The following is a 144,179-nucleotide window of genomic DNA, read 5'->3' as shown; positions in this document are numbered from 1 at the left end:
GGGAAGAGCAATAAAATGACCCATCTTACTGAATCTATCCACCACCACCCAAATTACTGTTTTCCCCTGGGACACAGGCAACTCCACAATAAAATCCATAGAAAGATGGGTCCATGGTCTTTCAGGAATAGGGAGGGGAATCAGTAACCCTTGGGACAAATTTCTAGAAGACTTGGAGCGTTGGCAGACAGGACAAGAATCCACAAAAGATTTAACATCTTGTTTACAGGTCGGCCACCAAGCACTTCGAGTAAGTAATGAAATAGTTTTACTTACACCAGGATGTCCTGCCATCTTGGAATCATGAACCTCTCTTAGAACCTGTTCTCTAAGATCTTCAGGAACAAAAAATCTCCCAACAGGAGTGTTAGAGGGAGCGTCTGTCTGAACAGGGGATAACAAAGAAGAGAGGTCAGATTCCAAAGTAGCCACAATGACTTCACCCGGAATAATTGTACTACAGTCATCAGTTTCAGAATATATTGAGTCAAAGCTTCTGGAAAGAGCATCTGCCTTGACGTTCTTTGTACCAGGCCTAAACGTCAAGGTAAAGTTAAACCTAGAAAAGAACAAAGCCCACCTTGCCTGTCTGGGATTTAGACGCTTTGCTGACTCAATATACAACAGATTTTTATGGTCAGTGTAGACCGTAACCTGGTGTTTAGCCCCTTCTAATAGATGCCGCCATTCTTCAAAGGCCCACTTGACAGCTAATAGTTCTCTATTCCCTATGTCATAATTTGCCTCTGCAGGAAGAAATTTTCTAGAGAAAAATGCACAGGGATGTAACCTATTAGTAGTCGGGTGCCTTTGAGAGAGAATTGCCCCTGCTCCCACCTCAGAAGCATCTACCTCAACTATAAAAGGTAGTGTTGTATCGGGATGGCGGAGGATTGGGGCAGAACTAAACTCCCTTTTGAGGAACTCGAAAGCTTGGATAGCTTCCGGAGGCCACATACTGGGGTCAGCACCTTTTTTAGTAAGATTTGTGATAGGAGCCACAATAAGAGAAAAATTTTTAATGAATTGCCTATAATAGTTGGCAAAACCTAGGAACCTTTGGGTTGCACGTAAAGAATATGGTTGGGTCCACTCCAGGACAGCTCTTACTTTGTCTGGATCCATTTCGAGACCCTTGGAAGAAATATTAAATCCCAAGAACTGTACGGAAGCAACCTCAAAAATACATTTTTCCAATTTTGCATACAGGTTATTAGCTCTAAGCCTACGCAATACCTCACAAACATGAAGACGATGATCAGACAGATTGGCAGAGAAGATGAGGATGTCATCTAGGTAGACCACTACGTATATCCCCAGCAGGTCCCGAAAGATGTCATTGACAAACTCCTGAAACACTGCTGGGGCGTTACATAGACCAAACGGCATAACAAGGTACTCGTAGTGGCCATCCCTAGTATTAAAAGCCGTTTTCCACTCATCCCCCTCCCTGATCCGAATGAGGTTATAGGCACCCCTCAAGTCAAGCTTGGAGAAGATCTTAGCATCCTTGACCTGGTCAAATAGTTCGGAGATTAATGGTAAGGGGTAGCGATTTTTTACAGTGATTTTGTTAAGCCCCCTGTAATCAATACAGGGGCGTAAACCACCGTCTTTCTTACCCACAAAAAAGAACCCTGCCCCCGCAGGGGAACAGGAGGGCCTAATGAAGCCCCTGTCAAGATTTTCTTGTATATACTCTTTCATTGCCTGGGCTTCGGGCAATGAAAGAGGGTAGGTTCTACCACGTGGAGGAATTGACCCAGGAACTAAATCAATAGGACAGTCATACTGCCGATGCGGAGGTAAGGTCTCAGCTGCTTTTTTGGAGAAAACATCAGAAAAAACAGAATATGCTGTGGGTAACCCCTCAAAAGAAGTAGTGGCTACTACAGAGGGAAAACAAACCCCACTACATCCTGTACCCCATTGAGTCACCCCCTTAGAAACCCAGTCTATCAGAGGGTTATGCCTCTGAAGCCATGGTAAACCAAGAATAAGAGGAGAGGAAGCTCCCTCAATGAGGTATAGAGCTATCTCCTCACAGTGTAGATCATTTGCACACATGGAAAGATTTGTGGTCTTTTGGGAAACCACCCCTGATCCCAAGGGTCTTTTATCGACAGCCAGAATTCTCAAAGGAGGATTGAGGGCAACCAAAGGAATTTTATTTTTAGCAGCGAATGCTGCGTCCAAGAAATTACCCTCCGCCCCAGAATCAATGAAGGCTGACAATTTAACAGTGCCCGTAGGCCAGGTTAATTTAACAGATAATAGGACCTTGGAGGCAGATTGGGGAGAGGAAACGCCTGCACCCAAATGGAGCTCCCCTTCTCCATTTAGGCTAGAGCGTTTCCCGGCCTCTTGGAACATTGATTGAGGAAGTGACCCTTCTCCCCACAATACAAACACAACCCAAGAGACCGCCTCCGTGCCTTTTCCTCAGGAGAGAGGTGAAAGATGCCCAGCTGCATAGGCTCCTCCTGAGGTTGAGACACAGAGGGGTTTGACAACTTAGCACTAAAATTATGCTTATACAAAGAAGAAGTACCCTGTTCCTCCCGATTTTCCCTCTGTCTCCTATCTACCTGGATAACCAGAGACATAAGGTCATCCAGACTGGTAGATAGGGGGTAATTGACCAGGCTGTCTTTGACAGATTTGGCTAGACCGATGCGAAACTGGCTCCTTAGAGCTGCATCGTTCCAGCCAGTCTCCACCGCCCACCTACGAAACTCTGTGCAGTAAATTTCCACCTCCCGTTTACCCTGGCGTAGTTTGCGAATAGCGGAATCGGCCGAAGAGGCGCGATCCGGGTCATCGTAAAGAATGGCCATAGAGCGGAAGAAAATATCTAAAGAGAAACGGGCAGGGTCGGTGGCTGGCAATCTAAGTGCCCAGACTTGGGGGTCACCCACTAATAGGGTCATTACGAACCTGACCTTTTCCTCGTCAGAGGGAAATGAGTGGGGGAAAAAGCTGAGGTACAGCTTACAGGCTTCTTGAAAAACAAAAAACTGGGTTCTGTCCCCACCAAACTTGGCCGGAAATGCAATCTTGGGTTCCTGAGGTCTGAATACAGCACCCCTATCAGGCAGGGAACCCACTGAAGGAGTAGGAACAGAACTGGCTGGCTGCTGCGAGGGTTCCAGCTGGCGTGTTAGGTTATGAAACCCCTGGAGTAGATAGTTCTGCTTTTGCTCCTGCTCCTCCATGCGTTCCAGCAGCGTAGTTAGCAACAGCTCGGAAGAAGATGGAAGTGGAGCAGCGGCAGCAGCTTCGGTGTGATCGTCGTCCTCCATGGCCCGTGATAATGTCACGGCCGGCACCCAACACCAGAACAAGTGCTCGAATCCTGGTTCTGAGCTAAGCTTCACCAGTGGTGTGACCACCTTTGAGCTTCGGGAGGAGCCCTCAGCCTAATCGGGTGCCACCTGGTCTTACGAGAGGTTCAAGCAAGTGTTCTGGCAGGCAATGGGGCACGGCTGGTAGCTAGAGTCTTTGGGACCGAGGATCACGGTAACAGACAAGGATAAGGCAGAAGGATCGTCAGACAGGCTGGGTCGTGGCAGGCAGAAAGCAAGGGTCGTCAGGCAGGCAAGGGTCAAAACCGGGTATCAAGCAGGAAGGGTACAAGCAGAAGAGTAGTCGGATATCAGGCACTGGTCAGGATACAGAATTCAGGATGGTCAAGGTACAGGCTGGGTCAAACACGGATAATCAGATTCAAACAGGCAAAATAGCACAAGGCTTCAGAACAGAGCACCAGAAACAAGTTCTATCACGGGCAGTTTGCTGGGAGTGGAAGTGGCCTATTTATACCCTGTTTGGACGCCAAGGTTTTCGCGCCAAAATCGACGCACACGCGTCAGGATCGACGCGCGCGCGTCCGCGTCAAAATAAAGGAAACGAGACGCGGGCGCGCGCGTCCTAAGGAGGCAAGATGGTGGAACCACGAGGCGGGCGTCCCCGCGGCCGGCGTGGCGGGCGTCCCCGCGGCCGACTTACAGCACCCCCAATCCCAGGTAAAACAGATTTCCTTACAATATATATATATATATATATATATATATATATATATATATATATATATATATATATATATATATATATATATATATATATATATATATATATATATATATATATATAATTTTGGTTCTGTACATTACCACGATGAATTTTAAATTAAACAATTCAGGCTTTCAGCTTTAATTCAGTGCGTTGAACAAAAAGATAAAAAAAGGATATTTTAACACATTCACTTCATTTCAGGACCTAAAAAGTAATTAGACAAATTAAAAAACTGAAAATCAAATGTTCATTTCTAATACTTGGTTGAAAACCCTTTGCTGGCAATGACAGCCTGAAGTCTTGAACTCATGGTCATCAACAGATTCTGGGTTTCCTGCTTTTAAACTGTCAGCCATGCAAGCCCAAGCCATCACACTGCCTCCGCCATGTTTTATAGATGATGTGGTATGCTTTGGATCATGAGCTGTTCCACGCCTCCTCCATACTTTTTTCTTGCCATCATTTTGGTAGAGGTTGATCTTGGTTTCATCTAACTAAAGAATGTTTTTTCCAGAACTGTGCTAACTTTTTTAGATGTTTTTTAGCAAAGTCCAATCTAGCCTTTATATTCTTGATGCTTATGAGTGGCTTGCACCTTGCAGGGCACCCTTTGTATTTACTTTCATGCAGTCTTCTGCTGGAGAGTGTTGTTCACTTGTTTGGCTGTTGTAAAGGGGTTTTTCTTCGGCATGGAAATGATTCTGTGATCATCCACCACTGTTGTCTTCTGTGGGCGTCCAGGTCTTTTTGCATTGCTGAGTTCACCAGTGCTTTCTTTCTTTCTCAGGATATACCAAACTGTAGATTTTGCCACTCATAATATTGTAGCAATTTCTCGGATGGGTTTATTCTGTTTTTGCAGCTTAAGGATGGCTTGTTTCACCTGCATGGAGAGCTCCTTTGACCAAATGTTTTCTGTTCACAGCAAAATCATCCACATACAAGCACCCCCCCTCAAATCAACTCCAGGGCTTTTATCTACTTCATTGATAATGAAATATGAAGGAATTGCCCACACCTGCCCATGAAATAGCCTTTGAGTCAATGGTCCAATTACTTTTGAGCCCCTGAAATGAAGTGATTGTGTTGAAAAAAGGCTTTAGTTCCTCACATTTTTATGCAATCTTTTTGCTGATCCCACAGAATTAAAGCTGAAAGACTGCAGTTCAATTGCATCTAAGTTGTTTCATTTAAAATAAATTGTGGTAATGTACAGAACCAAAATAAGAAGAAAGTTGTCTCTGTCCAAAGATTTATGGGCCTATACAATTGTATATATTTACTTGGCCAAGCACCCGGGAAGTGGAAGTCAGGTACCTTATATATAATTATATATATTATATATTGTAACAAAGCAGCTGGGTTTCTTATAGATGGGCAATATATTTCTCCCAGGGTGCTGTATAATATAACACCCTGGAACATGGAATAATTAATACAGACCAAAGCTGCAAGGTAATTGCTGCAGCTAAAGTACCTGATTGACCTTGGGAGGAGGAGCGGTCCCACTTCAGAGAGAGTGAGAGAGAGCAGGAGCTCCACAGGAAAGGTACTGGTTACCAGTGATTCTTGTGATATATATTTTGGAAATTTTGCTGTTAAGTTGGTGTTGGGAAAGCCACTCAACTGTAGTTAGGCTGCCAACTCTGTTTAGCCAGCACTCTGGTGCAAGGGTTTATTTTTCCTTGATTTTAATTTCTTTGTGTGCTTGTTACCAAAGACTGTGTAACAGCCCCAAGACGCTGTTCCAGGTAACCCTAGCCGCCTCAGGTGGCAAAATGGGTTGGGTACCATAAAGCTGGCCATAAACAGATATATCAACTTGTTTGGGGAGGTGGCTAAATAAGTGGATCTTTGCTGAATTAGGCCATCCATCCCTTGGATTATAAGTGTTCTATGGTGATCCATTGGAACAGGACCAAATCAATTCTCAGATTTTCAGGCTGGATTTTCAGACCTGTCTGAATGATTACAGGCAGTCCATACATCACACACAGGCCAATATGCTGCTAACTCGGCCTGGAGAAGAATAAGCATGCAGAGGGAGAAATGTTGACATAGGCATCCACAGGGGCAACTTCCCCCCCCCCTTGTAGATTTCCCCTCAAACTGGGCAAGAAAAAATGCCCCAGGTCCTCATAATGGTGTTTAAAATCTCAGTAGCTGCTGATTCTGTGCTTCACCAAGCATTCTTAAATCCAAAGTTTGGATTTTTACTCTACTGCACATGCTGACTGTACAGAACAGTGAAGAGAATTGGAGGCAAAAAACGATATTTCCTACAAAACCGACATTACCCTGGCACCTGTATACAGGCTTAGTCCAGAAAAACAGGTTCATGACTTTTTTGCCCCCCCCCCCCCAGAAAATTATCTATAGAAGCACATGCTGTTGCTGCATTAAGGGAATCCACGTGCACAAACTATTCTACTACCACATTTACCACATATAAAGCCAATATTAAAATATAGAGTAATTTTTTTCAAACAAAAACTCATCAGATGAAACCAGTTTAGGATTTCTAATCCATGCAAAGTCGTTGCATCCTGTGACTATAAACAGCCTAGTCTTAGCTTTCAAGCAACTTCACATACATTTTATTAACTGTTGTGCTGACAAATTGCAGGCTTATAAAAATGCAGGAAAGTCAGGGTCCCCTTCAACTGTCACTAGGATCCTTGGAGTTCAACAATATCTGGGGGCTGCAGGCTGCACAGCCCTGTATGACTAATGTAATGTGTAGTGTAAAAGATGCAACATTTTACCTGGTCTAGTAATCTATAGTAATCAGTGACATGATTGTGACCAGTAAATGCTACCTACTGATAGTGTTGCAACTTAGCCATAGTTGTAGCCCAAAATATTATACTATTTTAATATTTTTCTCTCTATGGGAACACTGTAATCTTGGGCAAAGGCCTTCACTTCCTCCCCAGAAGTTAATGAGGCCACGGTTGCCCCCCATGCAAATGCTCAAGCTGGAGAAAAAAAACAGCAATAGTAAGGACTGTAACCCATTCCACATAATTATTCCACATATTTCACTGTATTACTTCAAACTAACTGCAGTGTCAGACTGGGATACATGAGGCACACTATAGAACCTAACTTCAAGGGCCCACAATCCTGGCCTGCTTTTCTTGTCCTGTTTTTTCTTAAATTTTATATATCTTTGATTCTTCTCAAATATTTATCTCATGAACTTCCTATTTCTCTCTCTCTGCTTTAAAGGAGAACCCTAAAAATGCAATATTTTATATAATGACCTCATGGCATCAGCCTAAAGTTTCAGCTTCTCATAGCAGCAATGATCCATGATTTCAAACCTGTCATAGGGGGGTCGCCATTTTGGAAAGTGTCTGCAACACTCACATGCTTAGTGGGCTCTGAGCAGCTGTTGAGAAGCTAAGCTTAGGGGTCATTGCAAATTATCAAGCAGAAAATGAGGTTCGCCTGTAAATTCTGATACTAGTTGCACTGGTTTCTGTGCTGCCATGTACAGTAGTAATTATCTGTACAAATTACAATTAATAATCAGCCTTATTTTATGACATTTGTATTCTGTGTACTATATATTTTGAGTCAGTCCCCTAAGCTCAGTAAGTGATAGCAGCACAGAGCATGTGCAGTGAAGCTACTGGGGCATCTGTGGAGGCATATATCTTTACTGCTAAAGGACAGGTTGGTACAGAAGCCAAAAACACAATGTACAACATTTCTAGCCTACTTCTTTAGTTAAGCTTTAGTTCTCCTTTAAACTTCCCTCTTCTACGCTACTTCCCCCCCCCCTTTTTTTTCAATCTGCCCATTTCTTCTCTTTATGTATTTCCCCCAGGCATGTGCCATTCCATACCTTTCCTTACCTTGAATGTGCTATTTCCATTATGCTACTGTATGTTCCTTTGAGCCGTCCTCTTTCCCCGGCGATTGTTTAAGAACACCATCAGTGCTCCAGTAGGCACCTATAGGAGTTTGAGAATACTTCTAAATAAAAAAAAAGCTTCCTGCCTCTATCACAACACCCCTGCTGCAAAGCTGCTGTTTAAAAAAATGCATAACCCCTGTAGTGCTGTATTTTCCTCCCAGTACTGCTAAAAAATATCAAACCAAAATAAATCAAACTGAACCAGTTGTTTTATTGTGATACACTTTATTGAATAGAATTAGCAATATCTTGACTCTGAGCATTTACTTTTCTTCCTTTCAATGTTTAAGTCTTTCAGATATAATGACCTAGATATTCAGGAACATATGGTATGATCCTAGCATATTTTCAACCACTGTGATGCATAATCCTACTGAGAAGAAACCAAAGTTGTAAGAAATATATCTAAACTGATGGATAGAAAAAGTTATATGAGAAATATTAAATGGAAGTATTACAGTTTTATGCCATTATAATAATCACGCATACAACCCCTGTTATACAATATATGATTTCCCGCTACATATTTCCATTCTCTTGGTCTCTTACAGGTGGCTCCCAGTTGCTGCTGAAAGTGGTTGTAGAGTAACCCACACTGAGTATTTACCATATATTAATAGGATTTACACTTTTTGCCATATCATACTATTACTGGCCTTTGGGTGGGATGCAGATGGTGAAGCCATTTGGGGGTGGAGTGGTGACATCACTGGGGCAGGATGTCATGGGACAGAAAGTAGGTGGGTGGAAAGGTAAAATGGGTATTGGGGTGAGAAAAGAGAATAGCAAAGGTGGGTTCTCTGCTGTTAAATTGTTGGTAGATTTGTTACACTGACCCTGGCTCTAGCTGGTGATTTACCAGCTAAGCTAGTCAAATACTGACAAGGTGGCAATCTTAATAGAACATATTTGGTCAATACACAGGGTTGTCCCACACTATGGACCTCACACTCATGACCCTTCCCCACCTTACCCAATGCAACAGAGATTTGTGTAAATATTGATATTGAGGGATGAGGCATGTGCAGGAGTGGGGAAAGCAGGATGGTTTGGGACACAGCAGGTCCTTACAAAGCCCACTCTTTTTGTGCTCACCCCTCTAGGGTCTGCTTCCTCCTAGTTACACTGCTGTCAGTGCAGTAACTTTTAGTAACCAATGAGAGATCTCATAAATTCCTATGTCAGAGGAGTAAAGCAGTAGCACTGAAGGGGGTTAACCCAGGCCCAGATTTATGGGAAGGCCACAAAGTCCCAGGCCTAGGGCTGCACTATTTTAGGATGTTCAAAACTCAAAACAGACACTTAGGGGCAAATTCACTAAGATGCGAAGTTGCGCCAGGCGCAACTTCGCCGCACTTCGCCGCACTTCGCCAGGCGTAGTTTCACCAGGGCTCCGCAAATTCACTAAAATCCGAAGTTGCGCACAGGGGTAGCGTAAGGTTGCGAAGTTGCGCTAGCGTTGTTTCGCTATATAAAGCGAAGTTACGCTAGCAAAGGCTAATTTGCATACGGCGTGAAATTCAAATTTCAATGGAGGAACACGTATCTGCACTACAAATGCCTAGAAAACCTTCAAATCAGCAAATAAAAATTTAATTTTGCCCTACACATGTGCCCACTGTCTAGGTAAGTTGCCATGAGTCAGGAAATGTAGGGGGGAGGAAGGGGAGCCCCAAAATTTTTTCGATCTTTTTCAGCCTATCAGCCATCATGTAGAAAACACGCCAGCGTTTTTTTGGGATTTAGAAAAAAAATTGACTTTTTTTTAAACAATCCCTATCTACTCTATTGCGCTTCGCCAGGTCTGAGGTGGCGAAGGAAGTCTAGCGTAAAAGGTAGCATTCAGTACACTGCGCAAGTTAGTGAATTTGCGTAGTTTCGTTGCTAGCGAAAATTCGCCTGGCGTAAGGTTGCGAAGTAACACTAGCGAAACTACACCAGCGTTCGTTAGTGAATTTGCGCAGTAGCGAAAATGACAAACGCTAGCGAATTAACGCTAGCGAATTAACGATAGCGTTCGGCGCTTCGCATCTTAGTGAATTTGCCCCTTACTATCCACCAGTCACCTCTCTTGAATGAATTTGATCAAATTGTGAAATACAACAAATTTATTAGGTGTACCAATATATTAGGCACTCCCTCCCGCTGTGCATATTTTCTGCACCCTCATCTTGACTGATTTTTCCATGAAAAACCCTTGTGCTGAAGAACCTCTGTGCCATACATGCACACTACAGGATGTCCACATTTCTCCATTACACTGGGTTTGTTCCAGTTCAAGGCCATTATTGCAAACTTGCACTTTTTACTTCACTATACAGGTACAGTATGTGGCCTGTTATCCAGAATGCCTGTGAACTGGGGGATCTTTCTGTAATTTGGATCTCTATATCTTAAGTCTACTAAAATGTAATTTTGACAGAAAACTCAACAGAATTCTTTTGCCTCCAGTAAGGACTAACGATATATCTTAGTTGGGATCAAGTAAAAGGTACTGTTTTTCTATTACAGAGGAAATCATCTTTTCATCATCAATCATCATTATTATTTCCCAAATGATTATTATGAATTATGAGTTAATGAATGAGGGTTCCTTCTTTCACAAGTGAACAAATTAAAGATGACAGAAAATGTTGCTGTATTCATCATTCTTTCAAAGATTTTCCTGGATTTGAAGATATGAAAAGAATGTGTAGGACTTCCCTGTAGAAGTGCAGTATAATACGTGTTTTGATAAATGAACCATAACTTTAAACTGTTTTTCATTCTTGACAAAGGTGGTGAAAAGCTTCAGAATGTCAGGGAAGCTTTTGTGAATGTTAAAAAAAAAACACACACCTTTTGATTAATCTGCCTTTATCCACCTATCATTTTCTGTTTTACAAATGATATTGACCTCTTCAGATGAATGGAATTATTACATTCCAGACAGAAAAATGACCAATTTTATCCACATACTTTAAAGGACAACTAAAACCTAACTAAAGAAGTAGGCTAGACATGTTGTACATTATGCTTTTGGCTTCTGTTCCAGCCCAAGACAACCAAAGTCCATCAGCAGGGAAGATCTGTGCCTCCAAAGATGTCCCTGTAGCTCCCCATCATCTTTTCTGCTGATCCACTGCACATGCTCTGTGCTGCTGTCAGTTACGGAGCTTAGGGACCGAAGCACAATATACAGTAAACCTAGAATATAAAGGCCACAAAATAAGGCTGATTAGTAATTAGTACATATAATTACTACATGGCAGCACATAAACCTGTGCAATTAGCATCAGATTTTAATAATCAGCCCTGTAGCATCAGCTTTTATTACAGGCCAGCCTCTTTTTCTGCTTGATAATTTGCAATGACCCCTAGGCTTAGCTTCTCAACAGTTGCTCAGTTCCCACTGAGCATGTGAGTGCCAAGATGGCCACCCCATTTGACAAGTTTGAATACCTGGATCATTGCTACTATTTAGAAGCTGAAACTTTAGGCTGGTGCAATAAGTTCAGTATATAAAATATGGCATGTTTAACCATATTACTTTTTAGGGTTTAGTTCTCCTTTAAAGGAGAAGGAAAGTTACCGAAGTAGTTTATTGTTAATAGTTTAGCCACAATAGTGCAAGCTATTACTAAACTAATACTAGTTATTCTGTGGAATGCTTTACCATACCTGAGTAAGCGGCTCTAGACACTCTCTCTGTTTGTTTAGGATAGCAGCTGCCATATTCACTTGGTGTGACATCACATACTGCCTGACTTTCCCTGCTCAGTCATAGCTCTGGGCTCAGAGAGAGGGGAGCAGGGAGAGGGAGAGGAGCAAACTGAGCATGCTCACGCCCTGCCCTGGAGGTTTATGCTGGAAACAGGAAGTCCACATACTACTTTGCTGTACTAAGCATTAGATTAACATTCTAATTTATTTAATAGGGATCAGTTGTCTGTTTAAGGCCTACCACTACTCAGGTGGTATTTTGCCCTGCTATAATACATTATAGTCACTATAGTTCAGCCAGTTGACACTTCATTGTGTTGTCAGCTGTATATATTTTCTGTAATGCTCTGTCGAACAAATAGGAAATCTAGCCATGCAGTAAATGTTCTTCTTTTCTGTATAATACAAAATGGATGCTGAACTCTCTTCATTTTATTTTCCATTTTAGAGCTGAATGTATAATTATTTCCTCCCTTTTGATTCTTTGCTTTGCTTTTATTTTAAGTGCAACTGGCTCCAAAGCTGGAATTCTGGGACCAGCAATAAAAATGCCAACCTTCTTATTTCTTGCTTCCTTAAATACTCCATGCAAAACAATAGCTTAAATATTATCAAAGGGATTTTTTCAGTTTTCCTCTATATTTTACAATAATTTTTTTCCCTCCTTCTTTTGTTCTTGTATTTTTGGCATGCTTTCAATAGTGTAGAAATAATTAAAAATGCATTTCTGTTGTATGTGTGTGATCCAAAACAGTTGGAGGCCTATTTATTAAAGGTTGAATTTTAGTAGTTTTGAAACCACGACTAAACTCATTTTCTCTAAAACCACGAATGTCATGACATTTATTAAAATTATTATTATTCCAAATAAGAAAAAGTATGAAAGGAAAATAACGCCGAACAATCTGAAAAAAATACAAGTTTTCGGACAATTCCTAGTGAAAAAGAATCCAAAATCCAATTGGATCAGTGCAGTTCCCATTGACTTCTATTGGACAACGTTTACCTGGCAAAGTTTTTTATTAGAGGTTTTCATGGTTTTTGCACTTAATTAATCTAAAATTTTTAGAGCTTTTTAAAAGAAAAATAGGAAAACCGTACATTTTTGGAGATGATTTGGAAAAAAATCTAAATTCAATTGTTAGTAAATCAGTACCTTGAAATTTTGCTTCTTTCCCAACAGCTAATGCGTTTCATGCCTGTCCCAGTGTAACATCATGTGCAGCTTCCTTAGCAATATATTTTATTTGTAGGGGAAGAAATGTTGACTCTTTTACTAACACCGAGTTAGTACTCCATGGCAACTACTCAGTGATTATCTATGTTCAGCTAGCTGCAGAAAGAATAATGAAAGCAAAAATGTAATTGGTTGCCATGGGTCTCTATACTAATGCCCATTTTTAATGGTTGGCTTTATAATATGGCTAAATGATTCTGTGATAAAGTCTGTCACCTGAGAACAAAAAAACCTTCAGCTTCAATTTGTCAAGTGATTACTTATGAAGACAGCATCTCTCAGACAAGGATGTATCATATTATTCAGTAAGAAAAGTTGTATAATGTTCTATTTTTTACATAATTCATAACTGCATTATTAGTACTCTTTACTTATACAGTCATATGAAAAAGTTTAGGAACTCCTCTCAGCCTGCATAATAATTACTCAACTTTCAACAAAAAAGATAACAGTGGTATGCCTTTCATTTCCCAGGAACATCTGAGTACTGGGGTATTTGCTGAAGAAAGATTTTTAGTGAAGCAGCATTCAATTGTAATTTTGCTAATTTGATTGCATGTAACTGCTCAATACCGATAACTGGCAACATCAAATTGGTTGGAATAGCTCGTTAAGCCTTGAACTTCATAGGCAGGTGTGTCCAATCATGAGAAAATGTATTTAAGGTGGCCAATTACAAGTTCTGCTTCTGTTTGACTCTCCTCTGGAGAATGACAGTATGGGATCCTCAAAGCAACTCTCAAAAGATCTAAAAACAAAGATTGTTCAGTATCATGGTTTAGAGGAAGGCAACAAAAAGATATCTCAGAGGTTTAAACTGTCAGTTTCAACTGTAAGGAATGGAATCAGGAAATGGAAGGACACAGGCACAGTTGCTGTAAAACCCAGGTCTGGCAGGCCAGGAAAAATACAGGAGCGGCATATGCGGAGGATTGTGAGAATGGTTACAGACAAACCAAAGATCAGCTCCAAAGACCTGCAAGAACATCTTGCTGCAGATGGTGTATCTGTACATCGTTCTACAATTCAGCACATTTTGCACATCTGCAATAACATCTGTATGGAATTGTAATGAGAAAGAAGCTGCACTTACACCACAAACAGAGTCACTTTTTGTATGCAAAACCTCATTTAGACAAGCCACAGTCTCTTTGGAACAAAGTGCTTTGGGCTGATGAGACAAAAAAATTTAGTTATTTGGTCATAACAAAAGGCGCTTTGCATGGCGGAAGAAGTACCAGGTGAAGAAAAACACCTGGTACCTACTGTCAACTTTGGTGGAGGTTCCATCATGCTGTGGGGCTGTGTGATTAGTTCAGGGACTGGGGCCCTTGTTAAACTCGAGGGTCAGATGAATTCAACCCAATATCAACAAATTCTTCATGACAATGTTCAAGCATCAGTAACAGAGTTGAAGTTACGCAGGGGTTGGATATTCCAACAAGACAATGACCCTAAACACACTGCAAAATCTACAAAGGGAGAAGTACAATATTCACAGTCCCCTGACTTGAATATCATCAAAAAAGTATGGGATGATTTGGAGCAGGCTGACTCGGCAGCCATCAAATGTAACTGAAAGGTGGTTGTAGCTCCCACCCTTCTCAGCTATAGGGGCAAATTTACTAAAGGGTGAAGTGATTAACGCTGGCGAAAGTTCGCCAGCGTGATGTCATTTCGTAACTTCGCTCCCAAACGCCAGGCGAATTTACACTCTGGTGAATGGACGCTAATTCACTAATATGCAGATTTTACTGAACTTTACCTCTTGTGCCAGACTTGCCTTCACCCCTCAGACCAGGCGAAGTGCAATAGAGTAGATAGGAGTTGCTAAAAAAATAGTTGAAAAATTTCCAAAAAACATCCCCCTAGCATCTTTTCCTTTTTTCAGGGTGATAGGCTGCAAAAGAGCGTAAATTTTTTGGGGGTAACCGGCTTCCCCCCTAAATTTCCTAACATATGGCACATAAACTATACACTGGGCTCATGTGTAGGGAAATATAACCACTCTATTTTCTTTTATTAAGGTTTCCCAGGCTTGTGTAATGTAATGTATTTGCTGCAATATATACGTCCATTGAACTTTAACTTCCCTCCGTATGCAAATTGGCAACACTAGCGCAACTTTGCTTAACTTGGAGCAGTAACGCTAGCGCCACTTCGCCAGCATTCGGCACCCTGGACGCAAATTTGGATTTTAGTGAATTAGGTTAGTGAATTTGCTCCAATGTCCGGTGATCACAGTGGTGGCCAATAAAAGGGCAACCATGTTCAGAAGTAAGTTGCGGGTAAAGATTAGTCCCTAAGTAAAATGTATAATGAAGCAATAGAATTCTTAATGAATCAGATGAAAATTTAGAGTAGGACTGACCAGATATGGGACTTTGACGTAGTTGGCCAGCTTTAAATTTTTAAATATATTGCAATATATGGACAACCAATCCATGTGTTGTATAAAGGGTAAGACATTTTTAGTAGCCATATGCACAAAATGTCTCAATGTCTTAAATATATTGATAATGGGTTGAGTGCAGAGGAACCCTTGCACATATATATATATATATATATATATATATATATATATATAAATGCAGCCCTCTGCACGTCTTGGAACGGACTGTTTATCAGCCATACAGTGTGAATATTTTTGTCTTTGCTTAACCAAATCAAATAAAAATGCACCTTGTAAAATTATACAACATTGAACATTGCTCTTGTTGCACTATTGTGTTTTTCCTAGTTGGAAGCATTATCTGTACAATTAACAATCCTACATCTTTTAGCCTCATTTGTATTAGTATTAGTATTAGCAGCTAGTGCTTGCATCTTTTGTTCCCTTTTTGTTCCCTTAATGACAATACTGCACCAATCCATCTGGTGCAAGGTGGAGTGCCCTTGGGCATAAATTAACACCTGTCTCAAGCAAGCATTAAGTACCAGGAACCCACTGTACCCATAGACACGTCTTCGAAACACTTGCTTTGTGTTGTACCTGCAGCACTACAGACGTTCAAGTCCAAGGGAATAACAGTAGAGATATCCAGTAGCTGCTGAGGATCCCAAAAATATATGTCCACCGGTGGTTTTGTTGTGTTTAGTGTGTGTGCCTGTTATGTGTTTTCTGCAGTCCGTCTTAGCATTGAGACTTTACCCAAAACATTATTTACTTATTATATTTGCTAAATGTTTAAAACAGATTATTGCAAGTAGTGGTCTACGTGTAAACTTTTAATCAAAAGCATTTTTGGGCCATTATGTTATGTTTATTGTTTCAGTAGTCACCTGCTGTATGTGTTCTAAGTCAGTTACATGAAAGCCTTAGTTGAAAGAGGAAATGTTGTTTTCCACCTAGCAGCAGTCGTGTTTCGCTTGCAAACCTGGCTAAAAGCAATGTTTTGAAAATAAAATGAACCTCAGGAGATATATTTTCAAGAAAGCAGAGAGAGACCATTAAGAATGTTTGAAGACATAGATATATGAAACCACTCTTCTCTTTCATTGTTATGTCTGAGTAATACAAGTACACTCTGGTCGCTTAACAATAACCTTGCTGGGATTTACATAGATTCAGTAAAAGCTAATGTCCTGAGATTACAATGTAACCACAGCAATGAGTAGTTTTTTTAATCAGTCACACTTCATAGAATCTATGCAGAATTTTAAGACTCTATGAAGACTAATTGGACATTATGTAATTTGTGTGTTTGTTATGAACCAATAAAACATAAATTTCCACCTAGAATATAATTGGTATACATTTTCCCTACATGCATAACTGAGCATTTTGTGATGCAAAACCTAACCTGACCCTAATTATAAGCACCTCTGTCTTCTAAATTCTGCTTGCTGCCCAACAGCAAGTATTGTAGTTGGCCATTGACTGTCAATGCTTTTAAGGGCAATTGGGGGTGTCTTATTTACTAACGTTCGTATCTTTTTGTTTTCCTGAATTAGCGTATTTTCTGTAGCGTGGCCTGGAAGTGGCCACTTATTCAAAATGTCCAAGGAAGCATAATAAAGACACTAGAGATGCTTTATTGTCCTAGGCCCACACTTAAACAAATGTTGCATGAGCTTCAAATGGTTAAAAAGTGTAAATACCCTGTTTTTATTTTATTTAACATTCAACACAACACAACATTTCACTTGTATGGCAATACAGTTATGTTTAAATAACATGTTTAACAGTTACAACTTGTAAACATAATCCCAATATAAATGTGAAAAAACGCCAGCGTTTTTTTGTGACGTTTTTGGAATACAGGATATGATGTCACTGACAAAATAATGTTGAGGATGTAGTTTCATCTTATTAATTTGCCAGGCAGAACCTGCCAAAATAGACTTTGGTGAAAAGGCTAACAAATAGAAACTTTGATAAATTTGCAGATTGGCGATCGTTTGCCTGAGCAAAAATTCACCTGGTGAAACAACACAAAACTTCTATAATGTTAAGGTTTTTTTTGCTAGCGAAGTGTGTTACTCACTTTTAGTAAATTGCCAATGTCCCTATGAATTGTCATTTTGGTGAATTTTCACCAAAAAAACATGCTTTGCTCTTTAGTAATTTTGCCCATCAGAGAGCTAGGGGAATGGGAGCCCTTATTAGAAATTCCATGTTCTTAAATATAGTAAAAATGTATTCATATATAATATACATCTAGTATAGTATACATAGGATATAGTATACATATCGCAAGATGTTTACTTGTGCCGATTTATGCTTTTTTTCATAATTCAAACTTTTTATCTCTAAAACTTTTACCTGTGAAGAAAAGTTTTAAAACACAAAAAATCTAGTATTTTATTAAGCGTAAAAATCACTAAAAGCTCTTATGTAGAGCTACGCAATGTAAAAGCTTGAGTTGAAGTCATGTAGCAGTCAATGGGAGCTCTCCTTAGCTTTCCTTAGCAAACTGTAAAATATTTAAATCTAATATACAAATCTAATATACAAAAAAATTGGAGTGAACAAGGATTTTGAGGTTTTTGTATTCTTATTTGGATCTGTGGTCCCTGTTTTTACTCGTTCATGATTATTTGGCTCTTTAAATAAGCAGACATTTGTACTTTTTTAAAATGTGAGTTTAGTCATGGCTGAAATAACCTTTACAACTACAAACCTCTAACAAAAATTAAAATTTTGATAAATAGGCCTCCCAGAAGTGTCCACATGCTAATTTAAATATTTAATATACAGGTATGGGACCTGTTATACAGAATGCTTGGGACCTAGGGTTTTCCAGATAACGGATCTTTCCTTAATTTGGGTCTTCATGCCTTAAGTCTACTAGAAATAACATTAAATAAACCCAAAAGGCTTATTTTGCTTCCAATAAGGATTAATTATATCTTAGTTGGGATCAAGTACAAGCTACTGTCTTATTACAGAGAAAAAGGAAATCATTTTTAAAAATTTGGATTATTTGGATAAAATGGAGTCTATGGGAGACTGCCATTCCGTAATTCGGAGCTTTCTGGATATCGGGTTTCCGGATAAGGGATCCTTTACCTGTACTTAAGAAAGATTATTTTGTTAATTATCTACTAATTGGTTGCAATAATTTAGCACTCATCTAGGGGCAGATTTATCAAAAAAACTTCGAAATTCGACCATCGAATTGAAATACTTTTTCATCGAATTTGGGTATCCTGTGGTCGAAGTAAAATCGATTCGAAGAATTTCAGCGAACGATCGAACGATTTTACTTCGACTTCCAAAAACGTAGAAAAATGCTCTAGAAGATCCCCATAGGCTAACATGGTACTTCGGCAGGTTTAATTTGGCGAATTATTGAATTCGAAGTTTAAAGAGACAGTACTTTGATTATCGAATGGTCGAATATTCTAACTATTTTACTTTAAATCGAATTCGAAGTCGTAGTATCCTATTCGATGGTCGAAGTATCCAAAAAATTACTTTAAATTTCGAATTTTTTTACTTCGAAAATTCCCTCTTATTCACTTCGACCCTTGATAAATCTGCCCCCTAATATACTTAGTAACGTCCCATATGTTATTGTATGATACTATCAAATATATTACATTCACTAAAACAGCCAGGTGTACTCTCCTTTTCATAGAAGCTTATAAGAAATTTTTATCTACCTGTGTAACCCAGGTCTGGCAGACATTTATAACACAGCGATATACAATGTATTCCAGAATGCTGGGCTACATGCCATGCACTGAAAAAAGCTTTTGTTTAAACTTCTTTTTCCTCATGAAAAGTAATTTTTTTGTCATGAAAGTGCATCTGACTCATTATCTCCTAATATCCATACTAAATGGCTTCTTAAAGTAAATATAAAGCTTAATTGTCTATATTTAAATGACTGAATATGTGATCGCTTTTGGAATAGATTACCCCATCTGAAATCATAATTTATTTATATATCATCAGAAAGTTAAACACTGCAATTTATCTGCTCAGTTTTGATATCAGATCTGTTTCACTTTACTCTAAAGTATTATGTTTTACTTTCACAGCCACATTTGCATATGTAACACTGGTGTAACCTACCACATTTTTCAGGGTAGGTTACATAAAATGACACTAAACTGCTGGCATGGGACAAACCTGATATACTTTACTAAGTTGTAGGAGATTCTAGCGACCTGATACGCTTAGCTGCCTCCACCGAAGGGATTTGGGAAAATATCAGTGTTTGTAATAGGAATTATAGTAAGCATTGCATTGTTTAACACAATAAAACTATTAAAAACAACTAATAAAGGCAACTTTTATCAAATGCATATGGTGTAGCCACTATAGATGGTTAATATTTATTTCAGCAACAAAGTACACTGCCATGAACTTCAAAGGGTCAAAACAACGTAGTAGTTCATACTTCAGTAAATGTATGTGTTGTGCTTATTTTATGGTTGGACCTTTGTACATTTCTATGCAGGAAAGCATAAAATACCCTTTTCCTATGGGAACCCACAACAATTATCTTGGGGTTCTGATCAGAAGCAGATATTGGATGGTCTTTTCTCTGGTACTCCATTGCCTCTGGTGCTCCTGCATCAAGGGTCTTCCCCACTTGCTCTTGCTGTGTTTACACATGGTCACCATATGGAGTCTAGACTTCAGAGACTTATAAACCCTGTCCATTCCAAACAGCCTTTGGTTTTACCTGTAAAATGCGGCTATAACTCACAATTAAGAGGAACTATATATACAAAGGAACTTGTTGGCCAGTATTTCCTGCACAATGTCAGTGTGCCAAGCTTCTTTATTACATTTGCATACATCCCTTGCCAAATGGAATGCAGTCTGGAATGTAGTCTGGCCATTTTGTATCATTTGGCACTTTTTAAACTGGATTACCATTGTAAGCAGATGTAGTAAAACCAATCAGGGTTAAAAACTATGAGTGAGCGCTGAACAGGTTCTGTATTACAAGAAAAGTAAAATGTCAGTGGGGTCCACTATATCTTATACTTCTCTGGCATTCTTTGTTATAATCATTGAAAGATGCTGTTTTTCTATCTGTCTTCTACACCTTAAATTAGTTTTTTTCTACCAGAGTTTCTGTATGTATAAAGAAGCAGAGGCATGGCATTTAAAGGGCACCCCATTTACCGTTTGTAAAGTAAATGCAAGTGCAAAGCAAAAGGGTGCATACTTCTATGCTATTAAAGAAGACCTATTGCCATAAGAAATAATTCAAAATCCTTTCTATTGTGTTAGTTGTACATATTCAACTTTACTTACGCTATATTAATTATTTTCTTTTTATTGAAATTACAGGTGCAGACAGGTGCCATTATGTGCAAAAGAACCCTGGATTTAACACCTGCCTTAACATATAACTACCCATACCTGTTCTATAACAGGTATGGGACCTGTTATCCAAAATGCTCAGGACCTGGGGGTTTCCAGATAATGGATCTTTCCATAATTTGGCTCTTCATACATTGTCTACAAGAAAATCATGTAAACATTAAGGGGCATATTTATCAAGGGTCGAATTTTGAATTGAAAAAACTTCGAGATTCGAATTCAAAAAGACCAACCGAAATGAAGTTGAAGGTTTTTTTTGTTTGAATAGGTCCTGAATTTGAATTGTACGAATCAAAGGAATAGCGCATTCGATCAAATTCGATTCTATGGGGCAAATTTAAGTTCGAGTGAATAATTCGATTGAAAAAATATTCGAAGTAATTTTTTGGGTACTTCGACCATCGAATTGGTCAAATTCGATCGAATCGGATGATTCGAACGATTCAAGGTAAAATCGTTCGACTATTCGACCATTTGATAATCGGAGTACTGTCTCTTTAAAAAAAAAATTGACTTCATACTTTGCCACTTTAAACCTACCGAAGTCCAATGTTAGCCTATGGCGACCTTCCCCAGCACTTTTCTAAGCTTTTTTGGTTGAATAAAAATCCTTCGATGGATTGCTTAAAATCGTTCGATCGAACGATTTTTATTCGCCCCTAGAGAAATCTGCCCCTACGTTTTTCCCAAAAAAAACTTTGATATTTCAAAGTCCACCAATTGACTCCAAATAGGTTCTAGGAGGTCCCCCATAGGCTAAAACAGCAATTCAGCAGGTTTTAGATGGTGAATGGTCGAAGTCAAATTTTTAAAGAGAGTGCATGATAAATTTCGATATTCGAATTTTCGCATTTGAAGTACACAAACAATAGCTCGAAATTCGAATTTCTTTCATTCAAAAATTCACCTCGACCTTTGATAAATCTGCCCCTAAATACACCCAATAGGCTGGCTTTGCATTCAATAAGGCTTTATTATATCTTAGTTTGGATCAAGTACAAGCTACTGTTTTATTATCACAGAGAAAAAGAAAATTTAAAAAAAATTGGATTATTTGCATAAAAAGTAGTCTATGGGAGACGGCCATTCCATAATTCATAGCTTTCTGGTTAGCAGGATTCAAATACAAATTATAATTTCAAAAAACATATACAATGAAGAAGGTTGCTAAGAATCTGTAACAAAATATAAAGGTTACCTTGCTCTTTGATATTGAGCTGTTGGGGAGGATTTGTTTTCAGTCTGTACATAAGGTTTGGTTTATGAGAACATCCAGTCCCAAAGATTACAGCTCCAGGGTCAGGGTACATATTGGGCACAGATTTTTTTTTTTCACAGCAATTTTTGTGTAATGTGTGTAACGTTTCATTTGGGTTCATTTGTTATGGCCTTATCACAATGACAGAGATATTTTTATTTATCTTGTAATGCAAATACATAATTAGGTTTTTAATAAAGGAATGCAATCTTTCAAAGCATGGTTCTCTTATTTCTCTCATATACTTCCACTACCTTCATACATCAAACATACAAATAAACAGAAGCTGCCATAAGGAGAATATGTTACTAAGGAGGAGAAAATACTCAAATTTAAAGGCTGAAGCACATGTGGTATGATTTTTACATAATAATGCATGACTAGAAGAAACAGAGAGATCTCAAGGACTGAGCACAAACTAGGAAATGACATGGCAGCATAATTACTGTAACCAGGATTTTCTGGGGCAGCAGAAATAGACATATCATTTACATATATTCCTCTACCAATGATCTGTACAATGTAAATATTGGTAAGATCTATTTATGTGTACATAGATTTACTGTATTTATACAGCACAACAGGAAGCTTTAAAGAAACATGAACCAAAAATGCAAAATGGCATGATGTTATCTGCTATTTGCTTGCTTCAAGGAGAAGCGAAGTTTAAGAAAACTAGGCTAGAACTTTTATACTTTATGCTTTGGGCTTCAGTACCGGCCCAAGGCGACCCCAGCCCTTTAGCAGTGAAGATCTGTGTCTCCAAAGATGCCCCTGTAGCTCCCAATCTTCTTTTCTGCTTTTTCACTGCACATGGTCTGTGCTGCTGTCTCTTAACTGAGGGTAGGGACAGACTCACAATTTACAGTACACATAGAATATAAATGTCACAATATGCTCACATTTCAATTCTAACTAACTCCCTGTAATGGAGTCCGAAATCGGTTTTCAAAATGGTGGCCAAGATGGCGTCCAAGATGGCGGCTTCCTGGTTCCTCACGGACGCAGCCGGATGATGACGACCTCTTCCCACACTCTGATTGGTCGCCGGCGACAGAATGGACGTCGGCGTCAATAATTGGTGCCGGCGTCAGTCGCACACGTCAGCGCGTCGGTCGCTGACGCCAGCGCGTCCGCGCACACGTTATGACGCCGATGCGTCCAAATTGGCGCCAAACCTGGGACTATATTAAGGAGCTCTGGGAATTCACCTGTGCCCAATTATAGGTTTTAGCTTGCTACTCCTGGGTGTGATCTTGTGAAATCCTTGTTATCCGTGTACCGACCTTTGCCTGAATTCCTCGACCTTGAACCTCTTCTGCCTGGACTGATCTTGTTGCCTGTTTGACCATTCTTTCGTCTCATCCTTATCTGTACCGCGAACTTGGACATTTGTTATCTCCTCCCTTGGTCCTCACTACCTCTGAGGCCTTTGGGCCTTACACTCCCTCCTCACCCCCTGTTATTCCCCAAACAGGTACTTACCGTGACTTGCAAGCTCTAGACGCGTCGCATATCTCTTCTCTCTAATATTTCGGCCATCTCTTGTCCTAATGTGGCTACCTCTGTTTACTAGAGCATGCTCAACACTTGCCTTAATGAGCTTGTTCCTGCAAAAACTAAATGTGCCAAACCACTTCAATACTGCTCATACAAAAGCACTCCAAAGACACTCACGTGCACTTGAGCATTGCTGGTGCAAATCCCACTTAGAATCAGACTTTTGGAGCTACAAAACTGCCCTACACTCCTATAACACCAGCCTTTCCCAAGCCAAACAAACATACTTTACCTCACTCATTAACTCCCTTCCGGCACAACTTTCCCCCACCTTTAACAATCTTCTTTCCCCTTCTCCACCCCCTCCATGCCCATCTGTCTCTGCTCAAGTTATTGCCAAGCACTTCAAAAACAAAATTGAAACTATCAGAAGTGACATTACACTACTAAACCCCCCTAGACTTCCATCACCCTCCCTCCACACTCCCCAGTCTCTTCCTGTTCTCCTTCACCCCTGTCACTGATGAGGAAGTCTCAAAACTGTTGGCCTCCTCTCATCGTATCACCTGCCCGCTTGATCCTATTCCTTCAAAACTGCGCATCTGTTTAACTCTCGCTCTCAAAGGAAATCTTTCCTTCTCAACAAAAACATGCTCTTGTCACCCCCATTCTGAAAAAACCCTCTCTTGATCCCTCCAATCTTGATAACCGCCGGCCTATCTCTCTGCTACCTTTCATCTCTAAACTACTTGAGCACCTAGTCTACAACAGACTAACCTCCTTCCTCTCTGACAATAACCTGCTGGACCCCCTACAATCTGGTTTTAAGCAACAATACTCCACTGAAACTGCCCTAACCCGACTAACGAACTTTTAACAGCTAAAGCCAACATTCACTTCTCACTACTAATACTACTTGATCCCTCTGCTGCATTTGACACCGTAGACCATCATCTTCTTCTCCAGTCACTCCATTCACTTGGCCTTTGTGGCATGGCCCTGTCCTGGTTCTCTTCTTACCTCACTAATCTTTCCTTCAGTGTCTCCTACAATGGAGTAGCATCTTCTCCCCTTCCTCTTTCTGTTGGGGTTCCTCAAGGCTCTGTCCTGGGCCCTTATTATTCTCCCTCTATACTTCTTCCCTCGGCAATCTAATCAACTCGTATGGTTTCCACTACCACCTCTATGCTGATGACACTCAGATCTATCTCTGCTCTCTTAATCTCAACCCAGAACTCCTAACTTAGGTCTCCTCCTGCCTGTCCGCTATCTCTACTTGGATGTCGCAGCGTTACCTTGAATTAAACCTCTCTAAAATGGAAATGGTTCTCTTCCCTCCAACAAACACCAGTAACATCCCAGAAGTATCCATCATAGCTAACAATTCCACTATCACCACATCTCCTCAGGCCCGGTGCCTTGGGGTTATCCTAGATTCTGCCCTGTCCTTCACTCCTCATATCCAGTCACTTATTAAATCATGTCACTTCCACCTAAGGAACATATCCAAAATACGATCATTTATCACCAAAGATGCTGCCAAAATTCTTATTCACACTCTCATCATATCACGTCTAGACTACTGTAATTCTCTTTTAATTGGCCTTCCCCTCCAGTCCATAATGAACACTGCTGCGATGCTCAGAAACCTTAGCAACCGCTCCTCCTCTGCCATGCCACTCTGCCAATCCCAACACTGGCTTCCGCTACCTTTCAGAATAAAATTCAAATTAGTGACCCTGACATTCAAAGCACTTCATAACTCTGCTCCACTCTACATCTCTGATCTCATCTCTGTACTCACGGTCTCTCCCACGGTCTGTCTTTCTCCTAACCTTTCTGCTTTCAACAGATCTCTTAAAATGCACTTCTTTATAGAAGCCTACCCTCACTACCAAATGCAATACCACATACAGTACCACATCTCTCATCCACTCAATTCTGATCTTGCCCACACCTTGTGTATTATTCCCTTCCCTTTATATTGTAAGCTCCTTTGCACAGGGCCTTCCTCACCTTTTGTACCGAAATTGGTTGTGATGTAGGTAACTCCATATGTTCTATGTATGTAATTAATGTGATTTAGTTGTATAAACACATTTATTTACAGCACTGCAAAATATGCTGGCGCTATATAAACAAATGTTAATAATAATAATATCAGGCTGATTAATAATTAATACAGATAATTACTACATGGCAGCACATAAACCAGTGCATCTAGCATGATAATTTAATAATCAGCCCTGTAGCATCAGCTTATATTACAGGCCAACTGCATTTTCTGATTGATAATTTGCAATGACCTCTAAGCTTAGCTTCTCAACAGCTGTTCAGAGCCCATTGAGCATATGAGTGTCCCAGACACTTTTTAAGTTTTCCCTCATTTACACCCTTTTTTTGTGGTCCCACCAATATATATAATACATAATCATTCCTGGATTTTACACAATTTTTTTTCTTGTCCGCTGAAAAACATAAAATGGGTGTTCTTCTGTATGTGACTTTTTATGTATGGCATAAATGTCAACAGTGATAAAGCACAGATATTTAAGATATTCATTTTTATTATTTGTTAGACACAGGGCTGGGTTCAATTCCGGTGCAGGACTACTGACTGAGCTATTCTGGGGTACACACATTTATATTATGAAAGTCATGCAATGAAACCTAAGTATATTCATTTTGAGAGAATATGCTTTTGATCTAGTTATAGAACCCCTTTAATAGATTTTTGAAGAAGCATATTTATAAATATAAACAAGTTGGAAGTAGGTCTTATACAAGTACTGAGATATATGAGGAAAAATGTTGAATCCTGTTATGAGACTTGTCAAAGAGTGAATCCAATCTGGATTGTAGTGCAGTATACAATGTGTGTGTGTATATATATATATATATATATATATATATATATATATATATATATATATATATATATATATATATATATATATATATATATTCTACTCCTAATTACCAAAGATCAAAGCTTTTCTGAACTAAGTGGTTTTTATAAAAATGTATGAAAATGTGTAAAAATCACCTCAAAACTTACACTTTGCAAGTTCGTATCTCCCTCATGGCATTAGGTACCAGGAAAAAACCTATATATGAATGTCAGGACTGCACTGATCAGTTTGATGCCCATTGTACATAGGATTACTAAAGTATATGTTGTTTAAAGTCCCCAAAATAAAGTTTTGTCAGATTTGATGATATACCTAAAAACTGCCTCAAAGCTTCCAAGCATTTTATTTACCACATAGCATTAGATACCAAGAGAAAACATCCTAAATATGAATGCCAGAGGTCTTCTAAACAGTGTGATGCCCAATATGCAAAGATTTACAAAATTATGTGGCATACAGAGACTCCCAATAGCGTATTTACATTTTCACGATTGACACTGCTGAAATATAAGCACCCAGTGTGTGTATTATGTGCCATAAGAACAACAGCTGAATCTAAATTGGGTAAGCACATCTTTCTACTGTAAACTACGAAGCTACAAAGCTATGCTTTACTAGGGATGTCGCGGACTGTTCGCCGGCGAACTTGTTCGCGCGAACATCGGCTGTTCGCGTCCGCCACAAGTTCGCGAACGTCGCGCGACGTTCGCCATTTTGGGTTCGCCTTACCTGGCGCTTTTTTTTGACCTCTCACCCCAGACCAGCAGATACATGGCAGCCAATCAGGAAGCTCTCCCTCCTGGACCACCCCCACACCCCCTGGACCACTCCCCTTCCATATATAAACTGAAGCCCTGCAGCGTTTTTTCATTCTGCCTGTGTGTGCTTGGAAGAGCTAGTGTAGGGAGAGAGCTGTTAGTGATTTGAGGGACAGTTGATAGTAAGTTTGCTGGCTAGTAATCTACTTGATACTGCTCTGTATTGGAGGGACAGAAGTCTGCAGGGATTTGAGGGACATTTTAGGGTAGCTTTGCTGGCTAGTAATCTACCTTCTACTGCAGTGCTCTGTATGTAGCTGCCTGCTGTGGGCACTGATCTCTTCTGATCTCATCTGCTGACTGCTGTAATAACCCAATAGTCCTTGTAAGGACTGCTTTTATTTTCTTTTTTGTTGTTTTACTTTGCTACTTTAACAGCCAAGTGCTATTAGTCTAGCAGTGTTGGGGAGTGGGACTGGTGTGCTACTGTGCTGCTCCTAGTAGTTCAGCAGCACCAACCCGAGAATATTTTTTTTTTTAATATACATATAATTTTTTTTTTATTTTACTTATCTTACTGTTCTTTAAGGTGTCCAGTGCTGTTTGCTGTTCTTCATAGTAGTGCACCAATAGTAGTGCACTTGCAGGCATTATTTGCCCAGTGGCCATCTAGCTGTGTGAGCTTGTTCACATTCTGTCTAAATATCAATAATAATACCGTCTCCAGAAACACCACCTGAGTGACGTTTTTCAAGCAGCAATAATATATTCCGTATCCACCACTGCTGTAGTGTATACGTTGACCTTGTAGGCATTATTTGCCCAGTGTGTTCTTCATTTTCAAACCACTGCCATCTAGCTGTGTGAGCTTGTTCACATTCTGTCTAAATATCAATAATAATACCGTCTCCAGAAACACCACCTGAGTGACGTTTTTCAAGCAGCAATAATATATTCCGTATCCACCACTGCTGTAGTGTATACGTTGACCTTGTAGGCATTATTTGCCCAGTGTGTTCTTCATTTTCAAACCACTGCCACTTAGCTGTGTGAGCTTGTTCACATTCTGTCTAAATATCAATAATAATACCGTCTCCAGAAACACCACCTGAGTGACGTTTTTCAAGCAGCAATAATATATTCCGTATCCACCACTGCTGTAGTGTATACGTTGACCTTGTAGGCATTATTTGCCCAGTGTGTTCTTCATTTTCAAACCACTGCCACTTAGCTGTGTGAGCTTGTTCACATTCTGTCTAAATATCAATAATAATACCGTCTCCAGAAACACCACCTGAGTGACGTTTTTCAAGCAGCAATAATATATTCCGTATCCACCACTGCTGTAGTGTATACGTTGACCTTGTAGGCATTATTTGCCCAGTGTGTTCTTCATTTTCAAACCACTGCCAATTAGCTGTGTGAGCTTGTTCACATTCTGTCTAAATATCAATAATAATACCGTCTCCAGAAACACCACCTGAGTGACGTTTTTCAAGCAGCAATAATATATTCCGTATCCACCACTGCTGTAGTGTATACGTTGACCTTGTAGGCATTATTTGCCCAGTGTGTTCTTCATTTTCAAACCACTGCCATCTAGCTCTGTGAGCTTGTTCACATTCTGTCTAAATATCAATAATAATACCGTCTCCAGAAACACCACCTGAGTGACGTTTTTCAAGCAGCAATAATATATTCCGTATCCACCACTGCTGTAGTGTATACGTTGACCTTGTAGGCATTATTTGCCCAGTGTGTTCTTCATTTTCAAACCACTGCCATCTAGCTCTGTGAGCTTGTTCACATTCTGTCTAAATATCAATAATAATACCGTCTCCAGAAACACCACCCGAGTGACGCTTTTCAGGCAGCAATAATATATTCCGTATCCACTGCTGTAGTAGTGTATACGTTGACCTTGTAGGCCTTGTTTGCCCAGTGTGTTCTTCATCTTCTTCATTTTCAAACAACTCCCATCTAGCTGTGTGAGCTTGTTCACATTTTGTCTAAATATCAATAATAATACCGTCTCTAGAAACACCACCCGAGTGACGTTTTTCAAGCAGCAATAATATATTCCGTATCCACCACTGCTGTAGTGTATACGTTGACCTTGTAGGCATTATTTGCCCAGTGTGTTCTTCATTTTCAAACCACTCCCATGTAGCTCTGTGAGCTTGTTCACATTCTGTCTAAATATCAATAATAATACCGTCTCCAGAAACACCACCTGAGTTGTTGTTGTTTTTGTTTTAAAAATAATGCCAGGCAAAGGCAGGCCGCCACGCAGAGGCACTAGGGGCCGTGCTGCTATGCTATCCTGTGGCCCTAGGAAATTGCCCAGTTTTAAAAAGGCAATGACCCTGAACTCCCAAAATGCTGAAGAGGTAGTTGACTGGCTTACACAGCACACCCCATCCTCTACCGTTTCTAACTTTACCACAACATCCTCATCCTCCACTGCTATGGGCACCCCACGTAACACTTCCTCCACCACCGGCGCCCCTTCTTCACTGGAGTCAGAGGAGTTATTTTCACATGAGTTTCTTGAACTGAGTGATGCGCAACCATTATTGGCAGAAGAAGATGAAGGAGATGAGGACGTTACACCAGATTTAATTCTGGCAGAGAACACAACAGAGATGGACATAATGAGTGATGACGAGGAGGTCCCCGCTGCTGCTTCCTTCTGTGAGCTGTTAGAAGAAATTGATGCATCTGAGGAGAATGATGATGAGGAGATTGATGTTTTGTGGGTGCCCAGTAGAAGAGAGCAAGAGGAGGATAGTTCAGATGGAGAGACGGAGAGTCAGAGAGGCAGGAGGAGAATAAGACTTAGAAGAAGCAGGTAAGACAGCTCGCAGGGAACAGTAGGGCAACAACATGTATCGGCACCTGTGGTCAGCCGGCCAACGCACCCGCCATTGCCGCCAACGCCGCCGACTTCTACTTTTACCCCCAGATTGCCAGCCTCAAAAAGGTCAGCAGTGTGGGATTTTTTTAATGTGTGTGCCTCTGACAAAAGCGTTGTAATTTGCAATGAGTGCAGTCAGAAACTGAGTCTTGGGAAGCCCAACAGCCACATAGGTACAACTTCTATGCGAAGGCACATGAACGGCAAGCACAAAGCACTTTGGGAGCAACACCTCAAAGGCAACAGGCAAACTAAAAGCCACCCTCCTTCTGGTCCAGCATCTTACTGCTCTACCTCTGCTGTCCTTGACCCGTCTGAACCACCCTCCACTCCGCCTTCCACCTTGACCACCAGTTCCCATTCCCAGTCATCTGCCCCCAGCCAAGTTTCTGTGAGGGCCATGTTTGAGCGTAAGAAGCCAATGTCTGCGAGTCACCCCCTTGCCCGGCGTCTGACAGCTGGCTTGTCTGCACTCTTAGCCCGCCAGCTTTTACCATACCAGCTGGTGGACTCTGAGGCCTTCCGCAAATTTGTAGCAATTGGGACACCGCAGTGGAAGGTACCCCAGCCGCAATTTTTTTTCAAAAAAGGGAATACCACACCTGTACCACCATGTGCAGAGCCAAGTCACCGCATCTCTGTCACTTAGTGTTGGGCCAAAGGTCCATATGACTACTGACGCATGGTCCTCCAAGCATGGTCAGGGCAGGTATGTCACCTACACTGCCCACTGGGTGAACTTGGTCATGGCTGGGAAGCAGGAAATGTGTGGCTCAACAACGACAGTGGAGTTGGTGTCACCGCCACGGATTGCACGCGGTTCTGCCACCACCTCTACTCCTCCTTCGCTCTCTACCTCGTCTTCTTCCTCTTCTTTGTTCTCTGCTGCTGGGTCCTCCTCCTCCTCCACACCTGTGCACCCCCAGCTCCCCCTAGGCTATTCGACGTGCCAGGTACGCCGTTGTCATGCTGTCTTGGGGATGACGTGCCTGGAAAACAAAAACCATACCGGATCTGTACTCCTGTCATCTCTGCAGTCACAGGCCGATCGGTGGCTGACCCCACACCAACTGAAGATCGGAAAAGTGGTGTGTGACAATGGAAGCAATCTGTTGGCAGCACTGAGACTGGGCAATTTAACACATGTGCCCTGCATGGCACATGTTCTGAATTTAATAGTACAACGTTTTGTCTCAAAGTACCCAGGATTCCAGGACGTTCTCAGGCAGTCCAGGAAGGTGTCGGCCCATTTCAGACGTTCCTATACAGCCATGGCACGCCTTGCTGACATTCAGCAGCGGTACAACATGCCAGTCAGGCGTTTGATTTGCGACAGCCAGACTCGCTGGAATTCAACGCTCCTCATGTTGGAACGTCTGCTGCAACAACAAAGAGCCGTCAACGAATACCTGTTTGAACTGGGTGGTAGGACTGGATCTGCAGAGCTGGGGATTTTTTTCCCCCGTTACTGGGTGCTTATGCGCGATGCCTGCAGGCTCATGCGCCCTTTTGAAGAGGTTACAAATATGGTCAGTCGCACCGAAGGCACCATCAGCGACCTAATACCCTTTGCTTTCTTCCTGGAGCGTGCCGTGCGACGAGTGACAGATGAGGCTGTAGACCAGCGTGACGAGGAGCAGGAAGCGCACGATTTCTGGTCGGAATCACCAGAACGAACCCAGGCACCTGCTGCAACGCAGGGAGAGGTGTCAGAAGTGGAGTCAGAGGAGGAAGGTGGCTTTGTGGAGGAGGAGGACCAACAGGAGCAGGCTTCCCAGGGGGCTGGTGGTGACCTTTTGGGGACCCCTGGTCTTGTACGTGGCTGGGGGGAGGAGACCGTGGATGATGCAGTCCTTGATAACGAGGAAGCGGAGATGGATACCTCTGCATCCAACCTTGTGAGAATGGGGTCTTTCATGCTGTCATGCCTGTTGAAGGACCCCCGTATCAAGAGGCTTAAGGAGAAGGACCTGTACTGGGTCGCGACTCTACTAGACCCTCGGTACAAGCATAAAGTGGCAGAAATGTTACCAACATACCACAAGTCTGAAAGGATGCTGCATTTACAAACCATCTTGTATTACCGCACACTTCCTTCCACTATTCTGCGTGGTGGTGCTGGTTCTCCGTTGACCAAGCCCGGTCTCCTTACTGCTGTGCAATTTCAAAAAACGGTCCGCACACACCAATGTTGCAGTCGGGGATTGTGCCCCTTTTATTAATGCCACCAACAATCAACGTTTCGGGGGGAACACAGCCTCCCTTCTTCAGGATAAATCCTGAATAAATAAATTATCCTGAAGAAGGGAGGCTGTGTTCCCCCCGAAACGTTGATTGTTGGTGGCATTAATAAAAGGGGCACAATCCCCGACTGCAACATTGGTGTGTGCGGACCGTTTTTTGAAATTGCACAGCATTTACAAACCAGCCTGCAAAACATGTTGTACAATGCTTTTAAGGGTGATGTCACTTCAGGAACTCATCAACATTCCAGGGGCAGAGGTGCCAGTAATCCTGCCACGAGCGCACCTGCAAGGACAAAGCACTTTGGCCACTCTGTAACGTCAGACATGCAAATGTTTTTCAGCCCAAGGCAGCGGCAGAACCCTTCGGGATCCACCCTCAAAGAACGCCTCGACCGGCAGGTAGCGGACTACCTGGCATTAACTGCAGATATCGACACTCTGAGGAGCGATGAACCCCTGGACTACTGGGTGCGCAGGCTTGATCTGTGGCCAGAGCTGTCACAATTTGCCATGAACCTCTTGTCTTGCCCCGCCTCAAGTGTCCTCTCAGAAAGGACCTTCAGTGCAGCAGGAGGGATTGTAACTGAGAAGAGAACTCGCCTAGGTCACAAAAGTGTGGATTACCTGACCTTTATTAAAATGAATGAGGGGTGGATCTCGGAGGGTTACTGCACGCCGGAAGACTTGTTCTGAGTTTCTGATTCTGACTCCCCATGCAGCTGTCCTTCTCTGCACGCCTCATGACTCCACATACAGCTGTCCTTTAGCGTCCTCCTCCCTCCACCACCGTTACAAACTAGGGTGCAAACCCTACTGGTTTAATTTGAATCCAGGTAAATCCTGAGTTTTTCTGGCCTCTGTGCTTCAGTGGCTGCGACCAAAAAAACCAGAATATTTTCAGCATTTATATGGCATATTTTTTCTGGCCTCTGTGCTTCAGTGGCTGCGACCAAAAAAATTATATTGTTAGCATTTATATGGCATATTTTTCCTGGCCTCTGTGCTGCAGTGGCTGCGACAAAAAAAAAAAAAATTAATATTTTCAGCATTTATATGGCATATTGTTTCTGGACTTCTGGTTCAGTGGCTGCGACAAAAAAAACATAATTTTTCAGGAAAGTACACATGCCTAATTTTTCAGGGTTCTGCAACAGTGGCAAAATCGCATCTTTTATGGTCACCGCAGGTGATCAATAAAGTAGACCAAAACTGGGCCCACACTGCAGAATCAGTGTTTTTTGGTTCGCTTCACTGTACATTGAATTACCTCTGCCTGACCGTGCACGTGCGCACAAGCACGGTGACTGCTAAACACACCACTACAGAAATATTGCCACCAACAGGACGAACATCCTGGAGGTGACAAGCAACTAGTAATTAAAAACTATTATTTGCTCACTTGACGGTATCATTCATTAAAGCTCTTTGCGTCTTTTTGCGTTGCAGTAAGCACCGCGTTTCGTCTTTGCGTGTGAACAGGCTGTAACTTTTACACGACTTGATTGGCATGTAGACGCCGGACGTTTTAAAGCATTTTATTACACAGGTTTAGAAATGTAGTGTGATTTCTGCCCTTTACAGCACAAAACGCAGCGCTGTGTCAACAATGGATTTTTTAGAAACATTTTTGCCCTTGATCCCCCTCTGGCATGGCACTGTCCAGGTCGTTGCACCCTTTAAACAACTTTAAAATCATTTTTCTGGCCAGAAATGTCTTTTCTAGCTTTTAAAATTCGCCTTCCCATTGAAGTCTATGGGGTTCGCGACGTTCGCGAACCGTTCGCATTTTTGACGCAAGTTCGCGAATATGTTCGCGAACTTTTTTTCCGACGTTCGCTACATCCCTATGCTTTACGTAGCATTTTTAATGACATTTCTGAAAATTGCCACAAAGCTTGCATTTTACCCCATTATATGCTCCACATTTCGTAATGTATTAGCATAAAACATCCTAATTATGAACGCCAGGTGTCTATTGAACACTGTGATTCCTAATATACATAGATTTACCAAATTACGGCTGACACTCTGGCTGCTACAATACAAGCACCTGGAATGTGTATTATGTGCCATAAGACCCCCCTAACAGTATAGAGACCCTAGAAAAACAGATTTGAAAAGTACACATTCTGACAAATTCAGAATTCTTCTGCAAATTATCAAACTGCAATAAAATCACTAAAATCCAATAAAACCACAGAAAACAATGCTTTGGTTTTTGTCTAGTGTAATCAGCAGTCAGAAGCTTAGTTTGAATATTTTAGCTTGGCCAAATAGGTTTTACAGACAGAAACAAGCGAACAACACCTACTCAGAGCTGAAAATGCAATAAAATGGCTAAAAATGCAATAAAATGGTTAAACATGCACTCAAATCACCAAAATTGCAATATAATCACCGCAACAACATACAAAAGGTATTGCACAGTGCAGTTAGCAAACAGGCTATTTGCACTGGCAATAAAACACTTTTTTCATCCAAAAAACAGATGATGCAATAAAAAGGCACAAAATGGTGTACCTGTGCGTGTATCTACACTTTCCAAATTGTGTATAATGTGCATGTGTGTTCGTGTGCAAGTGTGTGTAAATGTTGTGAATGTGTGTGACCCCCCTGATCCCCCAAAAATGTATGTATGTGGGTGTGTACGTGTGAATGTAAGCGTGTATTAATGTAATACACTAACCTGGGGCAGAGGATGCAGATCCGTCTGGAAAGGTTGGTAGGGTCCCACGAAGACCAGGCATCATCTTTTTGCTTGATCATGCCCCAGGGGCCACTTGTTCCCCCACTCTGTTCATTGCCTAAGGGTAAGGAAACAAGCTGGGATGGCGAGAGCAGCTTTACAAGCGGCTCCTCCGCTCTCCAACCCGGCAAGTGCTGCAGATCTACGATCTGTGGCACTTGAGTTCTTTTATCCACAGATTGTAGATTCTATGATTTGTGGCACTTACTGTGCTGTGCAAACTTTGGCACAAATATATGGAGTATTTTATTATGTTCTGATTACTACTGTGAATTAATAACTAACAAATTAACTTAGATGATTACAAATTGCTTAAATTGTAAACTCCAAAAATGGTCAGAATGCAGGAACTGCGAGTATTAGATATTAACAGTGTTACTTTCTGTTTAGAAGCAGGCATGGTCTGTCGTACGTGAATTTGCAGACTGTACATTTCCTGTATAACAGTTTGCTATTTACAGTCCGCCCTCTTACTGGCATTCTTGTAACTGAGGAAATTCCTGAAAGAATGACTGTTGATTCTGATTGCCCTTTCTGCCATTTACCTCCAAGGACAATCAGGGCTTGAACTTGCTACAGAGTTCTTAATTGCTTCAGTGCTCCGCAAGTTATTTTCTTACCATTTACAATACAGCAGTGTGGATATTCCTGTACATTGTTATCGATTATTATAACTGCCAAAAATGTCATGTAATCACTTATGTATGTTTCCGGGTATTACTCAAAGGTGTACAGGAGATCATACATGAGTAAAGGACTCCCCATTTGCAAAAGAGAGAGTAATTTTGACTGGTGACATCCATTAGTCATCTAGTCTCGATGTTGTCAAATACATGCAATTTTTTATGCCTCTAACAACATACTATATAGCTAAAGGGTTCTCTTAGCCAAGAGTTTTACTGATCAATGGGCTTCACCAGTAATCCACACATTGTATAAACAAAGGCAAAACAATCTTGTTTTGGCTGCAAACACAGGTTTATTCTTTTTTTGTTATATATCTCTGCAAGTTTTTGGTTGCTAGGTTTGTGATTGCAAAAAACGGCATAAACCTGTTTTTAATATTTAGGGGGTTATTTATCAAAGGTTGATTTTGAGAGGTTTTTTTTATACCTCGAATAAACTCACAACTCAAATGTTTTCTGATTTATGAAAACACTTGAATGTGAAAAACTCGCATCAGTGTGATCGGGCTGAAAAACCAGAATACTCTAATTTATCTAGTTTTCAGCAAAAAAAAAAAAAAAAAAACTGGAATCACTCAAATTAATTGCATTTTTGAGCACAAACCACAAAAAAAAACTTATACATGACCGTGACAGGTTTTAGCTGAAGTGTTTTCAGATTCAAGCTATTTCCAGCTTTGAGATATAATAAATCTTGAAAAATGGTAGTTTTTTTTGTTTTGTTTTTTAAAAAACCTGAACATTTTTAGCTGTTTTTAACAAGAAAATTCTAGTTTTTACTGAAAACTACCCTCAAAAAGCAGAATATCGGACAAAGAAAAGTCTTAATAAGGAATGTACACAGAAGGAAGTGTTTTGGTACGTCTGTTCTACTGTAACAGGAGACAACATGTTGAAGACTTATATCAGCCCAAAGCTATAGCTTGGCTAAAGGGGGCTATAGCTTGGCTGGAGGAGGATTTGGGAATCCCCAATGTTTTGTTGGCTGCTTACAGCAAAAAATGTTTTTCGAGCAGGTTTTAAAACTGAAGCGTCATCTAATTGCCTCTTTGGGAGATCTGCTTGTTGTGCATAAAGAATTTGGTAATATTCTGTGAATTCCTGGACTATTCAGGTCGGATTTACTGTTAGTGGGCCCTTTGTAGTGCTTACAGTATTTGCATAAAAAGGGATTGCAAGTATTTATTATTTAAACGCCTTGCTGACTGCATCAGTCTTATTAGCTGATTAGCTTATTTCTGTTTGATCCATTGTAAGTTATGGATTTGGTTAGTAATAAGTTTGTCTCTCATTTTCTATACCTGTCGTCTAAGGGAGTTATTAGATGGGGCTGATTTATATTGGGTTCTAAGTTGTTGTAACAAGTACATGTGCTTTTTTATTTTCACTTCCCTTTTTTTTTTTTTTTTTTTATTCGAGTAGTATAAGGGTCCGTTATGAGTTCTCCATAGGGTAGAGTTACTAATTTCTGGAGAGCTATTAGCAGGGCTGGAATTACCCAGAGGGCACCCCTAGGCCCCCTGTCGTTTGTAGCTCCCGTCCCCTCTGTTTTATTCACTTAAATTTTTATCATTTTAAAATATTAAATCATTTTGGATTCTTTTTACTGCTTGCTGCAATATCCTTTTCCATAACAATTTTAGCTTGCCCGATAGCTTTTTTGCATGATTTATTGGCCTCCTTGTACCTTATAAATGATTCGGCTGTCCCAGGTAACTGGAAAGCCTTAAAAGCACGTCTTTTCTTACCCACCTAATTATTAAGCAGCATTTTAAAGAATTCCCATTTTTGTTTTGTGTTTAACCCTGTGAAAAGCATTTCCCACTTAATATGTTGCAGAGGTGCCCTTATACTGTCAAAGTTTGAACATCTGAAATTTTGTGTTTTAGTTACTCCCTTATTGAATTGCTTCTGCAACAGAATCTCAAAGGAGACCATGGTATGATCACTATTCCCTAAATGCTCACCCACACAAATGTTAGAGATGAGTTCAGTATTATTAGTTATTACAAGGTCCAAAAGTGAGTTATTCCTAGTAGGTTTTAGCTACTAGCTTTTTGTGTCTTGGCAACCGCATTACCCCAGTCAATGTCTGGATATAAATGTCACAATATAAGGCTGATTAGTAATTAATACAGATAATTACTACATGGCAGCTCATAAACCAGAGCAACTAGCATCCCAATATGATAATCATCCCTGTAGCATCAGCTTATATTACAGGCCAACCTAATTTTCTGCTTTATAATTTGCAACGGCCCCTAAACTTAGCTTCTCAACAGATGCGCAGACCAAGATGGTGACCCCCTGTGACAAGTTTGAAGTCTTGGATCATTGCTGCTATTGAGAAGCTGAAACTTTAGTCTAGTGCAATCAGTTTAGTATATAAAATATGGCATTTTAAACCATATACATATTTATGTTTTTTTAAATTCGTTGGGGCAATAAACTACTGCTAGAGTGATCAGGTCATACCACCTAGAAATTGACAAAAAGAAGTATCAACTGAGGTCACCAATGGGGGGTGGGGAATCTCCCAGAAGGACCCAAATAGTAGCAAGAGTGCAAAATAAATTGAGCTGAGGGAGGCCCCAACATTGTAGTTACCAGTAAAAGCATTTAAGTCTCATCAAGTGTTGTTCCTAGGGCTCTTATGCCATATTGGAGATAGCAGTCTTTCTGTGGGACTTTTGCAGGAAGCTGGTGAACTTGGAGTTGCTATAGCTAAATTTGCCAGTTTGAGTCGTGATAGCAACTTTAAGCGAACTTGTGGTGATGAAACATAATATTGCTTATTTTGGTAGGAGAATTTCAGCTTTAAGGAGTCCCCATCTGTATTTGATACTGTGTAAAATCAAGGCAGCAGTTACAGGTTTCTTCTGCTTGTGGTGTTGAATAGTAATGGAAGCCAGGTCTGCATAAAGGGCATATTTGTGGCCCTTGTATTCCAAGTTAGGGGCTACCCGGAGGCAGTCATGATTGCCTCTTTAGCTTTAAAGTAATGGACTCTAGCGATTATGTCCTTTACAGGCCCCCCTGTTGTTTAGGGCCAAGTGCCCTGTGTACTCTTTCCAGTAACAACTGACCTGAGGGGAGATTGGGTACCAACTCGGATAACAGTGTAGGGATCTCTATTTGCAGAACTTGTATGGATTTGATTTAGGCCTTGGGTCCTCATGTTGCGTTTCAACCTGTTTTCGCTGTCCTCCGCCCTAACCTGCAGGTCCTGTAGCTGTAATTATGTCTTGAGATCAAAGTCTCCTTTTGGTTGGCTTTAGTGACCAGTTCGTACACTTTGTCTTCCACCGCAAGTGTCCTGTTGTCGAGTTCTTCAAGCTCCTTCATCATGTGGTAGATATTTTTTTCTGAGCTCAGATTGTAAAAGCTGTTTGATGCAGCTGATTAGGACCGAATACTGTGTTGAAGTTCCTCATTCCGAGTCTGTGTGGTTGGATTTCAAGTCCGACTGAGGAATAGGGTTGCCACCTTTTGTGAAAAAAAAATTCTGGCCTTCCTATATATTTTTCTTTTGTCCCTATTAATAACATTGGGATCAACTATTATTTTTACTGGCCAGGCTGGTAAAATACCAGCCAGGTGGCAACCCTACTGGGGGAAATGTGAGGTAAGCATTCTGAAGCGTCAGCCATGTTGGGAGAGCATGGCATCTGCGGAGTTGGAGAAGTAGGTGGTGAGACTTTCCTCTGGGCCGTTGATTTCTGGGATTTTGCACCTTTTGTCATGATGTGGCAGTGAGTTTAACGGTCCCTGATTAAAGAATGTGGGTGCTGTAAATATCACTAATGGGGTTCTCTGGGATTAGCAGATAAAACCAGCATCTGTTCAGGTCTGCACCATAACTACGCCTCTTGCACCTATGTTTCTAATGAAATAACTGATTGCTATGCACTGGATATTGGTTCCTTCACTGTTAAACCACATTTTTGATTTGTCCAAAGCTCTTACTGCTCTGCTATTCCAGAGGACCCCCCTTGCTGCAAAATTAAGTATTTATAGTTATGTTTGCTTTATGTGTGTGCCTAAAATGTAGGAAATTGTATCAGTATCCTGAAGTTAACTTCTGAGAGTAAACAAGAAATCTAGAAGTTGGAACACATCTTCTGTAAGATAGAACACTATGTGGATTACTGAACAAGAACATCCTCTCTATAGCTGGCCATACATATACCAATAAAATTTATAATTTTCTGTACGCTGTATGGATGATCCCAGCCAATATCTATGTACTATGGGTATTGATCAAGGCATCAATAATGCAGGTATAATATAAGATAGTAATGCTCAGTACACACAATAATCCATACCAGGTAAACTTGACTGTATATTTAAGGAAAACTGAATATTACATTGTTTTTAATAAAGTTTATACATAATAATGACCAAATATGTTGCAATACACCCCATAAAAAGCCTAATTACAAATGTGATGCATGACAAAAGTTATTTATTTCCGAACATAAATTGACACTTTTTACCCACAACACAGTAGGGCTCATTTATCAACACTGGGCAAATTTGCCCATGGGCAGATACCTATAGCAACCAATCAGTGATTAGCTTTTGAAAGCCTGCTCTAAGTAAAACAATGAAGGCAGCAATCTGCCCAAAATTTGCACAGTGTTGATAAAGGACCCCAGTGTTTTTTTCGTATAATGCTAATTCGTATCCAAAAGCAGCATCTGTTTTGCAAAAATTTGCAATGAAGCCATTTCCCCTGTAATTGCTTTACTTTCAGCACACAGCATCAATAATACCATTAGTGTCTAATTCAAGACGGTAATGCTCATTGGTGCAACTCACTAGTGAAACCCTGGAACTACACTACACCCAAGCTGGCTGTAATTACTTGTCCCCTAAAGTCAGTGAGGATCATTTATTAACACTGGGCAAATTTGCCCGGGGCAGTAACCCATGGCAACCAATCAAATTGCTGCATTCATTGTTCTGTTTACAGTTGGCTTTAAAAAGCTAATCACTGATTGGTTGCTATAGGTAACTGCCCATGGGCAAATTTGCCCAGTGTTGATATATGAGCCCCATTAATGTGTGCACTTGCAAGCTATTCATCAAACAGGCTCAGTAGATGATTAAAGTACTCACAAGTGGTAGAAGATTGTATGGGCACGTTTGCTTTTATGAATAGTGTCAATGCACACTCCATTTTATACACATTTTAGCTTTTTGTACTTGTATGTTGATTGTAAATGCAGTTTTAGATATCATATTAAAAAAATCATTCAGAATTTATAATTTATATTCATGACTTTAAACCCTTTTAAGGTTTAAACATTCAGTTCTTCAGTTTTTAATTCCCATCTGTGTACTCCTTGCTTATCAAGCATGTGGGTGGTGACTTTCTGAAAGCTTCCACATTAAGAATTCCCCTAATTTTACCATGTAACCCAGAATTTGTTTTCAGTTTTAATCTCACTGTTATGCACATTGAACCTTATTAAAGCAGACAAGCCTAACATTCCTGTTTTTGCATTTTAAATTTATCCTGAGCACAAGAGCAAATACTGGAAATGATGTCTGTAATGCTTCTATGAATGTAAATTACAGTTTACTTATGGGAAAACCCTTAACGGTGTGGGAATTTTTAGTGTTCTCTGGCATGGGTGTTGCTTTCTAATCCTGCACATAAATTGTAACCTCACCTTCCACTAGGGAATTCCTTCACATCTAAATCTGGCATATAATACCACATCACAAAAAAATAATAGGTCAGTAGGTTCTGCTAGAAATAAAAGCCTATTATTAGCCTATTATTACCTGTATATACCTTTTTTTTAAAAAATCATACTGATTTAAACAGTTAAACAATTTCATTTCATTTATGCTTGCTGATTGGCTTTCATATGGTATATTTTTCAAATCATGTGATAACTAAATTGGTTAGAGGGACGGAAGACTTAAATTATGAGGGTAGACTGTCAAGGTTGGGGTTGTTTTCTCTGGAAAAAAGGCGCTTGCGAGGGGACATGATTACACTTTACAAGTACATTAGAGGACATTATAGACAAATAGCAGGGGACCTTTTTACCCATAAAGTGGATCACCGTACCAGAGGCCACCCCTTTAGACTAGAAGAAAAGAACTTTCATTTGAAGCAACGTAGAGGGTTCTTCACAGTCAGGACAGTGAGGTTGTGGAATGCACTGCCGGGTGATGTTGTGATGGCTGATTCAGTTAATGCCTTTAAGAATGGCTTGGATGATTTTTTGGACAGACATAATATTAAAGGCTATTGTGATACTAAACTCTATAGTTAATATAGGTATGGGTATATAGAATTTTAATTAAAAGTAGGGAGGGGTGTGTGTATGGATGCTGGGTTTTCATTTGGAGGGGTTGAACTTGATGGACTTTGTCTTTTTTCAACCCAATTTAACTATGTAACTATGTAACTTTATAATTTCCTTTGAAATTACTATCCACACATTTTACAGACTACCAGCCCTTTGTGCACTTCAGTCTTGATGTTTCCTGTTTGTTTCTAATGAAGATATCATCACTAGAAGGATCTATTCCTTGGGAATTACTTCTGACAACTGGGAAGAGTGCTGCAGGCTTCCACACCTGTTCATACAGCAGTAAATTATTACTTCTGCTTTACAAATAGAAGGTGGAAAACAAACATATGTTGTAGCTAATGGGGGGGGGAGTTACTATAGGCATATATATATATATATATATATATATATATATATATATATATATATATATATATATATATATATATATATATATATATATATATATATATATATATATATATGGCATATTTTCCAGAAAATTATTCAAAAGCCCTTACAAGTAAATTGGGTGTGAGATTTAGTTACTTCCAGTTAGTGTTAGGCAGGAAAAACTGAAATTCCAGACTAAAATACTCAAAGAAAGAAGTCACTTTGGTGATCACTGACCATACTGCAGACTGATAATTTTTCTGGAATAAAGTCACTTTATTTCAGAACAAACATATTTCTTGAGTATGACAAGAGTCTACCCTCAACTGTGTAGCAAACATATAGAGCAAACAACAAACTATACCTTAATGGTTTGCAGTGTCAATAACAACATTGGCATGGTATTCACAAGTCTGTTGCATTAGTACAACTGTCTCAAGTAAGCTGTTAATGCCAAAGTCCCCTTGTATTTGTGCGCCCTGCAGTATAAATGTGCACACATGTAAAGAGGTAAAATAAAGAATTTATTTTATATACAGGGCTGGAACTAGAGGTAGGCAGAAGGGTCATCTTCCAAGGGTGCTACAATGTAGAGGCACTGGGCAGGTATCTGTTCAAAGGTCTTCTGCCTATTTCTAGAGCAGGTTCGCTCCCCTGTTGCTCTCGCCACCCTCCTTTATCCTTCCCTCCCCTCTATCACTCTCCCCTCCCTACCTCCATCACTCCCCCTACCTCAGTCACTCCCCTGCCCTTCCCCTCCCTTCTATTAAGGTGCATGTGCACTCGCAAATGCATGCGTGCGCACACACACTAGGGGAGCAGGGCTACCCTACCAGGTTGCCTAGGGTGCACTGTCAGCTCGGCCAGGCCCTGTTTATATATGCAAATAACTGGCAATGTGGTAGTCCAGCCAGCAGGTGGCTACACCCCTAAGGTTGGCCTGTGAGGGAAAATCCCCTGCAGGAACCTAAATAAGGCAGTGCCTTGTTGAGGTACTTATTCTTTTGGCCTAAGAACATCTAGAGGCAGTATCCAGACTGAAATAACCAAAAAAGGAGGTTAGTACCATCAGGGCTAGCTAGAGAATAGTAGTAAAAGTTAGAGAGGTGCTGAAAAGCACAGATAGCCTATTGTCCCAAAGAAGAGGGACTCGGTGGGGGATAGAGACCCAGAGGCGATTGTGCAGGTTCAGTTAGGTTGGACCTACAGTGGATGTTTGGGCACTGTATGTGAGGGAACATCAGAGAAGGGGGGAAAGAGGAGCTCCCTGGAACAGCTAATGGCACTCAGTGTGTGTATTACAGCAGGACAGGGGTCCTGAAGGCTTTGGTGAAATACTCTCCAGTTGTGTATGACGTGAGAGAAGAATCGATAGAAAGAAGGAGAAAATTAAGTATTGTACAAGTATCATCCTTTGGCGGCAACAAGAGCCTACATGTTCATTCTGCCTCTGTGTTTGAGTGCATCACATTTGTTTAAAGATGCTTACTTCTATGAGCAAAGGCCCTGTATGTAGGTTTTACAGTAATGGGTGCCCACCAGCCACAGTTGACCCCTTTATACACAAATGTCCTTATTTCATCAGAGCAGGATATTTGGTGCTATGTGCAAATTGTTAGGAGTGTGTATTGGAGCAACCTATATTTACAGCATAAGGCCACAATTTCATAGCACATTCCACTTGCAAGTGTGGTACATAAGGGGTCAATTATGATTGGCAAGACAGGGTGCAACGTGTAGAAAACAGGCAAAGCAGGCAAAATGAATGACATACCTTCCAGGCAGCAACAATTACATACAGTTATTAGCTCAGTGATCTCTTTTCCATAGGCATAGTGGATTTTAAATTAGCATGAAACTAATTTGACAAGTGCACAGAAGAAAAAGACCCAATTATCACATAACAGAATATGCACATTCAATCCATATTAGATAAGTAGTGTTAACAAAGGACAGTGAACATTAGCTTGATCAAAATTGTATTCCCCAATGAAACTTATAAAACATATATTTTTTTCACTGGAGAATATAGTATTGAAGAAAAATAATAGCAGGGGTTCTTAGTTACCAGGAGTGGCATTTTTGATGCCACTGGCAACCAGGGGGGCACTGCCGTCTGAGTTGAGTAGCTCAAGTCGCCTCATTGGTTGAGTGCACCTGTTTGCTCCCTTTCGCAAGGTGCATTTTCACTCAGGCGAATGATCGTTACTCCGCAAATTCACTAAAGTGTGAGTTTTACATAACATTACCTCTTTCGCCAGAGTTTCCTTTGCCACCTTAGACCTGGCAAACTGAAAAGATGACGTTGCATCCTCCTCAATCTTATGTCAGTGACACCATATCCTGTATGCAGAAAAGTCATAAAAATTATGGTTTGGGATTCAGCCTTTTTCAGCAGGATTCAGATTCGGTGCGAGTCCTTCTGCCCGGCCTAACAGAATCCGAATTTGCGTATGCAAATTAGGGGCAGGGAGGGAAATCGTGTGACTTTTTGTCACAAAACAAGGAAGTAAAAAATGTTTTCTCCTTCCCATCCCTAATTTGCATTTGCAAATTAGGATTTGGTTTGGTATTCGGCCAAATCTTTCGCAAAGGATTCGGGGGTTCGGCTGAATCCAAAATAGCGGATTCGGTGCATCCCTAATTTAAATTGACCTAAGCGTAAGAGTACTAACAAAGTTTCACTAGGCAGAAACTAACGTTAGTGAAAGTTTGATATGAAATGATCGCTCTGACGTATTAACTCTAGCGAAACTTCGCCAGTGTTCGACTGCAGAGACGCAACTGCGCATTTTAATAGATTAGTGGAATAGTGGAATCAAATTTGCACCTGGTGAAGTGACGCAAAGTGTGGCGAAGCCTTCGCAGTCCTACCATGATGCTGTAGCTACTGTCATACACCCCTTACATCAGCATGCCCCCGCTACCACTTTATAATAAAACTTGTTTAGGTATCCATTCAAGTTGAAATTACAAAATTGAATAGTAAGACATCATCAGCTGTAGAAAAAGCCTTTACTGGAAAATTAAACTCTTTATTCATAAAATAGCCCAGCCCCAAAAAAATAGGATCTTAGGTGCTTGCACACTAACTTCCTCCAAGCTGTGATGCACACTAAGCATATGCCATTCCCTGGGCTTAGAGAGGAAGGAAGGCCATCAGAGGAACTCAAATGTAAATATGAATTGAATTATAGTCTTAGCAGGACACAAGTTTGTTGACTGTAGAAGGATACCAAAAAAGCCCATCTTTACATAGGACCTGCTAATGTAGAAAAATGCATTTAACAATAGTCAGATGCCCTATGATTGTATTCATAGCAGCTAGAGGCAAGCCCACCAATGGCCTCTGTAAGAAAATCTGGTAAAGAGTGTAAATATACTTTTTAACCTAGAGACTGATTTTTTTAAAGGGGAACTCCAAACCGAAATTTGATAAAGTGGCAAACATAACACAGAAACCCCTATTATACCTATCACAGTTACATGTTTCTTTAAAAAGTATGAATAAATGCCATTTTCTATGCTGAAATCCAGCTGATTAACGATTCTTTCATTTTAAATCCTGGCAGGGAAGGAGAGACTAAACACTGATGTTACAAATTGTAACAACTTCTTCATAGTAGTGATGTGCGGGTCGGGTTTTTCCTGACACACACCTGTCCAATATCCGATCTCCCACCACGCACACCCGCCCAATCTCGAATTCTGGGTTCCTTTTATAGAACCATGTCGAACTGCCCGACCAATGACGTCACAAAAGGGACGGGGAGAGCAGGCGCACTGCTATAAAACCAGAACCTGGAAGTTGGAAGCCAGCAGTGTAAGGACCCGCTAGCCACCCGTAAATGGGGATGCAAGGTCGGCCCGAACCTGAACGACCCACGGGTCCCACGGGTATCGGGCCACTACTCCAAAGCTTACAAACAGCATGCAGGAACTACAAAACCCACAATGCATTGCACTGTGATGTTCCTTCCTTATTGAAATCACCTGTGCAGGGAATTGTGGGGTTTGGAAGATGCAGTCTAAGGACAGCTGGCTGTTGATACAAAGTAACAGTAGTCAGCCAGCTCAGCAAAGTAGTCAGACAGATCAGCAAGGGAGCAGAGGGCTAGGCTTAGGGAACTGTACCAAACCATTACAAATCTTGTTTTTTAATTGATGTATATTGCAAAGTTGCTTGAAATTATGTTTAGTCTTCAAAACTTTGTTATGTTTATGTGGAGTTCCCCTTTAACTACTACATTGCAATTACACATAGCAACCAATCATCTCAATTCAGCAGTAGCCTGATATAATTGCTGATTGTTGCTATTTTTAACTAATAATCCCTTCACAGAATTTCGATTTATTTGCTTCTTGATATATGTTTCAGCGGAATACAAAAGGATATTTAAAAATTGTATATTTGTCCTTTAATTATAGTTCTTAATAAATACTGTTTGTGGCTCTGTCAAACATTTTCTCTCTGAACTGCATGCAAAGACCATTGTCAGGAATCAGCCAGTTTGCTTTTGTGGCCTTTATATGAATCATATGAATAATTATACTGTTTGTCAGTTTTAGTATGATTTCTAAGTAAAGATAAATGCAATAGAAAAATATTACCTATTTTTGAGAAAGGGGGAAAATGTAACAAGGTAGACCATTCTCTTATTTTGAATAATTTATCTGGGTTAATTATTTCTTCATTGTCAAACATCCTCTAGGGGAATTTGTACTCTAGACCTTTTTATAGGTGTGTAATTTGCTATTTTCTAAGGTATCAAACTGAAACTATTATATTATTCTTAAAAACACCTAGGCAAATTATATATATCAAATATAATTATGTGGTGCAGTGTGAAACAAATGGAAGGTATGACAGCCAGGGCTTGTGCAATTCAGATTTTAGTTGAATGCTCTGAGGGAGATTAAAGCTCTACACCAGGGAAATCAAATAAAAGAAAATATACCACTCCAAAGTTATATAAAAATTGTGATGGGAACTGATTTACTGCAACATGGCTTCTCAAAAACAAACCATGCCCTCAGAAATATGGTGGTAGTACAAGCTGTAAGTATAAATATGGTGGGTGTAGAAGCTGTAAGTATAAATATGGTGGTTGTGGAAGCTGTAAGTATAAATATGGTGGGTGTACTAGCTGTAAGTATAAGACACTGCATATACAAACAGTTTAAAGTATCCCCAACTGAGATATATTTATGTACTAAAGGAGTGGTATGCCTCAACTAACATAAATTATCACCAACCCTTGTGAAAAAAGATTAAAGCATTACAATTATTAACTGCTGCCTGTATGACATTTCTTACACATGAACATATGTGATATGAAGCCAGAGGTCTCCTGCTTCTGGATCCCCCCTTTTGGATTTTAGGACATCCTGCATAAACCCCTTAGTCCCACACACATCCTATTATCAGACTAGAATTTCATTCTATAGATATGAGTCCATATAGCCCCCTGCTCTATAACATCTTAGCTGGAATAGAGTTTGAAGTCAAGATTAGGGGCCACTATTGTGAAAGTTGCTTAAAGGAGACATATATTAGCTACTTATACAGAATTCGGATTTGTGTCATTTTAGAGTTTTTTTTCAACATGAATGAATAAAAACAAAAAAGAATACAAATAAGAATACAAAAACCTTGAAACCCTTGTTTACTTGTTTTTTCAAGTTTGAGCTTGAGTAAAAAAACTCTAAAAACCTCAAAGTAAATAAATATTGAAATAAATATTTTCCCTCATATATACTTTGGCCACTGAGCAATTAGTAGCCAAAATACATCTAGACAAACAAATAGAGGGCCTTGGGCTAGCAAACTGTCTTAATAAAGTGGACCTATATGGAGATGACATGGTCCTATTTCTAAAGGATACTTCTCAATCTCTGGTCTAAGCCCTCATAGTCATCAGTGAGATGGGCCAGTACTGATGGGATCTGCATAAATTGGACTAAGGCCAGCATTTTTCATATCAAAGAGCACTGATAGCTAATAGGGGTGGTTGAACACTAAACACCATTGTGTACTGTGTACAACTGAATTTTGTACAATGCAGGACACTTTGGTCTCAAAGGAGAAAAGTATCTGGTGCCTAGACCAAGTACTAATGCTTGTACTAATCAAATCATTGGAGCAACTAAAACTGGAAAATAACCTCGTCCAAAAAATAAATTGTTAACATAAATACTGATAAAGAGTCACTAAGTAGAGAGATGGTCCAGGTGCTCCAGCCCCAGACTCTCAGCTCAAGGGAGCAGATATAGAACCTATAGCGACAAAAAAATAAATGGTGCAGGGCACACTAGAAACCCCACCAGTTCAGACGAAAAGTTAAAAAAAACGAAAATACTTTATTGAACAATCATCTCAAGCCTTATGTGTTTCATGTCCAACTGACACTTAATCATAGGCTCTGTGGATTCCAGTGTGCCCTATACCCTTTACTTTTGTTGCTATATGGAATATAAGCTCCCCAATCACTACCTGTTTCTTTGCTTGCAACTCCATGCTTTGGCAACACAGTACCCTAATAGTTATCCTACCCTTGAGACCAGCACCCAAGCTCAATACACTAAAGACCTGATATCCAGACTCTATAGTGTCCTATGTAACCCATTGCCTGGCCCTTATTAACTACTAAAAACAGGTGATTCAATTAATATAGGATGTGATGGGCTCGCCAGTACCACTGGACCTCAAAGTGTGCCTACTGGCTATAGTAGAAGACCTACTCTATTGGGCTAGAAAGCACATAATAGGCAAATGGCTCTCTATTCAGACCCCAGCCCTAAAAGGCTGGATATTAAATCAGGCACTCTCATATAGAGATATCACCTATGGGTATAGAGACTGCCTGGATGAATATAACAAAGTATTGAATCCTTAGCTTGAAAGCCCTCACACTTCATTACATGGATAACTGTATATCTCTCAAGCCTTACATGAGATGAGCTTGGTCCCTCTGAATGACCATGGTGTATTGCATTACCAATCTAGAATAAACTATGTTACTTGTACTATCATATTTCCTTTGCTTGTATATGGACAGGACAGTTTGTCCAGCCAAAACTTGGATTTTTCTTCGGCACTGTACCTTTTTATATTTATATATAATATACTGATTTTATAATTGTGTCAATAACTCAGCTGGCATTTTTTGCAGACTGAATTATATATTGGATAAAAAAAACTATTGTAAATGTTTTATTAATTTATATTGGAAAGTGTCTTAAAATGTCACTTTCTTTCATTAGGCAAAAAAAAAATTGGGGTAGATATTTCCTTTAAGATTTATGAAACATAGCCAAGAAGGTTACACAAATGCCAGGTAGGACCATGTCATGGGAGAAAATTGAGCTTTTTGAGCTGGATTACTTTTCTGAGCTGGATTACTGTTGGGCTCCATCCAGTTTCATAAAACTCAGATAGGAGGCTTTCATTAGGCAATCCCAGGACTCCCAGAAATTAAGGTCCCTGTCTACCTGCAAAAGTTGCACAAGTAGAATGTCAGCTTAATGGATTGTGCTAGGAAGTTCAGATATAAGTAGTGATTGTCATGCTATAAAATCAGTTTTGAAGTGTACAGAGAGCCATGAAAGTGCAAGTAAGGTTGATATGTAGATAAACAGAAAGTGAAAGCCAGATAAGCAAAATTACATTTCAAAGGCAAATACTGGAGAACATCACCAAGTCTTGTAAAGTATAGCTCCAACTTATGCCCATAAAATTAGCTGCCATCCTGAACGTGGAAACATTTTTGACAGATACGGAACCGTTGCCAAATTCTAATACTCAAACTGTAGTATGTAAAACTCCTTCCCATTTATGTGCTGTGTATATTAGCAGAATCAAATAGATTAATGATTGATAGCTTAGCAACATAAAAAAAACAACAAAATGCAGTGATTGTTGTAGAACATTAGCTCAACTGCAGTTTGTTTGTTCTCTTTTTCCTTTTTAAATTGTTTCCTATACATGCTGGGTGTAGTGTTTGATACGAAATTTCCAAACACACGTAAAAGTACAATAAGCAAAGACACATATGAGGTTTGCATGTTCAAATTTTCCTAGAAAAGATCAGTAAAATACTGTATAGGTTATTTTAGGGGGGATTTTTTAAAGGTAGCATTTATGCTGTCCTATTTGAAAAAAAAGTAGTTTCTGATGTGGTGTGAGAGGTACTTTTATTTTAATTAGAAGGAAAGCCAAAGAAAACACCATATATTTCCTGATGCTCTAACTGGCCCTAATCATATAATAATGGTTGAGCCCCAATGAACCAATGCATAGATTACTGTTATTATACTTTATTTAATGGCCCTTAACAAATGTAGAAGTGTACAGAGAATATTTAATCATTTACGTCTGTTCTTGCCCCAGTAGTGTTTACAGTCACTTCCTTAACACAAACACACATTTTTTGTTTCTAAAATGCTCAGATTTGGGCAAATAATAATCTCAAGTGGTGACAATCAGTTTGTATTTGTATAGATGACGTAACGTGGCATTCAGTTGTTTCTCCTCGCAGAGATATGCTATGTGCTATTTTACTTAAAATTCCATCCGAAATTGCATATAAACTTTATATATAGGGCATTTAGCTACATGTTTCAATTCTGTTTTTGCATGCAAGGGTGGTTTGTGTCACAGATACAGCATTTGGAATGCAAAATAATCTCTCAATAGCTTCAGTACAAACCTTAAGATGGATGTTAATGAGCTGGAAAGAGTGCAGGCGTTCATTTAAACTGACTGAAACAATTAAACTTGCGGAAAGACTATCTAAGTAGGCATTACTTTCTCTGGGGAAAAAAGGTGTTTGTGTGGGGACATGATTACTCTGTATAAGAACATTATAGATATGGTACATAGGTGATCTTTTTTCAGCAAGAAAGGAACAAGAGGCCACCCTATGGAATACCCTGCCGGGTGATTACTTTAAGAATGGCTTGAATGATTTCATAATATCCAAGACTATTGTGATGTTAGGGCACCTGTTGGGGAACATTCTTTCTCAGGCACTCTGGTTGGGGGAAACATACTATCCCTCCACTTTGCCTGCACTTTGCTGCCCATAGCAATGCATTTTACTACATATGGGGGTTATTGTCCCAAACTGCTAATTATGCACATATGTGTGATATCATGTGCATGGGCATATTGAGCACATGCATGTGATGAAACATGACGGTCTACTTCAAGAGCTTCCATCCAGTGTGAGCAGGATTTTTTCTGATAAATAGTATTCTTTCCCCCAACTACATTGCTGGCTTTAGTATCCTACACCTTTGTTGGGGGGGGAATGTTTTTTGGTGATAAGTACCTTTTAAGATCTAAGTATATTTATGTATATATGTGTGTACTGATATATTTACTATATGCATACATACAGAGAAGGGAAATACCTGTGTTCAGTTGAAAAAAGGACACATTTGGTAATTTTTTTTTTTCAACTGAAAACAGGTATTTACTTATAGGGTTGGTAATTCCTTTCCTTTTTTTACAATGAGTGTGTACCAATTTATACTAATAGAGTGCTAACTCTATATAATTCAGTCATGCATTGTGCAACCAAAATGGTGTTTTAAATCAGAAAATTACAAGATTCAGTTTGAATTAATGTGGGCCTGTCCTTTCTTCCTTTAGATTTGACATTCCACTAGTTCTAAGGATGGAATATTCACATTGAGGGGTGGCACCCCAACAAACTGACTATTAGGATTTGGATTACAATCTCACAAAACTGTTTATGCAAATTTTATGCAACCCATTTTAAGGGTAAAGTGGGTTAAGATTACTCATGCTATAGATTAGATTAGTGTGAAGTTTACTATTAGCAAGTGTATGCATTATCAGAACCAGAGGAAATGTATATTAAGGCTGTGCTGCAAGTACAGCAGAAATTGTGTTTGAAAATACAGTTCATCTATCCGTCTGCATAAATTTTGTTTTTGTATCCCAGAAGCCTCATTAACAAGATTACACAACTTTTTTTAGCAGCAGCAGATTCCCTTTGTTTCAGTGATACAAGTCAAAGGCCACAATCAGGCTGATAGACCATTACATCATCAATGTACCTAGGTATGGTCCCCATTCATTAACTCATTCATTAAGAGCATATTTAGTTTGTATGTGAAGTGCTCCACAGCCAAAACCAATAGTAAGAGTATTTTTTAGTAGCTGTATGCACAAAATGTCTCAATGTTTTAAATATATTGATAATGGGTTGGGTGCAGAGGACCTCTTGTATTTGTCTATAAGTAAGAGTAAATTAGTCACAAAGTAGTATATATACCAATTCAGGCTGTTGGAGTGCCTTACACAGACCTATATATCCTGTGACAAATCTAACAACATGCATTACTTGCAACCCTTACTGATCTTTGTTCTTGCTTAGTTCCTAAAATCTGTACATTAGTAAATGGACGCCAAATGCAAATTAATTTTTTCATAACCTTCCTTGCTAATGGGGAGGCTGTAGGCACAGGGATTTTCCCAATGAAAAATATGTTAGTAGCCTTAACAGTTTAAGTTACTGTGTGTTGTGGGTGTTAAAATAATTCTTGTTTCGTGTCTACAGCAGAAAGTGACCATCACTCAAGAATTATAAAAGTTTTAAATGAATTGTGTTGCTGTCTCCCCTAGTCTTCTGATTCTTGCAACACCTAAACAATGTGTCTCAATTTGCTTTTCTTCTTAGATTTCCCTGATAAAAATAAGCTGTACTATCTTAGGGGTAGCTAAGGTCATGGTTAGTGGGAAGGAGGAATTGCTTAATGAAAATGTTGAGGGTATTGGCCTAAATTTTCTTTAGGCTGGTACATGATATTTTTGTAATTAGGGTCCAGTTCAAAAAACATAGCAATTTACACAGCATTGACTTGTGTGATGCTGACTGGCATTAGTAAGTGCAAGGCAGATCAACCATGCCATGGAGTACTTCATAAATGACATTTTTTAGCGGTCTTATAAGGGTGTGGTTTAAAATGCGCTCTCTCTCTTCCCATAATTATATTGTAACCCTGAACAATAAGGAATGAATGAATGCACAAGCTTGGTAAAAAATAGTAAACTTCATTCATGATAAAAAGTTTTAAAAAAATGGCATTTCTATAATGAGTATCAGTATTGTGTGTGCGAGAGCATGATGCTATGTAATTGTGTTTATATGTTGGTTTGCAGTGAGACTTTTTGTGTGATATTTTACTAGTTTTGCATAAAGTAAAGGTTTATGGAATAATGGTTTGTCATATGCATGCATTTATTTCCAATACACTGAGAGTATCAATAAGCTTAGGCTTTGTTTGTTTCAGTGATTGTAGCTGTTTAACTCTGTTGCTACAGCAGGTGTATCAGTATGACAACACAGCTTCTACCTGAAGCTGCTGATTTCAACAATTGTTTGAAAACAGGTCTACTGCAACTTCACGTTCTTGTAATAATGCTCACAAAAAGCTATATGATTATGTTTTGGGAATCAGCACAAATTTCACAAAACTTGAACAATCTTAAAAACTCGCACGTTGAACATGTTTTGTGAACCCATAATGGTTTATCTGCAAATGGTAAAAAAAAATTTAAATTTGTACTTTATGCCAGCGTGCAGTGAATTTAAAAAAGTAGTTAGGTTTGGTCCAAAATATACTCACCTGGAGCATTTTTTTAGGACATGTACTATGGACTTTTACAATTTGCAAAGAAATACAGTGTCTAATAACCAGTGTTATATAGCAAAATGCAATTTTTCATTTACAATTATTTGGCTTTTTATCTTATTATTACATTATTTTCTCATATTTAGAAAAAATTCTGAAACATCCTTTTTACAGAAAACAGAAATGTATAGTGCACTACATTATTATGTACTACATGTGATAGCACAAAATATAACACATGACTCCCAGGCGATTTCACCCTTCCTACCCCTGGCTGATCTGTCTATCAGCCCCCTATCGTACCAGTGTTTTAATATTGCTATCTAGACATACCTTTTATTGCTCAATTAAAAGTTAAGTTTTAGGATTCACTTCACTCGAGTGTTTACAACACATGGATGGGAAGGTGCAATGAGATGGGTCATTTCTTTTTCTCCTCTTATTATTTCACCAAACATCTGTGAATGTATTTTAACTTTGCCTAAGCAGTCATTATTTCACTAGGTGGCCTAAGTTTCTTATCACTTCCCACAGGTCTCAAAGTTTGTTAAAATCCACAATACAAGAGAATTAAAGATTGCATGGCCTAGCAGTCAATGTAAATTTTAATGTTGTCATTGGGACATGGCATGGCATGCCTAGGTCACAACATATGCTAACTTCCTGGAAGTACTTTCAAGGAGGTTTTTGGCCATTCCCCTGGAATCCGCTGACCACCATTATGTCCCAATCATGCCGAGTTATGAGCTGATCATGCCCCTGACTCATGCACAAACCAGATTATAACTCCCTGATAATTTAGATGTGTGGACTGGTCTGTGTATTCCCTTGTACTAAACACAACACTGCTGGGAAATATGAGAGTAAGGAGTGAAAATCATTCTATGTAATTTAGATTTATACATTTTTATTTCCACATAATAAACGGTGCATAATATTAGGCAATATTACACTGGGAATTGGTTTATAGATGAATAGATAACTGTCATGAGTTAGAGAAAAAAGAGTTATTGTCAATTAATGATTACCCAACTGGGTCAAAGTTTTATCTTGGAAACCAAAGGACTTAGTTGCAGGTCCTTCTCATTCACGGTTTTTATACTGGGAATATAGACAACATAGCGAGGTGTTCATATACACATACATGCATGCATACACATATAAAACTGTTTAATCAGGCATTGACATTTTTACAATATAAAGAAAATGGGTAATACAAAAGATTGGGCAAAGAAATGCCAAATGACTTTCAGTGTGAGAAAATAAAAGGGTTGTCTAGGCCACCATAATAGGGGTTAGGAGATACTAAGATCCTTAGCTTTGTTATAAGCTGCTCAGCTTCTTTGCTGCCTTTTGCCATTTCAGTGTGTGTTTAGCATTAGCTATACCTGTTCTGAACCCCAGCAATACAGTTTTAGGTTTGCCTGCACCAAAACAACTGGAGTAGGGGAGCCAATACAAAATCCTCCTCAGGATAGAAGTTTTATAGATTGACTGGGCTTTGCCACATTTTATGTATTTAATATGTTAAATAAACATTGATATTCCTATGGAGCAGATATTACAGTGGTTTATAAAGAACTCTGGGATTTGTCAGAAGTAATCATACAAGAGAAGGGAACATAATTGATCTGAATTAAGATGGGACTTTCCCATTTGCCTCATATATAAATAGGGCCCTTTTTGAAAAAAAATTTACACTTGAGGAACAAGAAGAAATCATGGGAAGAAAGTTTTGAGGTAAGCTTCTGAGCCTGAGTAAGTGTCTCAATAGGCACGAAACGTATTAGGCCCCATTCCTTTTGTACTAATGAATTATTTTGTAATTTTACTACTTTTTGTTTTTTTTTTGGAAATCTCACACCACATTTTTAATTTTCAGTTGATAGCTGAATGGGGTGAACCATGGCATCTTCCCTAATCTCTACTTTTTTGGCTGAATTTATGAATATATTTGGTGTGGTGCCCTCCTTTTCACTTATTCAGGCACTTTGCACCACTCTTTTCCTTTTATTTTTGCAAACATGATCAATATGTACAGGACAAGGAATATTAGAAGGAGGACAAAAGAATGGGGATTTTAAAGTAAAAGGTTAATGATGTGATTTTTTTAAACATATATTTATTTATTATACATGTAGATTATACATGAATATCACTCCTTTCAAAATTTTTAGTGCAAAATCATCACAGCAAATGACATCAAAATCCTCCCTCTGCTGCATACCTCATGTCAGCCATTCCCTCCTAACATGTTTCATGCCATTGGACCCTTCATCAGAGGAGGTGAAGAGTCCAATGAGGATGCTCTAATTAAGTGCCCAATGATGTGAAACGCATCAGAAGGGAGTGACTGACATGAGATATGTAGACAGAGGGAGGATACTGCCTTGTGGTATATTACAATAAACAAGGGAAAAATTGTGCTTAAAACTAATTTTTAAAACCATTAGGGGGTGGTGCAATGAGGCTGTGACCACAAAATACATATAGACAAATACAAGAGGTCCTCTGCTCTCAACCCATTATCAATATATTACGACGTTAAGACATTGTGTGCATACAGCTACTAAAAAATGTATTGCCCTTTAAACAAAACAGGGATTGTTTGTCCATATATTGCAATATATTTAAGCTGCAACTTACTTGCTGCTTACAAAGTAAAACTCCCAAACTTGGTTGTCCTTTTAACTCTACCCAGATATAGTCAGGTGATCCCACCGGTGTCTAATAAAAGGGCAACCAAGTTTGGGAGTTTTACATTGAAAGCAGCAAGTATGTTGCAGTAGGTACTTAGTCCCTTTGTAAAATGTATAGTGAAGCAATAAAATTCTTAATGATTTAGATGCATTTTGAGTGTAGGACTGGCCAGATATGGGATGACTTCAACGAAGTTGGCCAGCTTAAATATATTGCAATATATGGACAAACAATTGCTGTTTTGTTTAAAGGATAAGGCGTTTTTAGTAGCTGTATGCACAAAATGTCTCAGTGTCTTAAATATATTGATAATGGGTTGAGTGCAGAAGATTCTTGTATTTGTCTTGTGGTATGTTATGATGCAATGACTTTATATTGGGATTCACATATTTTGACATTATTTGCTGTGGTGAATTTGCACTAAAATGTTTGAAATTAGTTACTTTGCATGCTTCATATTTATTATGTGCTGTATGCTATTGGACCCTTTGCACAGTACTCACTTGTAGATGGCATAGATCCTAAATTAAAGGTTTTAATTGGATCTTGCAGACAAGGATTGTATTACCTGCAATTAAGAGCATTTCCGTTATATTAATTTATCCACATATTTTATTTTAAATATTATCTGCAGTATGTCAACCCCAAAGATTGCTTTAAACCAGTGATCCCCAACCAGTAGCTCATGAGCAACATGTTGCTTTCCAACCCCTTGGATGTTGCTCTCAGTGTCCTCAAAGCCAGTGCTTATTTTTGAATTCCAGGCTTGGAAGCAAGTTTTAATCGCATAAAAACTAAGTATAATGCCTCTTGCAGGCCCCCAGTCTGCATAGGGGCTACCATATAGCCAGTCCCTTATTTGGCACCCCAAGGGACGTTTTCATGCTTGTTTTCAGTGTTTGACTGGCCCTACAGGGATACCAGGAAAACTCCCAGTGGGCCCAGGTGTCAGTTGGCCTTTTGCTTCTAACCATTTGGCCTATTTCATGGTCATTCCTTATTTCTTTATGGGAACAAAGAGGCTTGATAATGGAAGCATAGAGTATATTATGTAGAGAAAATAGACTAGGAGAATAAAGGTACTTAAGGTCCCCAAAGACGCAAAGATTTCTCTTGCCAAACGACCGACTTTAGCGAAGTATGACCAATCCTTCGAAATTATCGTGCGGTTAGTGGGATTCGAACGATCGAACATCTTGCGATTTTTTGGCCGACATCTATCAGGAAATTGATCAACCAGGTTAAAAAATCTTTATCGGTCCCAGTGCAATCTATCTGTGTTTGCAGGGCCAAGCAGGCAGCTCTCCATTGTTTTCCTGGCAAATTGGTCTTTTTAGTTGATGGACAATTCGTACGATTGTTCCGAGATAAACGTGGTCTCACGACGACGATCGCATCTTTTAAAAATCTTTACATCCATGGCCAGCTTTGTACACTTGTGTTTTGGGGCATATCAATAGACACATGTAACTCAGATATGTATTAAACTAAGCAGTAAAGGAAGAATGGAAGATGATATGGTAATTAAGAAGACAGGTGTATATTTCGATACATAGAGTTTTGGAGGGGTGCTCCATAGTGGCAGTCCGTGTATTACAATAATCCAGGCGAAGACATTTACTTGGAACCTGATTGGGATCAGAGCCAGGTGTTTGTGACCCGCAAACAGTTTATACAACAATTGGTAGATTCCATCATTTCCATGCCTCTCTACTCATACCCCGTGGCACACAAGTCGGCATGCTGTCAGCCCTGACTCATTTGGTTACTATTTGATCTGCATTAGTGCGCTGCGGTTCTGAGTGTTACCTCAGCGTCCCTCCCCCCTTGTCATGCGATGGTTCCGCCCACGTTAGCCCCGGCAGACAGCGCGCCCTCTGGTGGCTTTACCGTAACAGTGAGTAGGGCAAGAGCTGGGACTCCCCGTGACTGCTCCGCTCCACTCTGCTGAGCTCCAGAGCTGGTTCTCCCAGCCGCCGGTGTGTGTGTGATTCTGCGCACACTGACACCCGGAGCCCTGTCATTCTGCACAGTGAGCAGTCGGGAGAGAGTCCGGCGGAGAGCAGAGCCCGACTCCGGCATGGCTTCAGGAGACCTATACGAGGTACAGTGGCTGCTGTCCTGTGCTTATATCTAGAGGGCAGGCTTTGGGGGTCGCAAAAAGCCTTGGGGGCTACAGGAGGGGTCAGCCGAAGAGCCTGCATCAAGCAGATTGGGGAGGGCGGGAGGAGGGAGCTGTGTGTACTTTCCATGTGCAGCAGGCCTTGGGAGGGACGCTACTTATTGCCCCGATGGGGGGGAGCGAAGGTAAGTGGGGTAGAAAAGTAAGGACGGGCGGCTCGGAGCTGTTACGGGCGGAGGAATGGGAAGCGGAATGTTGGGGTGTGGGAGATAAGGTTCAACTCGTGCGGGGGTGGGCTCGCTTCTTCCCAGGTCACACGCTTCTTCCCTGTGCCAGCCGCTTATAGGGGCTACAGGTGGGGTGAGAGGTCAGTCCCACTAACTCAGCTTGCTCACAACTTAAATAGAGCCACCCAGGTGCTTCAGGATATGTTACAAAGTACACCTGTCAGTCATGTGCCTGGGATGTGCAGGGACTAGGTAGAACCCTTGTTGGCAAGGAAGTGCTGCAGCAGCTGGACCCAGTGGCACAAGGTGTGTGTTTAATGGGAATAGAGTAAGTGATGGAGCAGAATTAGGGGGGGGACAGCTGTGCCCCACACGTGCCTTTCCTCTTCTGCTGCACCATCACCATTCGTACGCATGGCAGCTTTCATATTGCCATGTCCAGAAAAAACATTCTTGGGACTCTTGCCCTTTGTGAGATTTGTTAAATGTAAGTCTTTTTCGGTATGTTTGGATTGACCTGCCCATGAGTTTAAGGTCATGTTAAGGAAAGACACGCCAGGGTGAAAGAGAAGGGCACTACCAGGGAGCACAAGTGCACCTTCCACACTAATCACAATAGAGCATTCAACCCTAGCAGGGGTGTGCTTTATATGGAAATAATATCAATTATTGACCCCAATAATGTAGTTAAAAAACTAGAAGTTGTGATATCTGTTGAATGTGTTGGAATCTCAGTCATCCCCAACCATTAGCTCGCGAGCAACATGTTGCTCTCCAACCCCTTGGATGTTGCTCCCAGTGGCCTCCAAACAGGTGCTTATTTTTGAATTCCAGGCTTGGAGGCAAGTTTTGGTTGTATAAAAACCAGGTGCACTGCCAAACAGAGCCTCATTGTAGGTTGACAATCCACATAAGGGTTACAAAATGGCCAATCACAGCACTTATTTGGCACCTCAAGAACATTTTTCATGCTAGCATTGCTCCCCAACTCTTTTTACTTCTGATTCTTGCTCACAGCTTTAAAAGGTTGGGGATCCCTATGTTAGATCATTCCCTAAGGATATAATGTAAGAGAGGTGCAGTGCTTTTCTTTTGACCAAGGGCACTGTGTATGTGGTTTGTATATTCTCATTGTGTTTGGCTGGGTTCCCTTCAGCAGTCCAAAGACTTACTGGCAGGTTAATTGGCTACTGATGAGATTTACCCTAGTGTATGTGTGTAAGGTGCACCATCACACCTTTCTTTTCTATGAACCATTGGCCATCATTTATATTGCACTATCCTCCTCTGTCCTTCCTCCATCAGTGAAAGGGTTGGGCAAAGAACTGATGCAGGAGAACTAAAGGCGGATAGAGGAGGGCTGAGGGCAGATGAAGGCTAGATATAGACTGCCGATGGAAGAATTTAATTAGAATTTATAGCAATAGGTGAAGTGGTGTATTTATGACATTTTAAGGAGGTAGTAGTGACTTATAACAGGTATTGGGGCATATGACTAATGTTTGCTGTGTGTGAGGATCAACGGCTGTGTATGAGCATATATCATAAATATTATATATATATATATATATATATATATATATATATATCATAAATATTAAAGGAAAACTATACCCTGAACAATGTAGGTATCTATAAAAAGATATTGAAAAATCCTGCTTCATGTAAATAAACCATTTTCATTATAATATACTTTTTTAATAGTATGTGCCATTGGTTAATCATAAATAGAAAGTTGCCATTTTAAAAAATAAGGGCCGCCCCCTGGGATCGTAGGATTCACGGTGCACACAAAAAACCAAACATGTTGGGTCATAGGAGCCAATTAACAGACAGAGTTGTGTTTTTCTGAGGCAACACACAGACCATCACAAAATGGTGGTTCAAGGCAAGAGATGTAAAAAAGCAATATTTACTTAAATATATATTCCAATTTGGTAAGATTTTTTAATATGCTACTTAATTTGATTTAAACTATCTGTTGTGTAAATATTTATTTTGGGGCTATATTTTTCCTTTAAGTGGGAGTATGTTGTAATATGGTCTACAACAGTAGCATTCAATCTTATAGAAAATGTAGAGTAATACACAATATTTCAGCCTTATATATTGTATGATTATACAAAATGCAACTAATAAGATTCTTGCTTTCGGTATCCCTAGTGTGCTAGCCCAATAAAACCCTACTGTTGGTTGCTATAGATTATAGGCATATGTAGTTTGCACCCCTAATTCTTTACCCCAAGCTGCAAGCAAACAATATGCACATCTTACTTCATCTTTTTCAAATCAATATCCAATAAGAAGATTTGCGCATCAAGTTAATGTCTCATGATATGCTATAAACTTTAATTGGGCAACATAAGATTGATTTATCCAAAAATAAATCTATTTATTACTATATTTGTCATACAAATGGATTCCATTTCCAGCTGGTTAACCTCCTGATCTTTTCTGTTGTAAAACCTTACTAAGTAATGTCACCATCTGACTATATTGATGTTGTGGTTATGGAGAAATATCAATTCTCTCATAAAATGTGCTGTGTATTATTTAATTTCAGATGATGGGAAATAAGCATGAATGCATATATAATGTATCATATTATTCATCTGAATGGTGATTTCATGCAAGCAGTCATTTGCCATGTTCACTATGAATTGAATTGGTAATGCCTGCACAGACGTAAAGTATCTTACGAGAGTGAAGCTCAACATCCATCTGAAGGATGTTTCTCATCTTGGTAGATTATTGCATCCAGTTCCTGTAGTTTTAAGTTTTTATTCTTATTGTTATTATGCTTATATGATAAGGGAAACCAAAACCTAAAACATTCCAGTTAGTTGTCATAGTTAAATAAATTACCAGGGACGCTTAGCTTCTGGGCAGTTGAACCTTGGAGTGTCCCCGATGTTCTGCACCTAACATACACAACATATGTAATTGTAATACAGCTATGGAATCCCTTATCTGGAAACTAATTATCCATAAAGTTCAGAATTACAGGAAGGCCATCTTCTATAGAGTCAAGTTAATCAATTAATTTAAGATATTGAATAATTTCCTTATGTTCCATAATAATAAAACAGTAACTTGTACTTGATCCCAACTAAGCTTTATAAATCCATATTGGTGGCAAAAAAATCCTATTGGGTTTATGTAATGTTTGTGATGTTTAGTAGACTTAATTTATGGTGATCCAAATTACAGAAAATAATATACCTGTACATATAAAGTAGCAGCTATGGTTTCAACACAAATGTAGGTTGTAGAGTGAGAGCAAAGCAGGTCCTTAGATCTGATTTCTGGCAATAGAATAATTGAAATGCATCACTGCAGTTGGTCAGTTTTAAAAAGTATGGGCATTTTGAGTCAAAGATTTCAAGTGACTAGTGTCACAAAATATTAGGGATGCACCAAATCCACTATTTTGGATTCGGCCAAACCCCCGAATCCTTTCTGAAAGATTCGGCCGAATACAGAATCTGACCCCTAATTTGCATATGCAAATTAGGGTTGGGAAGGGGAAAAATAATTTACTTCCTTGTTTTGTGACGAAAAGTCACGCGATTTCCCTCCCCACCCCTGAATTTGCATATGTAAATTAGGAATCAGATTCAGTTCGGCTGGGCAGAAGGATTCGGCCAAATCCGAATCCTGGTGAAAAAGGCCGAATCCTGAACTGAATCTTGGATTCAGTGCATCCCTACTAAACATACAACGCCACAAAAATTCTACCCTAACCACATTATTCCCGTAGACTTCATTAGGTTTCTCCAGGTCTAGAGTTCAGCAAAATACTGGGGTAGTTTTAGTCACTAGTCTGGTTTAAAAATAATACACAGCTGTATAAGTATTCCATTAAGCCCTTTGTAATGAATTATTTCCATGATCATAATGTATGGTATTCATTTACACGTGAGGACAACTATGGAATGTATTACTTTGCATTAGTTTACGCCAACCTTTACATCCTTTATTTATGTAACATGCTTTAAACACCTTTTTGAATCTCTTTCTGTTGTTCAAAGTGTTTCAATCTTTGACGTCAAACGTAAACAAGACCCCAGGTCTGACTGGATAGAATATAACTTTCCAGCAGGGCAAATGTTGCAATATCTAAATGTGGATGTCATGGTTTATAATGTGAAGGTATGACTGATGCTTCTGCTGTTTTGATCTGTGTAATGTTTCAAGAAAATGTTGATCAGAGCACTCGTGATACTAGCTAACATTTGTAGCAAAGGGTCTAGGCAGGAAATAGGCAGCCGCTGAGCCAATGATCCACTGTAAAAGATTCATATACAGAGCAAGGGAAACTGTTGGAAGGAATACCTATCTTCCGTGTCACTTACAGAGTTACATCAAAGGATTTTAAGGCATAATTGGGCTCATTCATCAAGACTGGGCAAATTTGCCCATGGGCAGTTACTCATAGCTACCAATCAGTGAATAGCTGTAAGGGATACTTACCTCTGCCGCCGCTCCGGCGCTGCTACTGCAGATGGCGGCGCCCAGGGAGTCCACTCGGCTTGATCGGACGCCAGCATCAGAATGGACGCAGCATTGTGATGCCAGCGCCATGACGTCATCATGCTCAATTGGCACCAAATGAGGCCTATTTAAGGTGCCAGAACACTACAGTCATTGCCCTAAGATAGGTTCTACCTTGTGTGTTCCTGGGTGTGCTTTACTGATTATTACTACTGTTCCTGACAGCCTGTTTAATCGTCTTTGAACCTTCTCTGCCTGCATTGGCCCATCTGCCTGGACTTGACTATTCTTCTGCCTCATCCTTGCCGGTTACCTTGAACTGTGTTGGACTGGTGTTTCCTCCTTCGTCCGATGTTCCTGGCTGAGCCTTTGGGCCCCTTACAATAGCTTTTTAAAGCCAATTGCAAGTAGAACAATGAATGCAGCAATTTGATTGGTTGCCATGGGTTACTGCCCATGGGCACATTTGCCTAGTCTTGATAAATGACCGACCCCCAATATGACTTTTGATTCAACCTTAGATGGTGACATATGAGTTAGACATCATTGGCCTTTATTTGCTAACAGATTTCTTTTAAATGAGAAACTCCATTAAATAGCTCAACTCAACTTAAATAAGTATAGTATCATGGAAATTACTCTTGTAATGCGACATTTCTTCTGATAAAATTACACAAACTTGTAGTAGTTCTATTTCTGTTTTTAAAAAAAAATCTAAAATGGAATGTTTGTTAAAAGATTACTCTGGCTGTGTAAAACAACTGTAACCCATTGAACAGAAACAAGAAGTTAAATTAATCTAAATCCTTTGCTTGGTGAATATCTACTGCTATTGACACAACACACTAGTGGAAATCAATACTCCTGTCCAATCTGGTGGTAATTTCATGTTCCACCACATCCATGCATACACTTGCTACGTGTAGTTCATTAGAGCAGTCTGGACAGGCACATTGGTGCTTGCTGCAAGTTGGTAGGAGCATGTATGGGCAAAAGTACCTTTGTATGGGTGAGGTCACATGGGGCGTTTTTATGTTACTTTTTTAAAACCGTGTTTTCGAGAGTAAATATGCACAAAATGAAGCCCTACTGAAAATAATGGAATACACACAATAGGCGTCCCATGAGGCAGTTGCGAGCCAACATCTGCGACGCAATGTCAGTATTTGTATTTTTCAGCAGAAACGCCAATACGACAGGGAAACACCATATTATTGAACTCTATGGGATCTGCAGGTTTGTAAATACACTACAGCCTGAAAAACACATATTACCATGTGCATGTGCTTTCATTACACTCGACCATACTTATCTACAAACATGGAGTTGTAGGCCGATTGCTCTTCATTCATTTTTAAAAGGAGAAAAAGAAACAAGATGTTATTCATAGACACAGATAAAGGAAGATTTTTTTCTGGTGTAAGGAATGTTGCTTTGAGTAAATTCCTTCGAGAGCCCAATAAAGAAAAGTGACATTGGAGAATTGTTTAAGTGATTAGTTGTCTCATATAAAAGCATTTTTGGATTGAGATTGATAAACTGCATATAGACTTTCAAAAACCTAAAAAATGAATTGGAATTTGCTAACAGAGAGGCATTCCTGAGGTTAACACTGGAATAAAAATATATTGAAAGAACTGTTCAGTTCTGTTTAACAACAGGTGGGAGGTTACCCTTTTGATATTACCACCTGCCCGCTTGATCCAATTCCCTCAAAACTTCTCCGAAATACCAATCCTTGTCTAATCAAAGCCTTAACTCACCTATTTAATCTTTCGCTCTCAACTGGACTGATTCCTTCTCAACTAAAACAAGCTCTTGTCACCTCCATTCTGAAAAAAACCCTCTCTTGATCCCTCCAATCTTGACAACCTCCGACCTATCTCTCTGCTACCTTTCATCTCTAAACTACTTGAGCGCCTAGTCTACAACCGACTAACCTCATTCCTCTCTGACAATAACCTGCTGGACCCCCTACAATCTGGTTTTAAGCCACAACACTCCACGGAAACTGCCCTGACTCGACTAAATAATGACCTTTTAACCGCTAAAGCCAACAATCATTTCTCACTACTAATACTGCTTGATCTCTCAGCTGCATTTGACACTGTAGATCACCCTCTCCTCCTCCAGTCCCTCCATTCGCTTGGCCTTCGTGACACAGCCCTGTCCTGGTTCTCTTCTTACATCACCAATCGTTCCTTCAGTGTCTCCTACAATGGAGTAACATCTTCTCCCCTACCTCTTTCTGTTGGATTTCCTCAAGGCTCTGTCCTGGGACCATTACTATTCTCCCTCTATACTTCCTCCCTCTGCAAATTAATTAACTCGTATGGTTTCCACTACCACCTCTATGCTGAGGATACTCAGATCTATCTCTCATCTCAACCCAGAACTCCTAACTCGCATCTCCTCCTGCCTGTCCGCTATCTCTACCTGGATGTCGCAACGCTACCTTAAATTAAACCTCTCTAAAACTGAAATGGTTCTCTTTCCTCCAACTAACACCAGTAACATCCCGGAAGTATCCATCATCAATTCCACTATCACCCCCTCTCCCCAGGCCCGGTGCCTTGGGGTTATCCTAGATTCTGCCTTGTCATTCACTCCTCATATCCAGTCACTTATTAAATCATGTCACTTCCACCTAAGGAACATATCCAAAATACGATCATTTATCACCCAAGATGCTGCCAAAATTCTTATTCACTCTCTCATCATATCACGTCTAGACTACTGTAACTCTCTTTTAATTGGCCTTCCCCTCCAGAGACTGTCACCTCTCCAGTCCATAATGAACACTGCTGCGAGGCTCATACACCTCAGCAACCGCTCCTCCTCTGCCTCGCCATTCTGTCAATCCCTGCACTGGCTTCCGTTACCTTTTCAGAATCAAATTCAAACTAATAACACTGACTTTCAAAGCACTTCATAACTCTGCCCCACCCTACATAACTCTGCCCCACCCTACATCTCTGAACTCATCTCTATATACTCACTTGCATGGATGTTTGACATTTTTGGTGGGCAGCACAGCAGGTTAAAAGTAAGTCGAAAGGTGGTACAAAACAGGAAATTGCAGTGTGGCCCATGGAAGGAAGTAGGAGGACTTGCTAGAAGTGGCAAGCCCTTAAAATTGAGCTGCATTCAAAAACTTTTTTTTTTTATAATGAAAGTAGTATAATTAGAATCATTTTCCAATGTACATCTCTCTCCCTCTCTTAACAACTTTATAATGTTGATTAATTACTAATTTGCAAGAGTTAATAGTGCTGAGAAATCCATTTCTCAAAAGAGCATTTTTGTAAATTAAATTTTGACATGGGGCTAGACATATTGTCAGTTTCCCAGCTGCCCCCAGTCATGTGACTTGTGCTCTGATAAACTTCAGTCACTCTTTACTGCTGTACTGCAAGTTGGAGTGAGATCACCCCTTCCCTCCCCACCCACAGCAGCCTAACAACAGAACAATGGGGAAGGTGACCAGCTCTCAACACAAGTTAACAGCTCACAGGTAGAAATAAGAACAACACACAGTAGTAAAATCCAGGTCCCATTGAGTTATATTGGGTAGGACAGCCTGCTAAAAAGCAGTTCCATCCTAAAGTGCTGGCTCATTCTGAAAGCAGATGACAAGGCAAAATGACCTGAGATGGCTGCCTACACACCAATATTACAACTAAAAAAAAATACACTTGCTGGTTCAGGAATTACATTTTATATTGTAGAGTGAATTATTTGCAGTGTAAACATTGTAATTTAGAAATAAAAACAACATAATAAAAATTATGACAGAATCCCTTTAAAGTGGACATGTCACCCAGACACAAAAATCTGTATAATAAAAGTCCTTTTCAAACTAAACATGAAATCCAATTTCTATTTTTTATTAAAGCATTCATAGCTGTTGTAAACTCATTTAAAAATCTCAGCTGTCAATCAAATAATGTCTGCCACTCGGGACGCGGGGCAGACAATTACTTTCACTTTCCATTCAGCACTTCCTAGATGTCACTGCTCTCCCCACATTCCCCCATTCTCTTTACCATTTAATTGTGTAACCAGGGCATGGGGATGGACATTGGGTCCCCTATTCTGGTGCACAAACAAGATTCTGAAATGATACAAGGCTTGTCTTAATAACAGTGTTCACAAGATGGCTGCTGCCTGCTTGCTATAATTTTGAAATCCCAGACTGAAGGAAGCAAGATTCAAATAATTTACATAGTGTAATTAAAGTTCATTTTGCTTGACTAATGTGATAAAATAGCATTTTGAATAATTTTTTTGGGTGACGGGTCCCCTTTAATGAAACTGCATTGTTTAGTGAGTGACTTGCAAGGGACAATGAACTTTATTTTTTCAGAGTCTCTCTGTTTTAAAAAACTCTCTGTTAGTAATTGGAATTTGTAAGTAATATTTCAGGGCCTTCACACAATACTTTCTATTTTCTCACTATAATCTCAATCAATAAATCAGATACATCCGGAATTATAAAAAAAAAAATGTGGTAAAACAAGTTGTTAAATAGTTGGCATTTTCTATCAGCATTATATGATTCAGGAAGTATATAGAGAGTACATTCATCATGAAGAAAAGAGTGGTTCTAATCAATTTTAGTATCAAATATTGACCACAATAGTTAATTACATCAGAGCACAAAGCACTTTAAAATCTAGTAGATAATCGTGTCAATTTGTTACCTTTAAATTAATTAAATATATTCTATCAATCTATCATCTATCTAGTTTATTAATGCATTAATAATTTAGTTCTCACATATGTATTATTTAATCATTACAGCAAATATGTATAGTCATTTGTTGGTCTGAATGCAAAACTACCGATAGTAAAAAATTAGCAAACTAAAAGCAATTGTGATAGAAGGAATGGTTGTTTTGTCTCTCTTTCAGACAATATTTTTATCTCTTTCTGTTATGTTCAGAACCAGAATTACAGATAATGTGAAAAGCCAGACTGATGCTGTTTTAAAAATGAAATGTACAAATACTATGAAGGGTTGTTTTTATTTTATTGTGCAAAAAAAAGAATTTGGAGTGGAAATGCCCTGCACAAATAGACAACCACAACATGAATTACAATTGTGTTTTCCATACTTCTGTAGGCTAGCTTGTTTAAAGCAGTGAGACGTTTTATAGAACATTCTTCTCCCCAAAATCTCAGGCACAACTCCCTCTTCTGCTGATAGAAACAATAGCTGAAAGTGAAAGCGTTTTGTGGGCAGCTGAGTTGAGATTGTTCTCCAGAAATAAAGATATTTTTCAATTACTTTCCTTTTTTTTTTTTTTTTTTACAGTTTTTCCAAAATTTAAAACTTAAAAGTGTTGAAAGGTGAACAACCCCTTTAAAAAAAGACCAAGTACAACCCCTTTAAATTATCCCCAGTGCACATCTATGCATATACTTATACTGACATATCTATACACTCACACATATAAAATATATATACCAATAGCTATACTAACTATCTTAACTGTCTTAAGATCACTGTCTTAGATATTGCTTTTTAATATAATTAAATATATTACATTAAAGGGGACCCGTCACATGTCTTGTTTGGGGACCTGATGTCCATCCCCATGCTCTGGCTACACAAATGGTTAAGAGAATGGGGGGAATGTGGGAAGAGCAGGGACATCTAGGAAGTGCTGAATGGAAAGTGAAGTAACTGCCTGCCCTGCCTCTATGCCTAAGGCATAGAGGAGGGGCAGACAATATTTGATTGACAGTTGGGATTTTTAAATGTGTTTACAACAGCTATAAATGCTTTAATAAAAAATTTAATTTGGATTTCATGTTTAGGACTTTTATTATACAGTTTTATGTCTTGGTGACAGGTCCACTTTAAATTATTATTATTATAATTATTTTATTTGTAATTGTATTTGCTAGCAGATTCTGTCTGACTTTTACTATGTTGTACTTTGCTTTCCCTGTCTACTCATACCATTGAAACCTTGTACTGTCATCACTCCTCCAGCCAAGACTCCAGTTCCCAGTGTCTTGCATGTTCTATTGTTAAGAAACTTGAGGAGAAGTGTAATAACCAAAGCATGCAATGGAGTCTCTAATAAGAGATGTGATTTGATACAATATTTCTGTAGTAATGCAAAATGAGAAGAGAATTGTAAAGGACAGATTGAAGCTTCTTTCAGTTTAAGTAAATTGCTTATCATTATTGTCCTTTTATTGTGCAAAAAAATTCTACCTAGTTCCAAAAATAGTTTAAACCTGTATTGTTCTTAATGCAGGATGTGTTCATAATCCTCTTTAACATAACACATGCATATGTTTTTTTATTAAAAGTATATAAAAGGCAATGGCTTGATGTTAACCTGGTAGAGATCCCCAAATCCTAATAATAATACCTGCTGGCTAGATTGATATTGTATTTAGCTAGGATAATATGTTTGCTAACGACCACATGCAAGTCGGTGTGTAAAATTGTTCTTCTATTTATTTCTCTGGCGACTAACTGTCATATGTTCATAGTTGTTTACCGCTTGTGAACCACATTTTGTTGTACACTCCTCCCTCTTTTCCTTCCCTTGAAAATAAAAATTAAGATTTTACAAAAAAGTATATAAAAGGATAGTTAGAGATAAAGAAATAACTAGTGTAATCTAACTGAAGCACTTTTATTCAAAGCCATTGCTTACAAATACTGTGATTTTCTGATACATTGCTAAACCTATTCCATGTAAAGGTAAATGTGTGCCAAACTACTTATTAATTCATATTTCACAATTGAAGAGCTGGATTCTGTAAAAGCTCATTTTAATACCACAATATTGGTGTTTTATTTAATTGAAACATGTTTAACTAAATTTTATTTCCTTAAAAATTCAGAAAAACATTAAATTGAAAATGTCATTGTACCGTTCAAAAACAATTCAGATATAAATAGCCGTAAATGAAAGGTGGAAAGTAGTGATGTGCGGGCCGACCCGATACCCGCGGGTTCGGGTCGACCTTGCAGTGCTCCTCGTGGCTAGCGCTGCACATCACTTGTGGAAAGCTCCTTAGATTTATAATTGCAGTTGTTTAACTTAATATTGAGCTGGTTTTATTATCTAGATGCAGATGGGCACTAGTTCTAACCAAGTTGTTATACATAATTTATGCCACTTCAACCCATTGTAAAATCTGAAAAAGTTTTTCTGGGACAACATTCTTTTCCAGTAATGCTGCCTCTGTCAGAGCATCCTTTTAAAAATAATGCATTTTAAAGCAGCAAGTGTATTAAAAAAGTCAGAGAGATGAGAAACACTAGGAAGTAAACTATTTACAAGTTTTGTTTGAGTGGCTAAGCAGTTTTGCTCCCTGATATATGTCAAGCTTTTCTTTTCAGAGTCCAGTTTAATTTTCCAGAATAATTGATGAATCTCTATGCAGCTTCAAAAACAAACTTCTAGTTAGGTCTTTTCTAGTCAACTGAGAAAAGCAGAATGGACTTTGCATAATTTGTATAAATAAATAACGAACAGCTGGTTTAGAAAAAGCTAATTTGTTTGCCATCCAGTACAATGTTTAGAGGTACAGCTGCTAATTGATAGATGTACCTATTAATAATAACCTATTCTTTTTATTCATCCTCCTTAAAAGTTACTTATAAAATACCTTATGAACTACATAATTTATGAAGATCAAAAGCTGGAAAATGCCTAATAATATATAACTTTTATGCATAGCTGTGGCTCCCAAGCAATTGATAAATCCAATACTGAAACAAAGACTGCACCTAATTCAGTACTAAATCATAAAAGATCTAGTTTGGTTAGAGGATAGTGGGAATGCATTGCCATAGGTTGTTCCACATTATCTCATATGGGGGTTTATGAAAGGTCACGTTAGAGTTTTTTTTATACCTCGAACGACTCGCAACTCAGATGGTATCTTATTTAAGAAAAATCTTAAATGGAAATAACACGATTTTGCAGGTTCAAGTTCCAAAACCCTCCGATAAAAACTCGAACATCCTGCAGGCTGTTAACAATTTCAAATAGTTCAAGGGACCTCTGCCATTGATTCCTATATGCCTGTGACAGGTTTCAGATTTTCAGTATTTTTGGATTCAAGATATTTCCAGGGTAAAAAAAATATATTTATAAATAAATCTAAAAAAAAAATTCAAAAAATCATCGGCTTGAAAACTCAAATTTTTGTAGAAAACACAATTTGAACCTTAATAAATAGCCCCTTAGTAATAATTTTGCATATCCAGACCAGTGGTGTGTTCCAGATTTGAAAAAGAGCGTGCAATAGCAGAATAACAAGAAAGGATCATACAATTTTGCAAAGCTACAATTGTGAGGCATAATATAGAGACTTTCCTAGCCAAAATGGTAATCCAGTCAAGTTCTTTGACTGTGTTCATGGGCAGAAAACAGTGCTTGAAAAGGTGCCTTAAGCTGGCCATAGACGCAAAGATCCGATCGTACGAATCGTGGATTCGTACGATTTTCGGACCATGTGTGGAGAGTCCCGACATTTTTCGTCCGTCGGAGATTGGTCGTTTGGTCGATCGGACAGGTTAGAAAATTTCTGTCGCCTGCCGATAATATCTCTGCGTGTATTGCCGATCGTACGATTTTCAGAGGGAGACTGTCACTAGTGTTGTCAGACATAAGTATCGTACGATTGCTGTCAGGGGCAGAACATTGGGTGATCTGTTCTTATTTGATCGGAATGGTAAAGACTTTGATCTGAATGGTTAGTGGAGGGTCGGGAGATGGGAAAGTCCGATCGTACGTTGATTCACTGAACACTGCTGGAAAATGAAACCTGTAATGGCAAGCTTGCTTGACATGTTTAGTTTTTGTTTTAATGTGCAAGTTATTGTCTTTATCTCTTTGTGTTTTAAAGAAAGATCAGCACAACAATTAAAGGGATTAAGTACAAGGAGAATTATTTTACTCCAAGAAATAATGTACATGTAAGAGGGGGGTTTTATCTACTAAAGTGTGCAAACAATAAAAAAAACTAAACTGATTGTGGTAATTACAATGTAACAAAAGGTATTTGCACTTTAATGTATTTAATGTAAGACTGAATTGTCTATTGAATATTCAAGGAAAGTTCATGGCAAAAAGACCAGTAATACAGTCTTCAACCTTAATATGTGTTTCAGTTCTAAATTATATTCAATAATCATATTATTATCACTGGGATAGTAAATTTAGTACAGGGAGTCCTTGAGTTACAAACACCCAATTTACATACAACTCATACTCTAAGGGACACATTTACTATTGGTCGAATATCGAGGGTTAATTAACCCTCGATATTCGACCGTTGAAGTAAAATCCTTCGACTTCGAATATCGAAGTCGAAGGATTTACCACAATTCGTTCGTTCTGAAGGATCGTAGGAAAAATCATTCGATCGACATAGGCTAACATTGTACCTCGGTAGGTTTTAGGTTGCAAAGTAGGTGGTCGAAGTTTTTTTAAAGAGACAGTACTTTGACTATCGAATAGTCAAAAGATTTTTAGTTCAAGTCATAGTCGAAGGTCGATGTAGCCAATTCGATGGTCGAAGTAGCCAAAAAAATACTTCGAAATTCATAGTATTTTTTATTCTATTCCTTCACTCGAACTAAGTAAATGTGCCCCTATACATACATATTAAAGTACTGTGGTTTGCTTGGCATTTATTAGCATTTAGCTTTAATAAACCACCTGCCCCAATCCCCTCTGGCATGTGTTGTCTACTGCAGAGCACAGAAAGGTAAAAATACATATGCACAGAAAGGTAAAAATAAATACTATATTAAGACAAACATCTGTTGCATTTAATAAGTAAATGTATAAGTTTCAATTTACATGCAAATTCAATTTAAAAACAAACATGCAGACCCCATCTCGTATGTAACCCGGGGACTGCCTGTAATAGTAAAAATTAAGAAAAATAGAAGGAAAACATTAACATTACAATTTGTTTTCTCATATCTCTGAATTTATATCTCTGGTTGGAGCGTTGGGTTAAGGCTGCAGCATGTGTAGTGCTTTGAGAAAGGTTTCACCTGAATATGCAACAGACAATTTGTTCACTGACACAAAATTAAAATTAGGGCAAACATCCAAGTGCTTGCAAGGCATAAGTCAGTACATTAAAGTACTGTGAAATTCTGAGGGGTGAATAATAATTTAATCTGTATTTAATCTCCATCTCACCTCCAATGACCCTGCATTCGTATCATAATCCTTTCAATACAGTGTGTGTTGGCATGGTTTAAAAAAAAAAATGGAAATATACCAACAAAATGCATCTAGGACATAACCATAATTTCCCCCCTTGTAGTAAGTATAATTCTGCAGGAAACAAAGTTTGTCTGGCATTCTGGTTTCCCTTCTTGAGTGGGACTGCTGGAAGTGACTTTGTCAAATACCAAAATGAACAATAAAATATCATATGGAGCTTGTCAGCAGCTTACATCTCTGCCAGAAATTAATGGGGGGAATTTACTCAACTGGTGAAAGTGGTAGCACTAGAGCATGTTTTGCCGTGTGGCCTCTACTGCTCCCTAATTTGTTTGTCTGAATAACGTGCAAGTAATGGGGGGGTAGAGGGGACACTTATATGTGTGTGTGTGTGTGTGTGTGTGTGTGTGTGTGTGTATATATATATATATATATATATATATATATATATATATATATATATATATATATATATATATATATATATATGCCTCATGAGGAAACTTCCGGCGACTTCGGAAATCGAAGTGCCGCAAGTGCAATTAGCGTAGGCGATTCTTCATTCAAGCAGGCGAAAGGCAGACGGAAGGCAGTTCGGGGATATTGTTGCCAATATTGTCCCCGAATCTGCTCGTCTGCCCCAACCCTTAAGGCCAACTAGTAAATAGAGTTTGATGGATTATTTATTTAAAGTAATTTTGGGGATATTTGTGGCACTTAATTTAGCAATCTGTAAATCACATGACATGCACATAATTGGTTTTTCTAATTTGTCTTAAGTATTTTCATCACTTGCTGGCAAACTTTTAAAGAATTATTAACTTAGAAAAGTTTGCATAAAATGTCTGGAAAAGTATGTTCCATCTTGTGTTGCTCTTTTCAAATTTGTTTTAGAATTTGTATAGGATAGCTGTTTGCTTGAAAACTGTAAACTTTAATAAACACCTTACAACACAGACTACTGTCAAAATATACCGAAAAAATATATATCGAGCTGCATCTACATTTTTATGCAAAAGCCATCTAATTAACAGGCATATGAAGGAGTATGCAAGGATATTTGATAATGAAATCTTGACTGGAGGGTAGTTGACTGCATTGGTTCAAAGGTCAGAACTAGATGTGCAAAAAGGACAGGGAGCATGCAAATAACTATAAAGCCAGTGAGAATCTTTAATATATAGTTTTGAAAAAAGTTGCTTAGGCGTACATTTTTTTTGATGAGGCAAAAGTTAATTTTGGGTTTACATACCCTTAAACAGTATTTTTATTATTGGCATAAAAAATGCTTTAAAAAGTATTTTGTTTTTGCTTGCCACTAATTTTATTTTACTAAACCGCTAACAATATATGAGAATTTACATTTTGTAAATGTGTGGGTTGATCTTCACTGGAATTAGAAGTGTACCCAGTTAGGACTCCTTTTGTTACCTTCTGCAAATGTTAAACATATTAGATTGTGTCTTACATAAAGAAATTGTAAGAAATCTAGCTTTGGTTTTATGTGTTATTGTTCTGCTGAAGATAATAGTTTATCATTCTTATACAATACCCGATTATACAAGATATAATCGGGTAATGTAATTAAAGACACATGGCCTTCAGCATAAAAAAACATTGCAGAATATCCCCAGGAAAGAGCTAGCATTTTCTCCCAGAATGGCGATGACCATGCCAATGTCCCATTAGCCAAAAAAGAAATTATGTAGCTCACTTTAGCACATTTAAGAGTCTAAACTAAATGAGGAGTTGATTGATGAAACCCCTGCAAGCTGGAGGGTCATCACTGTCAAGTCATAGTCGAGATCTCATGGAATTTGGGCTCTAAATCTAGAGGATGCTGACTGCTGCTGTGATGCTACTGGATCGTTTTGACAGTGCCTTACACTTCTTTGCCAGCAATGTAAATCCTATCTCATTGTTAGAGAAACGTTTAATGTCATACTCAATACTATTTTGTCAACAAATTAAGTTTTCAGTAAAGAGAGATCTTCTGTGATCCAATGGGATCACTAGAAGGTATGTTAAATTGACCCCTAATCTGGCATACATGTTCAGATGGTTGGGCACTGCAGGCAGTATTTTATAAGCTGATGACTGCACTGCCCAAATAAAGGTGGAAAGTTTAAGATTTACTTTATTGCTAACCTGTGTAAAAAAATATAAGAGGGCATATATGAGGCAAAATAAATAAATGCGTTGAATTTATAAACAGTATGCATATATTAAATCTGAACCACTGTTTTTCCAGTAGAAAAGTAAAATAATTTTCAACATTTTTAAAAGGAGAAGGAAAGGCTTGGTGCACTTGGGGGTGCCAAATGTTAGGCACCCCCATGTGATTGTATTGACTTACCCGAAACCCCAGGCTGGTGCTTCTATCGGCAGAAAACTGCACCTGCCTGGGGTTATACCAGTGAGCACCACTAAGTGATCCACTTCCATCTTCTTCTCTCTTCAAATTTCCCGGGGCAAACGCATGCGCAGTTTGTTAGTTAAAGTTCGGCTTTTCGATCTACTGCACATGCGCAGCCACACAAAGACATAGGAAGACGGAAGAAGATTGCTCCGTGGTGCTCACTGGTATAACCCCGGGCCAGTGCTCCTATCAGCAGAAAACTGCACTGGCCCGGGGTTATACCAGTGAGCACCACGGAGCAATCTTCTTCAGTCTTGCTGTGTCTTTGCCTGGCTGCGCATGCGCAGTAGATCGAAAAGCCGAACTTTAACTAACAAACTGCGCATGCGTTTGCCCTGGAAAATTTGAAGAAAGAAGAAGATGGAAGTGGTCACTCAGTGGTGCTCACTGGTATAACCCCAGGCAAGTGCAGTTTTCTGCTGATTGGAGCACTGGCCCGGGGTTTTCGGGTAAGTCAATACAATCACTTGGGGGTGTCTAACATTTGGCACCCCCAAGTGCACCAAGCCTTTCCTTCTCCTTCAAAGTTTTTATACCTAATTCTTCTGTTTCCGGGAATCGGTATGCCCTATGGAGCTTAACATTTTTCTGTTCTACATCCTTTTATAATTTTATAATAATGGTATAGCTAATGAGATTCTTATTGGGTGAGCCTTGCAAAGAATGTCAGGCGTGATCTCCCTTCATCTAGAGGTTTAACTCCGTATATTGTGGATGACTATTTAAGGAACTTTTATTTTAAGGAAGATCAAAGAAAATGCAAACAGTATTTTGGTTGAGTATCCGTATTTTTTTTTCCTTGTACTGTATCATTTTCTTGTAATAAAGACAAAGTCTCAAGTCCTTTATGAATGTAGAAATAATAGTGTGATGGTTGTGTGATGGTTGCATTCAGACCACCAACAGAATGTGATAAATGCCATATGGAAAACCTTTGGCTGCATATTGCTGCAGCAGTCTTGTAATCTTATGAATTTATTAAAAGTAATGTCCTGGGTGTTAGGGTTTGACTAATAACAGAACTGGCTTTTTAGGTAGAGGGTGCTTTATTTGAATAAGCCCAAAGTAGAGTTGAGGAAGTGCTGGTTAGAATGGGGGTTAGCAGCAGACTATCCATATAATTTGGTGTTGTACTGAATGACAGTGAACTATATGAAATTAATGTATTTATTTAATACCTTGTTCAGGATTATGCACAGCTCTGTTTGTTCTGTCGGAAGATCACATCAATTATCCAGCACACTTGACACATTGAAGGATTTTTCCTTCATAGGGTGCCCGCAATGGAATGTGTTCATCTCCACATACCTTCAACTGCAGATATACAAAGATTGCAGCACTCCAAATGAATAATAAAACCGCCTTTATTCCAAGTACAGCATAGCGACGTTTCGGACACACAAGGTCCTTTTTCAAGCTAACAAAGCATCATTAGCACTTCCCTTTTTTGATTTGGATATAAAAAGGGAAGTGCTAATGATGCTTTGTTAGCTTGAAAAAGGACCTTGTGTGTCTAAAACGTCGATATGCTGTACTTGGAATAAAGGCGGTTTTATTATTCATTTGGAGTGCTGCAATCTTTGTATATCTGTTCTGTCGGAAGGACAGTAGCATAATATGAAATACTGCTATTCTGCCCCATAATAAAATACTGTATACAGTATGTTCTACCCCTTAAAGTTTTCCATTTATTCCTTAAAAGAGAGTAGAATAATATGATGTTATTATAGCACTTAGGTTTTCATCAACTTTGATTTCCAAAATTTTGCCTTCAGTTCAAAGTTAACTTTCTAAAACAAAGGGACAACATTAAATAAATTAGGAAATCTTGTCAGGGGTTTTGTGATTTAAAGACAAAGGCCATCTGAATAAAAGCTGGTCAGATCTCTTTTGGTTTAATGACTAGTGAAATACTGTCCCCCTGCAATTCCTTCTGAAGATAAGTGAGTGTGATAAAATTATATACTTTATTAATATGTAATGGGAGATAATGAGAAAAATGTTTACATTTTTGTTTGTCAACCCTTTCTCTAACAATGACATATATTTGGCATGATCTCTTGCCAAATATCCCAAATTCCCCCTCATCCCCACAACAGTGGTGTCCCTCAAGCTTGCAGGGGTTTTTGTCAAACAATGCTTCATCTAATTTAGACTCCAGTTAAAGTTTAGACTGTAGAATGTGCCAAGGTGAGCTAAATAATTTCCTTGTTGTCTGACCGAGCAGTGGTATGAGCATCGCCACTCTGGGGAAAAATATTCACGGTTTTAAATAATTCTAAAATAACGCTCAAAGTGTGTGTGTGGTTGTAACACTTACTAATGAATTGGTCCATAGTAAATTTGTATGTATATTTTGATTTATATAGCGTAGCACTATAAAGCATTGTATTTATATGTATGCAGCACTGTACAGCAGAACAATACATTATTAGAACAAATAAGAAACTAGAATAGGAGAGGGCCTGAATAGAAAAAAGTCTACTAGAAAATAATTTAAACCTAATAGGATTGTTTTGCTCCAATAAGGATTAATTGTATCTTACTTGGGAATAAGTACAATGAACTGTTTTATTATTACAGAGAAAAAAGAAATCATTTTTAATCATTTGAATTACCGTATATACTTGAGTATAAGCCGAGTTTTTCAGCATGCAAAATGTGCTGAAAAAGTCTACCTCGGCTTATACTCGAGTCAGTCAGGTCAGAATCACCCAAACCGCATCATGAATTATCCAGCAAATCGGTTGGTTTTAGCGGCCCGGTACAGGGCCTGCCTATCTGAAGGGGCCTGGGCGGCCAGGCCATCATCGAGGAAAGGATCACCTGACCCCCCGCTGGCCTGGCGTCAAAATGATCAGCAGCCTCCCGCATCTTCCGGGCCCCTGCCGTGACGTCCAGCTGCCGACGCACTTCTGAGGTTTTTTGCACAGTAGTTTCGGCAGTTAATATACTGTGCCAATACTACGGGACTCAAGTGCAGGAGGGGTGTCTCTCTCTCTAGCGCTCGCTCTCTCTATAGCGCTCTCTCTATAGCGCTCTCTCTATAGCGCTCTCTCTCTAGCTCTCTCTAGAGCGCTTTCTCTATAGCGCTCTCTCTATAGTGGTCTCTCTATAGCGCTCTCTCTTATTTGAAATACTGGATGTGTTGTCAGGATGCAGTTTTTTTACCATGAGGTGGAGAAATTGAAACGTACAGCCTAATTTCTGAGAGACAGAAGGTGTCTCTAAAACATTGTCTGCAGTAGAGCTTGGCAGAAGAGCTGAACTTGGCAGAACTGACTTGCCTACTAGACCGCACTAGTAGAGAGAGCACAGAGAACTGCCTTACCTTGAGTAAATTTAAGAGCTCCGTATTCACTGATAACAGAACCCCAGAGAGTGGGCATCCAGCCCTGCTGCATCATGAATTATCCAGCAAATCGGTTGGTTTTAGCGGCCCGGTACAGGGCCTGCCTATCTGAAGGGGCCTGGGCGGCCAGGCCATCATCGAGGAAAGGATCACCTGACCCCCCGCTGGCCTGGCGTCAAAATGATCAGCAGCCTCCCGCATCTTCCGGGCCCCTGCCGTGACGTCCAGCTGCCGACGCACTTCTGAGGTTTTTTGCACAGTAGTTTCGGCAGTTAATATACTGTGCCAATACTACGGGACTCAAGTGCAGGAGGGGTGTCTCTCTCTCTAGCGCTCGCTCTCTCTATAGCGCTCTCTCTATAGCGCTCTCTCTCTAGCTCTCTCTAGAGCGCTTTCTCTATAGCGCTCTCTCTATAGTGCTCTCTCTATAGCGCTCTCTCTTATTTGAAATACTGGATGTGTTGTCAGGATGCAGTTTTTTTACCATGAGGTGGAGAAATTGAAACGTACAGCCTAATTTCTGAGAGACAGAAGGTGTCTCTAAAACATTGTCTGCAGTAGAGCTTGGCAGAAGAGCTGAACTTGGCAGAACTGACTTGCCTACTAGACCGCACTAGTAGAGAGAGCACAGAGAACTGCCTTACCTTGAGTAAATTTAAGAGCTCCGTATTCACTGATAACAGAACCCCAGAGAGTGGGCATCCAGCCCTGCTGCATCCATGGTTAATAACACACATACCAAAAAGTTAACTTTTTGAGACTTCACTCCACGCAGATATACTTGATAATACACATTCTTGTCCCACACCAAGAGACTTAAAACATATTAATTACCCTCATGAAATCCCATACCGAAGTTGCTCCCTATACATACCCAGATGTTTATAGCGCTCTCTCTCTCTCTATAGCTCTCTCTCTCGCTGTAGCTTTGTCTCTCTCTCTCTCTCTCTATAGCTCTGTTTCTCTCTCTCTCTCTCGCTCTCTCTCTCTCTCTCTCTCTCTCTCTCTCGCTCTCTCTCTCTCTCCTTTTATTATATGCAAGCCATTTCAGCTACTGTTTATAGCTTTAATTGGTACAGTAAGCATGTCACTTGTCTACTACTACTGTTTCAGAGAATGGGCATTAACACTCGGTGGTTGATACTTATTATTATGGAAAAATTTGCTGAGCTGTAACGATTTTACTGAGCTCTCTCTCCTTTAATGCTGTAAAGTATAAATACAATATGTCCTTCCTGAATGTTTACCATGTAGTGGTGTACACACTCAAAATATATGATAATCATATTAGCTTTGCTGCTTATTTAGATTTTTTTGGTGGCCAAATTTAGGAAAACTTACCAGCACCCTAGGCTTATACTCCAGTCAATAAGGTTTCCCAGTTTTTGTAGGTAAAATTAGTTACCTCGGCTTATACTCAGGTCGGCTTATACTCCATTATTAAAATGGAGTCTATGGGAGATACCTTTCCTGTAATTTGGAACATTTTGGATAATGGGTTTCTGGATAACTGGTCCCAAAAGCATTATTCTGTGTTGAGATGAATATGCTGATTTGAGTCTTGGGTTTGGCAAGATCTTTGTCATATTATCTTCTCATTACTGGATTTATTTGTTTGTTAGAATTGTAGTTTCTGTTAGTAATTAAAGCCATATAAAACTGAAAATAATAAAGACGGAATGGTAGCTCTTAGTTTAAGGGGTCTATTAATTATAATACATTTTGAACTGTATAAGAGGAAAGGTTAAATCACTGGGGGCTACCAAATGTCAGGTAATCCCAGTGATTATTACCTGATGCCCCTGGCCAGTGGTCCTATTAGCACAAAACTGCACCAGTCCAGGGAACTACTGAGTGAGCACCACAAAGTGATCTTCTTTCTGCATCTTCTTAGCGCTGAGTGTACATATAGTATGCTGCAGTGTGAAATGCTGAGCTTTAAAAAAACAGTTCAGTGAAAAAATAAAAAATCTTTCTAATACAGTTAGTTAGCCAAAAGTCTATTGTTTAAAGGCTGGAGTGACTGGAAGTCATAAGAGAACACTACTTCCTGCTTTTGAGCTCTCTAACTCTGAGTTAGTCAGCGACTATAAGGGGGGCCCCCCTCAAGTCACTAATTGGTAACCAATCAGTGGAAACCAAGAGAGCTGCAAAGCAAGAAGTAGTGTTCTGGCAATTATATTAGACATCCAGTGACTCCAGCATTTATACATTACATTTTTGGCTAACTATTATTACTATAATAATTTATTATAATTACTATAATAATAATTACTATTATTTACCAAGTTTTAATTTTTACACTGAACTGTTCCTTTAAAGCTCAGCATTTCACATATCAGAATTTTTTTTTTTGCACATCTATTTACCTAGTTTTTATACTGATCAATTCCTTTAAGCAAAAAGCCGGCTTTTTTTTTTTTTTTTTAACTCAACTGCGAATGCTTCAGCCCTGGGGTCATTGCAGCACAAAGAAGCAGGAAGAGGAACACTCCGTTGTGCTTTCTCATAAGTGCTCTTCCAGGGGTAGCAACTAAGTAACCCTAATCACTGGGGGTGCTAAACTTTTGGCACCTTCCAGTGATTTAACCATTTCCTCTCCTGATAAAGCCCACAATTTATACAGTATTTGATTGGGTTTCATGTTTTACAGACTTTTGTGTTTTTTTTCAAACAGTTCATCACACAAACCATGTCTAAAAATTGTGCTTTTTGTGTAATACGTTTGCATCGGTGGATGTTTCCCTGAAGAACTGTTTTTATACAGTTTAATTGTCCAAATCTACCCAAAACCTGCAAAGTTTACATTTTATAGCTTAAATATTCCCAAGGTTCAGCATAACAATTTGCAGTAAACCATTTTGCTATCTTTTTCATTTCACTGTATTGCCAAGTTACAAACCATTTGGGCAGATGCTGACTTTTAATGCTGAGATACATATTCTACATACTATTTCCAGTGTGATAAGCGCATTGACGACATTGTTCTGGCCCTGACAAGCACAGTTACCACAGAACAGGAAATATGACTCTTAATGCTGCTCATGGTTTTGGTAAAGTCTTTCTCCTGTTCAGTGGAATAGATATACTGTTTGTTAAATGACTTAAAGACTGAAAGAATAGACAGAGCAAACAGAAATGGAAATAATTCAGAAAGCTTAATACAGGTATTGGATCTGTTGTCCAGAAACCTGTTATCCAGAGAGCCCTTAATTACAGACTTAATTTTAACCAAATAATTAAAATTTGGAAAAATTATTTCCTTTTTCAGTATTATAATAAAACAGTACTTGTACTTGATCCTAACTAAGATATAATATATCCGTATTAAGGTAAAACAATCCTATTGGGTTTATTTAATGTTTAAATGGCTTTCTAGTAGACTTAATGTATGGAGATCCAAATTACGGAAAGACCCCCTTATCCGGAAAACCCCAGGTCCTGAGCATTTTGGATAACAGGTCCCACATCTGTATTCGTTATTTTTTTATTAATTTTCTGTTAGTTATATGGCACCAAAACATGTATGCAGTGTTTTACAGATATTGAAATAAAGAAGGAAATGGTCAGCACTCTGTCACTCTGTCTAACCCACACTGACCAGCTGCTAGAAGAGCCCATATTCCAGCGCTGGTCTGTTTATAGCAAAATACATGAGTATGGCATTCTTTTGCCATACTCTCTTCCATATACAGTATAAATCTTATAGTAAAGAACGAGAGCAAATACCCCATAATTTTAAACATAAGCATACTTTTCCAAAGCATGTCATTGTGCTCAAATTGTGACATTAAACTTGGGATGCATTGAATTCATTCTTCACTTTGGAAATTGTCAGAATCCAATAATTATGTATTCGGTGCATCCCATGACAGGACCCTTAAAAATGCAATTTGTTTTTAAGTAAAAGTTGTGCTTTGCTGGACTATAGTCTGGTATAACTGTTGCATGGCATCTGTTCATACTGCAGACTACTGATGTCTGAAATGGAATAACATTTGCTCATTACTGAAAAAGTCTGGACACTTGACAGAAAAATGGCAGATGAGTTTGAATGTGGTTAAGTGTAAAATGAGTTTTAGCAACCTAAACTAAGCATATGTGCAGTGAGAGGAAATCCATGGTAAGACACTGAAATATGTACAGTGATCTTAGGACAATAACTGTACTCTTAGTAAGCTATCAAGGCAGACTGGATAGTCATGAATATGTTGCACTATGACTGATAAAACAGTGGTTATGAATATATGTGGCCTTATTATACTTTAAAGGACCAGAAACATAAAAAAGAATTAAAAATGTGTTAGTATACACTGAATAAATAACACCAACACAAATTAAACTTTAAAATAGCAAAGCCTTTATTAAGAAATATCTTACCGAAACTCCGCTTCTGCTCCTCTTCAGAAAAGGCGACAGGGCGATGATCCATCGTGCGGTGCTGGATTTCTCCTCCCTGGCTATTCTACTGACCGCATGTGAAGGAGCCGTGGTCCTTGGTAAGTCGGACGGGCTCCCAAGCAGCAGTATTGCCGGCAGATGAGGTAGCAGCACCGGTTCATCCCCTCCCTCCAACTCCAAGCCTGGCCAGGCTTGGAGTTGGAGGGAGAGAGTGGCACCAAGCTGTAATCTGCAGTATCTAGTGGAGCTTTTTGGAGACGTAGAGTGGAGGCAAATACCATCTGGGATCTGTCACTTCTGACAGCACCAAAGGGCACAGACAGATCTTCAGCACAGCTCTAGCAACTCTGCCCTGCTTAATAGCACCGTCTGTGCCTTGCACAATCGCACACGCACAACTTGGCTGCTGATGCTGCTGCTTGTCCCGGTGGAATGGAGGGCTTCTCTGCGGCACAGAGCGGGGAGGCTGGCATGGATCTTCGCATGGGTGCCAGGGGGTCCCTAAAACTAACTCTGGATAATAAGAGTTTACAAAGAGAGTGACTGATGTCTATAGCGGAATTGGGAGACTGGTACAGAGCTAAAGCAGGACAATACAGGCCGGGACTGAGGTACTGGCGTTTGGAGTGAATCGCTGCAAGTAAAGGGGGTCTGTACATAGCAGAAAGGGGGAGACGCGGATCTTGGCCTGACACGCTAAATTTTCTTAGAGATGACAGAACATGCAGTCTGTGGGGGGAGCCTGATGATGAACCGGTACCGCTACCTCATCTGCGGGCGCTACCGCTCCTGGGGAGCCCATCCGATTTACCAAGGATAACGGCTCCTTCACATGCTGTCAGTAGAATAGTTCGGGAAGAGAAATCCAGCGCCGCACAATGGATCGTCACCTTGTCGTCTTTTCTGAAGAGGAGCGGAAGCAGAGTTTCGTTAAGTTATTTTTTAATAAAGGCTTTGCTATTTTAAAGTTTAATTTGTGTTGGTGTTATTTTTTCGATGTATACTAACCAATTTTTTAAAACACCAGTGGTTCCAAGCTGTGTGGTCTCCTCTAGCAATCCCAAGGCAGTGAACATACCATAAACCAACCATAGGCACTGTACTTCTGGGGATCATCACTGACCCTCTATTTTAATAAACAGTATCTACCCTTTAAACATCCCATATTGACGTAAGGCCTTCAACTGTCATGGTAAAAAAAGATTACATTTTTTTAAATTATATAAAACTTTTAAAACGATGACACATCTCTAAATCGTATGTCTAGTCTTGCTACTCTTGGTAAAATGGCCTCTGTAGAAACATGTAAGATCCCATACTAACCGTTTTTATTCTCAATTAGGTTGAAAGAATTGTTGACAAAAGAAAGAATAAAAAAGGGAAGTGGGAGTACTTAATTCGCTGGAAAGGATATGGCAGTAATGAGGACACGTGGGAGCCAGAGCATCACCTTCTACACTGTGAGGAATTCATTGATAACTTTAATGGACTCGATGTGTCCAGATCAAAAAAGACTAAAGGTGGAAAACCAACCATTGTTGCAAAGCTTTTAGGAGGATCTTCTTTACAGAAAATGGCGATAAGACCACCAGAGAATGTGAGGTCAAAAGGTACATCTCAGAGACGTAGGCAAATACACTCCTTTTCAAAGCAGAAGAAGGTGTGCACAGCTAAATATTCTCCTGGGGACAGAGCTACAAAGACAGTTACTTATAGAACTACTCCAAGCGGACTGCAAATAATGCCACTGAAAAAAACTGTAGAGAATGGAGATTCTGACAATCACAAAGAATCAAAGCATTTTGAAAATGCCTCTGAGCCCTGCAAAACTGACAATGATGACAAAAGGAAGCAAGACTTGGCACATGGTTTAGAAGCACACAGTTCACCTATTATAAATGGAATAGGTATGTATAACTTGGGCTTAGCCTAAAGAAGTAAGCTAGAAATGTTGTACATTATGTTTTGGGCTTAGGTACCAGCCCAAGGCAACAGCAGCCCTTTAGCAAAGAAGGTTTGTGCCTCAGAAGATTCCATAGTAGCTCCCCATCTTCTTTTCTGTTGATTCACTGCACATGTTCTGTGCTGCTGTCATTTACTGAACTTAGGGACCAACTCAAAATATACAGTACACATAGAATACAAATGTCGTAATATAAGGCTGATTATTACAGAAAATTACTACTTGGCAGCACAGAAACCGGTGCAACTAGTATCAGAATTTAATAATCTGCCTTGTAGCATCAGCTTATATTACAGGCAAACCTAATTTTCTGCTTGATAATTTGCGACAACCTTTAAGTTTAGCTTCTCAACAGCTGCTCGGAGCCCATTGAGCATGTGCGTGTCGCAGACACTTTCCAAGATGGTGATCCCCAGTGACGGATTTGAAATCCTGGATCATTGCTGCTATTGAGAAGCTGAAACTTTAGGCTGATACAATAAGGTCATTATATAAAATGCAGCATTTTTAGCCATATTCATCTTTAGGATTTTGTTATCCTTTAAGTGTAAATAACCCCTCCTTTAACTCTTGAGTATAATTACCTACACAATCACATTTAATTCAAAAAGGCTGGATTGACGACACACTTCAAACCATCCAATGAGCAGTTACCCAAATAATGCAGCTTGCAGAATTTACAGTAATTCAGAAGTTTTATACATTTCTGTACTTATTTATACAGTCCGAGACATGGTTCATCTTAGGTTTCCAAATACTAGCAGTTTGGCGAGACAAAGATGAGCAATGGTAAGTAGTATGACCCTACATAATCAATCAACTTGACAGGTCCCCGCCCCCTGACAGGTGGGAGGGCGGAGCTAAGTTTGAGCTGGCCTTTCTGACTTGATATAGCCACACCCACTGCGGCAAAGCATTCCCCGCCCACTGCGCAGCCGCCATTTTGTGAAATGAAGCCGTCATTTGGTGTAATACCCATAAACCCTAGCTAGCTCTACTGTGAGCGCCACCATGTGGTTATGTTTGATATTACAAGAGCTATATGTGGTCACTGTGTAACTGCAAGGACCATCATGTAGGTATAACAATAACTGCAATGAAATACCGGAAAAAAAGACGTGTCCAGATATGACTTTTGGTATTTTATAGTGCCTTGGGGGGATCGTCTTTAGAAGTGGGCCTACATGCCTGGGCATGTCCAGACCAGTCTGGAGCATATGTATAAATACGACTTCTAAATAAATAAAGCATAGCATACATATTGTAATAAAACATAACATATTTTTATTAAAGACAAACCAATAAAAAATACACAACATACATAATGTGAAATATGCAATATTTTTTTACAATTGTACACATGATTATATACAGCTATAAATAAATAAACATATATAAATACTAAAGATATACATTTAGTATTTCAACCAGTCAATAGATTGAAGTATCGTTCGAGTGCGTTTTTTAGGTAACAAGTATCTATGGGGGGTTAATGATCTAGGGGTGCCTAAAGTAGTACTCTGCTTTGTTGTGTTTTATAAGCTTAGGGTTTGAATGTGATTACGATGATGAGGGTCCAGAATCAATATGTATTTTTATATTATTGAAATATTCACGATTTGAAGTATTACCAATGACTGATGAAGTTACAATTAATCTCAGCCATCACGCGAAGCATTGTATCCCAACCATGAGGCATTTTACGCTCAGCAACATAATGGGGCAAATTCACTATGTGCCGAAGCGCCTAACGCTAGTGTCAATTCGCTAGCGTTGGGCATGGGCACGGACGCTGGCGTAACTTCGCTAGTGTAACTTCGCACCCTTAAGCCTGGCGAATTTGCGCAACGGACGTAACTACGCAAATTCACTAACGCGCGCATTGTTCTGAACGCTACCTTTTACGCTAGACTTCCTTCGCCACCTCAGACCAGGCGAAGCGCAATAGAGTAGATAGGGATTTCTTCAAAAAAAAGTTAACATTTTTTCTAAGTCCCAAAAAAACGCTGGCGTTTTTTCTATATTATGGGTGAAAGGCTGAAAAAGATCGAAAAAATTTTTGGGGCTCCCCTCCTTCCCCCCTACATTTCCTAACTCATGGCAACTTAACTATACAGTGGGCACATGTGTAGGGCAAAATAAAAAATTTATTTGATGTTTTGAAGGTTTCCCAGGCATTTGTAGTGCTGCTACATATTCCTCCATTGAAATTTGAATTTGGTGCCGTATGCAAATTAACCATCGCTAGCGTAACTTCGCTTCGCTTAGCGAATCAACGCTAGCGCAACTTCGCAACCTTACGCTACCCCTGAGCGCAACTTCGGATTTTAGTGAATTTGCGGAGCGCTGGCGAAACTACGCCTGTCGAAGTTAAGCCTGGCGCAACTACGAGTGAATGTCCGACAATGACTCTGTGTAACATTACGGACCAAGTCCACGTATATTATAACCTGATACTGCGTCATTTTTATAAACAAGTTCCCCCTTGTCATTCCAATCCACAATATGTTTTGATTGTGACATTTTGGCAAGTAATAACATAGTATCAGCTGCGGTAGTGACGGTATCACCATCTGAATTCGGTTTTGTCACCGTTATGGCTGGATCTCCAGGTGGCATTAAAAGTGTTAAGCTCATCGTCTCCTGTTCATCCTACTTCGCATGAACCAATTACTTTTGCAATACAGTTGTATAACGATATATTTTTTTTTTATATCTGATAAGTCAGTGTTTTTCAGTGTACTCCATTAACGGTTAGTCAGTAGACCAGTTAGCAGAGGTATAGCAAAACCCAATAGAGATGGAATGAAACCGCCGGACTGTTTCACTAGACGTCTCTTCTTAACAAATAAAAATGTTTTGTTGCTCAAAGTTTTTATAACTTTTCTCCATTTTTTAAGCACCCCCACTTGGTGATTTGTAAGTGGTATTTTACCTTTAAGAGTGTTGAGCGCTATTTCACATATGGCTGCGATCAAGTCATCTGACGCTGTACGCAGAATGACCCTTCTCTGATGCGGCTTAGCATTCATAAACATTTTTAAAGATGCCAATTACGCCTCAAACGTGTGGACATGTTAACAGCCTGTGGAAAAAATAGCTAATGACCCAACAAATATGAAATCACCTCTTTTTTAGAGTATTGCTTTTTAGGGATATATACAACGGGCAGTTCTGGATGAAATAAACCTGTTCTTAACCTATAATTATCAGGGGTTGCAGAACGTAAATCTACCAGTAAATAGTCATATGGTCTACCTGTAGCATCCTCAAAAGCCTCTAAAAAGAAATGTGATTTTCCAGGGTACATCTGTCTAGCCAGAGTCGTAATTTGGAGTTTATTACGTGGATTCTTAAAAAGTACCATATACTTGGTGTTTAGATTTATGGTTCAGCTCTTTTTTCCTTGACAAAATAATAATATATTTCACTAGCAGACACCATGAGATCATCAACAATAGTCAGATTAATTTTATCAGGGGGGGAATAGCTCATCATCGTTAAAGCTATTTGGTAATCCTTCTATAAACCAAACATTTGGTATTTTCTGTAACAGCTCATAAAGTGACTACAAACATGCATAAAACCAAACAATATTATCATGCCTGTGCGATAACAGTGTAGTTGAACTATACAGTTTTTGTTTCACACAAAAAACTTTTTCCCGAATTAGAAGGGCCGGCCAGTATACATGAAAAAGGATGTTGCAGTCTAGTGTCCATGGTTACTAAAACCAAAAGCGATACTTTGATAACCATCTGTTAGTCATCGTTTATCATAAACACATTTTTGTGTTTTCTGTAGCGCCGGAGTCTCTATTTGCCAGCACATTTTGTTTCTAACTATACCGTCCTGACGGACTACAATCTTTTCTGATGTTGAGGTTTTGCTTTTCTGGGTAGTCTATCACCAGGTCATTTAGGCTATCAAAGTTTATCAACTGGATATTATTAGCATTTAGTGTGATGCCTTTAGACATGTCTTACCAGTTGATAACTTATAACCGTAGGTTTTTGGTCCACCTGATACAAATTCAGTATTTTAAGTGTCGGTAGGTAACTCACTGGTCAGTTCCCCATGATAGTCAACAAGTGGCAGATTCCAGTCATCATCCTTACTTACAAAAATAACCGAGTCAGTGTCGTGATATAGACAGCATTCTTTTAGACTGTCCAAAAGATTGTATAATTCAAATTTGGCATATGCTGTGGTAAAACAAGCAATAAATATGTTGTGTTGCGTGAAAGAGTTTGACATTCTTTTGCATACTTCCAATTAACCATTGCAGTGTCATCATCTAAAAAATCTAATGATGACACTTCGTACTGAGATAGAAATGCATACTTAAAGAGATCATCTGGATTAGTGACAATGCTAGTTGTAGCTAGATTAGATTTTTGACCAAATTTACCCCACAGAGAATTTAAAAACAGTTTAGCTATTTGTCTTTTTGCTGGATTAGGTGCTATATGTTTTGGTCGTAATAACACCCCCTCTTTATCCAAATATTCATCTACATACACTTTTTCTCGTTATCTGTACACCAACTCGGGTAGCCTGAGGCTTCTTGTTTATCACGGAGATGTATTTTAATGTAGTCGGTAAAGAGATTGTTAGTACTTAATTGAAAATGCCAAACTTCAAAGATTTCACCAAGTTTATAACCAATATCTAAGGCCTTCTGAATTGCAGCTGTGCACCACGACCCCGTTAATGCACGTTCGGCATCCGTGTGACAACAGTCCATATCTTGATGCGTAGATGAACAAGTATGGCACAATGGAAACATTAGTTTTCCGTTCATCTTTACAGGCAGAACAGGAAAAACAAGGCCCTGTAACACTCTTATGAGCTACACAACGCTGTTTTTTAGCCCGCGTTGCGTGAATTTTTGATGACAACATCTTTATAGCTTTTTTTTACATTTTTAGTCCGCTGATTTACATTGGGGCTAAGATGTGGTCTACTGACTCAGTTATTTTTTAAACCCTGACCAGTTATAAGTCTCAGACCTCTACGGAAAACCTTGCTTGATGCTGTATACATGTTTTTAAGGCCTAAAGCCGCAGCAGTAATGCTATTCACGGTCTATTACAAAACCAGAATCAATGTTATTTTTTTCCTGCAATTTGTACAAGAGCCATGTACTCTCTGATGGTGTTTCCATTTTCAAAAACAGGCTGAAAAGCTTTGCTGGGAATTTGGGTTCCGTCGCTGTATAGGGCAATGAAATTGATGTTGTCATGATGGAAGAATAACGGATTTAAATCTAGCGAACCAGAAAAATGCATCATTTTCGATAAAACCTACGATAACCAGCTTCGGAAGCTGCCCCGAAAAGAGGTTTTTTTTGGTTGCAAACTCGACTGCCTGCCGGTATGAATACTTTTATACTGACACGATCAATGACATACTTAGCATTACTGGTTAGAAGTCCCTGGGCGTGACCTATACGCACAGCGGGTGATACCTGTACTCTTTTAACAAAAAGTGACGTGTTAAGTATTTGAATCTTGAATGGTTCAGCTTCGGCAGAATTGGTCCTTATTCCTGGTAAGTTTTATTTTCAAATCTAAACCATTTAATAATAATTTATCCTGATAGAACAAGTCTGTGTGTAGTGGACCTTGCAACTCAAAGATCCGACCACGTTCAGTTAGGCGCGCGCGTTTTTTGAAACCTTCGTTATCACCCCCTAGAACACACGTATGATGTCCGGCTGTATCCTTGAAAAACATTCCAGCTGTGAATTGTGATGATAATGCATCAGGTCTATAATTAAGAATAGTCTCGATGTAAGCCCTGTAGGCATACAAATTATTAGATTGCGTTATGAGTCTATCACCCAGTGTTACATCTAACTGGTTAAATAAGGTTGCAGTAGGATAATTGATAAGGCTGAAGCACCCAAGGCGGATGTAGTGCAACCCTCTTCTGTTTTTGCTTATGTAGACTAGACCCGAACCATCCTGTCCGTCACCGGTAAATTTATTCATCACTGCTGTGGAAACTTTACCTACAACATCTTTAGCTATATTTTTTGCTACTGTTTTTACATGTGGCTTTACAAAGTCTATACCGCGTTTCAAGAGCTCTAAATACACAGGCCAATCCAGCTCCATGTTGGTACGCACCCCTGTGGAAACCAGAAATTCTGTGACCAGCTTGCGCTTTATGATAAGCGCTGTAAATGTTTGGCTCCCCATAGTTTTTTTTTTATAGCCACCATAGTATATTAATAGATGCCTCCATGCCGCGGGCGAAAGTGTAGTTACATAGTTAAATTGGGTTGAAAAAAGACAAAGTCCTTCAAGTTCAACCCCTCCAAATGAGCTTAGTATCACAATAGTCTTTGATATTATGTCTGTCCAAAAAATCATCCAAGCCATTCTTAAAGGCATTAACTGAATCAGCCATCACAACATCACCCGGCAGTGCATTCCACAACCTCACTGTCCTGACTGTGAAGAACCCCCTACGTTGCTTCAAATGAAAGTTCTTTTCTTTTAGTCTAAAGGGGTGGCCTCTGGTACGGTGATTCTCTTTATGGGTAAAAAGGTCCCCTGCTATTTGTCTATAATGTCCTCTAATGTACTTGTAAAGTATAACCATGTCCCCTCGCAAGCGCCTTTTTTCCAGAAAAAGCAACCCCAACCTTGACCGTCTACCCTCATAATTTAAGTCTTCCATCCTCTAACCAATTTAGTTGCACGTCTCTGCACTCTCTCCAGCTCATTTATATCCCTCTTAAGGACTGGAGTCCAAAACTGCACTGCATACTCCAGATGAGGCCTTACCAGGGACCTATAAAGAGGCATAATTATGTTTTCATCCCTTGAGTTAATGCCCTTTTTTATGCAAGACAGAACTTTATTTGCTTTAGTAGCCACAGAATGACACTGCCCAGAATTAGACAACTTGTTATCTACAAAGACATCTAGATCCTTCTCATTTAAGGAAACTCCCAACACACTGCCATTTAGTGTATAACTTTCATTTATATTATTTTTGCAAAAGTGTATAACCTTGCATTTATCAACATTGAACCTCATTTTCCAGTTTGCTGCCCAGTTTTCCAATTTAGATAAATCACTCTGCAAAGTGGCAGCATCCTGCATGGAACCTATAGTTCTGCATCATCTGCAAAAATAGAAACAGTACTTTCAATGCCCACCTCCAGGTCATTAATAAACAAGTTGAAAAGCAAGGGACCTAGTACAGAGCCCTGCAGCACTCCACTAACAACACTGGTCCAATTAGAAAATGTTCCATTTACCACCACTCTTTGTAGTCTATCTTTTAGCCAGTTCTCTATCCAGGTATAAATACTATCCTTTTTTTGAATAGAGGCACCACATTAGCAATTCGCCAGTCTCACGGCACTATGCCAGATCTCAATGAATCCTGAAAAATTAAGTAAAGAGGTTTGGCAATCACAGAGCTAAGCTCGCTAATTACCCTGGGATGAATACCATCTGGCCCCCGGACCTTTGTTAATCTTAACATGTTCTAGTCTCTTTTGAATTTCTTCATGAGTGAACCATGCATCATTAGTTGTATTACTAGAATTGGGACTATTAAGAAGGAAACCTTCACTTACTGGTTCCTTTACTATGGCTTTCCCGTATTTAAATGACACATTTCTGTTCTGATCATTCTTTATCTCTATCGTGATGTTGTCGAAATGATGCTTACTGACAGGAATGTAATCTGGCTTTATAAACTGCTGCATAATAATTTCATTGTTGATCCCTAATATTGGTACTCTTCGAAGCAATGTTGTATCACCAATCCGTTGGGGTCTGATGATGTCTGTGTATACAAATAACGTGTAAAATCCCGCTTTTATATTCACGCATACTCGACCATTGATGCTGTTATTAAAATGGTTAGTCAATATGGTTAATCAATACCGTATATACTTGAGTATAAGCCGAGTTTTTCAGCATCCAAAAATGTGCTGAAAAAGTCTACCTCGGCTTATACTCGGGTCAGAGGGCAGTAGCTGAGAGTGCAGTCCCTTTTAATCATTCCAATACCAACAGTTCACTCGGGGAGAGACTGCAATATCACACAGCGCCCTCTGTTGGTTATATGAAAGAATAACAGTGCGCCCTCTGTTGGTTATATGAAAGAATAACAGTGACTGCAATAGCACACAGCACCCTCTGTTGGTTATATGAAAGAAAAACAGTGCACCCTCTGTTGGTTATATGAAAGAATAACAGTGACTGCAATATCACACAGCACCCTCTGTTGGTTATATGAAAGAATAACAGTGACTGCAAAATCACACAGCGCCATCTGTTGGTTATATGAAAGAATAACTGACTGCAATAACACACAGTGCCCTCTGTTGGTTATATGAAAGAATAACAGTGACTGCAATAGCACACAGCACCCTCTGTTGGTTATATGAAAGAATAACAGTGCACCCTCTGTTGGTTATATGAAAGAATAACAGTGACTGCAATATCACACAGCACCCTCTGTTGGTTATATGAAAGAATAACAGTGCGCCCTCTGTTGGTTATATGAAAGAATAACAGTGACTGCAAAATCACACAGCACCATCTGTTGGTTATATGAAAGAATAACAGTGACTGCAATAACACACAGCACCTTCTGTTGGTTATATGAAAGAATAACAGTGACTGCAAAATCACACAGCGCCATCTGTTGGTTATATGAAAGAATAACAGTGACTGCAATAACACACAGTGCCCTCTGTTGGTTATATGAAAGAATAACAGTGACTGCAAAATCACACAGCGCCATCTGTTGGTTATATGAGAGAATAACAGTGATGGCAATATCACACAGCACCCTCTACACATGGTAGTGGGACAGTGGGACAAGTAATCCGTTTGGCAATTCTCTGTCACCATCAACTTTGCAAAGAAGTCTGGTTGATCGCTGGGGGGGTCGCTTTGGCGGAATGTGCGCTGCTGGGAGACAGGGCTGTAGTTGTGTCTAGGCTTATACTAGAGTCAATAAGTTTTCCCAGTTTTCGTAGGTAAAATTAGTTACCTCGGCTTATACTCGGGTTGGCTTATACTCGAGTATATACGGTACCTAAAATAGCAGTTCATTTATTACTAGCCAAGAATGTGTGTGTCCCTTTTTGCAGATACGGTTCGTTCTAACTCATCGTATCTTAGCTTCACATCGTACACCGGTGATTTTAGAGTTTCAATTTTATCATCTATAGCCTTTATCAGATCTCTTACAGTGTTGTACAAGCCAGGCTTTATATTTAATTCTTTCAGGGGTCCTCCAGGAATCCTACATATATGAGTCCTTCATCAGCTTCAATATTGTTGAATGTATGAGGATACTGTATTTCGGTAATTCCAACTTCCCACTACCTTTGAGCATAACAGGTTTAGATAATTTCACAGTATAGCTGGGTATTTCATTTTGAGGGTATGTGTTAAGTGACGCATTACTGGGTAGTGTTATATAAAAATCACTTTCCTCCATTATCACTGAAATTTAAAAAGAGGTTAGTTGTTGGATTTTTGATCCAGCTATTGAACTTTGCCGGATAGCCTAACCATTTAACGTAGTAAAGCGTCTGTCCTCTGACAATTTTCTTTTTCAGTACCTTTTCAATTCTGTATACACGACTGTAATTTTCAGGTATCTTCTGTATTTCTTCAGCATAAAATGTGCCTTCAATTGGTTCCTTGTATATGTCCTTTAACTTGTAGACTGGCCTCACGCCTCTAGTGTTCACAGCAGTAATGATGAAAATGTCATCTGTAAAGCTCTGTTCATAACCTTTACTAAAAACGTCTTTGTATTTTGAAATCCTCACGTGATCACCGAGTTTAAAGGTTGGTTTAATTTCTTTAGATTTAAAGTAACAGTCATATATATTTTTCCAGACTATAAGTGAATTTGCATTTGTTACATCAACAGGCCTGATGCGTGTTGTTCGATGGACAGTGTGGTTATAACTATAAACTAAGTCCTTTTAATATGTCTTGATAACGATATATATTGCTTTTGGTAAAATAGCGCCACATTTTAGATTTTAATGTCCTATTAAATCTTTCCACAATTGCCGCTTTTACATTATTGTTAGTGTTTTTTAAATAATGCTTTTACATTCTTATTTATAAACTCTTTACCTCAATCAGTTTGTAGTTTGCAAGGTTTACAGCCACGGATAAATATAGTCTCAAAAGCGTTTGTAACTCTTTTGCCTGTTTTATCATACAACATAAAGACAAAGGCATATTTTGACAACATATCTATGACTGTGAGTATCTATTTAACACCGTTGTTGTATTTTGCAAAATCCGTCATTGAGACCAAGTCTGCCTGCCATTGTGCGTCTATATCTGAAACACAAATTCTATTTCTTTTGAAATTCTTACGTACTGGTTTGTGTAGCATATACGGATCCTGAGTGGCCAACCACTGCCTTACAGTATTTTGTTTTATGTCTTTTTAACACTCTGATACAAGTTTTGAACACCACCAAAACTGCCTGTATTTTGAGGCGTATAGTATGCTTTCTTTAACATATCTTTGATGTCACCATTTCTAAAGTGAAGGGCAGTGTTTTAAAATGTATCAGTTTAATTATCAATCATTTAGATTAAATGCATAATGAACCTGAAAGGTCATTCTCCCTTTAGATCAGCAGTAGTCCGCACCTGCCTGACAACTATGTTACATAATGAATTGTGTATTTCAAAAAAGTAATTGCCAAAGCAGTCATAGTGTCTTGTGCTTTTCAAAAAGGTTCACACTGTTTTGGAGGGCTATAAACGTGAACTCGAATAGTTTTGGATAAATAAAAACAGTCCTTGTTTTTTGTTTTTTTTCCAGTTTCGCAGTTGCAGAACAGTCCAAATGTCTTGTTTTCTCATAGCTATTTTATTCTTGGAACGTGTTATTTTAAATAGAACAAACATTTAAGTAGTCCTCTGTCTTTTTTCGGTATTCATCTGTAGTTCTAGCAATAACCGCAAGATGGCCCTCGCAGTTACACAGTGACCACATATGGAGCTGGTAATATCAAACATAACCACATGGTGGCGCTCACAGTAGAGACTAGGGTTTATGGGTAATACACAAAATGGTAGCTTCATTTCACAAAATGGCGGCAGTGCAGTGGGCGGGGAATGCTTTGCCACAGTGGGCGTGGCTCTATCAGGTCAGAAAGACCAGCTCAAACTTAGTTCCTCCCATTAGGGATGGTAACTCCGCCCCCACCTGTCAGGGGGCAGGGCCTGTCAAGTTGATTATGTAGGGATATACTACTATGGTAAAACAGGTTTTATTATGAAATTCTGAGCATATGATTTAGCGTTGGATCTAAATTCTTTCAAAGCTTCTACCATTGGTTTTAAAGCTATGGCTATCATGGAAACGCTGCATGTGGATGTACCTGTCACTGTTTACACCCTCTTAAAAGATTTTGTTCATATTTCTGGCAGCATCTAAATGCGGGTTGACAGGTGCTTGTGTTGTCTATGTTACTTCCCACGCACTTATTTTTTTCAGTGAACGTTAGCCTAGATTTGAAGTAATATACATTCATCTTATTTATTTCAGCTATCCATCTCTTTACCTTTTCTAGATATGTTTTTGTGGAAGCTTCCAAATGTCTTTATATGGCAAAACATTTCTATTTTTTCAGAAAATATTTAAAAGACAAGAAAAGGGTACTACACCCGGAGATGCCAATATGACATATCACCAACCCTTGCATTCTGTTCTTCAGTCAGATTACATATAATACTTATAACTGATCCAGGGAAATGTAAACAGTACGCTCTTGTTCACTGTAGTAAAAAAGCTTTGGTAAAAGCATAGTAAAGAGCAGATTTACCAAAATTCATGTTTTGAAGCTTTTTTTCACGAAATAGAGGAAAAATATGGTTAAAAAAAACAAAAAGTCTCAAATATTTTTTAAAAACTGGAAATGTCACAATTTCTTAAAGGAAAATGGCAAAACCCTGCAAGTAAAAGCTGCCAAGTTTCTATAGAATTGAATCAGAAGATTTCAAGCAACTATATATTTCCCTCCAGTTTTTCAGTCTCGTTGAAAATAAATAATGTGATTTTTGGTTGCGTGCAACTTTTTTCACATGTTAAACCATGACCAGTCTGTCCAAATTTCTTGAAGCAGGCATTCACCACTGCATACACCCCCTCCATCTAACAATAACCACTGCGTGACACTTCTTTATTGGAATGTTCTTGGCCACAGCTTTATTAACCTTACCAGAGAATCCTCCAAACATTAACATCATGTGTATGTAATATATAACATAATTAAATTTTATTATACATTCTGAACATCAAATATAACATTGACATTGTGTAAACCAATATCCCCCTTACCCTATGTCAGTCTGCCTTTTCCTTTACCCAAGTAATATCCTCTAGCCGCAACATCCTGGCTCAGAGGATACGCTGTCAGCCTCTAAAACCTTTAGAGCCTCCACCTAACTGGAGCCTGCCATTAATGTTGAATATATTGCCTGCCTCTGATTTCCCCCAATGGTCACGTCATGATTATGCCTTTCCTAGCAGCACAGTTTTAGTACCCTGCAGACTGACAAGGGCCCTCCCCTTCTGCTGTGACTAATATCTCAAACTAGGTTATAACCCCACTTCGTCAGACTCTAACGTAATACCCCGCAACCTTCTTGACCACTCCTGTAAATCTCTTCTCAGGGAAGATGGGGTGGGAAACCTCTCTTCTTTTCCACTGTTATCAAATGGTGGCACAAAGCTCTTACATTGGCACTAAAATGGCCACCAGTGCCCAAGCTTAAACTTAACCCACCCCCCTTTTCCCCTAACCCCTCCAATAGGGATTCTGCCCGGGTCACTCCTCCTATCCTTGTTGCTATCCGTGGCATTTCTTTTTATGATTTGTTAGTGCTGGGGAATTTAAAAAATCTTTTTTTCTTTTTTAAAAGAAAGCCCGGGTCACTCCTCCTATCCTTGTTGCTATCCGTGGCATTTCTTTTTATGATTTGTTAGTGCTGGGGAATTTAAAAAATCTTTTTTTCTTTTTTAAAGCATTGTGTTTTTTTTCTTCAAACTCTTAAAAGTTTTTATAGCCACTTCAAGGAATATCTTATTTAAAGAACAATACTTCTTTATATATTTCTGTCTGTACCTACACAACAGCAGGCCAGCAATGCCACCAGTCAGGCCCTGAGCTCAGGCCAGCAGGCCAAAATTGATCAATTGCCTGGGCCTGACCAGAGCCCCACAGCACCAACAAAAAGTGTGTGGATTCATTACTGCCTGCCACCCAGTACCCTTAAGCACAGGCTAGCAGCAGACATGATAGTTATGTGCACCCAATCCAAAGAAGTAATAGCCATTGTGCATCCCTAGGAAACAATTACTGTATGTCAAGGAAAAGAAAAATTTACTCTGAGTGCAGGATATTCAAAAACAGTGGACATGTGATTACTTTTTCATACAGTGCAAGGAGAGAGCTGTTTGTCTGGTATGCCAGGATTCAGTGGCTGTGTTCAAGGAATATAATTTGCATCAACACCAACACTCAACTTAAAGACAAATATAATTGTTTGGTCAGACAAGAGAGAAAAGACAAAATATTAATAGTGAAAAATGAATTGACAACTCCGCAAAATGCTTTTGTGAAGCAGCTAAATATTTCATCACTGCGAGCAAGTTTTCAAGTTGCCAAATTAATAGCTCGCACTGTAAGACCAATCGTGGATGGAGAATTTGTTAAAGAATGCCTTCTTTCTGTTGTGTCCAGAGAAGGCTGATTTATTTAGTACAGTGAGTCTTTCAGGACCTACAATTACACGAATGATTAAAAAATGGGGGACAGTTTGCATCATTATTTGCAAAACTCCTTAAAAGAAGTTGCTATTTTTCGTTGACACTCGACGAAAGCAATAATGTTTGTGATTCTGCAAAACTTCTAATTTTCATTTGTGGGACAAATGATCATTTGATGTCACAGAGGAGCTTGTTGCATTGCAAAGCATTGAATGAACAACAACAGGAGAGGATATCTATGAAAAGGTTCACCAAACTATCAATGATTTGGACCTGGACTGGGATAAACTTGCCAGTGTGACAACTGATGGTGCATCAACATGGTGGGGTATATGAAAGGAGTGGTTGCACGCATTAACAAAGAAATGGGCAAATACAACCATTTGTGTCCAATAGCCATCCACCAACAAGCGTTGTGTTGTAAATCACTGAAGTGGGAAGGTTGTGGTGTCCTGTGTTAACTTCATTAGGGGTCATGCACTAAACCACAAATAGTTTCAGGAATTTCTGTCTGAGCTGAATGTTGCCCATGAAGATATTCTGTACCACACAAAAGTCCATGGGCTGAGTCGAGGGAGAGTAAAATGTTTTTATGACTTCCACAGGTTTCTGCTTTTCTGCTTTCAAAAAACAAAGTACCAGAGCTTAAAGATGCAGAATGGAAATGGCACCTGGCCTTTCTGACAGATGTAACAGAGCTACTCAACAGTTTCAGTGTGCAACTTCAAGGAAAGGGGAAGCTCATCTGTGATGTGCATTCACATGTGAAATCATTTGAACTAAAATTGGACCTCCTCATTAAACAAGTGAAGGAGGGGGTTATGCTGTTTTTTCCTTTTTCACTTCTATTTTTCTTCTTGCTAAGTGAGTCATGGCACAATTTAATGTATGCACGGGTGCGGGTAATTATACATTGATATACAGCAGCTGATCTGTGGCCCTCAGCAGTCCCTTGGACCAAACTGACATTTAAGACAGGAGAGAGGCATCTGGATCTCTACTTTATCTCAGTCCCAAGTATATTATGGCCACAGTTAGGATGCAGGGCCTTTACTTGCTCTCTTGGAATGTTAGAGGGCTCAATGACAGAATCAAGCTTTCAGTTATTATGGATCAGCTTAAAAAATTGGGGGCTGACCTCATGTTGTTGCAAGAGACCCACCTGGTTGGACAGACAGTAAGGGCACTAAAACGGTGTTGGATATCTGCTTACCATCATGCAGAATACTCTACCTACTCAAGAGGAGTAGCAGTTCTAATATGAAAATCCTTGAACCTATGCTTGGAAAAGCTTATCACCAAACGTCTAGGCAGATACATTATCATGAAAATCCAAATTTAGGGCCTCCCATATTTACTGGTGTACGTGTATCTGCTTTCACCAGCAGAATTAAAGAACTAAATGATATTCTACAAAAAAATAACACAATTTGGCCAAGTCCCTATGATATAGGCTGGAGACTTTAACATGGTACCAGACCCGGCTATTGACAGGCTTAAACCCAATACTACTGACTCACATTTGTTTGCACACTGGATAGATATGGCAGGGCCTGGCGGTGGAAGCATCCCCAAGCCTCACAATTCCCAGGCCAGGGTTGGTACAGGCATCGTTGAAGGATAATCAGGCAGGCAAGGTTCAATTCAGTAGAATTTAGAATAGTCAGGCATGCATAGGTCAGGCAGGCAAGGGTCAAAACAGGATTCAAACAAGACAGAAATCACACCCAGGATACTAACAAGTTAGAACTAACAACGAACAATGAGTTTGAGCTTAAAGCCCCTTTAAATATTTGAATTTTGCTGCACTCCGCATGATAACTTTACACGCACTGCGGGTAAAACCCAGAAGTGCGTGCTGCACGTCCTAGATACCAGCATTAGGCAAGTACCACGCGGTGGGTGTCCCCGCCGATCCACTAGACCACCAGGGTGAGTGTTCCTTACAGCCATTCAGCACTCCCCGTCGGTCGGGCTCCTGGCCCTGACGGCATCCCCATTGAATGGTATAAGGCACACATGGACGTACACTCCCCCAAACTGTGCTCCCTGTTTAACAATATTCGAGTCATCCCAGATGGCATACATTTCCCTCATACTCAAACAGTGGAAACCACCGGAGGCATGTGACTCCTACCGCCAAATTTCACTACTAAAATGCGAAGTTAAATTATTTGGCAAAATAATTGCAAGGCTGTTGAATACTGTAATAAGGGAGCTAATACATCCAGACCAAACTGGCTTTATGCCAGCCAAAGCCACTGATAACAACATCCGTAGGTTATATACTAACCTTGCCCTTACGAATGATGACACTGGTAACAGGATAGTTTTCGCCCTTGACACAGCTAACTAATGGCAATATTTATGGCGACTTTTGCCAAGGTACGGCCCAGACTCTGTACCTGGATTAAGCAGCTGTATTGCGACCCCCAGGCTAAGGTATTGGTAAATGGAATGCTCTCAACAGCAATTACTCTACAGTGAGGTACGAGACCGGGATGTCCTCTATCCCCAATATTGTTTGCCCTAGCAGTTGAGTCGTTGGCCACACAAATCCGGGCATCACCAATGTTCGAGGGACTTGAGACTACACCCCATTGTATAAAAGATTTCTTTATATGCGGATATTGATATGCTCATCTACATGGCAAATTCCAAAAATGCTTTGATAAAATTAATGCGGGTGGTCTCAGTCTTTGGATCGTTTTCGGGCCTCCAAGTAAACAAGGGGAAATCAATTATCTTCCCAATAGACCCCCTTCCAGGGGCCCCACTAACACACATTGAGCAGCTTCAGGTGGTGCCTAATTTCCGGGCAATCCAACTGGTTTATGCCCACTGGTGGTTTATACCAGAGGAGGATAATCCAGCTAAGCTTCCCTACTGAGGAGTAATGCCCCATTATAGAATCACTACCTATATGCGCACTGTGACTAGGGTGTTCCAGAAATCCCTTTGCCTGTCAGGGAGACCCTCTCAGACGTGGTTTTCGAGAACACCCCTGTGGGGGAACCCTGCACTCTCCCACTTATCAGCATTGCCTGACATCAGTCAATGGGCAGAACACTACTACAAATACAGAAAACACTACTATCAAAACACTACTGGACATAACATCTGATGGAGAACTTAAAAACTTTGAGATCCTTAGAGATGAGTTTGGGCTGCCCCCAGTCATGTAATTTAGTTATTTACAACTTAAGCACACTTTCTACTGCCAGTTCCCAGCTAGACCCCTGAAGGTATCCAAAACCACCCTGGAAGTTTACCTACATAGGCGAGAATTCAAAAAACCACACTCGTGGTTCTATACCCTGTTGTGGCAAGCCAACCCTGATCAACTGGCCAAGATAAAAGGAAAATGGCAGAACAACATACCAGACCTCGTGGAAGAAATGTGGGTAGATGACTTAAAGCAAGTTCCAGATATTACAATGTCCATTAGGGACAGGTTTATTCAAATTAAATTAATTAACCAAGCCTACCTAACACCGTTCAGGCTGGCTAAATTGCACCCCCAAGTATCAGATACATGTCCCAAATTTAATTTTGCGGTAGGCACTTTCCTTCATGTTTTTTGGGAATGCCCAGTCATTAAACAATTTTGGTCTGCTGTGTTAAAGTATATTAATGAGAGTCTGGCTCTCCCTAATATTCAGTGCCCAAAGGTTTGCTTACTTGGAAGAGGTGTTGGAAGATTTGGGACTATTATCATACCAACGGTTATCTCCAGCTGTTGTTTTATGTGAAAAAAGCTATTTTGTTGACCTGGAAATTTACAACAGCTCCAGCATTTACCCTCTGGAACAAAACTAATTAATTATGTGTTACCCAAGCAAAAGTTGGTTTACTTGTCAAGAGGATGCCCAGCTTAGTTCAACGCAATATGGGACACTTGGTTAAATGCTCACTTTGTATAAATTGATATGACTTGCAATGGCTTAGTTAGCTATATACCCCTTCTATCTCTACTCTTCTGACCTTGCTTTACCTAATTGTTGTAACTCTTAAAGCATTAAATAAAAACTTTAAAAAAAAAACAAGTGATGGAGGAATACTTCTGCTATCTCCCCACTACACAAAAGCTGTTGACTGAGAAACCAACTGCATTCCAGAACAAAAAATGCGTGGATTCACTGGAAATGTTACAAAGTGAATTTTAAATGAGATGTAAAGAGCTTCATCTCCATGAACAGGACATACAGCTTTTCCGGAACCCATTTTCTGTTAATATTGAAATTTTCGATTCAATTTACCAAATGGAACTGGCCGAACTTCAGATTTGTGACTCTCTGAAAGATGCATTCAAGTCAAGCAGCCTTACTAATTTTATGCATCTCTTACCTCTGAGACATATCTCAATCTCAGGAAGCATGCACACAAAATGGCAAACATCTTTGGCAGCACCAATGTCTATGAACAGACTTTTTCCAGAATGAAACATCTGAACTCTCCAATCTGATCTAGGCTAACTGATGCACACTTGCATCACTGGCAGTGGCAAACATGGAACGGGATATTCACTCTAATCAACCAAAAGCAGGCCCACACGTCCCAGTGAAACACTAATAAGTTTATGTTGGTTAAAATTCTTCTTCATTTTAAATATTGTATTGCTTTTTTCATGCACTTTCATTGCACTGCAAATACGACGTGCAGTGTGCATGGGAATTAATTCATGTTTTTTTGTTCAGTTTTTAATTGAACTCGCCTAGCCCTGATAATTGTGTATTATGAAAATTCCATTTTTAAAAATTCCTTGTTGTCATCCCTGCAGAAAAAGTGCTGTCTGAGGCAAAGTTCTTTCCTTGCCCCGTGGCAAAAAGAGCACCATTGCCAAAGCTTTCAATACAGTGCTAAATAAATGTTTGCTTTCTAAACTAAGAACTGTTGATTTCGATGGTTATATTTGTACGTGGAGAGAAAACTGGCTTAAGAGGCTGTATATAGAGAGAACTTGTGTTTAATTTTTTTACTGGAATAGAGTTCCAGACAGACCAGACCCTCTAAAGTGTCTATAGCTGATATTTTTTTCTGCTTTATTTACTTCCTTAAAAATGAGATCAGTCTGTTTCCCAGTGCTTGCCTGTATTAAAAAAAAATGTGTTCAGAATGGTTGAAAGCTCAAGCAGCTGGAAAATTCAACAAAAAATACTCCATTGGTTCAGAAGATGCAAATTATTGTCATTCTCTCACTGACTTGAATGCATCAGTGGTTAGACTAGCCAATAAAACCACCCTGCTAATGTCTGATGCAGCAGTTTTTAGACAGTCCATGAAGAAAATTTAATCCAACCTAAGGAAATCCTTTGGAACAGTGAGAGCCTAGTTTAGACCTGTTGTAGCACTGACTTCAGATTCTAGAGCCTTGAAGGTGTAGCTTTCTGGTTTAGAAGATGCAATTTCTTCAAGTATCAAAAGGCTTAAGGCCTAAGATATGAAAGATGCTTACAGTAAGCTGGAAACTGATTTCATGTCAGAAGCTTCTGTGGGTTATTTTTCTTTAATGCCAGATCAGTGGCACTGTCAGCAGGAGCAGCCAAGAGAGCCTTGTGACTGAAACCTGCAAAGGCAAAAGAAAATGCAGATTCTAAGGCAAATTTACACCAGTTGCCATTTGAAGAAAAATATGCTCTCTGGGGAAAAACTTGACAACTTTTTTTTTATAATAAGGAGAGATCGTTCAGATGATCATGACAATAAAACCTGTCAAAGAATATATAAGGCAATCTTCCTTGCTACCGGGACATCAGAGTTCTCATGCCAACTCAAAGAGAACGAGTGTTTTCCTATTGGCCCCTCCTCCTCCCAGCAACAGTAAAGGTGTCAGGACCCAGGCAAGTTGGCCATTTTTGACCAGGTCTGTGCCACAGCTATGCAAGTCAACTGGGTGTGTGACACAATTCCAAAAAGGTCCACTTTTTAGTATCCACTTTCAAGAACTCAGAAGAAAATCTGAATGTTAGTTGTTTATGGTGAGGCAAGAAAAAAGTAAAAAAGGTCGGAAAAAAAAAAAAAAAAGAAACTGGTTGTGCCTGCAAGGGTACTCCACTAGAGGTCCCCAGTTGGATGACACAACTGACAACGTCAAGTTCGGGTTGGGCTACTCACCTAGAAGAAAATTTCGCTGAAGGTGCTGCCTGCAAAGGCATATCCTAGAAATAAGGGCAATTTTTTCATGGAAAAGAGTATAAAGGTAATGTCAGACAAAATCACAGCCATAGCTTAAGTTCAGAACCAGGGGGCACCATAAGTTTGGCACTCCAAGAAGAAAACAAAACGAATAGTCCAAAATTCAAGATAAAATATGCCTTCTGTCTCTTTGCCAGGAATATGTGGATCTCCCAATATCATCAAAGTTACACCAGTGATAGAAAATCCCAGTGCTCTTAGCTGCATGAGAGCAACCCAAGTATACAGTGTAGTATATAATGCTTCAGTTATACACCATACAACCCAAGTGGGGAAGTCTATGGGTACTCCTCTAAACTTAAAGTGGACCTGCCAACCAGACATAAAAATCTATATAATAAAAGTCCTTTTCAAATTAAACATGAAATCCAAATTAGTTTTTTTATTAAAGCATGCATAACTTTTGTATACTCATTTAAAAATCTCAGCTGTCAATCAAATATTGCCTGCCCCTCTTCTATGCCTTAGGCATAGAGGCAGGGTAGGCAATTATTTTCACTTTCCATTCAGCAATTCTTAGATGTCACTGCACTCCCCACAGTCCCCCCCTCTCTTTATGATTTAATTGTGTAACCAGTGCATGGGGATGGACATAAGGTCCCTCATTCTGGTGCACAAACAAGATTTTCAGATGATGCAAGGCTTGTCTTATTAACAGTATCCACAAAATGGCTCCTGCCTGCTTGCTAAAATTATGAATTCCCAGTCCAAAGGAAACAATATTCAAATAATTTATATAATGTAATTAAAGTTTATTTTGCTTGACAAATGGGATAAAATAGGATTTGTAATATTTTTTTGAAAGCCGGTGGATACTTGGGGTATTTCCACATACAGTCATATGAAAAAGTTTGGGAACCCCTCTCAGCCTGCATAATAATTTACTCCACTTTCAACAAAAAAAGATAACAGTGTTATGTCTTTCATTTCCCTGGAATATCTAAGTACTGGGGTGTTTTCTGAACAAAGATTTTTAGTGAAGCGGTATTCAGTTTTATGAAATCGTGAAAAACTGGCTGTGCAAAATTTTTCTAATTTGAATGCATGTAAGTGCTCAATATTGATTACTGGCAACACCAAATTGGTTGGATTAGCTTGTTAAGCTCTGAACTTCATAGGCAGGTGTGTCCAATCACGCGAAAAGGAATTTAAGGTGGCCAATTGCAAGTTGTTCTTCTGTTTGACTCTCCTCTGAAGAGTGACAGCATGGGATCCTTAAAGGAACTCTCAAAACATCTAAAAACAAAGATTGTTCAGTATCTTGATTTAAGGGAAGGCTACAGAGGTTTAAACAGTTTCAACTGAAAGGAATGTAATGAGGAAATGAAAGGCCACCCGCACAGTTGCTGTAAAACCCAGGTCTGTCCAAGAAAAATATAGGAGCGACATATGCGGAGGGTTCTGAGAATGGTTACAGACAACCCAAAGATCACATCCAAACATCTTGCTGCAGATGGTGTATCTGTACATCATTCTACAATTCAGTGCAGTTTGCACAAAGAAACATCTGTATGTCAGGGTGATGAGAAAGAAGCCCTTTCTGCACTCACGCCATAAACAGTCGCTTGTTGTATGCAAAAACTTATTTAGACAAGCAACTGTAATTTTGGAACAAAGTGCTTTGAACTGATCAGACAAAAATTTAGTTATTTGGTCATAACAAAAACCGCTTTGCATGGGGGAAGAAGAAAAACGCATTCCAAGAAAAACATCTGCTACCTACTGTCAAATTTGGTGGAGGTTCCATCATGCTGTGTGGCTAGTTGAGGGACTGGGGCCCTTTTTAAAGTCAAGTGTCAGATGAATTCAACCCAATATCAAACAAATTCTTCAGGATAATGTTCAAGCATCAGTCACAAATTTGAAGTTACGCAGGGGTTGGATATTCCAACAAGACCATGACCCTAAACAGACTTCGAAATATACAAAGGCATTTATGCAGAGGGAGAAGTACAATATTCTGGAATGGCCATCACAGTCCCCCCCACTTGAATATCATGGAAAATCTATGGGATTATTTGAAGCAGGCTGTCCATGCTCAGCAGCCATCAAATTTAACTGAACTGGAGAGATTTTGTATGGATGAATGGTCAAAAATAGACACTCATCAAAGGCTATAGGAGGTGTCTAGAGGCTGTTACATTTGAAAAAGGAGGCTCAATTATGTATTGATGTAATATCTCTGTTGGGGTGCCGAAATTTATGCACCTGTCTAATTTTGTTATGATGCATATTGCATATTTTCTGTTAATCCAATAAACTTTGTCACTGCTGAAATGCTACTGTTTCCATAAGGCATGTTATATATTAAAAGGAATTTGCTACTTTGAAAGCTCAGCCAATGATCAACAAAACTCCAAAGAATTAAGAGGGGTTCCCAAACTTTTTCATATGACTATATAGATGTCATGGAATGTGTAAAAAACAGAAAATTAAAAACAGATCCAGGGGTGATACTGTCCCCTGTGTCTCTCCTGATGCTGCTGAAGGGGGCTGCATTAATAGTGCATAGTGTTCTCTCTATACTACAAGAGACAAAATTCTTATTTTCAAACCGTAGCTCTTAAAGTTACCAGGAGAAGCTTTTTTGCAGCCCCTGGTAACCTGCAGGGCACTGCCACCTGAAAAGATTCTCAACTTGCCTCATGGTAGCAGTGCCCTTCTGTTGATCTATATGCCATATGCAGATCGATGAGATGGTCTTTAGTGAATACAGATTGGATGTCTTGTCCCCTTGATTGTGGAAATTTTTTTTGCAGTCTGTTAATTTATTTATTTATTTATTTTATTTATTTTTTTTGATTTTTCAAATATTTTTTATTTGCGTTTCAAAACATATGACAATATTTAAATGTACTTGCCGGGATGTCACGGAATATAAGTTATCATGGTATAATCATTATCCACACACAAATTACAACAAGCAAATCAGTATTGTGCTTTAGGTAAAATATTCAACCAGAATAGAAAAAATAAAAATAGGGGGAAAAATAAAAGAAAAAGAATATGGACAAAGAAAAAGAGAAAAAAATAACACATCCTGAGCGTACCCGTGAGATTGTTAAAGGGTTTAACGTTACTTATCAAAGCACTAGTTGTAAAGTTGCATAGTAACTTGGCAGTGTCCTGTGAGTTCCAATATATTCACGATAGCAGGCCTTGCGAAATGTTGCGGTAAGCCAGCCAGGGGCCCCAAATTCTATTAAATATTTTAGCTTGACCAGTTTCAATACTGGTGAGACGTTCCAATATCAACAGGTTATCCAGTCTGGATTTCACGGATTGAATGTCCAGCGTAGTTGACTTCCATGCTTTGGCGATCGTTTGTTTGGCTGCGGAAAAAATATATGTGACCAAACGTCTGATGTATTTGTTACACCCCGGTACATGCATGTTCAACAGGGCTTCTGCAGAGTTCTTCTTGAGTGAGAGACCTGTTACACTAGTTATCATTGAGTAAACTCTGATCCAAAATCGTGCTGCCACAGGGCAGTCCCACCAAACGTGCAAAAAAGAACCATTCCGATTACAAGCTCTAAAGCACAACATGGAAGAGGTCGGGTACCATTGGGAAAGTCTTTCAGGCACTACGTACCATTGGTGCAAGACCTTTTAAGGTCTCTTATATTAATACATTAACCAAGCATTTCACAGTGTCTCTAAATATGCCATTCCAAGTATCATCATCAAAACACTGTCGCAAGACTTTTTCCCATTGTTTTACAAATCTTAATGATTTAGTAGGTGCCATGTGAATCATATTGTCATATAGATAAGATAATGACCCTTTATTAGGCAAAAGTTGTAAACATAACCTCTCAAATGCAGTGGGAAGAGTGATCACAGACCCTTCATGCAGTGACTTTATATATTTTATATTTGGCTGTAACACAGCCATTCAGACTGGGGAGCTTTATAGGTGGATTGCAAGTGAGGGAAGACACTAATTTGTTTGTCCGGGTGAATGAATGTATAGTAGTTAAATGAGACTGTTCCCACCAAGAGAAAGCTCGAGCTGACATACCAGGGGGGAAATCCACATTGTTTTATAAACACATTGCACGCTTATGGGGAGAAACTAGATTATATGGCCCTTTTGCTTGGGACCAAAGTTTCATAGAATGGGCTACTATTGGATTGCTATAAGATTTTACATTGACATTTGTGAGCCAGAAGAGATTTCTCAGGTTGATTTCCGGCATGGAATCTTGTTCAATCTGAGCCCAGAGTGGTGCATCCCCATTTTGGTGCCAAGAGACTAGATGAGCTAACTGAGCAGCTAGATGATAGCCTTTCAAATTAGGTATACCTAGGCCGCCTTTCTGGCGGTTACGACAGGCCGTGGTAAAGTTTAATCTAGCTCTCTTTACATTCCAAACAAAACGGTTAAAAGCTTTCTGTAGGGCTTCGAGTGAGCCTTTAGGGGGGGAAGTTGGTAGTGTGCGAAACAAGTACAATAGCAGGGGAAGAGCAGTCATTTTTAGAGCAGTTACTCGTCCCAGCCAAGAGAGGTTCAGTTTTTCCAAAGATTTTATCATAGCATGTACCCTTTGGACAGTTTTAGCATAATTGACCTGTGCCAGCATTGTGTACTCCGTGGGTATATTCGTACCTAAATATTTTATTGTTTTGGGTTGCCAGTGGAATTCAAAATTTACCTCTAGTAGTTTCTTATAGTGATTAGGAAGATTAATACTGAGGGCCTCAGATTTAGTAGGGTTCACCTCCAGCCCTGAAAAGGTAGCATATGTAGACAACAATTCATAAAGGTATGGCAATGAGGTCAAAGGCTTGGATAAGGTGAGAACAATGTCATCCGCGTATAGGGCACATTTGTATTCTTTTCGACCCACCTTTATACCCATTATTTTGTCGTTATTACGAATCCGGACCTGGGTGCATCCCTGTTACACACGTTTATTTTATTTGGCCATATCATATAATAAAAGAAATATATACCGTATGTGTTAGTTTTTCAGTACTTCAGTGTTAAAAGTCGTCTTAATATTAAAGCACTGATGAAATGTTGTACATGATATCTTGGCAAATTTTTTATTAAGCTTTTATCAAGATGGTTACAAATTTGTATTACAAATGAGAAATCATTATACTCAAGTGTCATGTGTTTTATTTCTCTAGGAGAAAGCTTGACTAATGGAGAATTGAATCCCCACAGCCCAGTTAAGAGAAAGTTAGATGTGGAAAAAGACTATGTGTTTGATAAAAGATTAAGATACAGTGTCCGCCAGAATGAAAGTAACGGTCGATTCCGGGACATTGTGGTGAGGAAAGAAGATGGTTTTACGCACATTCTTTTGTCCAGTCAAACATCAGACAACAATGCATTAACACCAGATGTAAGAACTCTATATGTTGTGTGTATATGTATCAGTGATCCTAAATCTTTACATGTGTTTAGTTCTGAAATGTTCATAGGTCTGAAGAATTCTACACATTAGAAGTTGTCCAAAGATCAGAAATTTCCAAGATCCCATAATTTTTATAAAAGATCTTCAGAAGAGATTTTCTTACTTTGAGAATGTTTGCATAATTATTCTAGTGCTATTCCAAGGTTGTTTCAAGTAAATACTCATTTGTTTTTTCCCACAACTAAAACCAAAGTATTATTTTCATGCTGAACCAAGTACCTTTTTTTTTTTTACCAACGTTTTTTTTACTTGTCTGCTTACAATGTGATCATTTACTGGAAAAATAGACACGAGGGGACATGATTACACTTTACAAGTACATTAGAGGACATTATAGACAGATAGCCAGGGATTTTTCTTCCTATAAAAAGGATCAATAGAAATTTCATTTAAAGCAGAGTAGGTTACCGCACCCTTTAGAATAGAGCAAGCATGTCCAAAGTCCGGCCTGCGGGCCAATTGTGGCCTGTTTTCAAATTTACACCGGCCCTCAGCCTCCGTCATGAAATTAATAATAATGTGGCCCCCCAGCACAGTGCTATCAGGAATCCCATAGCAGTAATATTAAGGCACATTAGTGAAATGATCTGCCACTTGGTCTATACTAGGGATGCACCGAATCCAGGATTCGGTTCGGGATTCGGCCTTTTTCAGCAGGATTCGGATTCGGCCGAATCCTTCTGCCCAGCCGAATCCGAATCCTAATTTGCATATGCAAATTAGGGACGGGAGGGAAATTGCATGACTTTTTGTCAGAAAACAAGGAAGTAGAAAAATGTTTTCCCCTTACCACCCCTAATTTGCATATGCAAATTAGGGTTCGGTATTCGGCCGAATCTTTCACGAAGGATTCGGGGGTTTGGCCGAATCCAAAAAAGTGGATTCGGTGCATCCCTAGTCTATACTGCTGCCTGTATGCTGAAGGTGTTAGCAATAGACACGTACTAGCACAGAGTGACGTGCCACTCTCACATACTTCTTTAGGGCTGAAGTTGCAATAGACATATTGACTTGCCAGTACAGTAAATTAAAGATGTATGTGAGGGAGGTGCATCACTATGTGCCAGTATGTCTCATCTATTGCGAAAACCTTCAGTACACCGGCAGCAGAATAGACAATCATTTCATAAATCATTTTACCAAGTATTGCGGCTACGCAATTCCTTGTTTAATTGAGGTGCGGAGAATAAGTCCAAACAGACTCCACTTCTCCACTTCCTAAACGCAGTGTACGCATCCATCTCCAGGAGTGAATGATCCTGATCGCAAGCTAGCTACCTCGGAATGGATGTCAGGCTGAATGTCAGGTTCCCACACATTTTCACCTCACCAAATCTGGCCCTCGTTGCAAAAAATTATGCTGTGATGGCTGATTCTGTTAATGCCTTTAATGATTTCTTGAACAAGCATAATATAAAAGACTTGTGATTCTATAATCTAGATATTGGGATGCATCATTTAAATATATATTGTAGAGATTGGTTGGTATGAGTGTGTGTTTATGTGTGCACTTTGGAGGGATTGAACTTAATGGACTTTGGCCATTTTTTAACTAACTTTAGCTACGTAACTTAAGGGAAGGCAATTTGCAAAGCACAAAAAACATCCACAGTTGATGATGAGGGGGGTGACAAATAGGTGCTAGTGTTGCAGAGAACACAGGCCTATGTAAGGTGGTAAGGACACGGCTGGCCTGCATCCCCTGATGTTCTGTGCACTTTATGTTTGATTTTTTTTAAAATGCTGCAAGGTGAACTCCAATTCCCCTAATGAAAAATACTTTTTGAATAAGCACTAAGGGGCACGCTCTTGCACACCTTATTGTTTTTGTACTTCTGACTGGGGGCATTGTTTATGCTTTTATCTTTCATGTTTTTCCTTCAGACTTGTATTATCAGTATCTGCCCAATATTAGCATTTCTCTCCTCATGTTGATGTGATGTGTGCCAAGTTTTAAACTCTTCATGTTTAAAGGAGACATATAGGATAAATGAAAAAATTCCTAATTTTGTAGCCAATTATAAGTAATACTAGACATTAAGCCCGTTAAATTAACGGGCGCTAGAACATATGTAGTCAAACATTTATAAAAACAGAATTGTTCTAGTCTAAAAAAAATTCGCCAGAGACGGTCCGTGGGGCACATGCGCAGTAGCATATAGGTGTTGCTTTTACATGGTGCTAAAAATTATTATCTTTAAAAATAGCCCCTTTATTGGAGCTCCCAATAGATAATCTCTGGTCCCTGTCTGTGTTTCAAATGAGGGGGGGTCCCTGCCAGAAGCACAGTACAAGGGAGACAGCCAGTCACAGCCCAGCAGTCACACAAGCACAGACAAGCTTCAGTTCCCTATCAGGTCCTGCTAGCTGCTGGTTCCTGTCCTACAGTGCAATGAGCTGAGTGCTGCCGGCTCCCCTGCACAGCCTGGGAATTCAGGAAGTGGAAGGGAAGGGATATTAGGGTTATTGCAGAAATATTCAGTAAATCAGCCTGAAACACTACTTTTTTAAGCACAATTGTTCTATATCTACTGTAAATAAGTAAAACACACTGGTGGGTTATTATTTTTTACACAAAATGTCTCCTTTAAACCAACTAAGGAGCAGGAGATGATAGACCTGTATGACTATCAGGCGATTTAGAAAGATCTAAGCTATGTAGCCAGAGAATAGGGGGGACAGTTGATTAAAATGCAAAGAGTCATTAAACTAGACAAATAATAGCAATGGATGTTGCTTCATTCGAAAAGTGATTAGACTAGCACAATATAACAGATATTAAAAACAGATCCATTTACATATAACCGAGTGGCACTTGCAATCTTATCGAAGTATTGTAGTCAAGGTCTAAAAATGCATTGATCTTTCCGCTATTGAGAGATTATTTTGAGACACTCATATGAGATTGCACATTCGTTGTTTAAAGATTAGTTATTATAGTCACATGGCTGCTCTATTTAGAGATGTTTTAGCTATGGTCTTAAATCTTTATATGTCTCTGGACAGAGTTACAATTCCAACTGGAATTGGGCTGCTTTTTTTATTCATAAAAAAATGTGTAATTTTTTTTAGCTAAACAGGAAAAGCAGATAAATTGAGGATTCTCCATATTTGATCCTTGTTAGGTAGTTAGATTCTCAGTGCTCACATAATCCCCCTATGTAATGTACTTCTTCCTTAAAGTGGTAAACTATTTTTCTCCCTTGCAAAAAGCAAACATGAAGTCTCTGTTTAGCTTAAGAAATAACAACGAACATACTTTGGGATTTATACAATAGGGAAATAAGTTCATCACAATTCCTATTTACTGAACTCGTATTAAAATTGAGTGTTCTGTAAAGTGATATTGCCCAAAATAGTACAAGTATAGCAATTTAAAAGCTAATAAGGAATCTCCGGAGCACTTGTATAATGACATGATACCTTTGGGTCTATGGGGGGGCTGTTCCATTTGGGAGCACATATAACTCCCAGCAGTGGGAATATCGGTTAAATATATGTATCACATTTTTTACAGAGGTGAATGTTTCTGTGACAACCAAGAGACCTCATGTTTTTTTAATAATCTTTAGCAATATCTATGAAGAATAAATAGCATTTTCAAATAAATAGTTTGAGGTGGCCTTTCTATTGAAAGCTTATTTACTATACCCTGAATATTTCCAGAAGTAGAGGGTGTTAAAGGGGAACTCCACCTAAAAAATGTTTTGCAATAATGAAAAAAAATTGTTAGCAACTTTCAAAACTACGTAATATGAAAATCAAATAAAACATTTTCAAAACTACGGAAAAAATTATTGTATAAAAGAAATTATTTGCAAATCCAATTGGCATGGTAAGCAGTATCTATTGATAATTTCTGCAATATTTGTTTGACTCCAAACAATGTAGTAGAAGCCATCTAATAAAAAAAAACAGTAATATATAAAGTATTAATAGAATGTGGTATACTTATGGTAAACGGATGATGAAAGAAAACATTGAAAAATGATAATCCCCTTTGGGGGAAACATTGAATGAAAAATTAGTAGGCAGCCTTGTCTACAGACGCCTGCTCGACTTGCGTGTTCCTCACGATCAAGCACTGGTCACTACCACCTTTGCTTGACTGCCTACTCGTTTTTCATTGGTAGGCGGGCGGGACTAGCAGAAGAGGCAGGTGGGCCAAGCAGCAGAGAAGACGGCCATGGGCCATGAAGGTTTTCAGCTCTGCTGAAATGAGCAGATATGTGGGGGAATGGATTGCACTGCGAGCAACAGAAAACCAGCTCATAAAAAATAATACTTTGAAATTTGAAAAAGGCTTATATTCATTCCCCAAAGGCAAAGGGGAATTATCATTTTTGACCATACATCCCCTTTAAACTACAGTTTTTAAAATCTTTCTGCACTTCAATTTCCACATTATCCTAAAGTGAGGCATAAATGTTAAGACGTCCAAATATAAATATAGATCTGTGCTTCAAATAGTAGAAACCGGGGTTTGAGAAATAACTTATTACATATAATTCAGTACTACAGGAAGTTTGGTTTATACTGTTGAAGTGTCTGCATAAATGCCCATGAATATGGGAGTGTGGTACAATTAATATATTTGTTTATGTATGGAGAGAGTTTAATTTTAGAAATAAAAGTATATCATTTACTTTAAAAGATGAGCAAATAAGATCTTACCACTGAGTTCTTTGTAGGTAGCCCGTGACTTTGTGCCTTGATGTGTTTGTTTAATCTTGTTGGAGACTTTTACTCTTATATTACGTACATAGTTAACAAGGTTGAAACTAAGTGAAACCTCCTTTCTTGAGAAAAACAGCTTGTAGAAAAAAGATATACCTGGGTTTTCTAAAATAGTACAAGTATGGTATCCGTTATCTGGTAACCTGTTATCTGTAAAGATCCGAATTACGGAAAGGCCGTCTCCCATGGACTTCATTTTAATTGAATAAGATTTTTAAAAACAGTTTCCTTTTTCTCTGTAATAATAAAACAGTATCTTGTATTTGATCTCAACTAAGATATTCTTCATCTGTGATTCTCTCTCAAATTTAACCTATACCTGTTAGGCAGAAAAAACCAAGTCCAAAAACAAGCTGAAATTCAAGGACAGGCAGCAGACAAACAGAATAAGATTCAGGCAAAAAGATCAAGACAGGCAGAGTTCATGCAATGTCCAATATCAGGCCAAGGTCAATTCCGGGATGTCAAAAACAGATCAAGAATGGGGTACAAGGGAACAGGAATGAAACAATGATTGCCGGGATATTGTCAGGAGCAGGAAAAACTGGATATCAGGACAAAACAAGAATTCTGGATAACAGGTTTCAGGAACAAGACAGGAATCACGAGGCTTGGATTCGGTGGTTTTAGCTAATAATCCAGCCAAGGGGGGTTCGGGGAACAGGCTTAAGTAGTGCTCTAATTCATGATTGCCCTCAGCTGGATAGAGGACATGCACTAGGACAGACTGACCTGGAGGCAGCAAAGCAGCAGTCCTCTTAGAACCAGGCCAAACCCAACCCACCTCCTGTGACTCAATCAGGAGGAACAGTGTCTGGAACACAGCAGGTCCCTAGTTTGAAATCAGGGAGTTCCTCACACTACCTCTAGAATGAAAAATATTAATATTTATAATATATAATATTTAAGAAGGGTAATTGATATTGAAGGATACACTGAAGGGCTGAACTTGATGGACTGTTGATTTTTTCACCCTTAAAGGGGACCTGTCACCCCAAAAAAATATTCAGAATCCTATTTTAACATATTAGTCAAGCAACATGAACTAATTACACTATATAATTTATTTGAATCTTGTTTCCTTCAGTCTGGGAATTCATAATTATAGCAAGCAGGCAGGAGCCATTTTGTGAATACTGTTATTCAGGCAAGTCTTGCATCATCACAGAATCGCCAGAATGGAGGACACAATGTCCATCCCCAAACCTTGGCTACACAATTAAACGGTGAAGAGAACGAGGGAATGTGTGAACAGCAGTGACATCTAGGAAGTGCTGAATGGAAAGTAAAAGTAATTATCTGCCCCGCCACTATGGCTAAGGCATAGAGGAGGTGCAGACAATATTTGATTGACATCTTAGATTTTAAATGTTTACAACAGCTATGGATGTTTTAATAAAAAATGGAAATTGGATTTCATGTTTAATTTGAAAAGGACTTTTATTATACAGATTTTTGTGTCTGGCGGACAGGTCCACTTTTTAAATGAGTTGTGTAATTGTCCCTGTATTTTATTTCTCAGATCATGAAGGAAGTCCAAAGGGCTCTATGCAATGCTTCATCGGATGACAGCAAGCTACTGCTTCTTAGCGCTGTCGGCAGTGTATTCTGTAGTGGCTTAGATTATTCATATCTTATTGGAAGATTATCTGCAGACAGGAGAAAGGAGAGCTCAAGAATTGCAGAGGCTATAAGGTATAATACTTAAGTTCATATTTTATCAATGCTAGTAAAATAAATGGTTGTGTTAGCATTTGTTTTGATTATTCTTTACATTTAATTGGATTATCTTACTTTTTCTGTCTGAAATCTGACAGGAATAGGACATGCGTAACCCCTCCCCTGCTTTACGCACCTCTACTGTCGGAGGACATTAATATGGCACACAAAAGTTACTTTTTTATGCCATATGGTTTTGTTGGGGTCAACTTTTTGGATTTTTATCACACAAAAATTCTGCAGTGTGTTGCTGTTACAGTAGGTAAAGTGACAATTCACACACACACACACTACTTTCATTTTGGGCTCTCGACATGTTACATATTTTGTTAATCATATGCAAGTGAGGTGTGGAACTGTTTAGAAGACCCATGGTCTTTATATTTAGGATATTTTGTCTTTGTATCAAAGGACATGTGGGAGATAAGTTCCTGAACAATGCAAGCTTTGAGGCAATTTTCAGAAATGTTATAATTTTAGCAAAGTTTTAGTATGAAGAAATATTTTTAACCATTTTAGATTTATAAGAATGGGGGTTTACAAATAAATTGGAGTTTCAAGCATATAATAAAGTATTATATAATATATATTTTAAATATATTTCTGAAATGTTTCTTTATACAGAAAAATATGTATTTTTTTTTAGAAAGCATTAGTTGTTCTAAAAAAAAAATCAATATTTTGTTTTCCTAGGCAAAAAGTACTCTTAGGTAATGCCTGAAAGAGCACAAATTGTTGAAAATGTGTCTACCATTAAATTGTTAATGAAGTTTAAAATTCTGCTGCCAGTGGGTTAATGCAAAATAAAACCAATTGATTTTATTAATGTAATCAGAATTACCGGTTATGTGGCTCTTGCACAATGTAGTAGGAATTTGCTTGTATTTATATAACACCTGCACTTTTCTGCAGTGCATATGCATCTTTCATTCATTACTCACTGTATCTCTTTTGACTAATCTCAAAAAAAAGTTATGTAATGATCAATTTTTAAGCAAAGTTCAGTAATGAAATAGATCTGGACCCCAGTTGGGAGATATTCAGAAGTTTCCCCTTCTAAAGGTAGTATGTAATACTAAGCCTATACTTCCGATCTTTTCTTGGTTAAAGCGTGCTTCCCACATCCCCCTCCTCCTGCCCCAAAGAGGTGCAAGATATTATTATTTGTATTATTAACATTTATTTATATAGTGCCAGCATATTTCGCAGCACTGTAAAGTAAATGTGTTTATACAACTAAATCACATTAATTACATACATAGAACATATGGAGTTACATACATCACAACCAATACCGGTACAAAAGGTGAGGAAGGTCCTGTGCAAAGGAGTTTACAATCTAAAGGGAAGAGAATAAGACACAAGGTGTCGGAGTGGGCAAGATCGGAATTGAGTCGGTGAGAGATGTGGTACTGTATGTGGTATTGCATTTGGTAGTTAAGTAGAGTGAGGGTAGGCTTCTCTAAAGATAAAATTCATAAAAAAGATAAATCTGTTCCATAGAGTAGATGTATGGGATCCATTATCCGAAAGTTTTTAAATTAGAGTTCATTTTAATGAAATAATTCACATTTTTAGAAATTATTTTCTTTTTCTATGTAATAATAAAACAGTGCCCTGCAAAGCTGCATCCTTCATATATATCCCTTACCAGGAAATCCCCAGGTCTCGAGCACTCCGGATAACCGTTCCCATGCCTGTAAAATGAGGTCTGAACATGTGATTTATGCAGACACCTGTAACCTTATGTACAATATTGATGTATTTAGGTGGATTGTTGGGTGAATAATGTGGACTTCCATTATGCTAATTTTGCTAGATTACAAGGAGGACATGCAATTTGACTTTGGCTAATTCTTTGCTTATTTTTGTTTACTTTTGATCTTTCGTTCATCCCTTTATTATATGTTCTTTTTTTAGTTCTTTGCTCAAAATTATACAGCTATCTGGGAAAAAAGCCATAACATTACAGTATGCAAGCTCTATCATACAGTAAGACTGAAAGTGTCATCATTTATTGTATAGAATTTTTTTTTTCCAAAATTGCCTCCACTTTTTCTGAACTGTCTAGGTCAGTGTTGCCCACAAGGTAGATCGGGATCTACCAGTAGCTGGTGAGCAGTAGATCTCAAGACACTGTCAACAAACAGCTTGTCTATATTAGCCTCCTATTTCATGCTTTTCATTTAGATTAAATTAAGGTTACATAAGAAATAGTTTTCTGTTACATATGGCAAAATAAATTCTCATAAATCAATATATTACTTAAATAATATTTTCCATGGAATAGAATGCTAACCATTATGATGTAGATTTTAATGGGACAATATCACTAAAAGTAGACCTTAGTAAAGTATGGGCACTCCTGGTCTAGGTGAAGTCAATTTTAACCATTTGTGGGCATGTTACTCATGGTGCTCGTGCTGTATTAGCTTTCATTTATGGATCAGCGGGGGAATTGGTAGTACTAACAAATGTTTTTTAACACTGTATTTATTTCATGTATTTGCACAGAGACACATTTAGTATGAGTTCCCCCTTGGCACTGTCAATAATCTGTTGTGCTCCCTGCTTCTCATATCTCCAGGCTGCATTCATTGCTCAGCAAAGGAAATCATACAGAGAGCTCTGGCATTACTCCATTATTACATTTATTTCTAAAGCAATAGAATACTCCATAGCTTTTCCATTGGCTTGGTAAAATAGTATGGGCGCTAGTATTAAAAGTATGTGGAAAAATACTGTCTTGTTGGATGTATTTGTTATAGAAGTGCAATATCTTTAAACTGTTTGGACCCAAAATAGAGACTCTGTGTCTCTACAGTGGCTACAACCTGAGCAATGCGACAGGGAGCCCCAGATTCATCTGTTGTTTCATAAAATACAATACAATAGATTCCAGAGAACTCACATCTTATAACACAAACTTCTGAGCCATGAAAAAATTGAAAATACCTATCCATCTGGTTAATTTGAGACCATGGACCTGTTTGTATAATTGTGCCTGTTGTAGACATAGAGGCACGCCTTACAGGGTTAATATATCCTGTTTGTAAATATGAGTTCAATGAATAGGGTGTGTGCAGAAATGACTTTTTACCTAATTTACCTATTGTTTTAATTGTGAAAACTGTTTTTCTTTTTTTAGCTAAAGAGGGAAACTGAAGCTGTTCCATGTTTCATCCTTGCTAGGTAGATGATTAGATCATAGACCAATATACAACCACCTCCCTTCCCCTTTGTTGGGACTGTTTTGTGAACAGAAGTCCATTATGTAGGAGTCTTAGCTGTGCTCTGGTAATCTTATTATCTACCGGTACATCACATTAAGAAGCTTCAGTTTTCCTCTCTTCCTTGTTTAGAACAAGTAATAACAAACACATAGATTTCACTTGATTACAAACAAAAGGGGAAACAGTATGTTTAGTACAAGTCCTATTAATTGAACTCTCTTTAAACTCAATAATTCATTATTACCAATTTATTATAAACTTGATTTCCATTGAATTAACGGGTATCAATGATTTCTTAATATAAGTATTAACTAACTAATAGTAAATTCATAGAAATCATTCTTTAAGAACAGGCACCTGTTGAGTTAAAAACACCTCACCCAGTAGACATTTTTTGGAGTTAATCACATAGCCTTCTTCTGTTACTGTGGAAAGTCCAGGATTGATTTTTCCATTTTGATACTACAGGAGTTTGGAACCTGAGAAAAGGTTGAGAGTTTTATTTGCAGGAAACTTTATACATACAGTCTGCCAGCCAGGAGTGACCTGAGACAGGCTTACCGCTAATATGATCTATGAATTGCTGGGGGGGGTTTCCCAAGATAAGTGATTATATTCACTGGGGGTACCTAAAACATTGGAACCCTCCCAGTGACTTTGATTTGACTCGACCTTCAACTGTAGCAACTATGTTGTGATTGATACTGAAGGCTGTTGGTGTTATCATGATATGCCCTGTTGTTGGTCACAACCCCTGCTGTCATCTCTAAATGAATCTTCTCGCTACAGCACGATGATACTATGGCTGTCAAAGAATTAAATGAGGGTTACTTTAATACTGCATTTCTTTATTGTCTTCCTGACGTGGTAATAGGAACTCACATACGAGAATATAATAAGTAGCATGTTACTTTCTAAATTCAAATGATCAAACAGATAATCTGTTGTTTTTTTCATTTTAGGGACTTTGTCAAGGCCTTTATCCAGTTCAAGAAGCCTATCGTGGTGGCTATCAATGGACCAGCACTTGGCTTAGGGGCATCTATTTTACCTCTATGTGATATAGTTTGGGCGAGTGAGAAAGCCTGGTTTCAAACTCCTTATGCCACCATCCGCCTGACCCCTGCTGGTTGTTCATCATATACATTTCCTCAGATTCTAGGTGTCGCTCTGGTAAGCTTTCTTTGGCTTTATAATATTTATGGAAAGAGATTAGAGAAAGTAAGAAAGAGCGAGGATAGGGTTTGGGTGCTGGGAGCATGGGTTACAGGTGTAGGCAGGAGGCATACTTCTTGGGTTCTAATGATAGGAAAGGCAAAGCATGTTTGAATGATTTCCCTATATAGGCTAATATATAATAATCCCTGAAGGCAATAATTTGTTTATAAATTAACCAAATGTTGTTTGGATTAAGACCTATAGTATTATGCTTTATGGGTGTAAGTATTATCCCTTATTGTATAATCATGTCATCCCAGTCATCAGTGTTAAAGGATCAGTAACATCAAAAAATAAAAGTGTTTTAAAGTGTTGCCCTGCAATGGTAAAACTGCTGTGTTTGCTTAAGAAACACTACTATTGTTTATATAAATAAGCTGCTGTGTAGCAATGGGGGCAGCCATTCAAAGGAGAAAAGTCTCAGGTTACACTGCAGATAGCAAATAAGCTCTGTCTGTCTAATGGTGTTATCTGTTATCCATTATTTAACCTGTGCCATATAGCCGTTTCTCAATTTCCGCCATTGCTACACAGCAGCTGGTTTATATGAACTATAGTACTGCTTCTGAAGCAAACACATCAGTTTTACCAGTGCAGGGCAAAACTACATGATATTTTCATTACTTTAAAACACTTTCATTTTTTGATGTTACTGTTCCTTTAAGATCTTCAATGTCTAGGAAACACTTACCCAAATGTGTTCCCTCTTTCTGTGTTCCAGAGCACATTAATGTTAGACTACTATATTACACCCCAGTCAAACTGCTTCATTATATTTCACCCCAAACACATTTGTCCATTTACACAGTAGCATGCCACACATTTGTGTGCAAATCTCTTAAAATCTATGCATCCAATGGACAGTTTACTTATAGATCTTTATTCTTTGAACGATCAACATATATTGTTTTGATATTTCACTTTTAGGCAAATGAAATGTTATTTTGTGGACGGAAGCTGACCGCACAAGAAGCCTGCAGCAGAGGACTTGTGTCGCAGGTGTTTTGGCCCACAACTTTTAGTCAAGAGGTGATGTTGCGAGTCAAAGAAATGGCTGCTTGCAGTGGAGTGGTAAGTAGCGGGTGCTGGCATAAATTCGCTAGCGAAGTGGACCTACTCTAGCACTACTTAACACCTTTATGCCAGTTTCGGTCTGGTGAAGGGACGTAACTACGCTAATTCACTAAGTTGCGGATTTTCGTGAACGTTACCTCTTTGCGCCAGACTTTACTTTGCCACCTCAGACCAGGCGAAGTGCAATAGAGTAGATAGGAATTGCTCCAAAAAAAAAGTCCCAAAAAACACTGGTGTCTTTTACTTTTTTAAGGGTGATAGGCTGAAAAAGAGCAAATTTTTTTTTAGGGTAACCTCCTTCCCCCCTACATTTGATAACATATGGCACCTAAACTATACTGTGGGCACATGTGTAGGGCATTAGAAAACGTTTATTAAGGTTCCCTGGCATTGTGTAGTGTAATGTGTTTTCTGCTGCATATACGGCCATTGTACTTTAACTGCACGCCGTATGCAAATTTCCGATCGCTATCGTAACTTCGAAACCGCTGATCGTAACATCGCTAGCGCAACTTCGCAAACAATCGGTAACTTGTGTGTAACTTCGGATTTTCGTGAATTTCCGCAGCCCTGGCGAAGTCACTGATGGCGCAACTTCGGAGGTAAGTAAATTTGCCCCTTAGAGAGGACATTGGAGAGGGAAGAGGTAGTTGCATTATAATAGTGGGGCTAAAGACATCTGTCATAACTTATAGGTGGGTGGGAAGCTTAGTTTGGGCAAAATGAGATGGGGCTTGAGCAGTACAGAAATAATGTAAACATGATTTTATATTCTGATTAGTAAGCTTTATTTCAGCATTTTTTGTAACAAAGGGTTAAACCCAACCTTATTTAAAGGGATACTGCCATGGGAAAAAAAATTTTTTCAAAATGAATCAGTTAATAGTGCTGTTCCAGCAGAGTTCTGCACTGAAATCCATTTCTCAAAAGAGCAAACTGATTTTTTTATATTTAATTTTGAAATCTGACATGGGGCTAGACATATTGTCAATTTACCAGCTGCCCCAAGTCATGTGACTTGTGCTCTGATAAACTTCCATGACTCTTTACTGCTGTACTGCAAGTTGGAATGATATCACCCCCCTCCCCCCCCCCAGCAGCCAAACAAAAGTACAATGGGAAGGTAACCAGATAACAGCTTCCTAACATAAGATAACAGCTGCCTGGTAGATCTAAGAACAACACTCAATAGTAAAAACCCATGTCCCACTAAGACACATTCAGTTTGATTGAGAAGGAAAAACAGCAGCTTGCCAGAAAGCATTTCTCTCCTAAAGTGCAGGCACAAGTCACATGACCAGGGGCAGCTGGGAAATTGACAATGTCTAGCCCCATGTCAGATTTCAAAACTGAATATAAAAAAAATGGTTTGCTCTTTTGAGAAATGGATTGCAGTGCAGAATTCTGCTGGAGTAGCACTGTTAGCTGATGTGTTTTGAAAAAAACATGTTTTCCGATGACAGGATCCCTTTGAATTGAGATTGCTCAATATGTTATTGATTCTTATATATTATTAGGGTTTCTAATACATAGGAATTCTAATTTAAATTAATTATTTATTGTCTCACAGATGGAGAAATAGAAGCAGTCTAGCTAAATTAAATTCGAAACAAACCAGGCCCAGGTGGAACAACACAAACATGTAGTTTCTTACACTTAGGTGCGTATTTATTAACATTGAAGGCAAATGTCACCTGTGATTTTTGTCTCTGATGTTGATAAATATGCCTGAGTGACTATATAAAGTATACCTAATGTTGCCTTTTTAAGTCCCACAATCTCCACATATGCCCAAAGTTTCGTACTTGCTACTAACTATACCTTAAAGGACAAGTCAAATTTACTATGGAAATTATTTGGCACCCCCAGTGAATTTAAATGATGTTCTTCATTTTTTAAATTAGCTGTGTTACTTTACTGTGCATGTTTTCTGTCTGCTCAATGAAGCATAGCACAGAGAATAATTGGGGCATTGGAAAATGATGACTGGGGGCATATAAGGTGAATTCATAATACTGATCACAAAAAAGTGGTGCAGCAAATTGCAAAGAAAAAGAGCTTAAAGAATAGCAAAAGGATGTGATAGTAGTACAAGTACAAAGCCACCTGTATACAATAGCATTTTTAGACATCTGTGATATTCCCAGATGTGTATGCTGATAAATAATGCAAATGGTGTGTCTGTGAATCTACTCTGAAACAGAATCTTTTCACCCTTTTCTCTATGAATACAAGTGCAGAGTTGTATTTGAAAAATTGTTGTTCCACATTACTACTCTGGAAATTTTCAGCACTTTTCCATAAGCACCTTCCCTCTTCAGCTGTATTTTAATTATTATGATTAACCTTTATTCTATATAGCACTTATTCTGCAGCACCTTAAACAGATTATATATCAGTCCCTGCCCCAGTGGAGCTTATAGGCTAAGTCCCTATTACATTTATACACGTCCAGTGTGTTTTTGAGTTGTGGAAGGAAACTGGAGTACACACAGGAAACCCAGACAAAACATACCAATTCCCTGTTGATGTGATTAGAAATATTCTTCTTTGGAGAAAATTATATAACATGATGTATTTTTAATTATATAAAACCAAGGATGTGATGAAAATGCGTGAACTGATTGAAATGTAATATTAGACAAAACACTGATTGAAAGATTGGAAAAGCATGCTTCAGTTAAAATAATTCTTTTTAGGTGATATAATTAATGTTTGTTAATATTGCTGAGGCCTATACAGGTATAGGATTCCTTATCCGGAAACCCGATATCCAGAAAGCTCCAAATTACGGAATGGCTGCCTCCCATAGACTCCATTTTATCCAAATAATGCAAATCTTTAAAAATGATTTCCTTTTTCTCTGTAATAATAAAACAGTACCTTGTACTTGATCCCAACTAAGATATAATGAATCCTTATTGGAAGCAAAACCAGCCTATTGGGTTTATTTATTTATTAGGTTTAAATTAATTTCTAGTAGACTTAAGGCATGTAGACCCAAATTACGGAAAGATCCGTTATCCGGAAAACCTCAGGTCCCAAGCATTCTGGATAACAGGTCCCATACCTGTATAGGGAATTTCAAATAAGAATCTTGGACCATAGAAATGGAACAATAAGGCCACAAATGAAGCAACAATGATGCAGTTATTTGCAAAGTAAAGCTTCCAAACAGTGCATGCATTAAGGCTCTGAGGTTCTTTTCACATATAGGGGCAAATTTACTAACCTTCGAAAATTCGCCAGAGACGGCTTCACTCACATAGCAACACTTCGCCAGGCGTAGATTCGCCTGGTCAACGCTAATTCACTAAAATCTGAAGTTGCATCCAGGATGCCGAACGCTGGCGAAGTAGCGCTAGCGTTACTGCGGCAAGCGAAATGAAATTGCGCTAGCATTGCCTAATTTGCATACAGCGGGAAGTTAAAGTTGAATGGACGTATACGTTGCAGCCAATACATTACACTACACAAGCCTGGGAAACTTTAATCAAATAAAATAGAGTTGTTATATTGCCCTACACATGTGCCCACTGTATAGTTTAGGTGCCATATGTTTTCACCTATTTTTTGAGGAACTCCTATCTACTCTATTGCACTTTGCCTGGTCTGAGGTGGCGAATGCAAGTCTGGCGCAAGAGGTAGCGTTCAGTAAAACCCGCATCTTAGTGAGTTTGTGTAGTTATGTCCATTCGCCAGAGCGCAACTTCGCCAGGTGTAAGGGAGTCTATCTCTTTCGCTAGCGAAGTTGAGCAGCGACCGTTAGTAAATCGGCAAAGTAGCGAAATGACATCACGCTGTCGAATTTTCGCTAGCTTTGTCACTTTACTCTTTAGTAAATCTGCCCCATAGCATGTAATTAGCTTGATGCAAATATATTCAGGAGAAATTTACTTATATTTTTCTTTTGGCTGCATTGACTTATTTCACTTCAGTTCACAAGCTAATTACTTAATGGACACGTGAAAAATGTTTTTCCCCTGGACAGAATTTGGTTGAACAGGCTCTATTCTATTATTTGTATCCCTGTGTCTCGGCAGGTTCTAGAAGAATCGAAATGCCTAGTCAGAAGTTTTCTGAAGTCTGTATTGGAAGATGTTAATGAGCGAGAATGCCAGATGCTCAAGCAGCTATGGAGCTCACCCAAAGGCTTAGACTCCTTATTCAGCTACCTTCAGGACAAGATTTACGAAGTCTGATTATGTTCTGTCAATAAAGTGGTTTTCACTTCTACCTTCAAATCTCTGGCTACCTTGAAAGTTGTTTGGGACAGGACAGTGTCTTTATATGCCCAAAATTATGCAATGAGGTATTCCACAGGCTCTGTTATTACTGCTTCCAGAATTTTTTATGTTGAAATGTTGGTATAGGCTATATATTGTACCATTCACTGAATGCTGTAACTTTCATTCTTACATTCCATTTGATAGAAAGCACTTTGACAACATATAATACATGTGTACCAAATCATTTAATACTTGGTATCAGAACACTGCATTGATAATGATGCTGTTTGGGCTACAAATCCATTTAAAGTAATAATGTGAGAATTGCACTTTGTTTCTATTTTTTTTAAGTATTGGTTTGTGTCTTGTACTAAAGTGATTTGTGTATATACTATGTTGATATTCTTCATGGAGAAACCACACATCAGGAGTGGTGTTTTGGCTTTGTTTTCTGTAAATAAGCTATGCCAACTAATTTATTTCAGTTTTGTACTTAGCCTTTGGAATTATCAGAGAAAATGTTTGGTGTTCTTATGTATGTCAATCATATACTACAAACATCTCTCGGATGCATTGTTATCAATGCAAGGCAAACAGCTTTTTCTGGAAATGCAGGAACTGAGGAGACGAGCGTCTTCTGTATGTGAAAACAGCACCTAGCCTGAAAAATGCCCAAAATCAAGAATTCATTGCCTGCAAGGGGAAAACTTGGATTTGACATTTTTGAACCTGTTTTTTTTCTCAACTTTAGAGAAATAGTTATTTTTGTAATGTGAAATGGATCAGAGAATCAAAAAAAAACAATTTTTGACTTAAATACTTAGAAGGAAAAGCATCTTGCGGGGAGTTATCGGGTTTTTTCTATTCCTATTATTATTTTATTTCAGAGTCTCCTGGTATTGAAACAAAGCAGATAATACCCAATTGGGGTGATTGCAGTGATTTTGTTCACAATTCTAAAATAGTGTTTGTATTAGCCTGATCTGTAGCTAATATCAAATGAATGAATTCAAGGCACAAAACATTGCCTTTACTTAGCATATACCATTTAGCATTTCACATAAGAAATCAAATATGAATGAAATAATTTTTGGTCCCTGTAGTGGTGATTTAGCATTACCATTATGATTTTGGTAAATACATTTTGTGGCAGATGTAGGTTCCCATATTGTTTTATGGTCGTCTAATTCCATATTTGATATTTGTTTATGCTTACTTGTACTTCGCAAGAGAGATCTTGAGGTAAACAATTATGGACGACGGCTACAGAATGTAGAACTATAACACAAGGGGTGTTGTTCTTGCTCCTGTACTCAAAAACAGAAGTGGTTAAATCTCCTGAAATAGCTTGTCGGTGCGGCATCCGATAATGGTGAAGTCTCTTCTTTGGCTACAAACTGGCATATAACAGGCCTCCTATAACAGGAGGGGCAGACAATATTTGATTGACAGCTGAGATTTTTAAATGAGCTTACAACAGCTATGAATGCTTTAATAAAAAATAGAAATTTCATATTTACTTTGAAAAGGACCTTTATTATACAGCTTTTTGTTTCTGGATGACAGGTCCACTTTAATGCTGTGCCTATATCAAATACATGTAAAGTAGGACTGAGGGGGAAAAAAAAAGACCACATCAGATGAGCAAACTCATTCAAATCACTGTTGCCAGTCGCCCAACTGCAGTTACATAATTCTTGTATGGGTAGAGTCGTTGGTTAGTGCTAGAATTAAAATGAACCATTTTTCTGCTAATACTGTCACTAACCTGCTGTTCTGAGCAGCAATATGACTTGCAGCAGTCTGGCTGTGAGAGGCACAAAGGCAAAAAATATCATTATTAGTAAAAGTCACTACCATTTATTTAATATTGTAGAACAGCAACAAAACTTGTATCTGTTTTTTTTTTTAATGGAATGTGTTTCCTTTTAATTGGGAAAATTAAAAAAGATCATCTCCTTGGGGAACACTCTACTATACTTTCTGATTGCCTAATAAACATTAAAGAGAAAGTGGAATGCCAGAAACACAGATAACTGCAGACTTACCTTTAATATGTTTACATACAACCCGATCAGCCCAAACCTTGCCCTATTTGCACTGCTGTACCCATTAGAACTGACCCACAACAAGTTTAGGTACCCAAGATAATAAATATTCAAGATTAACTTGATTATTTCAGAAATGATACAGAATTTTAGATTATAGTTCCCATTTAAATGATGAAGTCTTTAGTTGCCCTTTAACATCTACATTTGTTGGTTGTATAGTCATTGTCTCAACGAACATTTATTATTGATTGAGCTTATATTAATTCTAGTGTTTTCCCTTACATTAAATATCAACTAAACTCTGCTAAATACATACGAGTACCTATGCTGGCATAGATTTATGTTATCTCTCTGCAGTGGCGGAACTACTGGGGAGCAGGGGGTGTGAGCGGGCCAGGGCCCCCCGGCAGTCTGTTCGCCGCTGAAAATGCGGCGGTACGGAGGGGCCGGCTGCGTGTCACGCACCAGAGCCCGCCCCCCTCAACGTACGCTACTGTCTCTCTGTACTTGATCTTAGGATGTTACCCCTGCTATTTAGAGTGCCTTTTACAAACCAGTTCAGCACACACACCGACACTGATGATATGTCATGCAGCTGGACTGCTAGTCAGAGTCCATTTCTGGCTTCATGTAACAGGACTAGAAATGAAAGAGGCTTGTGTCGGGCAGCCGAAAGCTTAACATTGCTTAGGCTGGGCACAACACCAATATTGTCGCAGGTGGGGAACTTGCCCCTTTTATTGTCACCACATTTGCATCAACGTTTCGGGGGGTTTTCACCCTCCCTTCATTCTGATGAAGGGAAGGTGAACCCCCCCCCCCTGTGACAACAAAAAGGGCCAAGTTCCCCACCTGCAACAATATTGGTGTTGTGCGACTGTTTCGCTATATCTAATTGCATGTGACCGACGTGTGCCGACCGTCTAGAGGGATCATAGGAAAGGAAAGGTGCGGCAACTTACAATATTAGGCTGGGCTAAAACCACAAGCTTAAAGGGGAACTTTTGTGAAAATGTATTATAAGCTTCATCATACTAAATGTAATCAATTCAAAACTTTGTACAGTTTCTGAAATAATCAAGTTCAGCATCTGTGCTCTTTCTCTCTTCATGCAGGAGTTGGCAGTCTGATTTTGAATGACAGGTCTAATTCAGTCTTTGGGTGGGGGCTCCTCTTGCCTAGAAGATGTAAAAGAGCTCACTCTTTCAAGATCACAGAAATCCTGTCTATCAGGATTTGTGCCAAAGTCTGTTTTTTGGTTTTTTTTGATAGGAAACCGTTATTTGAGTTAATTCTAATACATCTTCTAGGAAAGGCAGTCTTTTAGCTCTGTCAATCAATATCTGACTCCCGACTTCTGCATAAAGAGAGGATGAAAAGAGACAGATGCTGAGAGGGGGATAATGAAGATTAACTTGATTACTTCTGAAATGGTACAGAATTTTTAATTAATTATATTTAGAAAATGGCTTATTTCAGTATGATAACGCTTATATTAAATTTTAATTTTCACAATAGTTTTCCTTTAAATACAAATAGTTTCACTGTAATATATGTTGCGGTCACTGGCAATGTAGATTCTAAACTCCAGCATCACTGCAGTTTATTGGGTGTTTGATTATCTGATTGGCAGTATTCGTTGTACAGGACCCACTCTGTCGCATGTTTACCCAACAGTTAGTTTTTGGTGTATACATACAGTAGAACCCCCATTTTAAATCCCCCGATTTTACATTTTCCCTCATTTTACATTGTTGTATTTTGGTCCCACCTATATATTATGCATAATACATTCCCCTGATTTTACATTCTCCTGGATTTTACAGCATTGTTTTCTGGTCCTCTGAAAAAATATAAAATGGGGGTTCTACTGTATAACAAATATGCTCCCAAGCAGGGGAGCAATCTGGTACGAGATATAGAGATCATGAAACAAAGTGAAATTTAACATATATAAATATACATCAACAAGGTATATCGCCTGCCTATAACAGGAGAATTCTTTTTCACCCGTAGTGTCAGATCTGGCAGCTATGACCGTGTGTAATAACGACCAGATCTGTAGAACTCAATAACATTCTCATGAGGGAGCTGATAATAATGATAAAAATAACACTGTCCATTCATATAGTGAGAACACTGGCCCTGTGGTTCAACTGGACTTTTTAATATATACCGGAATGTAAAATTTACACAAATTAGAAAAATTGTAAAAAGTTTTTCCATGCAAAAAAAAAAAAGTAAACCTACACATATAAAGCTGTATAATAAAAGTCCTTCACAAATTAAACTTGAAACACAAATTTATTTATTTTTTATTTTTTTTAATAAAAACATCCAGAGCTGTCAATCTAATATTGCCTCCCCTCTTCTATAACTCTAGAGTCTCAACTAACATATTAGAAGAGGATCTGAAATATTTCTTAGGGCAATGGGTCCCTTTAAGAGAAGAGAGCGAGAGTTTTAAAGCGAGTACAAATGAATGTGTCTGTAATCTATGAGTTGAGCCACACAATTTAAGAACTGATTGCTCAATAACTGGGTCCGTGACCACACTTGTGGAGGGCCAGTTTATTAATAAAGTATGTGCTGTGTCCCCATTCTCTTCATTTTACTATCACAAAATAAAACTGGAAGCACAAAAATCCTTCTGCAGTCACAAAATTTATGTCTGACAAAATATACGTTTTTGCAATCAATAAAAGTGTAAACCAGACTCACGTTGATCAATCTTAAAATTTCATTAAAAATCTCATCATGACATGTTTATAAGTTTGGGGTTTGCTGGAACCAGTCGACCCTATTTGACAGGTGAACCGATCCTTGAGCAAAAATAGATTGCATGAATGAATGCTTAAAGGAATATATGCGACTATATAAACAGCGGGGCAACATACAGTATGTGTTGTCCGTTGTTTTGTTATAAGTCATATATCCCATACACATAATGAGATAGACACTATTCATTTATTGTTGGGACTAGACCAGGTTTGTGTGATATATTTGCCAAAAACTATGTGTGTAAGCTTAACATGAATCTGTATTTTCTTTCCTGGTATTCTCTAATTAGACATTATGAGTATATTTGTGTGCAAAATATTTTGGCCCCGGTTGTCTCAAGAAGTACAGTAGCTAATCCAAGTTTAGCCAAGCTATTCGGCATATATGTAGACCAAGTCCTAAGGATTCAGTGCAGGGTGCATTTAGATCGTTTTGCCTTCTCTCACAAAATAAATCTATTTTTTAGATACCATGATGTAGGCCAAATGTAACAAGATGTATATTTCCTTTAACAGAATGGTACTGGCCTCTTTTTTTTATGATAATGTACATATTTTTCTGTACAAATATCGACCATGTTTAGAAGAAAGATGATTTGTTACCGGTCCTGTAACTAGTGAATGGACACATTTCTGCGTGCCTTAGAAGTTGTAATTTTGTGTGTTAAATTACAGTATTTATACATTGTGAGATGCTGCTTTGAATAAAAATATTCAAAATGCTGTATTCTTTGCTTTACTTTATTTTACAATTTGTTCAATATTTTGTGTGTTGAACATTCCCAAATTGTTGTGTTAAAGCTGTACATAAAAAGACCAGATCTCCAAGCAGATCTTTACCCAAATCAGGCAGATCTGAATATTACTAGGGATGCACCGAATCCACTATTTTGGATTTGACCGAACCCCGAAATCCTTTGTGAAAGATTCGGCCGAATCAGAACCCTAATTTGCATATGCAAATTAGGGGTGGAAAGGGGAAAACATTTTTTACTTCCTTGTTTTGTGACAAAAAGTCACGCAATTTCCCTTCCAGACCCTAATTTGCATATGCAAATTCAGTTCGGCCTGGCAGAAGGATTTGGCCAAATCCGTATCCTGCTGAAAAAGGCCGAATCCCGAACCGAATCCTGGATTCGGTGCATCCCTAAATATTACACCTTAGGCAAAATGAGTAGTTCATAAAGGAGCCCTGTGTGTTTGGCCGTGTACCGGAATGTTTCTGCATCAGACTGGATATTCCATCTGCCTGAACTTATATCTAAACCAACTGGATATCAATCTGGAATCATACGGGGCATGGCTTAGGTAAGCAGTTCAATATACCAGAAGAAATACACAAATACCTTTTATTGGAAGGAAAGGCCATAGCCTGATTTATTAAAGTGATACTGACATTAAAAATTTTCTTTTCAAAATATTAATCTACATTAAAAGTTACCTATAGGTCATGTTGATCGTTTTTCGCTGATAGTCACTTGAAGTTCCTAAACCTTCCTGACGGTTTTGCCATCCTGACTGTCCCTTCTTAACCTGTTAGAGTTTCTAATGCTAACGGACTCCTGCTGCACAAATATGGCAGCCCCCTATGGGGTCTTGTTTGTCCCAAATACATTCTGTATACAAAACTATCCCTAATACACAGAATGAATGTCTCTCATGGTATATAAGTATTTGTGACCATACACAGATAAAACAATATACAAAAGACTTATTTCTATTAAAGAATGGGAACAAAATCTGGTTAGTGCACAATAGGATTTAATTATATCACAAACTCCATTCTGTACAGTTTAACAAGCAATCTGTCTCACAAATATATAACCTCAATGTAACGGACGCACTTATGTGCAAAGTTACTTACAGAATGAATTATGTAAAAAAAACTTGGACATGATATATAATACTGTAACTAACTAGTGCATGTCAAGCTAGATTTGAATGACAAAATAGATATTTGTGACAGAAAGCGAGATTTTATAGTACAGGATTCATTCTTTCCACAAAATGAAAGCTCAGTTTCACAAAACAAAAGCTCAGTTTCACAAAACAAAATTATGTGCCTTCTTCTGACTCTTTCCAGCTTTCAAATGGGGCTCACTGACCCCATCTAAAAAGAAATGCTTTGTATGACTACAAATGCGTTTAGCAAATCCAAGTGTTCTAGATTTACTTCTACTAGTTATAATTATAGACTTTTAGAGGTTTTCGGGGTATTTTTTTGTAATTGCCCCAAATAATAGAATTTTAAGACGTTATAGATATATTCATATTATGTTTCAGATGGTTCAGCACTTTTTTCCATTTGTACTATTTATATTTGGGTCTTTTAATAACTGTAATGTCATTCATGGTTTTAGAGGAAATTCGGCCTTTAATAAATAGGCCTCCAAAAGTTAATTCAAAGGTCAACAGCCCCTTTAATGTTATATGATGTAACTGAACAGAAAATACATGGATATGATGAAAAACAAAACACACAAGAAAATTGTAGCAGGAGGTAAAATGACAAATTAACTTGTGTTTACAAACTACTGTTGTGTTACACTATAGGAAGTCGTCCATAGGTGGATATCCACTCATTATTATCCACAAACCTAGCGTGTGAGATTACCATGTTTGTCCTCTGAAGGAGAAGAAATGCCAAAGACTTGTATTATTATAGTTATCAATTAGTCAATGTCATTTTGCCTTCTTTTACTGACCAGAATTTTTGTTGCTTTTCTGTCTTTCAACCAATGGAGATAGGTTTGTTTTTATCAAATAAAAATGCCAGTCCTTTCACTTTATTGATATACAAGATGCAAAAATAAAAAAAAACAGAACTTTGCAATCAAAATGTGTTTTTGTGTAAATAGAGTTATCCTGAGGAGGGGGGTGAAAGAGAAGCGGTTCCAGCACTCTCTGCCCTGAGCGATCACCCAGGAGAATAATTGAGCTGACATACACTGCTTTACTAATGCTCAAATAGCCTAAAATCCGTCCCAAGCTGTTGTATTGTGCTGTTCAGAACAATTATCCCCCTATAATTACCCCCCGGTATTGTTAGTAAATTAGACTAAAATAATTGATGTGCAGAAATAGAAAATTGGCATTTAGCGTCGGTGTGTAACACTTAGCTTGCTCACAGTCATTATGTACGTCTGCTCCTTGGTTATGAGAATTTCTATGGGCTCCAGTACAGCTGCTATTAACCATTTACAAGCCACAGCTGCTACAGTTTGTGGCTCTGACTTTCATTTCCATGATATACATTGAACTGGATCAAAACCTTAAGATCCAATGGCATCATTCTTATTTCTACTTGCCAGTTTATCAACAATCTCATAGAAGCATGTTGGCTCCCTTTTACGCCTGCCTAAAATATTTCTCTATATACTGCTGATAATCCTTCAAACAGCCTTCCAGTGCAGATCTATAGGCTCCTGGCAGCTATAGATCAATATTCTCCTAATAACACAGCCCTTTATTTCCTATCAGATTGTACAGGCTGCGGGGTAGGCAAGCGCCAAACACTGGTGGAGGGCAACTTGATGTGTTGCACCTGTGTTTGCCTGCACCACAGTGAGTACAATCTAATAGAATAGACTGGGTTATGTAAAGGTGGCCATACACGGGCAGATAAAGCTGCTGATATCGGTCGATTGGACCAATTTGACAGCTTATCTGCCCGTGTATGGGGGCTTCCGACGGGTCTTCCCGATCGATATCTGGCCACGATATCGATCGGGAAGGTTTGATTTTTAACCAACCGACCCGTCGGAGCCACTTGGCGTATCGTAATTCGATCGTTCGGCCATATGGCAAACGTTTGAATTACCCCCAATATAGCCATGCCGTTAGTGACATATCGGGGAAAGATCCGCTCGTTTGGCATTTGGGGCGCGCACAATCCACTGGTCGTCAGTAGTAACTCGTACATCCTCCTAACCTTCATCTCTAGCATGGATTTCCATATATATGTACTGTGGCTTGTAAAGCAGATTATATCGCATTGAGAGCTTGCCCTTTTGGGCAGGAGTAAGAAGGGTATCCACTATGGGGGAGTGACAATAGCTAGGATGATGGGACTTTGGGAAGAATGTTCTCACAGTGTCTATTAAACATGTGGTAGGTCATCCACTGGCTATAGGGTATTTGTCTAGAGGTGTGCAAACACTCTAGAGACTTGATCTGGTTAGTATCCCACGCATCTCCAATAGTAGTGTGATTCAGTGTAAACAACACCCTAGTGGCGGTAGCCATGGGAATTCAGCATTTCCCCACAGCGGAGTTTGTGGCACATACTGGTTAAAGGTGATTAAACTGTGGGCAGCACTTTGCTCTGCAGAAGGACCATCAATGACATTTCTTTATGCATTTTGTTTTTACTAGAAGGTGTTCTGTGTTCCATGTGGTTGCTGCACACAGTTGGTACAGTGTGTGTGGGGGGGAAATACCTTGATACATCATAGGGGAGATGTGTCAGCTGTGCTGCTAGGTAATATAAACATGTCAATGTGTCAGGTAAGGCCAAATCCCCCCCACACACACACACACACTCCTCCACCTTTCTGTCTCATCAAAATGGCGTAGCCTTGCTCTTGAGATACCCTATATAAATTTAGTGAAGATTGAGTTGTTATTGGTGAAAACTGCTTTGGAAATAAGAATTGGGGGAAGCCAGAGGGTGTACAGTAGTTTAGGTTGTCACCTTTAACTGCAAAATTGCTTTACACCAACTTTTGCCTTAACTTGTGTAGTAATTGTTTAAGGATTTGCTTAAGTAAATACTTTGTTCTAATTTCGCTCCAAATTTATCTTAAAGGAGAATTAAATCGATGGGGAATGCCAAATGCTGGGGCACCCCCAAGGATTGTCATCACTTATCTGATACCACAGGCCGATGTCCCAGCCCAGGCCATTAATTAGTGAGTGAGCGGGCGATCCTCTTACTTCTTTCTTTGCGTGGGTGCGCCTGTGTAGTAGAGTTAAAAGCCAAACAAAAAAAGGCGGCTTTTTCACTCTACTGCACGTGTCAGCTGCTGGATTCTGAAGAAAGAAGAAGGGAGGAAGAGAATTACTCGTGTTCCGGGTCAGTGCCGTTTTATGCTAACAGGGGCACCGGCCCAGGGTATCAGGTAAGTGATTACAATCCTTGGGGGTTGCCTAACATTTGGCACCCTCCATCGTTCAGAGCTATTATCCTTTAATTTTGTTATCCTTTAATTTTTATTGTAGAGGCTACCTTTTGCTCAGACGTAGGCTAGTGGCAGACGGGGAGATTAGTCACCCAGCGACAAATCTCCTCTTCTGCTAGGGTTGCCACCCGGCCGGTATTTTACCGGCCTAGCCGGTAAAACACCTGCCAGGCCTGGGGCCGGTATTACAAATTTACCGGCAATGTAGCTGCCGGTAATTTGGAATACCCTTTACAAAAGCCCTTGCCCTCCAGTAAAAACTTACATTTCCTTCGGCTTCTGCGATATCCTTTTGCGGAGCTACCCTGTGGTTCTGCCCCTTTTTACGGCGCTGACCTCTGGCTCCGCCCCTTTTACATCACGGCCCGCCCCTTTATTATCCGCCCCCACCACTGGGCGTTTTTTTTTTTTTTTTAAAAAAAGGTGGCAACCCTATCTTCTGCTGGGGAACAAATCTCCCTGTACTGCCTTCCTGCTGGCTAAAATATGAGTCACCGGCAGGATCCTTTCAAATTTAAAGATCGGGGGGGGGGGAGATTTTACAAATTAGTGTTAACACATATAAAGGGGTATATTCATTAAAAAGTGAAGTTAGAGATCGGCACAGTCCTCTAGAGTGGAATTCCGCCACTCTCCATTTATTTCTATGGGATTTTGAAAGGCGTATTTATCAAAGGATGAACTTTCACTTTCACACACTGAAATACTCTTTTTAAAAATCCCATAGAAATGAATGAAGAGTGGCGGAATTTCACTCTAGAGGACTGTGGTGATCTCTAACTTCACTCTTTAATAAATACTGTATACCCCAAAGTGTTTGTTTACACCAGAAAATGATCAAACAACAAATTCAAAATTATCTGCATGGCAAAATTTTCTTTTATATCACCCTATGCCAGAATGTTGTCTGGCTCAAAAACTCATATGGCAGCTCAGAAAGTTATTTTACATTACCTTTACTAGCTATCCCAATTCCATCATTTGTATTTCCACAGATAAAATAACAAGAATGAAGGGGTAGATTTATTAAGGTTCCAGTTGTGTTTTCCACAAAATATAGGTGTTTTCAAGGTTATTTTTTGAGTCAAAAATCAATTCTCCAGGTTAAAAAAAAACAAATTTTTTGATATTTATTATACCCCCAACTCTTGAAATAGAAAATACACCATCTAAAACCTGTCGAGGTCATGTAGAAGTCAATGACAGAGGTCCCTTGAACCATTTGAAGATGTTTGTATCCTTCATGATGTTTGAGGAAAACCTCAATCAATTCGAAGGATTCAAGTTTTATTTCCGGGTTTTCGCGTTGTTAACCCCAAACTGGTTGATTCAAGTTTTTCAAATTAGAGTACATTACAGTAAATTAAATTAGAGACCATTCGTTTGAGATCCAAAAAACTCTAAAACTTGACCTTCGATAAATAACCCCCACAATGTGCTCATTATCTGGATGAGAGTAGAGATCGCATGCAGTATAAATTCATAGCTGCATAGATAGATATTTAAAAATAAAATTATCATTTAACAATGATCTATAATTGGCAGTCATTAAAACCAGCCAGTTCTTCTCCCTCTTTGTGTCCTCCCATCAGGTGCAGGTGTGAGATTTGTACAGGTGGTGGAAACAATATGGTGGGATATTTTTTTTTACCTCCTTCCAGATGTGATTGTGAACTGGGAGGAACAGAATTTCATTGTCTCCATGTGAGACAAAACCCTGGTAAACGTTTAATTACTTCTCTTCCCCTGTGGATGGTCTGTCTATAGCTGTGCTGAGGAGGCTGCTACTCTATGTCTGGCTGCATTATATTGGAAGAACACTTCGATAGGAATTCTCGCTATTGACCTAGAAAACGAAATCTAGAGGGTTTTTATATTCTGAATGTTTAACATGAGTACACCTTTATTTCCCTAGACCCCTCCATAAACGTTATGCTTTAATCAGCTCCCGTTTTCCGTTAGATGCTGAGCTCTGCAGAGGAGATTCCTAACTTTCAGCCACCCTGGGGAATTCTTTCGGAGAGTACAATTTCACCATGTAATTATCTAAATAGAAATGCTTTAATTGCAGGCGGATTTGCTTCTCTCGAGAGTCCATTTTGCACATGGCTGCTGTTTTGTTTGGATCTGATTAAACAATAGGCTAGAGACACTACTAGGATTTCATGTGCAGAGATCTAAGATATATATATATATATATATATATATATATATAGGGCTATGTGATTCATCTGCCTGTCAATGCATTGTATCTTTTCATTTTATTATTGTGTGCCAGAGATATCCCAGCAACATAAAACTGCCCTTTGATATTGCAATATTTACACTGCTCAGAGGTAATAGACATTTTTCGACCAGATTCTAATAATTTTCATTAAATACATAAATGTTTTTCTTCAGTTTAGAAAAATGCATTGTGCAGGTTTCCACTGATGGCTCTGCAGCCTTTGTGCCTATTTGAAGGTTAATCCAATTTCCCTACTGTATATTATCACATGGAAGAGATTTCTTGGACCCCACCCAGTGAGATTAAACTGCCTTTGAATAAAGCCACACGGGCTGACATTTGCACTGGCCAGAGGTAAGAGCAATTATTCTACTAATGTTACTTATTTCTATCAGACTGTATTTCTTTTTTTAAACAGCATTTATATTAAAAGATGTATAGGAGTGTGCTGAAAAATCAGACACCTACGTAGTTAAGTGGTAGGGCTCCTTTCATACCTCCCAACTGTCCCTTTTTCAGAGGGACAGTCCCTCTTTTGACAGCTCAACCCGCAGTCCCTCATTTGTACTGGAAAGTCCCTCTTTTCTCTGCACTGAACAGCCAGAAAAAGAAAAAAGTTTCTCACTTAAAGGAAAACTATACCCCCAAAATGAATACTTAAGCAACAGATAGTTTATATCAAATTGAATGACATATTAAAGAATCTTACCAAACTGGAATATATATTTACATAAATATTGCCCTTTTACATCTCTTGCCTTGAACCACCATTTCGTGACTCTATCTGTGCTGCCTCAGAGATCACCTGACCAGAAATACTACAACACTAACTGTAACAGGAAGAAGTGGGGAAGCAAAAGGCAGAACTCTGTCTGTTAATTGGCTCATGTGACCTTACATGTGGTTTGTATGTGAGTACAGTGAATCTTACGATCTCAGGGGGAGGCCCTTATTTTTTAAAATGGCAATTTTCTATTTATGATTACCCAATGGCACATACTACTAAAAAAGTATATTATTATGATAATGGTTCATTTACATGAAGCAGGGTTTTACACATGAGCTGTTTTACTCAGTATCTTTTAATAGAGACCTACATTGTTTGGGGGGTATAGTTTTCCTTTAATTTGCTTTTAGCAGAGAGCCCAGAACAGCCAACAGGTGCAAATAAGATACTTTGTAACAATTTTGAGACACAAAAACACAGTTTAGATAAGAAGAAATATTTTCAAACTTTCATAACCTGCCAAATTTTGTAAAATGAACATGGTAATTAGGGGGTGTGGCCACAGAAAGGGGTGTGGTCAAAAAATTTGCTGCGCTACGTGCAGAAAAAAAATCTCTTTTTACTTCCAAAATGTTGGGAGGTATGTCCTTTACATAAACATTTAGGGACCGATGTATGAAAATATGAGTTTAGATCTTAATAAATAACACCTCACCCATGTTCTATTCATTCCTAAGAGATTTTTAGAATTGTATTTATCAATGGTTGAAAGTTTGAACTCACAATTTGATAAATAGGGTTCTAAAAATCCCATAGGAAAGAATAGAACGTGGGAGACTTTTTATTTATAAAGATCTAAACTTACATTTTCATAAAGGTGCCCCTTAGTATGGAGTAGATTAAAACCAGTGGCTTGCTCATAAACCCGTTGGATGTTGCTCCCAGTGGCCTTAAAGCAGGTGCATATTTTTGAATTCTTGTCTTGAAGGCAAGTTTTGGTTGCATAAAAACCAAGTGTACTTCCAAGTAAAGCTTCCGGTGGGCTGCCAGTCGGCATAGGTGCTACCAAATAGCCAATCACAGCCCTTATTTGGCACCTCAGGAACTTTTTTCATGCTTGTGTTGATCCCCAACTATAACGGTTGGGGATCCCTGGTGTAGACAGTGATATTCTGACAGTAGCTCTTTGTTTTAATAAATATTTTTAAAGTGAGTGTATTTTTATACTTTGTAGTATACTTTGTAGTTGTATAAGTACAGAAATGTAACCATGCACAGACTTTTTTTCTAATTTTGGTTCTGTACATTACCACAATAAATTTTAAATGAAACAACTCAGATGCAGTTGAACTGAAGACTTTCAGCTTTAATTCAGTGGGTTGAACAAAAAGATTGCATAAAAATGTGGGAAACTAAAGCCTTTTTTTTTTTTAACACAATCACTTCATTTCAGGGGCTCAAAAGTAACTGGACAAATTAAAAAACTGAAAATAAAATGTTCATTTCTAATACTTGGTTGAAACCCCTTTGCTGGCAATGACAGCCTGAAGTCTTGAACTCATGGACATCACAGGATTCTGGGTTTCCTCCTTTTTTATGCTCTGTCAGGCCTTTACTGCAGAAGCTTTCAGTTGCTGTTTGTTTGTGGCCTTTCTGTCCGAAGTTTAGTCTTCAACAAGTGAAATGAATGCTCAATTGGGTTCAGATCAGGTGACTGACTTGGCCATTCAAGAACATTCCACTTCTTTGCTTTGGCTGTATGTTTTCAGTCATTGTTCATCTGCCTTAGGAAACGCCTCAATTTGCTCAAATCCAGCTACAGTAAATGCAGTTAGACAGTGTCTCTGAACACCTCAGTATTCTTTCAGCTGCTTCTGTACTGTCACATCATGGATAAACACTAGTCCCAGTTCCACTGTCAGCCATGCACGCCCAATCCATCACACTGCCTCCGCCATGTTTTAAAGATGATGTGGTATGCTTTGGATCATGAGCTGTCCATACTTATTTTTTGCCATCATTCTGGTAGAGGTTGATCTTGGTTTCATCTGTCCAAAATTGTTTTTCCAGAACTGTGCTGGCTTTTTAGATTTTTTTTAGCAAAGTCCAATCTATCCTTTCTATTCTTGATGAGTGTCTTGCACCTTGCAGTGCACCCTTTGTATTTACTTTCATGCAGTCTTTTCTTTATGGTAGACTTGTACATCGATACACCTACCTCCTGGAGAGTGTTGTTCACTTGTTTGGCTTTTGTAAAGGGGTTTCTCTTCACCATGGAAATGATTCTGTGATCATCCACCACTGTTGTCTTCTGTGGACGTCCAGGTCTTTTTGCGTTGCTGAGTTCACCAGTGCTTTCTTTCTTTTCTATCTTGCCACTCCTAATATTGTAACAATTTCTCGGATGAGTTTTTTCTGTTTTTGCAGCTTAAGGATGGATTGTTTCACCTGCATGGAGAGCTCCTTTGACCCCATGTTGTCTGTTCACAGCAAAATCATCCACATACAAGCACACCCCCCCCCCTCAAATCAACTCCAGGGCTTTTATCTGCTTCGACATAAGATATTGCCCACACCTGCCCATGAAATAGCCTTTGAGCCCCTGAAATGAAGTGATTGTTTTAAAAAAAGGCTTTAGTTCCTCACATTTTTATGCAATCTTTTTGTTCAACCCACTGAATTAAAGCTGAAAGTCTGCAGTTCAACTGCATCTGAGTTGTTTTATTTAAAATTCATTGTGGTAAAACATTGACTACTGACACTTGGGAAAACCTTATCACCAATCATTACGTATTCTATTGTCTGACTCACTTCTTCTGTAAGGTAAATAAATAATGCATTGTTGTTTGGAAACCTTTGACCTTCTTGGTTCCGGACAAGGACTTCAGTTACAGAAAGCAGATACCAAGAAATGCACGGCAGGCAGGCTAAGGTGTAATGCACAAATGAATCATAAACTGGCACAATCCCAGACATTTGTCATGGTGAGGTTATATTTATGGTATTATTATATCTGTAATTTCTTAGAAAATATTTGGATGCATGAAATATTATTTACTAACAGTTTAACTCATATTTTAGTACTGGCAGAGGTCACAAGGCAATATCTATGCTACTGCACTGCCTGGGCTCATATGAACACCTCCACTGATACATTTGACCGTCAGTGTTTGCATAGCAATTGGAGGTTTCTCCTAATTCAGTTTATTTTTTGGAAGTGGATGTCTTTGCATAATATTGCATAACCTACCAGTCATAAAGTATTAGCTTGCTGCATATAGAAGCATTATTATAGAATGATGCTCAGCTGCTTGTTTAACTGCAGAGTTTGATAATAACACAGTTCTGGTAAATGGTATCTGACGTGTAACAGTTTTTACACTATGAGTAGGTTTCATAAGACCGCTATGTACTTCCAAGAAGAGTAAAAAGGCAAACCCGTTCTGGGCTCATTGATTAATACTGCATAAAACTGTTTCGTTATTTTAGTCAGATGGTTGCTAATGGTAACTAAACACTGGCGAAAACACTTAACATGATTATATCTTATCCCCTAAGGGGGCA

The 144,179-nt window shown here is 39.0% G+C and overlaps 1 protein-coding gene across 1 annotated transcript; it reads left to right on the top strand.

The window, feature by feature from the left end:
* The first annotated feature begins 58,600 nt into the window (after positions 1–58,600).
* Positions 58,601–127,723, top strand: cdyl2.L (chromodomain protein Y like 2 L homeolog). Its single transcript, XM_018257882.2, has 7 exons — positions 58,601–58,925; positions 85,402–85,966; positions 111,151–111,368; positions 117,700–117,872; positions 122,092–122,302; positions 123,275–123,418; positions 127,465–127,723. Exons 1-7 carry the CDS (start codon positions 58,902–58,904, stop codon positions 127,621–127,623), a joined length of 1,494 nt encoding a protein of 497 aa, XP_018113371.1. The 5' UTR covers positions 58,601–58,901; the 3' UTR covers positions 127,624–127,723.
* The last annotated feature ends 16,456 nt before the right edge of the window (positions 127,724–144,179 follow it).

Source organism: Xenopus laevis, chromosome 4L (genome assembly GCF_017654675.1).
Source record: "Xenopus laevis strain J_2021 chromosome 4L, Xenopus_laevis_v10.1, whole genome shotgun sequence".
NCBI classification, from domain to species: Eukaryota; Metazoa; Chordata; class Amphibia; order Anura; family Pipidae; genus Xenopus; species Xenopus laevis.
Note: the sequence above shows the minus strand (reverse complement) of the source record. Positions and strands in the feature narration are given on the sequence as shown.

Coding starts and splice junctions, on each gene's coding strand:
- cdyl2.L (XM_018257882.2), top strand. CDS start 58,902: ATGGCTTCAGGAGACCTATACGAG. Junction 111,369..117,699: donor ACAATGCATTAACACCAGAT/GTAAGAACTCTA, acceptor TTTATTTCTCAG/ATCATGAAGGAAGTCCAAAG. Junction 122,303..123,274: donor AGATTCTAGGTGTCGCTCTG/GTAAGCTTTCTT, acceptor TTTCACTTTTAG/GCAAATGAAATGTTATTTTG.